The sequence below is a fragment of the Oncorhynchus kisutch genome, linkage group LG30 (assembly GCF_002021735.2).
Source record: "Oncorhynchus kisutch isolate 150728-3 linkage group LG30, Okis_V2, whole genome shotgun sequence".
Classification (NCBI taxonomy): Eukaryota; Metazoa; Chordata; class Actinopteri; order Salmoniformes; family Salmonidae; genus Oncorhynchus; species Oncorhynchus kisutch.
The window spans coordinates 19,549,309-19,671,204 of record NC_034203.2 but is presented as its reverse complement, the minus strand read 5'-3'; the positions used below and the strand labels follow the sequence as shown (position 1 = coordinate 19,671,204).

The window sequence follows — 121,896 nt, the reverse complement described above, 5'->3', positions numbered from 1 at the left end:
TGCTTTAATCCCTCATTTGTTTATGGGAAAAGTGTTCCTTTTCAAAGCATCACTGATCCAACACCATCTGTATTGGTCTCCTTGTACAGCCCACACAAGACTTATAATAATTTTGTCAAACCATCTCCCCAAAGCTGGCATGATGTAGTTTTTAATCTGTTGTTGAACTGCAGTTGCCTCAGAACACCTCATTCTCTGATTACACTAGCACACTACTGAATGCCTGGGAGCTGGGAAACTGGAAAACTCAACATGCACATTTGCATGCAGTCTTCAAACGCTGATCCGTCAAAGTAACAGTAGGCTTTTGGATGACAAGATTTGACTTTTCAGATGTATTGCTTAAAGAGGGAGATGCACAGTATCTCCCTTCAGAAACTAGGGACTTCATCAGTATGAATTCAGTTTGCCGGGAGTCACAACAAATTTGTAACACATAAATTTGACTAAAGCTTTGGGAGAAGCATTTCTCTTTCATTAGCCACGCTGTCCCTTCAGGCTTACAGAGCTCGTTCTATCCTCTCCTCTGCTTCCCCAACCCTCAGCCTTCCAACTCCCCACTCTCCCTCTATCTCGCTCTCCTCTTTTCTCATCTCCCTTTCCTTCCCTCTACATAGCATTATCACCTCCTCCTCCCTTTCCTCTGTTCTCAGCTCAGCCAATCAAAAGCCAGGAGGTGTGGCAACAAGAATCAGTCTGGCAGAGCTTGTTGAAAAGAAAGAGATGCTTTCCGACTCAGAGCAGCAGCACTCCTCAGTCTAGGGCTCAACCGATGTGCTGGTCTTGACAGTGAGTGATGACTGTGGCAGGGGCAGCTGAGGCTTAGCTGTGTGGCTCACAGAAAAAGGTACAAATTGGATGTCTCTGATTTGGTAGCAGGTGCAGGCTCTTTATTGAAGGGAGAGTTGCCTTAAAGGGAAGAGTGATATTTTGTGTGGATTTTATTCTGCTTCTGCTGACTGCTCCACCATATCTTATCATTATGACCTGGAGGCATGGGGGACACTGGCACCTTTGACTTTTTTCTCTTTCTGAAATCCCTTCAAGATATATGCTTAGTTTTGAATGAAGTTTTGTTTGTTTTTGACTATTATCTCAAGCTGAATATACACTGTAGTGTTGTGGACTTTACATTATCATAGGGGCACCTTTGGACCCCAACTTGCAACCAACGTTTACTGACTTGGCTATAGGAGTGAGAGGACAATGCCTGGATTATCCTATAATAAGTGACTCTGTAACTTGCCAGTGGGAAGCTGCAAGTGAAAAAGGGACTGGAGGCTGTCGGTTGGCTGCTGGCTGCATTCCACCAGTTTGGCTGAAGACTGTAAGCGTCCTGACAACCTTCACTAGCTGGTAGGATACACGCACACCGAGAGAAACAGCAGGATCGCACTTCACATTCTGGGTGAGATATATGCTATTGCTTGCCTTGCTGCTATAATAATGAGTACTGTGCATTAGAGTGCCTGAGTATTGACATTACAATTTGCACAGTGACCCGGCATGTGCCTCTATATATTGTTGTGTATTGTTTCTAATGTTGGGTTGAGTTAGTAGTCTGATTGTGTTTTCATCCAAAGAGGTTATTCATTATCAACCTGTCATTTTTAAACTTCAGATGTTCGCTTAGTTTACTCTTAAATTATCTTCTTAAATAATTACTGTGTTGTTATGATGCTGAATTTTTGGCTTGTTTAATTTGTATCCCGTTTCTTGTTTGTCATTTTTAACAGTTCTTATTTAATGGGATTTCCCTTGTAGACTGTGATACAGGATGACTTTGATGTGTATAGGCAACTATAGGATTTGTGTACATGATGTTTTATACATGCTCCTCAGTGAATTTGCATTCAGTTCGTAAGCATCACTAACTAGGCTTACTCGGTCCAGAGCTCAAACTGCCTGAGCCCTAGGGCACAGTACATTGGAGCTTGATCAGAGGAGGGGGGGGGGGGGGGGGGTGGATTGAAGACAAAACTTGAGATGCTGGCCAGTGCTTTACACTTCCTGGCCAAGTGAAATATTTTCAGCAAGTCATTAAAAAAATGTTTACTAAAAAGCTTGAGAGATTTAACAAAACCACCCCACAGCCTTTGTTGTTCACTGCATGGGTTTGCCTCCTCACTGTGTGAGACTTCTGCCTGGGCACGGTAGAAGGAAAGGATGAGGCAGTGTGTAGGACAGTGCTTCCTCCTAGTTATGGCCATGTGTCTCGATAAAAGGCCACGGGCAGCACTACCACAGTAGCAGGGAAGAAGTGGTCACTAGTATGAGCAATCAGTCTTTTGTTTCACATTTGTTCATGAAACCTCTTTTCACAACGTGATTTTGGCAGACTAGAATCATGCTGACATTTCAATTGGAGGAGGGGGTATTTAATGCCATTTTCCACCAAATATAAAGCAGCTTCCTTTTTATCTAATCCTTTGAGGAAAATATGTAAGCTGCTTCAGTGTATTTTTTAAGATTAAGCTGTTGGTTCTGGGCAATTCGTATTTGAGGAGTGGATTCCTGGGGTTTGTTAAAAGTATCTGTAAACAGTGATGAATACGTCTGTCTACCTTGACTTTTACTTCTCACAAAGAAAGAGGTGGGAGATAGAGAACATAAATATACTGTGATAAGATTCCATTTACTACAATGTGTCTCTGAGGGAGGTTGTGTCTCTGAGGGAGGTTGTGTCTCTGAGGGATGTTGTGTCTGTTTTGTCCTCTATTTCCATCCTTCTTTTATTGGACATCAAATCAACATAAATATAAGGGGTTTGATCCATCCAGTAAGCAGTAACAACTAGTCAGCTTCTTTATTAAATTCCCTGTGGAGAGAGAGAGACTTTTGGTTGCTCACATCCCTCATTCTTCCAACAGTTGGGAAGGGAGAGGCGGGTTCCAGACATTTTTACTCCTATTTCTCACCTACAGAGGGAGCAGAGTGCAACACATCATTTTAGATGATCTGCCTCCAGCAGTAAGCTATTCTTGAGCTCACCATTTTTTAAATATGCAGTCTGAGGCATGTTTAATGTGTGGTTGAACTATCTTAGAGACTTTTAGAGCAGGATGTGTGCAATGTTTATAAGTAAAAGTATTGATCTCATTATTGAACATCATCACAGGAGAGATTAATTCGACTTGACATCCAAACCATCCATTGATTTTCACTGTTACTGTCAGGGGATATTTAATCCCCTAAACCTTACAGGTTATAATGCAGAAATCTTGACCCAGTTTATAGTTTTTTTACTTGAAGCACTTTGGTGAACCATGAAGCAAGTTATCTAACTACAGTTGTGTATGTGATTAGATGGGATAACATGACATGTAGTGCTAGTGTGGATGTGAGTGAGCTTGCAGGTTTTAAACGTGTATCCTAGTGCTCCAAAATGTACAGTATGAACGTTTAGTCAGTAGTCAGGCTTAGTACAGTACATGCAGAGTAGCCTAGCACAGCTGTATTTACAGTTAAGCACGCTAATTTATTCGCTCTCTTTATTTTGTTTAACTTACTCATGCATGCAGTGTAGAAAGCATGTATGTCAATCTGACTTCAGAACCGAGGACTCTAGAGTAGAATATATAGGATTTTTTTCCCAAAGAGAAAAACAGTTTGTAGTGAAAGAAAGAAACTCGTGTGTGTTTTAATAATTTGAGGGTGAAAATGGTCGACAGGCTTTTGATCTCGATCAATCAATGTTGGTTAATTATTAAAGCACTCAAGACAAAAAGAAATGCCAGGCTGAAATTTTCAAGGACTGGAATATGCAATGGATACTGCATATTCTATCTACAGTAGTCCTTGAAAAATGTATTTAAAAAAATCCAAACAAGGTTGAAACTAAGGACAGTTTGGGGGGGAATGAATTGGAAAAGGACATGAATCAGCACTCCATAACACAGGCTGCTTATAAAGGATCCCTTTGTAATTGGGCCGACAACTTGGATTTGGTCAACCATAAACCCAATGGTTGACCATTTCATAGGTGAGGCTCCTCAATAGAGCCCCCAACTGCATCCAAATGGCACCCTAATTCCCTACAACATAGTGCACTACTTTTGACCACAGCCCTATGGACCCTGGTCGAAATCAGTGCACCATGTAGAGAATAAGGTGCCATTTGAGACGCAGCCATTGAGACATGACAGAAGGCTGGAATAATAGCACAATATGCTATATATACGTAGCATGTTTCAGGGTCACTGAAGAGACTAAGCACCTTAGCCCCATGATAATAGCCAGTCGAGGTGACTAATACTGTATAAAGGCTAACACTGAGCAAGGCCTTGAAGTCAAGTTACAGTATGGTTCGTCCATTTACTCATGGAACTCCTCTCTGATTTCATATTTACATTCTTATACTGGGTGCACTCATTAAACACACTTCAGGAGTCAACAATCTGGTTTAAAAGAGGGGAAATTCCATCCCAGAGGAATCTTCATGCATGTGGAAAAGGGTAGTACCAATAATAGCTCAATTAGATACAGTGTGATAACAAAGGACATGAACTTGTGTCTAGATTATGTAATAAAGCAGTACATTATGGGAGATGATGTGGAAGACCTTTGATCGTGTGAGGGTGGTAGTCCCCCAGGTTCTCTTATTATTATGAATTACAAAATTGAAAGGAAAAGTTCTCAATGTTACTGCAGCCAGCGGTAACATTTTCACAGTACATAACCACCTTTTTTTATTTTTTTTACAAATACAGTAGTTGTGGTATGATGCACAGCACAGTCCACTAAGCACAGTGGATGTGGATCCTACACTTTAAACCCCAAGACATTTTTAACTCAAATACTTCTAGTTGAACGCAAAGACAATGAAAGCCATTATTACTTAAAATGTATATGTGGTACTGACTCAAAACTAATGAGAAATCACATCAACTCTATTTAAACAAAAGTTATGATCACAAATGAACTTTTTTCCCAGCATGCTCTACTGCAGGTAGATTTTTAAAACGTGTTTTTATATGTTTTTGCATGTACATTGAGTGATTGATTAATCTTATGCTACACAAAGATACATAAAATACATTTTTCTAAACTAATCCAATCATTTTATTAGATTTTTGCACCTGTTACTGAACTGGTTGTTCTAGTTTAAATGGCTTAAGTAGTGTCCTCACACTGTTCCTAACCCTGGCTGTTATTATGAATTCAGGTTGTGGGTGAATACAAATGTAAACTGTTGGATATCTCAACTCTGTCTGGATTCCAATAGGAATTACACATGACTTTGCAAACCAGCATAATGTTTTTTTTTGTTGTTTTTTTAACCTTTATTTAACTAGGCAAGTAAGTTAAGAACAAATTCTTATTTACAATGATAGCCTACCCCAGCCAAACCTGGACGACACTGGCCCAATTGTGCCCTGCGGGACTCTGAACCACAGCTGGATGTGATACAGCCTGGAATCAAACCAGGGACTGTAGTGACACCTTTTGCACTGAGATTCAGTGCCTTAGACCGCTGAGCCACTCAGGAGCCCTCTTACAGGTAGGGTTGCAAAATTCAGGTAGATTTCCCAGGTCTTCCTGGAATCCTGGATGGAAGATTCCTGGAAATCCTTCAACCATGATTTTCTGAAAATCTGGGAGTTTGGGGAAAGTTACTGTAAATAGGCAACCCTACTTTCAGGCCTGATGTGGCCTGTAAACCATGAGTTTCAGGCCACTGTGTTAGGATAAAGCAAGGCCTCAAAACAAAGCCTTGTGAGATATGTAATGTATTGTGATTAAGAGTTTAATTATAATGATAACATTCAAACCTACAAACTCAATTGGTGAAGGCCACAGGACTGAGAATGAAATAATTCAGCAACCATGTCTCTGTCACTAACAAATAGTCATGGGTGGTAAGTGTACAATTCACTCAAAGGCAAGTCACACTGGGAAATTATATTGGAGGCATGGCTTAGTGGGGGCATTACTCAAAATGTATCCCCTTGGGTCACAGTGACTATTGGTTTGAGTAATGACTACAAAACCTATTTAAGTAACTGTACTCAGATATATTAAGTACAACAGGTTTCCTCAAAAGTTTTGAATAATGACAGCACATTGGGGTTTACAGTGTAGTTTTAGTGGGTCCTAGTAGAACCTCTGCTGTTAGAGGAAAGAAAATATGTCTACTGTAAACAGAAAACATTGCTGATAGAGATAGTGTCCTCCTGAAAACAACTGTTCAACTACCACCAATATTTTTGTTGTTGTCAGCCTTTAATGTTCACTGGTGAGGTTCACCATGAAATCCATTATCAAAACATGGAAACTCCACATTATCCCTGGTGAAAAGGGATTTATTGGAGCCAAGGATCAAAGGAGACCAGGCTGCAACCAGGTTTGCATCCCACATTTATTTTACCTTTATTTAACTAGGCAAGTCAGTTAAGAACATGATTCTTATTTTCAATGGCAGCCTAGGAACAGTGGGTTAACTGCCTTGTTCAGGGGCAGAACAACATATGTTTACCATGTCAGCTCAGGGATTCAATCTTGCAACCTTTCAGTTGCAAGTCCAATGCTCTAACCACTAGGCTACCTGCCGCCTCAAATGGCAGCCGGTTCCCTGCATAATGTCCTACATTATGCACGTGTGTCATTTAACCTTTATTTAACTAGGCAAGTCAGCAATTTATTTTATTTTATTTACAATGACAGCCTACCAGGGAACAGTGGGTTAGGTAACTGCCTTTTTCATGGGCAGAACAACAGACTTCTATGTTGTCAGCTCGGGGATTCGATCCAGCAACCTTTCGGTTACTGGCCCATCACTCTAATCACTAGGCTCCCTGCCGGTCCTTGTCAAAAGTAGTGCACTATATAGGGAATATGATGTCATTTGGGGTGTAGCCTTAGGCGGCAAACGGGATACAGTTGATTCATGCTGCAGCTGGGCACAGGTGGAAGTTCCACCAATCAGTCCCAACAGCAGGATTCTTTCACTGCATTTTAATTGAGCGCTGACAGGAGGCCAGCCATCAGAGACCACAAGCTGTAAGCCTTTACACTTGGTTGCAGGGTCTGCTGACACACAGATTAAATGTTTGCTCTCTGTGCCTCAACCCCCCCCCCCAAAAAAAGGGATGACTTGATATTGATTGTCCAAGCCAGTGAGGAGGATCTGTTCCAAGCAGAATTAAATGTATTTAGCTACGATTTCCATGATATAATAATGAAGAACTGTGTAAGTAATTCTGAGTAAATGCTTGAAAGTATATGGACCAGAATGCTAGATCCAAAAATGAATCTTCAGTATTTGACCTAGCTAGAAAGTGGTTATTGTGTTCTTCTTTCCATAAGTGCAGTCATTTTCCCCATTGCAGTTTGAAGCAGGGGACAGGCCATTGTCATCCATTCTCACATGCAATATGACTGAGTGAGAGTCTAGAGAATTGGGCTGCCCTGCTCTAGGTATTAGGAATTGGAAGAGTACTACATCAACCCTCTGTGCTCCATTGGTCTCCACACAGCAAGATGGATAGCTGTTGTTAGCCAAGCCACTGGCATTTCACTTGGGTCCAATGATAGTACACCAGATGGGAAAAGATGCCACTCATACATAATGTTCCCTGATAGAGTAGAGAAGTGGCTCTTGTCGGTCAACCAGTAGCACTTGGCAGCTTTGGAAATCTCCCATCAGGAATATTATTTAGCCAACACTTTCCCTTTTTAATCTCTAGCGGCAGTTGGTGTGAAAATGATGCAGCATGGATGGTTTTCACTATCTCCCGGATCCATTGGTACCAAGGGAAGGCTTGAATATTTTACACATGCTGTGGTTAGATTAGGATTTGCATGCTCTTGGAAAATTGGGGGAGTTGAAATAAGATGCCGTGTTGTGTATTATAGACCTGGTGAGGCACTGTGTCACTGATGACACAGTTTGTAGTGAATTATAATGGGTGAGAGAACACATTATACACAATTAGATGTATATATTATCTTATAACCGTTTTTTCCGTGCCAAGAAACCTCCTTGATTGGGCACACGTTCTTCTTACACCTGTCTCAAAGAATGGATATTTACTGCCTCTTAATTCCATAAAGGCCTGTATACGGCATAGACCTGTTTTACTGAAAAGCGGACCACAGTATGTTTGGATGGGTAATACTGCTGACTGTACTATCATGTGTGTTTTGGACACACTTCTCGCAACAGGCTGGATGTCTGCAGATCCAGCTGTATATTACTGTTTATTTTATTATTCCTATTGCTTCCCTTTCTGACTTCATGACATAAGATCATTGAAACATGTGGATTGATTTATGCATTTAGTCATGGTTGTGGCTTATGCATCATGGTGAGACAACTTTCAATTTACAATTGCTCTTGGGCTGCCAGAGAGGTGAACTAACATTTTAAGATAGCTTTTTTAGTACACTTTGACCATGTTTGCATTAACAATAGTTGAATAGTTATTTAACATAGGGATAAGACAAGCATAAAAATATCCGCCACAGTTTTAGATAAGCCCTGCACCACAAAGTTAACAAAATCCTGGATTGAACATTGAAATGTGTTACGCCTCCAGAACATGAGGTGAGGAAGATCTTTGGAGGATATACCCTTGGACTTTGTTTTCATGAATTATACATTGTGCAGGGAGAGACCAGTAGATATGCTCTTCCTCTTCCTTTCACTTCTTCATGCGGACTGCTTTTTCCAGTCCTTAGACTTGGCTTCACTATTGGGATTAGATAGATTGTCATCACTGTCACTTGCTTATCTATTTCTTCCCTCTTGAATCAAAGCTTAGCCAGACGTGTGATGCTCTCAAGCAGAGCTGGCCCCAGGCATAAGCGACATAAGCGCAGTGGTGTATATTCATAGATGCCAAGTGAAGCCAGGCCTCACTAAAAGAATTGACCATGAAAACATTGGGCACACCCCAAAAAAGTTTCAAGGGAAACCAGCTTGGATTTTTGCGTCACTCCTATCAAATCGCAATGAGAGCATACGTCATTGACAGAAACACATTGAATTGTTGCATCTTGTGGTGTAGCTAAAATTGTCTCTTTCCTAAATTAGCCATGGATGGAGATAGAGATTTAGATTTGTTGTTTTACTTAATTCTCCGTACTAGCCAATGATTCTAACAACGATTCTGATCCAAACGTTAATTCATACTTTGTTGTACCCCTGGCCTGAGATGGAAGTTCAATATGTAGCTAGATGTAGAAGGCTAATGTTAACTAGCTAACCTTTCCCATGAATGGAAGTTAGACTAGCGAGCAAGCACTTTAGCCAGGTAGCCTAGGACAACAACAAATAAAAGCATGTACTGTCTCATTTCGTCAACATGAAAGAGATGAGGATGGCATTGCTCTACAAGTAGGGTGAGTCAACATGTTTTTCTTCTTGCAGGAACGCCCACACACGTGCACACAGAAATCAGAACCAAGGACAGCTACATCGTATTTAGCTTACGTTGATTGGACTATTAGACTAAGCAGAGGTGATTTGATGATGTTGAAGTGTTGAAGTTGAAATGGTGCTGGAACATTGGATGTAGCTCCTGTTTTCTTGCGAACTGAGGTAATTCTCTGTGGTTCTAAATCAATAGTTGTTTACTGATCTGAAAATGTTAGAAACATTAACTTGCTTGACCATGCTGTAGGCCATGTAACTGTCTGTTACATGCAACATGCTGTTTAATTTTGATTTGTGTAACACTTTTTTGGTTACTACATGATTCCATATGTGTTATTTCATAGTTTTGATGTCTTCACTATTATTCAACAATGTAGAAAATGATAAAAATAAAGAAAACCCCTTGAATGAGTACTTGTGTCCAAACTTTTGACTGGTACTGTAGGTGTGGGGGGCTTGGCTGCATAAGCGGTCGCTTACCAGATTGCTAGGGGTCCATCCAATGATAAAACATTGACAACTAATCAAACCTCGTTCTATTGATCCATTCTTGGTTCTAGGTGCGCAAGGCTGCTCGGAAATGAGAGAAGGCAGAGCTCACTGTAAGATGGCCAGAATAACTGGCAAACAGCGCATGAGAAGGCTATATTGTCATGCTATATTGGCCTATCTGTTAACACCCATGCATCCTGATAAAATACACACTATGACTGGCCTGCTAATGTGCCTAATAGCCTTTTCGTGGAGAGAAGCAGGTTTGCTCTTGCTAATTGCTGAATGTAAAATAGGCCTATGCCAAATTAACTGTTAGGGAAATTAAAGAGAGAGAGTATGTTGGTGTAATCACTTTGGCCAGTGATGATAAGATTGTTGCACTGATGCATTGCAAACGGTTGCACAGGACAGACAGACAGATGAGCACAGCGAAAAAGAAAGATCCAAACAAATTGATAATCATTCGAAAAATGGAAATCACTTGCAATCTATGTGAGCAACAAGTCAAGCAATGAAAGGATATAAAAGATATGCAGGCTAAGCAGCGTTTGTACTTGAATTGCTACATTTAAAATATGAGTTTCTATATTATTTTTCATTACATGTAAGCTACATTCAAGTATTATTTGCAGTTGTCACTATGACAATGAACACACCCTGAAGCACTGAATGGTATATATTACCACCTCATTAATAGGCCTACAGTGTGCAGTTGGATGCATTGATCAGTTGATTGACAGGTGTACTACAGAACGATAAACAATAAACGTTCTGCTGGTGGATGCTCGCCAACGTTCATAGTTAAGGATCATTTATCGTTATAGTTATTGTCCTTGGTATGGATGGCCCTTAAGAATAGTAGAATACACCAGGTGCAATTTTGAAATTTGGTTGTGCTTCAACAGTTTTCTCTGGTTATGACAGTCACTCAATTAGCTGACAATTAGCCATGTCAATTTCTTGATTGGTAGTTAGCCTAGTCAGCTATCTAAACTTGTAGTAATCATGGCCAAATACAGACTGGGCATGCAGAGCACGTTCCCAACGACCCTGACTTCCAGGGATCCACCATTAAATGTGTTACAAAATTCCTCTGCCCCCTGGTCAAAATGTGTAGAATGGCAGGAAATTAACTTTACTTTTTTATGTGTCTCACCACTGTCAAGAGGGGGGCCGACAACCAAATTTCGCTTAGGGCCCCCAAAAAGATGGCCCTGCTCTCAAGATTAACAGTAGGCAGCTATAGAAATCCTTGACCCATTAGATGTCCTTCGTCTGAGCTGTCTGTGCTGCTCCTTAGCCATTCAGAAAGCCTCTCTCAAGCCTTTGGAAGGCTTTCGCTACCAGATGGTGAAGCATTTGTTCAAACTTTACATCTTCCTTATTTAAATAAAATCACAAGGTTGTGTACACTCACTTTCGCTTGACAGACATTTATTTACTCACAGAATACTGGATATCCATTGCCCTCATTCTGCCCATTCAAACTTATTGCGTTACTTGTCAATCATGCAAATTCATGGTTCCGCTTCCCTCGTCGTTTCTGACAATCCTAAAAGTCCACATAAGATTTATTCAGCCTTTTTACATGCCAATGATAGCAAGTGACACACCGGGAGAAAAGTTTCCCTCTGAGAGATGGAGCAGTGAGGTGACAGAGCGATTTCATGTCTAAATATAGGATCCCTGTCTTTGCACATATTTCATTCAGACAGCCCAGGGCCCGGTTTCCCAAAAGTATCTGAAGGCTATGTTCATCGTTAGAACCTTAAGAGCATCATTAAATCTCTGAGCTGTTTCCCAAAACCACCCTTCTTAACATTGCACTTGAAAACACTTGAAATCGAATGCTTCATCCACATGAACCATAAGCACTCCATTAAGTTGCGCCGGATGTCATTCAATTGAATGGGGACCCTCCACAATAGAGTGAAATCGCAACGCCCCCTTGCGGTTGATGGCTCTGTTGCGAGACGAATGCCGCATACTTTGAATTTTTCCAAACTCAGTGTATTCTTCAGTCTGGCCCAATGAGGTATGATAAGAACTGGAGACTGCGTCCAAGTTGTCCGACCGTTGTTTTCAAGGTAATCTACTCATGTTCGCAGAAGCCGTTTCATGGACAGTCTATCTACACTGAGTGCATAAAACATTATGACCTGCTCTTTCCATGACAGACTGACCAGGTGAATCCAGGTGAAAGCTTTGATCCCTTATTGATGTAACTTCTTAAATCCACTTCAACAAGTGTAGATGAAGGGGAGGAGAATGGTATTGAGACATTTGAGACATGGATTGTGTATGTGTGCCATTCAGAGGTTGAAAAATATTTAAGTGCCTTTGAACGGGGTATGATAGTAGTTGCAAGGAGCACCGGTTTGAGTGTGTCAAGAACTGCAACTCTGCTGTGTTTTTCACGCTCAACAATTTCCCATGTGTATCAAGAATGGTCCACCACCCAAAGGACATCCAGACAACTTGACACAACTGTGGAAGAGTCAATACAGGGCCAGCATCCATGTGGAACACTTTCGAAACGATGTAGTCCATGCCCCGATGAATTGAGGCTGGTCTGAGGACTAAAGGAAGTGCAACTCAATAGTAGGAAGGTGTTCCTAATGTTTTGTACACTCAGTGTATATCCGGGTTGCATCCGGTTTATACAGACTTTATTGCCATTTTAGCTAACCATAACTATTTTCCTAACTTTAACCTAATTATCCTAACCTTCTACATTCCTAACCTGCTTCCTAAGCTCTCATAACCTGCTACAAAAAGTCAAATCTGACGTTAATTTGTCAAAAGATGGATCCCTTCTAGCCATGACCCTTGGTCCAGCCAGTCTGTCGAAGAACAGGAAGTTACTAAACCACAAAAGAAGATTGTTGTTGCCTCCCGTTTTAGTTTATTGTGATTGAAATGCCGTTTGTTTTTGATTACAATTATTAGGTGGAGGTTGCCAGCTACAGTATAGTTCTGCGCTGTAAGATACCTTGACTTGCTAGAAAGTTTAAAAACAAGTTGAGGGAAAAGTAAATAAACAAAACATGTTTTATTATCAACTGAAACAATATGTTTCTCCTGTCTTGAATAATAAGGTCATATTTCGCAATCTCCCAAAATAAATGCGATCTCTGACAAGAGACAAGGCTCTCCTCCATATTGCATTGTGAAACCCTATCCTAAGCTCTCCGTCCAGTAGTGGAACATAATGAAATAACGGCATAATGAAATACTGTACGTCACGATGTAAATGGGGCATAAGCCTGCCTCAGATGAGCTAAGTGCATCATTAGATGATTTTTTGCCCTCCCACCTCACTTTATACATAGAAGACCTCTGCTAAACATGGTTTCTCTCTCTCAATGACCACGATAACTTCAGAACAAAGTTGACTACAAATACAAAGTTGCCAATGTCTTTGCAATTGATACAAACAAGCAAAGAATAAAAAGATGCTTCAAATGAAAACCGAGATGACTGCGTTAAAATATAAACAGTAAGCAATAGGCCTATTTCAATCATATTGAAATACATTTCATGTTCAACCAATTTAATTATTTTTTGCTACTTGTAGGCTACTGTCTGTAATTTGTCTCAACATATTTCATGATGTGTAACCTAACATGTGCGCAATAATGTGGCAAATTGGTGATTTTGTGCATCTTTATTGGGTAAGCATTTGAATAAGCCGCCTCAGTATTTGCAGTCGTCGGAACTGATCCGTCATCAATATTGTGAAATAATTACAATGTTAAGGAAAGATTTGAATGGAGAAAACTTTTTTGAAAATCCTATCAGCATCGACACATGCTTCAATGACACACTTAGCGACAGTTCTCCCAGCATGGTGTTTTGGGAAAAGCATGTTACACATCTTCGGCCATTGTAGGAAAGATGCATTATTAAAACACTGGTAAGACTAAGTTCCATCGTTATGGGCAAAGGGAAGTGATCTATGTGAGAATTGACTCATCCTGTTGAAGTCTGTAGTTTCTTTCATCTCAGGGGTTCAAAAGGCTTTGTGCCTTTTTTTCACATCTTTACTATTCCTTCTGTGCAGTGGTTTGCTAAATGACTCATGTTTCCTCTCTCGCAATACCTACAGGCGTAAATCAGCCACAGCAGGATTAAGCTGAATGTGAGCGCGATTAAATAGCTTTGGCAACTGTCTTCCCATACAAGGCCTCTGTTTAGCCTCTGTTTGGGCTAAATCCGGTCCTGTCTTGGTATTTTGCTCTCCCATTTAAATGAAGTGAAGGCGTGTAAGTCAACAACTGGCTAACTTGCTTATGGGCAGGGCAGAGATGAGTCAATTAAGTAGTTGGTTCGGTTCAGTAATATTTCTATAATCTTTTATTCTGTCTCCGAAAAAAAAAATCCAAAATTAAAATCAAACGGACATATTTCTGAACCGTATATGCATGTTGTAAGCACTAACATCCAATGAGCTGTGAGGACAAGCCCTCATGTAGCCTCATAGTCACAGCGTTGAATGAGAAAATATCATTTTGAGCTGGGCAGAAGAATAAAAGCACTGTAACATAAAATGCACCCCCAAAATTGAATGTGTAGATGAACCACCGTGTTGTTGTGAGATTTTAAATACTCGTGAATGCTGAAAGGTCAAACCATTGTGTGCAATTAGTCCGGATAGAAAGGTCATTGAGATACTTAGATTCTGATAAGGCTGGGACCATAATGGCTTCTTGTTTCTCTTATTATCGAAGGTAATAATACAGACTGCCAGCCCTTTTGTTCTTGCTCCAGTGGAAAGACACACTCTGTAATCACTCTTTGTGCATTTCCAGAGAGGAGGGTATAAGACAGGTTAAGTATGTTAATGAATGGGAGGATGCGTTGTGAATTATGATTTGTCTGTCTCGGTCTCAGCTGTGGGATGAGAAATTGTTCATTTGATCGCTGTTTAATGAAAGGAGATTGCAAAACAATAGTCTCACTGACAAACAAGTTTGGGTCAGAGACATTTGTAGTGTCCAATGATAAACAAGGATATCAATCCAATGTTTACCTTTCTTCTATTAGTTATGTCACTTCCCTGCCCTTATTAACTTCCTCTCTGTCTGTTTGGGTGACAGTGGTGTCAGTGGTGTGAGAGGCTGAAGGACTATGTAACAGGCAGCAACAAACAGGGAGGGGTGCTTGTCTAACATCAGGGAGCCAACGTCAACATCAAGGCATTGGATGCATGTAATGTCTTTAGCTCAATGAGTTCAAACCCTGGTTGGCAACTCCTATATCCCACAAGGGCAAACCCTGCAGAATCTGTGAAGGACATGCTGCTATCATCTGTGGATTAAGATGCATGTTAAGTTGATGACTGCCCTACACCTGCTATTGACTCAGAGTGACCTACATAATAAGTGGAAAGGTGAAGCAAAACCAAGACTAAATGCCAATACATCTTTACTACACACATGCTGTATGGGTATAAACTGTATGCATTGACCCAACACTCATTCTTACATAGCATTACCAAATACAGTACATCATATCTTTCAAACTCTTGCAAACTGTACCAGAGTCTAAAGCAGGGGTTTATTCATTAGCATAAACTGGTTCAAATTGCAGCCAAACATTTTTCAATGGAAAAAAATCAGGTAAGTCGCTCCCTGTTTTGGCCCCTATGCTTCTGTTTGGGGTCTAGTGAATACACCCCAAGAAAACACATAAGCCTATTTATTTTATCCAAAAGAACCTCAACTGGACGAGGCAGAAGCCAGTCATGCATCCATAGTGCTTTAGTTACTGTATGTCGTACAGGGCTGTGGCTCGTGTTCTGTGAGGGAGATGGATGCAGTGTTCCAGTATTGAGGTATAGACTTCTCCCTAGCCCCAGGGAACACTGTCAGTAGAGGATCTTCCTCATTGCCCCTCCCGGTCAATTCCTTCACTTGCTACTACTACTGCTGAACATGCTCTTTCACTTTACATAATTAAAGACCCTCACTTCAATCCCCATTAAGGTGTATACAATTAATTCAAGAGTGTTCCTGAAGGAACTCCAACAGCAATTTAGCCAGGGAGGTAGGGGTCTAGTTCTCATGCTGGCTGGCTGTAATCATGTTCAATTAATAAATCAAAAGACTTGGCTAATTCTTAAAAGTGGAATTGAGGGGCGGTGGATTAAATGAGGAAGAGAATAGCAATGCTTTTTTGTGTGTTTTTCTTTGCTACTAGTTAGCATCTGCTGTCCTTGGCTTTAAAGTAGCTCTACCCACCCTGGCATGTGTAATTTAAGAGAAGCTGTTTTCTACCCTGAGACAGACCGGCAAAAATGATGAAATGTAAGTCTGGGAGGCAGTCCACCAAGTGTGAACTGAATGTATTAAAGACATGCCAGATTGTCGCCTCAGTTTTTTGTTGATTAGAGAGGAAAAACAATGCATAATACTCATGAAATACAATCCACTTTCACATGTTGGAACGTGTTTGCATAATGTGAAGTTGAATTTTCATCCACTTATGGTAATAGAAATGATCATAAATGTAGCGCTACCATTTCAGCAGACCACACAGTCTTGCTTCAGAGTGGTTGTGTGTTTTGAACGTTGCATAGAGAGATAAAGGTTAACGGCCTTATATTATAAAACATGTCCCATCATGCACTGCTATATCCTAACACATCAGACGAGTTGTGTTATGTCCACAGTGTGTTGTAAAAAATAAGTTCAAATCCAAAAGACAAGGTGAGACATCTCAATACAGTACTGCACAAGCCTCATCCATTAAAGTCAGTGCTGTGCCTACCTTGGTTGAATCATCTTAAAGGCGTGGCCATGCAGGTTTGGTCTGAAGATAAGTGAGGGATCACCAGATACACTCTGAGCGATGCATTGATTTGAATACCGGTATGTTCATTTTTGTTGCATTTAATTGAATCAAATTGAATTTGTCAATCTACTGCATTGAAGTCGTGAACTTCAGATTGCGCACTTTTTTTACAATGTAGTAGGAAGAAAACTGATTCATCAAATTTTGAGATGAGCTCTATGTGAGACATTATTGTAAAACGATAGTTCAACACTAAATTGCAAGTCATTAACTATTTCTATTGTGCTGTGTCAGCAAGCCACCCTGGAAATGCTCACTGGTGGCCCTGCTACATTGCAAATGCCCATCTTGACTCGACACTTATATCAACTACACACACGATCGAGTTCTTGGCAATATATTCTACTTTGTACAGTGATGTACGTGCTTCCATTTTTGGAATAAAATCTTCTACACTAAATGTATTTTCTCAGACAGAGAAGACTGTATTGCTCTAATTTAGCTGGTAACAAAATATTTTTGGGTGAAAATGTATTGGTTGTTCATATTCACTGTGTTACATTTGACATGTATTATGGACTGCATCATTCTGCCCCAAAATAAAGGGCTCCTTTGAAGATATTCTCAAATGTGGCCTCTATTATATCTTTATCAATATACATAGTTTTATTTGATTTGCTCTAAAGTGGGAGAGGTTAAAAAGGCTACATTTGTTAGATTGTGCAGGGAACTTGGGCAGTCCATCAGATCACAAATGCGTGCCTTCGTTTGAGCCCATTTAAAGGATGTCATTAGGCATGTAGGCATATTAAGTGCACATGGCAGGACATTGCCACTTTCACTGAGGAGGGAAGTGAATGAATAGAGTCCTGAGTTGAACTTGCAAAGCTGAAAGGTCAGAAAATGCCTGTAGATACTGGGTCTTTACTTATACTGAGGCAGCAGCATTTTTGTTATCTCTTGATAAAAAAAAGATTCTCGACTTTACAATCCTGAAAGTTAATATCCACTGTAGGCCTGTGGGGCAGTGGTACATCAGCAATAGGAGCGTGATGAATTTTGCCAATGTCAAATTAGACCAATGCAATTATCTTCTGGAAAGTGTTGACAGAGCTGCCATAGCAAACCAGAAAATGGAACACTAACCTGTTCCAGTGTCTGGAACTATTTTGGTCAGACAGAGTGGGTTTGAGACACTATTGAGTCTGGCCTGTCAAAACCGAATTCAATAGCACAGTCACACAAACTGAGGAAGGAACAACATTTGGTCAATTATGGCCGGATGAATGTTGACGTGCACACAATAAGAGGTGTTGCTGCCGCGCTTATGCAACTTTGGCCCCTTGTTGAGCTTTAGGCAGAGATAGAGAGCGTGAGAGAGAGCGTGAGAGAAACAGAGACAGAGAGAGAGAGAGAGAGAGAGAGAGAGAGGTGTTTGTTTTTAGGTGCTGCAGTCTCCAGGGGATGGCTGGTTTGTAGAGAGAGGCACATGAGAGGAGTTGGCATGGTAGCCTTGCCGTTGGCCCTGAGGTGAGCGCTGAACGCGTCGGTGGGTCGGGCCTCCCCTGGGCTGGAGACTTGGATCAGTCCTGCCCTGGCGTATTGATCTCTCACCATTATACATCTTAAAAATATTCCCTTAGAATTATAGGTGGGGAGTTATTTTCATCATATACATCCAGACTAGGGTTTCCTGATGTACAGTACAATACCATTCCTTGCAAGTACAAGCAACTGGAAAATATCAACAAACTTTCAAGTTCATATACATTTTAATCCTCCGAGCTCTGCCCACTGGCAACAAGCAGACTACCAAACAGACTACCAAAAAGGAGATCCCAGCAGACAGAGTGGGAGGGACGTCACATACTGAAGATACACTCTGCATTTTATGAAAACAAGTCTTAGGCCAATATGATGAAATAAAAGCAAACAGATGTGTTTCTCTTGGATTATTGTAAAAACAAATCATCTGTATTTTGTACGGCATTTTAACAGGGTCGTTTTGGCAAATCGAACCATCAAACATTACATTGCATGATATTACGTTTATCTTCATTAGTGTTCATTGATAGAGTGATTCATCCTGCAGAAAAAAAGTAATTTATCTAAAAACCACTAGGACAAGACCTGTTGCAGTCTGCTCATATTATTCAAGAGTGAAAAAACACACAACCACTTTAAACATCCCTCAGATAAAGAAAAATTGTTGAATAACTATAGCAATTCTAATGAGCCCCAGGAAAATGCATTCAGTCCTGGAAAACATACTTCTACAAACTCTCATCTTCTCTAAAGCGCTGTGTTGGGAATATCTATGATGAAATACCCTGCTTCTCTGATGTGAAGATTTTTCATTTCCCTTTTTATTTAGATGCAGAAACATCCCACTGGGGAAAATAAATAAATACATCTGATGACGTTGAATCAAGGTGGAAAACCGATTGGGTTTCACCAAACTTTTAACCTAAATCCAATGACATGGTGACATTTTTTATTTATTTCAAGATTATTTCACATTTGTTGACATCGCAACCAAGCGTAAATCAAAACTAAACATTGAAATTGCATCTGTTTGACTTTTTACATGGAGAGTTTGGCGCCTTTTATCCTCACACAGGCTCTAATACAGGGGTCACCAGTTACATTCGTGAGCCGATCTTTCATTGAGCGGATGGTCGGAGGGCTGGAGCATACTTATAAATCATTTGTACACTGCAAATTGACACCGAGAATCCCAAACAGATATAGTATTTGACAAACACAAAATAATTTCAAACCTTGATTCCATTGGTATACTATCGTATATACCTCTTTGTTTATGCGTGGGAGTATTTGGGAATAGATTTCCTAAGTTAAAACCACTTTGAGCTGATTTCCTTGTGATTTTGCAGTCTTGTCCAACAACAAATGATTTTGTTATTGATTAATACAATTTCTAATTTTTTTTGCTCTGAAAACCTGGGGGGCCAAATAAAATGACCCCTGGGCTGCCTATTGGGGAGCCCTGCTCTAATACTGTAGATCCCACCTGTTTATGGCTGTAGTCTCTAGCTGACGATCACTTCCCTAAAAGAAAGCACTACTTTCCCCTCTTTAAAACATGCTCGGAAGGATATGAGTCTCCTTTACTCCAGAAGTATCACGAGATATGTCTGATTAAAATTCATGACACCAACCTGACCATAAAAGTATTAGCAGGATGTGTCCACAGGAGAGATGGAATCAGTAACTACACATTGGCATCATCAGATGCTGTAGTTCCCTTGCTCCATGTCTGTTGGAACATAAACAGTAACACTGTCTGCAGAATTGTGAAGATGATAAGAGATGATAAGCAGATCTCTGGGCTCCATATTTTGCATGAATTCCAAGGTTGAGAATGAGATAGCAGACCAGAGAGATATTTTATGTATTGCATGCTGCTCACACAGTCTACAGCAGCAGGGGTGGGTGAGCATGCAAGCTGGGGGCAAGAATTACATCAACTTCACAAACACCTCACTCTCAACTCAACAGTTTTGAAGCATGATAAACAACCTTGGTAACAGAGCAAAATCAAAAATACATAAACTCTGTACTTACATGACATCAGCTTGAAAAGCAAAACAATGTATATGACTATATACTGTATCTATCCCTCACAGCCGAAAATATTAGCCAAAATAATTTATATGATACAGTACAGTAGCTCTAATCAACAGTTACCTCTGGCTTTAGATTGCTTCAGACTTTACAAATCAGTAAAATCATCTGGTATTGTTGAACCGATTCATGGTTATGGATTTATTGAAAAGAGGAACGCCTTAAATTATTTCTGCATTCACTATCTCTAACGCACACGCGACACACACAAACACGAGCACACACAAAGAAGAGCCAGCCAGGAAACACTTTCTGCTTTTGCGTTACATTTTATTATTGGTCTTCTGTTAACCTTTCAAACCTCCCCTATGTTCCCATTCAGACTCAACAAGACTGGAGTGCAAAGTTGTGTGGAGAGTTTTACAAAGGTTCAAAAGGGGTTTTCAAGAAATGTAAGGCAATGAATTCTGGTTTTGTGGAACAAGTGGTTTGCTTTCTTCTCTGAAGTTTTCTGAGTTGACAATCCAACTGTTATGGTGCTTGGTGCTGTGCTTTATGGACATTTATATAAAAAGTATATATAGAAGGTATAAAAAAACTATTGGGCAGAAAAAGTGCAGAAGTACATTTGAGAATTCTATTTGATTCAAGTAACAGCATTGAGAGAGATGGCACGGTGAGTTAAACAGCCAAGATAATTTTCTCCTTACAGTTGAATGTCACCAAATAATAATTATAGACAAAGTACTGTATATCTAGCTCGTGTACTACTGTACCTCTGTTGTCTCCATTTCTATAGGAAATATAATTGCTGAACATTATGCATTAATACGGGCATTAACTTTTTTGTATTCCTCGGCCACACTGAGAATTATAATGAATGCCTCTGTAATATAATTACAGTTTCAGTTGCTATGGCTACATGAAAATGCTAACAAATGGTGTTATCGAAATCTCCAAGGTGAAAAAGATAGATCATTAAGATGATTTTGAATCTACCGGCAGTGAGACATTTTTGAGGCCCCAGAGATGGCAGTGCGTCTGCTATGGCTGAGAGAAGTTCTTACATCTCTATTCAATCAGCTGAATGTAGTGTGTTAATGCACCACAGCTGTGTTTTAGAGGAGATGAGAAATATCAATCAAACTGTTCTGTTCGGTTTTTCCTTTGGAGAACAAGGGACTTGAACCGTGCCATCTCTCTCAATGCTCTTACTTGAATCAAATAGAATTGATGTCCCCTAAAAGGTAATGAGTTGTTGTTCAGTGATTTTCAAATGATAGGCTTAGATGCTCAAATAGCTTTATATAATTAATCTGAATATGTCATGCAAATATCAACAGAGAAGCACAAGAGCTCCTTGTGGCTTTTCTTAAAAATAAGCTCTCATCAACCCTTTAAAGCTAGCCATCAAGCCATGGCTGTTCTGAAATGGATTCTACATAAACACTAGTGACACCTACTTCAATTGTGGCCTTGCAATTGGCCTTGATTAACTTTTACCACTGAAAGCAATTACCATGACAATGCACAGCATTGAGTACGGTTCGTTACATGTTTTCGGCATAGTAACGAGATAAGGTTGACAGTTGCATCACTGAAAATGTTTCACATTGTGAAATGCATTACGATTTAATTGAGCTTTTGATTAATTATTTTTCATGGGTTGTTTATTAAAACGTGTATCCCACCTTCATGGATATTTCCTTCAATAGATACTGTATATAATTAAAGCTTACAGAGGCAATTTGAAATTAGGCCCTGCTGTGCTCTCAATTACCAAATGTGGGTGTATTGTTCTTGGCAGAAATTCCACAAACTCCCAAGTCAGTGTGGACCTATTGGGGGATTAGTCAACAAACTAATATAGAGTTGTTGCAATATGCAGATGGACTTTTTATGGAGGCAGTGTTACCCATAGTAAGCAGTTTGGGTAATTATCTGGGCTATGTGATGTATAGGCAATTAACACTACATGGCGTTGTCTTTATGGAGAAAGGACAGCAGCTGGAAAGGTGAAGCAATAACACATCATCGATCCTTCGGTACTTTGGGATTTTCTTCAAATCAAACAGCTGGAAAATATGATGCTCCGAAAGACAGATTGGTGTTTCTTAATTATCAAGTGCTCTATCAATTTTGCAGGTATTGATGGGTCCTAATTGCCCATATGGTTGTTTGCTTAACTTTGGCTCCGTTGGAGGACCCTGATGAAGATCTAACAGTAATTAATGTGCAGGTAAGAGGTAAGCACCTGCTTTCCTGTTAAAATATGTGTGGCACCTCACTTTTGAGTGCCCTGAACAATGAGGTGTGGCTGAGAATCCGATAATTTTTTACATTCATGCTTTTTCACGCCCTCCTAATTGTTTTAGCTGATTAACTTGCTATGCTTACGCTTTTTAATTAAGGCTTTTTCATTTTCAGGATTATGGCTTTTGTTTATTTATATTACATCTTGCAAAACAGTTTCCTGGGGGCAAACTTTTACTGGAAGGATGAGATTTGAATAATCTTCATGGTTAGAATCTGCTCATAAAATATTGATATGTAGAGGTTACTGAGCAAGATGATTGACCTTTAAGAACTATAATCAGGAAGATCTGTGCTGTTTCGCTGCTCGGTGACATCCAACCAGATTCTGATATTCACTAAAAACCATCCCACAGCTTGACGCAGGGTGTGTTTATTTGGCAATGGTAGATTTTTCTTTTGAAAAAAGCAATATCATGTGCATCTCAGGGACCTGGTCTGTCTTTGCTTCTCCTCGAATGAGTGGGATGTCTCGCATGGTTAAACACATAGAGTATAGCTTTTGAGTTGGAATCACGATGCTATCGGTGCGATGCAGCTCGACGCATAGGGACCCAAATCTTGCGTAACCAAGATCTATGACAGCTGTTTGGCTTACCATAGCGTAGGAGGTGTACTCCTGATAATTGCTCTCATCCTTTCATCAAACCACGCTTAAGCAAATTGCCAGGCTGGAACTGATGGAAAGTTCTGCCTTGGCTGCCAGTTTTTATAATTGAGCCATAGTACAAACCCACCAACCCGGTACTATGAATACTCTTTTAGTGCAGATAGAAATCCACCCTCAGCAAGAAGCGATAGAGAAATATTGTGGGACAGCTGGCAGGGTTGCTGAGTAGTTAAAACACTGAGTATGAGTAGCTTAGTTCAAGAGAACATCTGGCCTTCTGGTAATGGGACTACACCTGCTTTGCTGGGCCCGGCCAGGAGGCAGGTGTTGGCCCACACTCACAAACCCTTATTAAGTCAGATTCAATAAGGACTCACAGCTGCACTCATTGCCATGCACACATTACTGGGTATAACTTACAGGTATAGCATACTTATACTTTGTGGATGGTCAGCCTGATATTGTGCCTTATGCTATTTATTATGAAGCAATGAAGAAGCACACTATCTGTCGCCTTTCTCTTAATGTATGGTCCTTGCCAATTTGAAGAGCAGTGTATGCCTGTGTGCTTATGTGGGCCCATGTGTGTTTTTGAGTGTGTGCGCATGCGTGCGAGAGTGGGTGCGCGTGTTCTATTCAGGGGTGTTAGCAACTGTGAACATTACCCACCTGCAAAACGTGGTGAATGCTACAAATGTGAATGGCACAAAAGTAACCCAGTTCCCCAGACCATACTTGTCTGAAATTTTATTTCTAAGTGCGAGACGGTAAAATGATTTTCTATTCCACCTGTGTGCCCTCGTACCTTCATACTGAATTCAAGACATTCGTGTCTTCTCCTTGGTTTTCCTCTTGGGTAGAAAGGGTAAATAGGAAAGTACTTGATTTATGCAAGAAGAACATTAAATGTCAAGGCTAAATTCAGTATTTCCTCCATTATCTCACTGGCTTTTTTTAGGATGTTGTATTCTTTTTATAATTAGGAAGAATTTCAACAGTGGAGCAATACGGCAAGCCTGGTATGGACATCTCAGTAAGAGGTGTTGCTTTCAGAACTTAGACTCATTTGAAAGGCACATTTCAAGCAAGGTTGGAAAGTCAGCACTAGAATTTGTATGAATCAGTTGTGGCTCGTTTTCCCCTCTACTGTAGCTTCATGAGATGACTACCATCATACAGGAGATAATTTCATTTGTAATCATATCGTGTGAGAAAAATGACACAGCAAGTCATATTTTATTTATGCTAAAGTTGAATTTACACTTGGATTCAGCATATGAAATGTCATTTAAATCTAATATCCTGCTTACAACTGCAAAGTTCAACTGTCGAAATAGAAACATGGAGTTTTGGCTGTAAAGGGTATGGGCAATACAGGGAAACAGGCAAGAAAGGGAGGAATGGAGTGATGATACAGAATTAAAGGAGAAGCAGCGGCAGATACCACAGCTGTTTCCTGCAGCTTCTCATCTTTACGGTGGATCCACCCCAAGTGGCATGCTATTCCCTATAGAATGCACTACTTTTGAAGAGACTCACAGGGCTCTGGTCAAAAGTAGTGCACTATTTAGGGAATAGGGTGCCATTTGGGATACAGATGGGTCTTCCTCCCCAGTGGAGTGTGCACTCTGCAGTGTGCAATAACCCTACCTCTTCAAAGAGTATCTTAAATTACCCCACAGCACCCCTCATACACTAACTGTAAACCGCTTTGGATAAGAGCGTCTACTAAATGACTAAAATGTAAATGTGAGGGATACTGTTTAAGACGGGCCTTGTCTTGATGACTGGGTAGGCAGATGATAGGTAAAATTAGGTTTGAATTATTAATTAATGTGATGCATAAAGGTGAAATAAAGTTCTCATTATTATTTCATAGTGATTCATTCTCAACCTAAGGTATATTATGTTGTATCCTCTTCGTTTTTGAAATAATGGATGGAATTCTAATCAGTTGGAATGAAGGTGCTTCAAGTATAGGTTCACACTACATGCTTTTTAAAATCCTACAGACAGATTTATCTTTCACATTGCAAGACAGTGAGAAACATGTGAGATGTAAGGTGTTCACTTCACAGCAGAATGAACGGTGGTGGGTGTTCTATGGTTTAAGTTTCCTTGAGATTTAAAAAGTCTATGATTATTCCTTAACAGTATTGGAGGATGACCATTGCTACCATATGCAATTACTGCACAAACTAATTGTTAAGCTATCATTGTTAATGCATGAATGTGATTTAAGAAATTACAAAGTTAATACACAGGTAGACCAACCTAGAGAGCGACTTATTTTAAAGTGTTACCGAACTGTCATTTATTTTATGTGAGGAAAGCTTTAAGCAGATACATTTTAAAGTGGGACAGTTGAGCAGAAAGGGGAGGGAAACAAAGGGCAAAAGGAACATAATGCATATATTATATTGAACAAAAATATAAACACAACATGCAACAATGTCAAAGATTTGACTGAATTACAGTTCAAATGAGGAAATCATTCAATTTAAATAAACTCATTAGGCCCTAATATATGGATATACTGCATGGCCTCACAATGGGCATCAGGATCTCATCATGGTATTTCTGTGCATTCAAAGTTATATCGATAAAATGCAATTGTGTTCGTTGTCCGTAGCTTATGCCTGCCCATACCATAACCCTACCGCAACCATGGGGCACTCTGTTCACAACATTGACATTAGCAAACTGCTCATCCCATGGTGCCATACACATGGCATGGTATATATAATTGGATGAAATAATCCCCCCCCCCCCATCAATCTACACACAATACCCCATAATGACAAAACGAAAGAGGTTTTTAGAAATTTTTGCAAATGTATTAAAAATAACAAAAGATACCTTATTTACATAAGTATTCAGACCCTTTGCCATGAGACCCGAAACTGAGCTCAGGTGCATCCTGTTTCCATTGATCAACTTGGAGATGTTTTCTGCAACTTGATTGGAGTTCAACTGGTAAAATCAACTGATTGGACTTGATTTGGAAAGGCACACACCTGTCTATATAAGGTCCCACAGTTGACAGTGCATGTCAGAGCAAAAACCAAGCCATGCGGTTAAAGGAATTGTCCGTAGAGCTCTGAGACAGGATTGTGTCGAGGCACAGATCTGGGGAAGGGTACCAAAATAATTCTGGTCCCAAAGAACCCAGTGGCCTCCATCATTCCTCAATGGAAGAAGTTTGGAACTACCAAGACTCTTCCCAGAGCTGGCTTCCCGGCTAAACTGAGCAATCGGGGGAGAAGGGCCTTGGTCAGGGAGGTAACCAAGAACCCGATGGTCACTCTGACAGAGGTCCAGAGTTCCTCTGTGGAGATGGGACAACCAGAAGGACAACCATCTCTGTAGCTCTCTACCATTCAGGTTTTTATTGTAGAGTGGCCAGACAGAAGCCACTCCTCAGTAAAAGGCACATGACAGCCCGATTGGAGTTTGCCAAAAGGCACCTAAAGGACTCTCAGACCATGAGAAACAAGATTATCTGGTCTGATGAAACCAAGATTGAATTCTTTGGCCTGAATGCCAAGCGTCATGTCTGGAAGAAACCTGCCAGCATCCCTACGGTGAAGCATGGTGTGGCAGCATCATGCCATAGACATGTTTTTTTGTTCACCTTCCAACAAGACATTTATCCTATGCACACAGCCAAGACACTGCAGCAGTGGCTTTGGGACATGTGTCTGAATGTCCTTGAGTGGCCCAGCCAGAGCATGGACTTGAACCCAATCGAACATCTCTGGAGAGACCTGAAAATAGCTGTGTAGCGATTCTCCTCATCCAACCTGACAGAGCTTAAGAGGATCTGCAGAGAAGAATGGGAGACACTCCCCAAATACAGGTGTGCAAAGCTTGTAGCGTCATACCCAAGAATACTCGAGGCTGTAATCACTGCCAAAGGTGTTCAACAAAGTACTGAGTTAAGGGTCAAAATACTGATGTAAATTGATATTTCAGTTTTTATTTTTCACACATTTGATAAAATCTAATAAAAACGTTTTTTTCTTTGTCATTATGGGTTATTGTGTGTAGATTGATGAGGGGGGAAAAACGTTTTAATCCATTTTAGAATAAGGCTGTAAAGTAACAAAATGTGGAAAAGTCAAGGGGTCTGAATATTTTCCCAATGCACTATATGTATTATATATTTTTACTATAGCTGCCAACCACAGGTAGACTCAAGAGCCCGCTCTCAATAAGTGTAAACAGCCTGCTGTTGCCGATCTGCTAATCATCAGATGGGGGAGGAGAGGAGGTAGGGGGCCCATGTGGGTAACTGGCATGCCCTGCCTTGATTGGGTAACTGATTCATAAAAAAAAAACGGAATAATAAATTAATGTGACTGGTCAATAGTGTAAATCAGGGGCTGGGTCCATGAGGCAAAAATACATAAATAAAAATAACATTTTTTTATTTTTATAATTTTGGATCCAACCACAGGAGCCCGCTCTCAATGTTCAAAACACACCAGAGAGCATAATTAAGCCCCAGAGGGTCAGTAGTTTATAAAAAATAACTGTGGATTAAGTTTGATCACAAGCACATACAGGTACAGTATCTCCCAAAATTAACGAAACTTAAATTGTCTTAAAAGGGTGTTGCAGATCCGCTTCAACAAATCCCTGGGGCCTATGATTTCTTAATCTGGCCCTGGGAGCGCTACCACATAAAATACCACATTGTGTATTTGATTAAACTGAGGCCTAAAGCAGTTTTTTTTTATTCCCTTCCTTCACAGGTCTAGACCAATACTTGGAGTATAGCTCTCCAAATCTAGCTGAAGAAAGGCTCTTACAGTGTAGTTAGTACAGGCCAAGATTGAATGCATCGACCTGGGAGGGAAGTCTAGCCAGTTGTAGTATTAGGTTTTTGGCTCTGAAAAAGAAAGTTACTGCATGTGTGTTTGATTAAATTTATCCCTAAGAGAAGCTCTGACGAAGGCTGTGAGGCTGATACATCAGCTAGATAAACACAAGTGATACTGTCAAGAAAGGTGTCCAAGTTTTTATTTTCTTTCAAGTTGACCTCTGAATTGAGCCCAAAAACATGTTGTCTCTCTTTCCCTTTATAGGTCAGGAGGGATTAGTACAAGAATGCTGGTCCCGGGTGCCAAACAGGAAGATGGTGATGCGTTGGCCGAGTGCTGCAGCTGTTAAATGGTTGCTGTTGATGCTCCTATGGCAGTGGACAGTGCTGGGACACCTCGGCTGGGTTCTGGCCCTGGCTGAGGGACAGCAGAGTAAGAACCCCTCACTCACTGCTGCCAGCACTGGACGCCAGAGTGGCGGCCACCTGGATTGGCTGCTGTCTGAGAAGGGACCTTTCCACCGTTGTCCTGAATACACAGAGTTCAAAGAACGCTTCCAGCAGGGTTTCTCCACACGCTATAAGATCTACAGGTGAGAATCTAGAGGCGAGGTGTGTGTGTGTGTGTGTGTGTGTGTGTGTGTGTGTGTGTGTGTGTGTGTGTGTGTGTGTGTGTGTGTGTGTGTGTGTGTGTACTGTGCCTTGAAAAAGTATTCACCACCCTTGGCCTTTTACCTATTTTGTTTCATTACAGCCTGTAATTTAAATGTATTTTTATTTGGATTTCATGTAATGGACATACACAAAATAATCCAAATTAGTGAGGTGCAATGAAAATATTTCAAAAAATTCAAAAAAAAACTGAAAAGTGGTGTGTGCATATGTATTCACCCCCTTTGCTATGAAGCCCCTAAATAAGATCTGGTGCAACCAATTACCTTCAGAAGTCACATAATTAGTTAAATAAAGTCCACATGTGTGCAATCTTAGTGTCACATGATCTGTCACATGATCTCAGTATATATACACCTGTTCTGAAAGGCCCCAGAGTCTACCATACCACTAAGCAAGTGGCCCCACCAAGCAAGCGGCACAACCAAGCAAGAGGCACTAAGAAGACCAAGGAGCTCTCCAAACAGGTCAGGGACAAAGTTGTGGAGAAGTGCAGATCAGGGTTGGGTTATAAAAAAATATCTGAACCTTTGAACATCCAACGGAGCACCATTAAATCCATTATTAAAAAATGGAAATAATATGGCACCACAACAAACCTGCCAAGAGAGGGCCGCCCATCAAAACACACAGACCAGGCATGGAGGGCATTAATCAAAGAGGCATCAAAGAGACCAAAGAAAACCCTGAAGGAGTTGCAAAGCTCCACAGTGGAGATTGGAGTATCTGTCCATTGGACCACTTTAAGCTGTACACTCCACAGAGCTGGGCTTTATGGAAGAGTGGCCAGAAAAAAAGCCTTTGCTTAAAGAACAAAATGAGCAAACACATTTGGTGTTCGCCAAAAGGCATGCGGGTAACTCCCCAAACATATGGAAGAAGATACTCTGGTCAGATGAGACTAAAATTGAGCTTTTTGGCCATCAAGGAAAACGCTATGTCTGGCGCAAACCCAACACCTCTCATCACCCCGAGCACACCATCATGGTGGTGGCAGCATCATGCTGTGGGGATGTTTTTCATCGGCAGGGACTGGGAAACTGGTCAGAATTGAAGGAATGATGGATGGTGCTAAATACAGGGAAATTCTTGAGGGAAACCTGTTTCAGTCTTCCAGAGATTTGAGACTGGGACAGCAGGACAATGGCCCTAAGCATACTGCTAAAGCAACACTCGAGGGGTTTAAGGGAAAACATTTAAATGTCTTGAAATGGCCTAGTCAAAGCCCAGTCCTCAATCCAATTGAGAATCTGTGGTATGAAAGAATTCTGTCCACCAGCAGAACCCATTCAACTTGAAGGAAATGGAGCAGTTCAAATCAAAAATCAAATACAATTTTATTTGTCACATACACATGGTTAGCAGATGTTAATGCGAGTGTAGCGAAATGCTTGTGCTTCTAGTTCCGACAATGCAGTAATAACCAACGAGTAATCTAACCTTACAATTCCACAACAACTACCTGATACACACAAGTTTAAAGGGATGAAGAATATGTACATAAAGATATATGAATGAGTGATGGTACAGAACGGCATAGGAAAGATGCAGTAGATGGTATAGAGTACAGTATATACATATGAGATGAGTAATGTAGGGTATGTAAACAAAAACGTGGCATTGTTTAAAGTGGCTAGAGATACATTTTTACATCCATTTTTACGTTATTAAAGTGGCTGGAGTTGAGTCAGTATGTTGGCAGCAGCCACTCAATGTTAGCGGTGGCTGTTTAACAGTCTGATGGCCTTGAGATAGAAGCTGTTTTTCAGTCTCTCGGTCCCTGCTTTGATGCACCTGTACTGACCTCGCCTTCTGGATGAAAGCGGGGTGAACAGGCAGTGGCTCGGGTGGTTGTTGTCCTTGATGATCTTTATAGCCTTCCTGTGACATCGGGTGGTGTAGGTATCCTCGAGGGCAGATAGTTTTCCCCTGGTGATGCGTTGTGCAGACCTCACTACCCTCTGGAGAGCCTTATGGTTGTGGGTGGAGCAGTTGCCGTACCAGGCGGTGATACAGCCCGACAGGATGCTCTCGATTGTGCATCTGTAGAAGTTTGTGATTGCTTTTGGTGACAAGCCTGGGAGCGCTACCACATAAAATACCACATTGTGTATTTGATTAAACTGAGGCCTAAAGCAGTTTTTTTTTATTCCCTTCCTTCACAGGTCTAGACCAATACTTGGAGTATAGCTCTCCAAATCTAGCTGAAGAAAGGCTCTTACAGTGTAGTTAGTACAGGCCAAGATTGAATGCATCGACCTTCTCCACCACGCTGGAGTGTGGGTGGACCAATTCAGTTTGTCCGTGATGTGTACACCGAGGAACTTAAACCTTACTACCCTCTCCACTACTGTCCCGTCGATGTGGATAGGGGGGTGCTCCCTCTGGTGTTTCCTGAAGTCCACAATCATCTCCTTTGTTTTGTTGATGTTGAGTGTGAGGTTATTTTCCTGACACCACACTCCGAGGGCCCTCACCTCCTCCCTGTAGGCCGTCTCATCGTTGTTGGTAATCAAGCCTACCACTGTAGTGTCGTCTGCAAACTTGATGATTGAGTTGGAGGCGTGCATGGCCACGCAGTTGTGGGTGAACAGGGAGTACAGGAGAGGGCTCAAAACACACCCTTGTGGGGCCCCAGTGTTTAGGATCAGCGGGGTGGAGATGTTTTTACCTACCCTCACCACCTGGGGGCGGCCCTTCAGGAAGTCCAGCCCGAGTTGCACAGGGTGGGGTTGAGACCCAGGGTCTCGACCTTGATGATGTGTTTAGAGGGTACTATGGTGTTAAATGCTGAGCTGTAGTCGATGAACAGCATTCTCACATAGGTATTCCTCTTGTCCAGATGGGTTAGGGCAGTGTGGTTGTAATTGCATCATCTGTGGACCTATTGGGGCAGTAAGCAAATTGGAGTCAAGGGTGTCTGGTAGGGTGGAGGTGATATGGTCCTTGACTAGTCTCTCAAGCACTTCATGATGACGGAAGTGAGTGCTACGGGGCGGTAGTCATTTAGCTCAGTTACATTAGCTTTCTTGGGAACAGGAACAATGGTGGCCCTCTTGAAGCATGTGGGAACAGCAGACTGGGATAAGGATTGATTGAATATGTTCGTAAACACACCAGCCAGCTGGTCTGCGCATGTTCTGAGGACGCGGCTGGGGATGCCGTGTGGGCCTGCAGCCTTGCGAGGGACACCTTTAAATGTTTTACTCACGTCGGCTGCAGTGAAGGAGAGTCCACTGGTTTATGTAGCGGGCCGTGTCAATGGCATTGTATGGGCCTCTAAACGAGCAAACAAGTTGTTTAGTCTGTCTGGGAGCAAGACATCCTGGTCCGCGACGGGGCTGGTTTTCTTTTTGTAATCCGTGATTGACTGTAGACCCTGCCACATACCTCTTGTGTCTGAGCCGTTGAATTGTGACGCTACTTTGTCTCTATACTGACGCTTAGCTTGTTTGATTGCCTTGGGAAGGGAATAGCTACACTGATTGTATTCGGTCATCTTTCCGGTCACCTTGCCCTGGTTAAAAGCAGTGGTTCACGGTTTCTGGTTTGGGAATGTTCTAATAGTTGCTGTAGGTACGACATCGCTGATGCACTTGCTAATAAACTCGCTCACCGAATCAGCATATTCGTCAATGTTGTTGTTTGACGCAGTGCGGAACATATCCCAATCCACGTGATCAAAGCAATCTTGAAGCGTGGAATCAGATTGGTCGGACGAGCGTTGAACAGACCTGAGCATGGAGGCTTCCTGTTTTAGTCTCTGTCTATAGGCTGGGAGCAACGAAATGGAGTCGTGGTCAGCTTTTCCAAAAGGAGGGCGGGGGAGGGCCTTATATGGAAGTTATAATAACAATGATCCAGGCTGTGATTATAATCGAAGAGAATTCTCTTGGTAGATAATGCGGTCGACATTTGATTGTGAGGAATTCTAAGTCAGGTGAACAGAAGGACTTGAGTTCCTGTATGTTGTTATGATCACACCACGTCTCGTTAATCATAAGCATAAGGCCCTTCTTCTTACCAGAAAGATGTTTGTTTCTTTCGCAAAGCCACTATATATGTGCGTGTTATTTTTGAAAAGAGATTAATCTTACGAACTATATTTTTTCAAAGTTCTTCTGCATGCAGCTACAATAGTAGCTGTTGAGAGAAAGGAATATGTGCCCTGTGCCACAGCTTTCTTTGAATGATACTGTACTGTACTGCACTGTTATTGTCTATGCTGCACTGCACTCTGATGAACCATACCATACCAAGCAAGAGACAAAAAGCACTTCCATATCCCATCCATGTATTTTTCAACGTCTCTATCTTTTTTAAAGCCTTATAATTATTCTAAATGTAATATCAAATGTGATGTGCTCGATCTGATATGCCTGCATTTAAAATGGTAATTTCCTCAGCTTGGAATATATTTGTACTCTGACCCTTCCCATTCCTCCATCACACATCCAGGCCCATTTCATTTTATTGCTCCATGCGCTCTCCATGGTGCTACTGTACATTCACCTCAGTCAAATTATAGCTCCAGATTAGTGGGGGCATTTTTTCCCTGCTGTGCTGCTAATGCTACTTGACTGTGGGCATGTTGAAAGATGTGTCGCCATACAAGGTGGATTTCTTTACCGACAGAACTGACTTTCATCTCTTGGAAAACAATGAATTCAGAAATCTGCTTGAGTTTTCTTCTTGTCGAACTTGAAATGACAGGTTTCATTGCAGATGCACAGAGTATGGCTAGACGGGATAGGAGTAGCTTTCGGACAGAAGTGGGACACATCACAACGTGCCCTGGGACAGTGTAAAAAATGACTAAGACAAGGAACTTGAATGCAGGTTCTTACAGATAGTTATCTTTTCAGGGGAGACATGAGTCATCCATTTATGCGTACCAATATTTCTTAAGTTTTCTAAATGTATCTGTTATACCTTTTATTTTCCCCCTGAAATTCGTGTTTGAATGAATCCCTGCTAGTTGTTCTATTCTATCTCAGGCTGTGTAATAAATATTACTCAGTCCGTGTATAGGGGCCATTAACCATGCTTAGGATTTTAGCAAGCCTCAGTGCTGCATTATGAGTGTATCTACTCTGTCGGTCAAGTTTGGCCTCTTTCTCTGCCTCCTCTGCCCCACATGTAGCTGACATTGGCCAACTCCAATGTCAGCATGGGAAGAGCAGCTGGGCAGAAAAGGGCCTGCAGATCTGTAATGGAATCAGGCAAAGAGCACAGCCAGCACTGTTTGAAAGGTTGCCTAGCAGGCAAATTGCGGGTGTGTGCATGTGCGTGTGCAATATTGTCCGACCAACACCTCAGCCGTCAATGGACATAAATGAGGTTTCCCCCAATTGTGCTGCCAAGGCCTTTTGATATGTTCACTGATCTTTTTAAAGGACACCCAGGGAGAAAGTAGTTGTGCAAGTCTGCACATTACGAATAGGGAACACCAACTGGGTTATATAGAGGAAGGCTGATGTTCCCCCTCTCTGCCTGGTCACAGCTGCCCTACGGGTGGTGCACTGAAAAATTCCAGCTAAAGCAAACTCAGTCATCCTTGCTGTTACTTTCTGGAGTGAAGGGGATTTGGCCTATTTGAATAGCAAGCCTGATATGTTCTGTAATTTTTTTTATGTTTCCTGAGTTCTTGTTGTGCAGGGAGAATCCGATTCTGTAAGTGCCATTGACATGATAACTGCACAGCATGTATTTACTATGCCTGTGAAATATGTAAAGATATGTGATTTTACTTTCGAAGAGCCCCCATGCCTATAAATAAATTGAATGTGAGGGTCACAGGGCCAAGGATGCTTAAATTCCCTGCAGAATCTAGCAATGGTGTTTGTCAAAGAAAGAGCTGCTGCCGCTGCTGGCTATGGTCTTGCCAGTTCTCTCATGGACGAGGTTTGCAACTTAATAGATATCCTATTGAAATAATCGTTACATGAATAGATAAACCGCAATTTAATGTGATTTGTAAAAAATGTACAACTTTAAAACAAGATTGCGAAGCAGCACGTCTTGCAGATTGGGGAATTTCTTCTTTCATAGGCCTTCATTTGGTGAGAGGAAATAGGAAAGAACGGGAAGGATGTTACATTATCCAGACAGGAAGATACTTATATAAAGCTGGCTCTCCCAGGAGGTGTTATGGGATGATAGATGCGTTCCCTTAAGATACATTACTGCTGGCTCATTGTGCTTTTGAGCCATGTGAGGTGGCAGCACTGACAGCCTATAGGGACTCCACTGAGCACATCCAGGGCTCAACGGCTCTCGTAACATGGTAACAGCTCATCCTGGAGGCAACAAGAACTGCCAAGACAATAAATCAAGTAATGAAACATGGTCAATCCCAAATTAGTACGTGAGGATGTACAATGCTGATGCAGAAATCTGGAGACTTTACAATGAGGTTGAACATTTTCAAAATAATGGAAGATGAATTAATAAGTGAACCTTGTCTGGCAACCTTGGATTTGTTTGGCAACCCAGGCCCTGAAATGTGAATTGTGAGATATTGGTGTAGGGTTCTGAGGCGCACCGGCTTTGTGTAGATGACTTGATGTAATTGACCACCTCGCTCACAACTACCCACAATAACATTTCACATTCTGCATTGAACTGATGTTTTGTCTTCAAGTGTATGGGTTTTGTTGACCTGTGTTTCTTTTTGGTATTGAACGTGTGAGTGTCATTTTGTATTGGCATAGTGACTGTTGTTGTAATCGTTCTTTTAAAAATCATGGGTAAAGCTTTCAAAATACAATAAAGGCCTTCAGTATGAAGACTACCTCAGCTTATTTAAAGAAAGACACTTTCTGAAAAGCTCACATCAGTTGTTTAATACAGGTTCAATAAAGGGACTGTTAGTTTCAGGGTCAATATAAAAACATTAACTAGAAATTAAAGAGACAAGCTGCATGTCTCTCATCAGGTCAGACATAATGCTATGAGACGGGAGGGACATTTATCAGCTATTCTCATTTAATTTTCCAGAAAGAAATTACTTCTCCCTCTGTATATCAAGTGTGGCTAAAACGGATTCTAAATCTGAAGTGTGTCCATGATATATGATTACTTTGTCAGAGGGAAATAATTATTTGTTGTTTTGATTTTCTAGCTTTTTATTCTATTTCAGTCTATTTCTCAACGGTTAACACAGTTGAGAAATCGAATTACTTAGTTGAAGGCTGTGACTCCCCATGTACAATTAACAAGATTAATTTAATTCTAATGGAGAATCAGAATGTGCTATTCAACTTGTTGGGAAAAGAGCTGCTCTGAGCCTTTGGTGCACTTGCACAATAAATTATCCCATTTAGTATAAATGTTCCAGTAACTGACATTTATTTGAGTTCTACTTTGTCCTTTAACAGAATTATTCCTCATTCAGCTGGACAATTTAAATTCTCTGAGAGGAAATGTTGAACTGATTCAAATTTGAGGGAAAGCGTTGCAAGCATACATATTCTGCTAAGCATAAACATTCTAAGAGAATGCGTTATACCAGCACAACAGGAGAAAGGGAAGAGACACTCATTTCCTTTTGCCCTTTTAGCTCTAAAATCTCAGAAGAGATTTGTGCAATAAAGTATACTCCTACTGCTATTTTAGAAATGTACTTTAAAAAAAAGTCTCTCTGCATTACAAATATTTCTATTGCAACACAATAGTACTTTTGTTCAGCAGACCAGCCCCGTCTGGCCCTGAAAAATTGCGAGAATCAAAATAAGAAATTTACTTGAAAAGTTTTCCAAGAAATTGCTACAATACTTCACAAAAACACATTGACTTGAAATACTGCCTCCTCAGTGGATGAGGGCCAAATATGAATAAGATGGAAACCTAGTTTTCAGTTTTCTGAGGAAATGGGGCAGATCAGCCATTCCCCTTTTGCCTCTCAAAATAGCACACAGAAATCTAACACAGTAATAGAGCCATTCGACACCTTGGTCATATCAAGGGTTCACATAGAGGTTGACCTACTGATCCTGGCATGTTTGTGTTAGAGACGCCATCTGATCTGAAATCCTGCAGCTGTGGTCTTGGACTGATTCATGTAAATGTCAGAAGTTTGATTTCGAAAAAGTATCTTATTTTAATTTGGCTTCTCAAACTAACTCTGATATTTTGTGTAATTGGTTAATTGAATCTCCCCATTCTTGCTCAATTTTGCATGCCTCCTCAAACAGCTACAACTGTATATGCATTCGCACATCAAGTCTTCACTTGAGTTGGGCTCCCCGATGGAACAACTGTTGAACATCTGAGCTTGTGGTTGTTTGTGGGGGAAGGGTGGGGAATGTATGTGTATGTATCCCACATCTGTTGCTATGGGGTAATGATGTTAGGGACAGTATAGGATGAATCACAATAATTGTTTCCTAAAATATGAATTGCTTGCCAAGAAATTAAATGTTTGTATTGCCAGTCCTGGTTATAGGTAATCATAGGTAACAATCAAATATGAAGAGCTTACATCATTATGCATTTTATTCGTTCATTGTATATTATATATATGTATATTATATATATATATATATATATAATCAAATCTTTAAGTAACTGTATAGAATACAATCGAGGTGAGGGCATTGGAAATGCTTTTGGCTGTTAATCTGCGGCTGTTCTGTAGGTGGCACTGTGTGCTCTTTTTAAAGGATGGGTCCTGTCACGTTCGTCATATTGATGAGACCAAGGCGCAGCGTGATAAGCATACATTCTTCCTTTTAATGAAGGAAAAACACTAAACAAACTAACAAAGAAATAAAACGAACGTGAAGCTATATAACATGAGTGCTGACAGGCAACTACACATAGACAATAACCCACAAAACCAAAATGGAAAAATGGCAACCTAAATAGGATCCCCAATCAGAGACAACGATAAACAGCTGTCTCTGATTGGGAACCAATTCAGACCACCATAGACCTACATATACCTAGACATACCAAAACCCCATAGAATTACAAAAAACCCTAGACAAGACAAAACACACATACCACCATCGTCACACCGCCCCCCAAAGGTGCGGACTCACGGCCGCAAACCTAAACCTATATGGGAGGGTCTGGGTGGGCATCTAACCTGGGTGGCGGCTCTGGTTCTGGATGCCGCCCCCCTTCTTTACCCTGAGTCCGCTCTTGTGTCACTGACCCGTGGATCATCGTCGGAGGCTCTGGACTGCGGATCGTCGTCATAGGCCCTGGGCTGGGGACCCTCGCTGCATGGATCATCGCCGGATGTTCTGGACTGGTGACCGTGGCTGGAGACCGTGGCTGGAGACCCCGGACTGGGGGCTGTCGCTGGATACCCCAGACTGGGGACCGTCGCTGGAGACCCCGGACTGGGGACCGTCGCTGGAGACCCCGGACTGGGGACCGTCGCTGGAGACCCCGGACTGTGGCCGTCGTTGGAGGTTCCGGTCTGTGAACTGTCGCCGGAAGCTCTGGACTGGGTACTGTCACCGGACGCTCTGGACTGCCGAGGCGCACTGTAGGCCTGGTGCGTGGTGCCTGCACTGGTGGTACCGGGCTGGGGACATGCACCTCAGGGCGAGTGCAAAGAGCAGGAACAGGGTGTACTTGAATGTGGAGGCGCCCTTTAGGGAGAGTTCGAGGAGCAGGAACAGGACACACCTGATTGGGAAAGCGCACTTGAGGGAGAGTGCGAGGAGTTGGCACAGGACGCACTGGGTCTTGAAGGTACACTGGAGACCTGGTGTGTATAGCCGGCATCAATTGTTCCGGAACTTTAACACACGTTTCAGGACGAGTATGGCGAGCTGACTCAGGTGGCACCAAACTGACAACACGTTCTTTTATTCCAAATCCGTGCGTCAACAACTCCCCCATTTCTCTCTCCTCCGAATCCTCCTTCTCCCAGACTGGCTCTGGTTTACTCCTCGGCTCCGCCGACTGCTCCATGTGCCCCCCCCCCAAAAAAAAAATGTATTGGGGTTTCTGTGGTTGCCTTGACTCCTCGTATCGTCGCCATTCCTCCTGTGCTATCTCCACCTCCTCCGAGGTCCAGGATGTCCTCCACTCATCTTTCTCCCGGGCCCAGGATGCCCGCTCCTCATTCACACGCTGCTTGGTCCTTATTTGCTGGGTTATTTTGTCACGTTTGTCATAATGAGTAGACCAAGGTGCAGCGTGATATGAATACATAACTCTTTAATTAAAGAGAGAACACTGAACAAACTATACAAAACAACAAAACTAACCGTGAAGCTAATATGGCTAGTGCAGACAGGCAACTAAACATAGAATATACTGTAACCCACAAAACCAAAATGGAAAATAGCAACTTAAATTGGGTTCCCAATCAGAGACAGCTGTTTATCGATGTCTCCGATTGGGGATCCTATTTAGGTTGCCATTTTCCATTTTGGTTTTGTGGGTTACAGTATATTCTATGTTTAGTTGCACTTCAGTGTTGTGGGGCAAAATGCATAGTGGATAGAATTAGAAATGTATTGTCGGATATTATTAATCCTAATCAGACAGGTTGTTTTTTTTACATGGATGATACTATAAAAGACAAGTACTGGAAACAATAGACCACTATGAAAAATCTGGGAAACCAGGCCTATTCCAGTTGACCTATTTGCTTATGGCCATGCCTACACCTAACAACTTGTTTTTTAAAAATTGTATGATTATAAATTATTCAATTTTATTTGGAATGGGAAGCCCAAAAAATGTTTATGGCCTTATCATATAATGAATATGAATTAGGAGGGCAGAAATGATTAATTATTAAAGCATTAGACATTTCACTAACGGCTTCGGTCATACAAAAGCTATACTTAAATCTGAACTGGTTCTCTAACAGATTGGTAAAAATGTCTCACCCCGTGTTGAAGAATGGCCTTTTTCCCTTTATTCAGAATACAACCTCTCCTTGTCGGTTATTTGAAAATTAAATAATCTCCAAAATATCGCTATTTTTAAAACAAACCATAGAAAGTTGCTTGCAATTTCAGTTTAATCAACCAGAAAAGACAGAACAAATATTACAACAAGTATTATGGTTAAACTCAAATATACTAATGATAAAAAACATTACTTTTGGAAAGAATGTTTAAAAAACGTATAATCTTTGAAAATTATATCATGAATAGGACTGGTGGAGTTATATCAAATATATTGAAATGTCTGCTCTATCCAAAATTACAACCAAATAATTGCAGCATTACTGCACAAATGGAAGAGGCAAGTGGAAGGGTAATAAAACCATCTCAACTCTGCAGATTTTGCTGCCAAGAGAAAGAATCATTAAAAAAACCTAGGTGTTATACATTAGGAATGTGACCAAAATACCTTTTTACCACCTGAGGAACATTGCCAAGGTGCAGCCGTTTCGCTCTCAGGCTGATACAGAGACTCATCCATGATTTTATTACAAGCAGTCTTGACTACTGTAATGCTCTCCTGTCTGGTCTACCCAAGAAAGCCATTGCTCAACTGTAAAACATACGGAATGCTGCAGCACAGGTACTGACCAAGACCAGATGGAGAGCACACATTACACTGGTTTATAGGTCTCTGCACTGGCTGCCTGTGAGTTTTAATTCATTTAAATATACTTCTATTGGTTTAGAAATCAATCCACCATTGGGCACCCCAATACATGTCAGACATGCTTTTAAAATATGTACCCAGTAGGTCCATCAGGTCCTCTGGCACTGGCCTTTTAACTATGGAGAGGCAGCCTTTAGAAATGATGCTGCCAGCCTCTGGAATAGCATAACAGAGAACCCGAGGGGGGCTGAAACTGTAGACCTTTTAAAAGAGATCTTAGAACACATCTTTCTAGCTTTTCTTTTCTTTAGGGTGCTTCTTAGTTATTCAGTTTTTGTCATTCTTTTGTTTTGTATCTTATTTTTGTTGTGTAGTAAATGTTTCAGCTTTTATTTTAATTGTTTTTTATTAGTTTTTTTCCTGTAAAGCACATTGCATTGCATTCCATGTTAAATTAGATCCTTGTTTTGATACTGTCCATATGTAGCTTGTTTTTGGTTGCAGGTTCAGGAATGGCTGAGTAATTGCAACATTTACCTGGAGCTACCTCTGCAAAAAGCAGTGGTGGATGATTTGAAAAGTTATAGTCAATCGATAATAATCAATAATATAATATACTTAGCAAAAAGATTCTCTTTAATCTGTATAAAGTATGAGAATAGAAAGGTTTAAAACTTTTGTGAAACAACACAGCACAGTTGAAATATATAAGGCAAATATAAATTAAAACTGGATGGTGTTCAGAGATAGACAGGAGGGGTTGAGGGGAGCTGAAGGGTGGGACTAAAAATAACCAAAAAACAAGATAAGTAATGCAAAATATACTGTGTCCGTAAAATGTAAATTGGTTCAGAACTTTTGTGAAACATCACAGTTGAAAAATATATGGCAAATAGAAATCAAAACTGGATGGTCTTCAGAGATAGATGGGAGGGATGTAGCTGAAGGGTGGGACTAAAAACAAACAGAAGATAACTCATGTAAAATATACTGTGTCAGTAAAATATATATAGTATGTCTAAGCCGTAAGTAGAAGCCTGAGTGTTGTTGTCTATTAGTTTACTCAAGTTAGGGGAGGGGTGGTAGAGTTAGGGGAAAATATATTTAACAAATTATGTATACACTACACAAGTCAAAAGTTTGGACACACCTACTCATTCAAGGGTTTTTCTTAATTTTTACTATTTTATATATTGTAGAATAATAGTGAAGACATCAAAATTATGAAATAACACACATGGAATCAAAATATATTTTATATTTGAGCCACACTTTGCCTTGATGACAGCTTCTCACACTCTTGGCATTCTCTCAACCAGCTTGAGATAGTCATCTGGAATGCATTTCAATTAACAGGTGTGACTTGTTAAAAGTTCATTTGTGGAATTTCTTCTCTTCTTAATGTGTTTGAGCCAATCAGTTGTGTTGTGAAAAGGTAGGGGTGGTATTATGGCAAGAACAGCTCAAATAAGCAAAGAGAAATGACAGTCCATCATTACTTTAAGACATGGAGCTGTAGGTGTGATGGTGCTTTGCTGGTGACAGTCTGTCATGTATTTTGAATTCAAGACACACTTAACAGCATGGCTACCACTGCATTCTGCAGCTATAACCCATCCCATCTAGTTTGCGCTTAGTGGGACTATCATTTGTTTTTCAACAGGACAATGACCCAACACACCTCCAGGCTGTGTAAGGGCTATTTGACCTAGAAGGAGAGTGCTGCATCAGATGTCCTGTTCTTCTCAATCACCCGAGCTCAACCCAATTGAGATGGTTTGTGATGAGTTGGACCGCAGAGTGAAAGAAAAGCAGCCAACAAGTGCTCAGCATATGTGGGAACTCCTCCAAGACTGTAGGAAATGCATTCCAGGTGAAGATGGTTGAGAGAATGACAAAAGTTTGCAAAGCGGTCATCAAGGCAGTTATTTCATAGTTTTGATGTCTTCACTATTATTATACAATATAGAAAATATTAGAAATAAAGAAAAACCCTTGAATGAGTAGGTGTGTCAAAATGTTGGACTTGTAATGTATATTTAAAATAATATATACAATATAAATTATTTACAAAAAATATAAATGAGTGATTGGAAATTACGATGACAATAACATTGATGAAAGCCACGGTCTATCTGCAATATTAAAGCTGATCAACCCCCTAAAAATGATTTTTTAAATTTTTTATAATGTAACATTTGGATACTTACTGAGACTTGGTTAAAAATTCTGTGCCAGACTCCGATGTGTCTCTAAATGGATATAATGTTTATAGATCTGACAGAGCTGGCAGAGGTAGGGCTGTCACCATATTCATAAAGAACAACATAAATGTTACTGTGTGTAATACCACTCTTGTCCCCAAGCAATTTGAATGTCTTGTACTAAATGTGGGCCTTGGTAATAATGCCCAACTAGAGTTTATCAACCCTCCCTTGGCCCTCCCAATTTCTCTTAGCAAATTGTCTGACTTGCTGTTTAACTATAATAATTCTGAATGATTAATCTTGGGTGATCTTAACCTGGATTGGTTGAATGCCAGTATCAGTTAGACTGAAGGTTTTTTGTACTGAGCTAAATTTCTCAACTGATAACTAAATCAACCCGCCACAACATAAAACCCCCTGAAAAACCATCTCTTCAGGATATCATTCTGACAAATGCCCCTCATAAGAATACATCCAATGGAATCTTTGCTAATGAGCTCAGTGACCATTGTCCCATTGCCTGTATTAGAGATACTTAACTACCTCAATTGTGTCCACGCATTATTACAAAGATACATTTTAGAACTTTCAATGAGCAACATTTCCTGTATGACCTGGGGTTGTATGGTTAGGATGGTCTGTCCTCTATCTCTGATTTGGATCAGGCCCTTAAATGTTTTACCTCTCTGATTAACTCTGTAGATACAGTTGAAGTTGGAAGTTTACATACATTTAGGTTGGAGTCTTTAAAACTAATTATTCAACCACTCCAAAAATTTCTTGATAACAAACTATAGTTTTGGCATGTCGGTTATGACATCTACTTTGTGCATGACACAAGTACTTTTTCCAACAATTGTTTACAGACACATTATTTCACTTATAATTCACTGTATCACAATTCCAGTGGGTCAAAAGTTTACATGCATTAAATTGACTGAGCCTTTAAACAGCTTGGAAAATTCCAGAAAGTGATGTCATGGCTTTAGAAGCTTCTGATAGGCTATTTGACATCATTCGAGTCAATTGGAGGTGTCCCTATGGATGTATTTCAAGGCCTACCTTCAAACTCAGTGCCTCTTTGCTTGACATCATGGGAAAATCAAAAGAAATCAGCCAAGACCTCAGATTTCTTTTTAAATTTGACCTCCACAAGTCTGGTTCATCCTTGTGAGCAATTTCCAAATGCCTGAAGGTACCACGTTCATCTGAACAAACAATAGTATGCAAATATAAACACCGTGGGACAACGCAGCCATCATACCGCTCAGGAAGGAGACGCGTTGTCTCCTAGAGATGAACGTACTTTGGTGCAAAAATGCAAATTAATCACAGAACAATAGCAAAGGACCTTGTGAAGATGCAGGAGGACAATAGTATCAATATCCACAGTAAAACGAGTCCGATATCGACGTTGAAAGGTCGCTCAGCAAGGAAGAAGCCACGGCTCCATATCCGCCAGGAAAAAAACTGTCTACGGTTTGCAACTGCACATGGGACAAAGATCGTACTTTTTGGAGAAATGTCCTCTGCTCTGATGAAATACAAATAGAACTGTTTGGCCATAATGACCATCGTTATGTTTGGAGGAAAAAGGGGGAGGCTTGCAAGCCAAAGAACACCATCTCAACCGTGAGGCACGGGGGTGGAAGCATCATGTTGAAGGAGTGCTTTGCTGCAGGAGGGACTGGTGCACTTCACAAAATAGATGGCATCATGAGGTAGAAAAATTATGTGGATATATTGAAGCAACATCTCAAGACATCAGTCAGGAAGTTAAAGCTTGGTCGCAAATGGGTCTTCCAAACGGACCATGACCACAAACATACTTCCAAATTTGTGGCAAAATGGCTTAAGGACAACAAAGTCAAGGTATTGGAGTGGCAATCACAAAGCCCTGACCTCACTCCTATAGAAAATGTGTGGGCAGAAATGAAAAAGCGTCTGAGAGCAAGGAGGCCTACAAACCTGACTCAGTTACACCAGCTCTTTCAGGAGGAATGGGCCAAAATTCACCCAACTTATTGTGGGAAGCTTGTAAGAAGGCTACCCGAAACTTTTGACTCAAGTTAAACAATTTAAAGGCAATGCTACCAATTACTAATTGAGTGTATGTCAACTTCTGACCCACTGGGAATGTGATGAAAAGCTGAAATAAATCATTCTCTCTACTATTATTCTGACATTTCACCTTCTTAAAATAAAGTGGTGATCCTAACTTTTTAAGAGGATTAAATGTCAGGAATTGTGAAAAACGGAGTTTAAATGTATTTGGCTGAGGCGTATGTAAACTTCTGACTTCTATGCCTTATAATATAAGAGATTAAGGACAGATCTAACTCACAGTTCAGTCCTTCAGACATTTTAAGAATACATGTCTTACTCTGGTTAGAAAAGCAACGTTAACATAATTAATGAATTGTGTATCTGAGAGTTGTGGAAACCAGCTAAAATCTGGACTTTTTTTTTAACACCACCCCCTCATTGCCCCAGCATGTTATAACAGTTGTCCTATAACAGACAACAATGACATGTGTGGTGCTTTTAATAACCATTTTGCCTCAGCTGACCATCTATTTGAAATAAATCGTTTCTGAAAATACCTCAATACATCTTTTATTCACTTCTAAACAAATAGCAGAGAATGATGCACTTTCAGGCACTTACTTTTTTTAAAGAATGAAGTGCCTTGCAAAAAAACTGTCACTTCATTCCTTTCTACTGCAGCTTTCTGCCCCCGTCATTGTAGAACTGTTGACCCACATTTTGTTTTTAACAATTGCTTCTGGTGCTATTCCTAAAATCTGTAAGGCGGCGCATGCCCTCCCCCTTTATCCTTCTGACCTGGATAACTACCGCCCAATCTCTAAACTATCTTGCCTTGCAAAAATATTAGAATCACTGGCAAACTCTCAGCTAAGAACTTTTTAACATCAAATGATATTCTTAATGTGTACCACTCTGGTTTTAGACCTGGACATAGCTACGCTTGTCTTAAATGAAAAAATAAATTGCTGTCATATTTATCGATCTGTCCAAGGCCTTGGATACTCTCGACCATCCCCTACTCATTCAAAGGTTGTCTGTAATGGGCATCGACCAGGCATCTTGCATCTGTCAGACAGGACACAATATGTGCTTTCTGATGGTTTTAAGTCAAATTACCTCAATATTACTAAAGGTGTCGCGCAGGGGTCAATTTTGGGACCTGTCCTCTTTATTATTTATATAAATATTCTAACATTCATCTGTATGCATATGACACTATTATGTACGCTATTGCCACTACAGCTGACCAGGCTAGGTAGGACCTGCAATCTGATTGTGTTGCCTTGCAGAAGTCCTTGTTGATTTAAAATTGGTACTTAATGCGGAAAAAACTAAATGTATTTTGTTTTCTAATTTTCTTAGAAATATTTCAGATGGCTTACGTATTTTTTCATTGGATGGTTCTTTAATCGAGCTGGTTCCTGCATATAAATATCTGTGTATTTGACAATAAATTGACATTTAAAAACATACGTATGAGCTAGTTAAGAAGCTGAGATTTAAAGGTAGTCTTCTTTTATAGAAATAGATCATGCCTCTCCCTAAACAGCAGGATTCAGATTGTACAGTGAACTTTCCTGACGGTTCTTGACTATGGGGACAGAATGTATCAGAATGCATTAGCCACTGCTCTTAACCCTTTGGATGCCGTCTACCATAGTGCCCTTTGCTTTATCACAGGTGACCGTTTTAACACAAATCACAGCATCCTACATCAGAAGGTTGGCTGGTCCTCAGAAATGTCCATTGGGTCACTGCATTACTCCCTCTTTGTTTACTAAGTTCTACTACACAAGCTTACCACCTACCTAGTGTAACTTTGTTGTTGAATTTTGAAACAAGTTACAAAACACATTCAAAGGGTTGGTTAACTCTTGAGGTTCTTTGGGTCTCCACAGAATTAAGGAAAATCCGCTTGTATTTTTATGCGTCCCACTGCTGTAACAATTTGCAGATCTCATTAAAATTGGATGTTGGGACCTAGTAGCTGAGAAAGGTAACTGTTGTTTATGATTGTTTTAGTTTTTTGCCTATGTTATACTGAGCAAAAATATAAACGCAACATGCAACAATTTCAAAGATTTTACTGAGCTACAGTCAATTGAAATAAATTATTTAGGCGCTAATCTATGGATTTCACATGACTAGAGAGCATAGACACACCCACTTGGGAGCTAGGTCCACCCACTGTGGAGCCGGGCCCGGCCAATCAGAATAATTTTTTCCCCACAAAAGGGCTTAAATCAAATCAAATTTTATTTGTCACATACACATAGTTAGCAGATGTTAATGCGAGTGTAGCGAAATGCTTGTGCTTCTAGTTCCGACAATGCAGTAATAACCAATGAGTAATCTAACCTAATAATTTCACAACAGCTACCTTTTTTTTTACACTTTACAAGTGTAAGGTAATGAAGAATATGTACATAAAAATGTATGAATGAGATGGTACAGAAGGGCATAGGCAAGATGCAGTAGATGGTATTGGGTAGAGTAAGTACATATGAGACGAGTAATGTAAGGTATGTAAACATAAAAGTGGCATTGTTTAAAGTGGCTAGTGATACATGTTTTACATAAAGATGGCAAGATGCAGTAGATGGTATAGAGTACAGTACAGTGCCTTGCGAAAGTATTCGGCCCCCTTGAACTTTGCGACCTTTTGCCACATTTCAGGCTTCAAACATAAAGATATAAAACTGTATTTTTTTTGTGAAGAATCAACAACAAGTGGGACACAATCATGAAGTGGAACGACATTTATTGGATATTTCAAACTTTTTTAACAAATCAAAAACTGAAAAATTGGGTGTGCAAAATTATTCAGCCCCTTTACTTTCAGTGCAGCAAACTCTCTCCAGAAGTTCAGTGAGGATCTCTGAATGATCCAATGTTGACCTAAATGACTAATGATGATAAATACAATCCACCTGTGTGTAATCAAGTCTCCGTATAAATGCACCTGCACTGTGATAGTCTCAGAGGTCCGTTGAAATCGCAGAGAGCATCATGAAGAACAAGGAACACACCAGGCAGGTCCGAGATACTGTTGTGAAGAATTTTAAAGCCGGATTTGGATACAAAAAGATTTCCCAAGCTTTAAACATCTCAAGGAGCACCGTGCAAGCGATAATATTGAAATGGAAGGAGTATCAGACCACTGCAAATCTACCAAGACCCTTCCCTCTAAACTTTCAGCTCATACAAGGAGAAGACTGATCAGAGATGCAGCCAAGAGGCCCATGATCACTCTGGATGAACTGCAGAGATCTACAGCTGAGGTGGGAGACTCTGTCCATAGGACAACAATCAGTCGTATATTGCACAAATCTGGCCTTTATGGAAGAGTGGCAAGAAGAAAGCCATTTCTTAAAGATATCCATAAAAAGTGTAGTTTAAAGTTTGCCACAAGCCACCTGGGAGACACACCAAACATGTGGAAGAAGGTGCTCTGGTCAGATGAAACCAAAATTGAACTTTTTGGCAACAATGCAAAACGTTAGTTTGGCGTAAAAGCAACACAGCTCATCACCCTGAACACAACATCCCCACTGTCAAACATGGTGGTGGCAGCATCATGGTTTGGGCCTGCTTTTCTTCAGCAGGGACAGGGAAGATGGTTAAAATTGATGGGAAGATGGATGGAGCCAAATACAGGACCATTCTGGAAGAAAACCTAATGGAGTCTGCAAAAGACCTGAGACTGGGACGGAGATTTGTCTTCCAACAAGACAATGATCCAAAACATAAAGCAAAATCTACAATGGAATGGTTCAAAAATAAACATATCCAGGTGTTAGAATGGCCAAGTCAAAGTCCAGACCTGAATCCAATCGAGAATCTGTGGAAAGAACTGAAAACTGCTGTTCACAAATGCTCTCCATCCAACCTCATTGAGCTCGAGCTGTTTTTCAAGGAGGAATGGGAAAGAATTTCAGTCTCTCGATGTGCAAAACTGATAGACATACCCCAAGCGACTTACAGCTGTAATCGCAGCAAAAGGTGGCCTAACAAAGTATTAACTTAAGGGGGCTGAATAATTTTGCACGCCCAATTTTTCAGTTTTTGATTTGTTAAAAAAGTTTGAAATATCCAATAAATGTCGTTCCACTTCATGATTGTGTCCCACTTGTTGTTGATTCTTCACAAAAAAATACAGTTTTATAACTTTATGTTTGAAGCCTGAAATGTGGCAAAAGGTCGCAAAGTTCAAGGGGGCCGAATACTTGGTGGCCCTCTTGAAGCATGTGGGAACAACAGACGGTGATAAGGATTGATTGAATATGTCCGTAAACACACCAGCCAGCTGGTCTGCGCATGCCCTGAGGACACGGCTGGGTTATGCCGTGTGGGCCTGCAGCCGTGCGAGGATTAACACGTTTAAATGTTTTACTCATGTCGGCTGCAGTGAAGGAGAGTCTGCAGGTTTTGGTCACGGGCCATGTCAGTGGCACTGTATTGTCCCCAAAGCGAGCAAAGAAGTTGTTTAGTTTCTGTCTATAAGCTGGAAGCAACAAAATCGAGTCATGGTCAGCTTATCCGAAAGGAGGGCGGGGGAGGGCCTTATATGCGTATAATTAGGGACAGAAAAAAAACCTCCTAAAAATACTCCCCTCAGACGATCCCACAGGTGAAGAAGCCGGATGTGGAGGTCTTAAGCTACATGTGGTCTGAGGTTGTGACGCCGGGTGGATGTACTGCCAAATTCTCTAAAATGACATGGTCGGGAAAAGAACATTAAATTATCTGGCAACAGATCAGTTGGACATTCCTGCAGTCAGCATGCCAATTTCACAATACTTCAAAACTGTGTGCAATTGGTGGGGTGTTGTGGGGCAAAACTGCACATTTTACAGTGCCCTTTTACAATGCTCACTAACAGGGATGTAAAAATTTTTTTTTAACAATTTTGCTAAATAATATTTTTGTATGCATGGAATATTTCTAGGATCTTTTTATTTCAGGTCATGAAAAATGTGAGCAACACTTCAGACATCCCGTATTCAGACATACGGGAACTATTCCACATTTTGTTTTACATTACAGCCTTATTCCAAAATGTATTTAAAAAGAAATCATCATCAATCTAAACACAATAACCCATAATGAAAAGCAAAAAGCAAAAACAGTTTATTTTTTTGGTGCAAATGTATACGTTTTTTTTTATACCTTACTTACATGAGAATTCAGACATGAGACTCAAAATTGAGCTCAGGTAAATCCTGTATCCATTGATCATCCTTGAGAAGTTTCTACAACTTGATTGGAGTACAACTGGTAAATTCAATTAATTGGGCATGATTTGGAAAGGCACACACCTGTATTTATAATGTCCCACAGTTGACAGAGCAAAAACCATGTCAGGAGGTCAAATGAATTGTCCGTAGAGCTCCGAGACAGGATTGTGTCGATGCACAGATCTGAGGAAGGGTACCAATAAAATTCTACAGAATTGATTATCCCAAGAACACAGTGCCCTTCATCATTCTTAAATGGAAGAAGTTTGGAACCCCCAAGACTCTTCCTAGAGCTGGTCGGTTGGCCAAACTGTGCAATCGGGGAAGAAGAGCCTTGGTCAGGGAGGTGACCAAGAACCCGATGCTCACTATGACAGAGCTCCAGAGTTCCTTTGTGGAGATGGGTGAACCTTCCAGAAGGACAACCATCTCTGCAGCACTCCACCAATCAGGCCTTTATGGTAGAGTGGCCAGATGGAAGCCACTCCTCAATAAAAGGCACATGAAAGCCTGCTTGGACTTTGCCAAAAGGCACCTAAAGGACTCTCAGACTTTGAGAAACAAGATTCTCTGGTATGATGAAACCAAGATGGAACTCTTTGGCCTGAATGCCAAGCATCATGTCTGGAGTAAACCTGGCACCATTCCTACGGTGAAGCATGGTGGTGGTAGCATCATGCTGTGGGGATGTCTTTCAGCGGCAGGGACTGGGAGACTAGTCAGAATGGAGGGAAATATATGAACAGAACAAAGTGAAGAGAGATCCTTGATGAAAACCTGTTCCAGAGTGCTCAGGATCTCAGGTTGGAGCAAAGGTTCACCTTCCTACAGAACAACGACCCTAAGCACACAGCCAAGAAAACGCAGGAGTGGCTTTGGGACAAGTCTCTGAATGTCCTTGAGTGGCCCAGCCAGAGGCTAGATTTGAACCCGATCGAACATCTCTGGAGAGACCTGAAAATAGCTGTGCAGAGACTCTCGGTCGCAGTGTGGACTCCCTGTTAAAGTAAAGGTTAAATAAAGGCTAATATATACTGAAAGCAGCTGTTGTGATCTAGGTTAAATCCATACATACTGTACAGTTGGTTACATTTTGTATGGATTTAGGCTTCCTCATGCAAGCATGCTTTATGAATACATTTTCAAAATCACGCCCTCAACGCAGGTGTGGAATACATTCTCATCTGCAAGATCTGATACATACAGAGAGATCCAGACGATGTTATTAACTTATTAAACATGATCTTCTACGTTGTAACTGAAACTAACTTAGGGGTAACACTCATAGAAATAGAATGAATCACTCTAATTATATGGTGATATGTTTCACAAACACGTACAAGTAGAAGCCATGGAACAAATGAGAAACATAGTGGAATGTTAAAACAGTGGTAATATCCAGGTGCTCTGTTGTTATCGAATGGGGAATGGAGTAGAGGTGTAGAGAGTTTTGGCTTAAATAATTCCCTACAATCCTGCAGAGCTGCAGGTGCAGTCAGCTTGTTCTAAAGCCCTGTAATTAAGAGCATCTATCATCATTAGCACTGGTACGGTCAGCCAATGCTTTTTACAATTAACTCCTCGAAATCCCCATGGAAGAAAAGTAATGCTCTGTTCACAACCTCTGTCATCACAAATTTTTCAGTCAAGACAACATCATCCAAAGCTAATGGGCAGCATCTCATGGTCTTTGCACATTATAGGCAAAGACTTGTATGATAATGTGATGTAAGATTTGAGGTTTACTTTGGATGCTTGGATTATCCCCATCAACATTGGCTTGCTATTGCTTCGTATCCCTCAAAATTATTCCAAAGACCGGTGTTTTTTTAATGGTTTTGAAAGAAATGTTTGTGTACACTACTGCACATTTTTACAGAAATTGAACTGTAGAGTTTGTTCTTAAAGTCTTTGAAATTGTGCAAACCATACTTAGTACTAAATAACAGTATGCAATTATACTTTAATTATTATACTTACATGGTATGGTACTACCAATGTTATTCCTGTGGCAAAATGCCTATATATTGTAAGGTTGGACTAAATATGTTTTCTATACTTTCTTTCATTGAATAATGATCAAACATTTTCCATGTTGTGTACTGTATGTTGTCAAATAACTTTAAATGTATTTGATGTCTATACCATTCATTCACATCTCCTGTAACATCAAGCTAGATTTTCTGCTGATATTTGCATTCCTCACATAAGTATCAGCCAATGAAATGACCCAAACACCATGAATCAGATGGATTAAAAAAAATTCCCATGGTTCACTTGAATTGAGATCAGTTTGTTGTTGCAGGGAATTCAGCCATTGGAAAGTGAACAGCTTGGCTACAGAGAAGAGGGACTTTTTTAAGGCACCCTTGCCGCTGGCGCCGGAGTTTCTACGCAACCTGAGGTTGCTGGGCCGAAGACCAAGTCTGCAGCAGATCCACGAGAACTTGATCAAGAAATATGGAACTCACTTTTTGGTGTCTGCTACGCTAGGAGGTAAGCAGCTTCACATACACCTACTCAGTGGCACTTAGCTTTAGGCTTTGTGGCTAAGGGATGTTGTTAGTTACTCATCTTAGTCTGTTCTCAAAATTGCTTCGGTGTAATTTCATCTCCTCAGATATTGATCATGTTGACTGCTTTAAAACAAACCAAAAATTACTCATACTGTATATATTTAGTCTGCTCATGATATCACTGTTGACAGGGCGACAGGTAGCATAGTGGGGCAGTAACAAAAAGGTTGCTGGTTTGAATCCCTGAGCAGGCAAGATGGAAAAATCTGCCGTTTTGCCCTAAAGCAAGGCAGTTAACCCCCAATAACGACTGCTGCCCGGGCGCCGATGACATTGATTAAGGCGGAAGTCCCATTTTGTTTGAATACATTCACTTGTACAACTGACTAGGTATCCCCATACCAGTAATTTACATCGATCAAAATTTAATTTTTACTATTCAAATTAAGTTAATGTTAATAAATATGGTCAGTCATTCTCTGTTAGTATGGACGAAGTCTGCTTTGTTGATTTGGCAATCCATGATTGAAGTAATGCTGAATACATGAGGGAAATTCCAAGTTATGCACATAGTTTGAGATATTGAATGCTCTTCTCCCCCTAGCATCTAAAAAAACTATTGGACAAACAGTCCTGTTTGTGGTCTCTAAACATTTGCTATGACATCAACCAGAATACTACTACATCTGATGATATGTACGCACTAATTATGATGCCACTTAATGGTGGATATATGAACTGAAGTTACAGAGTCGAAGTGACAAGAAAGATGAATGCAGTGGAAAAGCCATACTGAGCTCTTGTAATTACCGGCTCAAACAAAAGGGATGGGACTATACACTGCATGCTAATGAGATAATTGCAAATAGCAACGCACACATTCTTATGCTGGGTGCTGATGGTATCTCATAGCCCCAAGGTAGAAGAGAGCTAAGCACGCTGTCTGGTCTAGCAGAATCATGTGAATACTATAGTGTTCTTTTGAAAAGTCTGGGTTTTCATACAAGACAGAGATAGACCTTCATAATCTGTCTGCAGTCTATGAGCTTTTGTCTGAATGCCTCAGTTAATTCCTTTCATGGACGATAATGGCACCCATTACTCTCAACAAGTATTAAAACTTTCGGTGTCATTATGATTAAAGTGACCCAGTTTTTGCAGTTGTTCTTCTTTTTTTAAGGACCATGTGTAACTTTGATTGAATATCCCTCTGGGATTTTTTTTCTCTTCTATTCTATTGTCTTCTATTCTATTGTCTTCTATTCTATTGTCTTCTATTCTATCTTTCTACAGGAGAAGAATCGTTGACAATCTTCCTGGATAAGCAGAAGCTCAGTAAGAAATCGGTGGGACAAGGAAACAGCTCTGTGGTCTCCCTGGAAGTATTGCATCAGTTGGCTGCCTCTTATTTCACAGACCGCGAGAGCACCTTGAGACGACTTCACCACCTACAGATAGCCACCTCCGCCATAAAGGTAGATCAACTGCTACTCTCAAGGACACTCAGTCATTGAAGCATCCAGTTTCTTTTCTGAATATGTTTGTTTAGTTTGACATGGAACTATACATGGAACTTGTATTTAGCAGGTTTATTTTTTATGTGAAACAAAATGAAGGTAGGCTACTGAGACCTTTGGCATTGAGAATTTGTTCTGTCTGTCTCTAATACAATGCTTAAGGTCGCATGGGTAATGTTTTGTTGCTTAGCAGCTAACTACTTAGTTCCAAACATACACTCTAAAAGGCAGGATTATCATCTGCATGTATTCAGTACTGCTGTATCATGATGACAGGAGGTGAGTGGGTGGACAGGGCTTGCTTTAAACTCATTGAAATAACAAAATTAATTTAACACAGGACTGTAAGATTTCACAACTTTTCACCTTGATTAAAAAAAACGTATTCTGAACATTTGGGACTTGGCCATGATTTTGGATATATGCTTATATTTGACATTTTAGTAATTTAGCAGACGGTCTTATCCAGAGCGATATTAGTGCATTCATCTTAAGATAGCTAGGTAAGACAACAACATATCACCATCCTAGGAAGTACATTTACGCAGACGTGGGATTTATTTAAAATACTCTTTAAAGAGAGGTAGGGTTTTAGACGTTGTCAGAAGATGGGCAGGGACTCCTTTGTCCTGATGTTAGGGAGGAGCTTGTTCCACCTTTGGGGTGCCAAGACAGAGAAAGTCGAGCATTGACAGTTTGAACGGGAACTGCCCAGTGCCAAGACATCAGATGTGCAGGGTAGGGAGAGGCAGTTCCCTTTGCTGCTCTGTAGGTAAGCACCAGGGACTTGAAAATGATGCAAGCTTAAAGGAAGCCAGTGGAGTGTGCGGAGGAGCGGGGTGACGAGGGAGAAATTGGGAAGACCGAACACCAGGCGTGCTGTGACGTTCTGGATAAGTTGCAGCCAAAACAGGGTTGCAGTACTCTGAATAGGAGATGACTAGAACCTAGAACTAGAACACTTCCTACAGATGTTGTAGAGCATGAACCTTTCAGGAGTGAGTCAAGAGAAAAGAGGAGAGGGCCTAGAACCAAGCCTTGGTGGGCATTAGTAGTAATAACATGTGGTGCAGACACAGATCCTCTTCGCACCACCTGGTAGGAGTGACCTGCTGTGTAGGATGCAATCCAGAAGTGTGCAAAGAATGCACATTCCATGCAGCCCTGCGAGGGTGGAGAGGAGGATACAACCAAATCAAATCAAATGCCCTGAATACAACAGGTGTAGAGCTTACAGTGAAATTCCTACTTACAAGCCCTCTTAAGGATCTCTACAGATCGGTGTCCCAAGTAACAAGAACATTTCCCAGGGCATAGACATATCTGATATTGGCAGAAAACTTAAATTCTTGTTAATCTAACTGCACTGTCCAATTTACAGTAGCTATTACAGTGAAATAATACCATGCTATTGTTTGAGGAGAGTGCACAGTTATGAACTTGAAAAGTTATTAATAAACCAATTAGGCACATTTGGGCAGTCTTGACACAACATTTTGAACAGAAATACAATGGTTCATTGGATCAGTCTAAAACTTTGCACATACACTGCTGCCATCTAGTGGCCAAATGTTAAATTGCGCCTGGGCTGAAATAATACATTATGGCCTCTCTCTCGCATTTCAAAGATGATGGTACAAAAACAAATACAAAACTTTTATTTGTCTTTGTATTATCTTTTACCAGATCGAATGTGTTATATTCTCCTACATTCATTTCACATTTCCACAAACTTCAAAGTGTTTCCTTTCAGGTCCTGAGCTAAAGGCAGTTATATTTGGGTATGTCATTTTAGGCAAAAATTGAAAAACAGGGGCAGATCCTTAAGAGGCCAGTGATCTGATGGTTCAGGGTGTCGAAGGCAGCAGATATACATTACATTATCAAAAGTATGTGGACACATACTCGCTGGTTGAACATTCATTCCAAAACCATGGTAATTAATATGGAGTTGGTCCCACCTTTGCTGCTATAACAGCCTCCACTCTTCTGGGAAGGCTTTTGAATAAATGTTGGAACATTGTTGCGGGGACTTGCTTCCATTCAGCCAATTCCTCCCAAAGGTGTTCGATGGGGTTGAGGTCAGAGCCCTGTGCAGGCCAGTCAAGTTCTTCCACACCAATCTTGACAAACCATTTCTGTATGGACCTCGCTTTGTGCATTTCCCTTCACTGGAATTAAGGGGCCTAGCCCGAACCATGAAAAACAGCCCCAGACCATTATTCCTCCTCCAGCAAACTTTACAGTTGGCACTATGCATTGGGGTATGTAGCATTCTTCTGGCACCCGCCAAACACAGATTTGTCCATCGGACTGCCAGATTGTGAAGCGTGATTCATCACTCCAGAGAACGCGTTTCCACTGCTCCAGAGTTGAATGGCAGCAAGCTTTACACAACTACAGCCAACGCTTGGCATTGTGCATGGTGACCTTAGGCTTGTATGTGGCTGCTCGGCCATGGAAACCCATTTCATGAAGCTCCCGACAAACAGTTCTTGTCCACATACTTCTGTATATATATATATTATATCTAGGAGGATGAGAACAGAGGAGAGAGTCAGCATGTTGTGCTGCGACTCATAGAAAGCCTTTCAGATAGATTTTTTTTCAATCTTGTCTCTTCACTGCAACTCCCCAACGGGCTCGGGATGTGAGGTAGAGTCATGCGTCCTCCAAAACATGACCCGCCAAACCTTGCTTCTTAACACCCGCCCAATCCGGAAGCCAGGCGCACCAGTGTTTCGGAGAAAACACCACTCAACTGACAACGAGGTCAGCCTGCAGGCGCCCGGTCTGCCACAATGAGTTGCTAGAGCGCGATGAGCCAAGTAAAGCCCCCCCGGCCAAACCCTCCCCTAACCCAGATGACGTTGGGCCAATTGTGCGGCGCCCAATGGGACTTCCGATCACGGCCAGTTGTGATACAGCCTGGGATTGAACTGGGGTCTGTAGTGATGCCTATAGCATGGCGATGCAGTGCCTTAGACCGCTGTGCCACTCGGGAGGCCTCAGGTGTTTTTTATTAAACCAAGCAGAAAGAGCCATAGCTCTAGTACTATAGTGGTGTTCCATTTAGCCTATTAGATTCAATTGGGGTATACTGAGTATACAAAATATTAGGAACACCGACATGGTGAATCCAGGTGAACGCTATGATCTCTTATTGATGTCACCTGTTAAATCCACTTCAATCATTGTAGATGAAGGGGAGGAGACAGGTTAATTAAAGAAGGATTTTTAAGCCTTGACACAACTGAGACATGGATTGTGTATGTGTGCTATTAACCACGTTTCCATCCCCAGTTTGTCAGTGTAAAGTCATACCGTACAAAAAAAATCATGACAACTGTGACGGAAACAGGACGTTTCTATGCAATTTGATAAATTCTGACAGATAATTTGTTTGTTCGACATGTTGGGATCTTTGTCTGTAAAACTAATTATGTGAGAAATGGTGGTGTTTTTTTTAATGAGCAAATATTGATATAATAACCATAATATCAAAGTAAACTTGTTATCACGCGATGACATGTCGTAGTGGGAGGACACACCAAATCTTGGGAAGCTATGCAATTTAAATTAGCTTTCAGATAAAATAAGTTATGGACTTCACAAGGTGGTGAAAGTGTATGGTATGAGCTTGATGCTCCTTTCCAATAAATGTTGAGGGTCTTATTCTGGTCAAAGGATGTTCGATGCTTGACTGCCATTTAAAAAAAATATAAAACATTCTCACTCTTATCAATTATATCATCATGTAGACTAGCCCACCTGCAGAGCCTAACCGCACTATATCTGCGAGCCGTTGGCCAGAGGGCACATGCAAAGACCAAGTCAGCACATTTGCTATTTAACACAACAGTTTTTGTGAAAAAACATAAGGAACACATAAGTGAAAAAGTATATATTTTGTACATTACATCATCATGCAGTGATTTTTTTATTTTCTTCATGCAGATTTTTTTATATTTGCATGAAAATCTGCCACCAATTGGATGGAAACCTAACTAGTCAGGGGTTGAACGGGCAAGAAAAAATATTAAAGTGCCTTTGGTCGTAGGTGACAGCCGCACCGGTTTGAGTGTGTCAAGAACTGCAACGTTGGAGTTTCACGTTCAACAGTTCTGTGTGCATCAAAAATGGTTCCCCACCATCACCCATAGGACATCCAGCCAACTTGACACAACCGTGGGAAGCATTGGAGGCAACATGGGCCAACATCCCTGTGAAATGCTTGTCCATGCCCGACAAATTGAGGCTGTTCTGATGGCAAAAGGGGGTTCAACTCAATATTAGGAAGGTGTTCCTAATATTTTGTACACTCGGTGTATGTTATAGGACAGATTGATTAAAAAAATCACATGAAGCACTCTGCAAATACCTGGCTTCAGCCCTGCAGTGCTTCAAGATGAGAAGCTCTGGTTACATTTTAGCAAAATTATCATCTCTAGTATGCGAGCCACCTGCTCCTCAATGCTCTGCCAACTGAGCTAATCATCCATGAGAGAGTGGGATGTGCTTGACCTGCCTGCGTACATGGCTTTAGGCTTTGTGGTTGTAATGAAACTTCTGGAGGAGGAATGAAATATATTATCTTACATAATGCAGGGGGACCATAAAGTACTTCAACTTATTTGGTATAAATCACAGTAAGAGGAATGAAGTATAGTCCACAATACATAGCATGTAGTGCTGCACTGACTTGATATTGTTTGACAAGGGTCGATAGAAAAACAATATTTTACAATGAATCATCTGTAAAAACACCTTATTTATTGAATATTGTAGCTTACTGGCAGCATTTTTTGTCAAGAAATACAGTCTTACTCTCTTACATAACTGCGAGGAAGATTTGGAAGGAGATTTGCAAGGGAGGTTTATATTGATAGATGCGATAAAGAGATCGATTTACATAATCTTGCCTTTTCACTGTTGCCTTCAACATTTTTGAGCTCCGTACTACAGTATATTATTCATATTTCATCGGTTTGGAGGAGAAGATTGACATGGATTAAAGTGTTTTGTGAATATTCACACTTGCACATTCTAATGTGGGCTCGCACCAACCTTAGCCTAGGTCTTGCTGGCCCTGTTACAGAGCAGGGTTAGCACCGACTTTTAGCCACAGAAACATAAACACACTGCCAAAATAGCCCGTGTGAAACGGGGTCAAGAACAACGCATAGAATTTTAACTTTCCAATCAGAAAAGCTGAATTTTATCCCTCCATTTGAGAACAAAGACTTGAAAAATAAAAATAAACAATCTGTGTGTTAGCTATGGCTAACAAAAACAGTTGGTAATGTCTTCTCCCTTAGCTAGCCAACTGCTCCAAAAGCTCTACAGCTGGGAGGGCAGCAAATGCTCCATATTCATCGTTTTAATAACTTTTCAATGTAAGGGATAAACACAGACGCTCATCATTACCTTGGAAATAATGGACGATGAAGCGGGACAAGGCAGACACAGCATTCTGTATAGGGGCGAGATCGCATTTTTTCAATGAAACATCGAGGTCAGACAGGCAGACAGCAAGGTTTATACAAACCATCACATACAATACTGTCTTTGATATATTCAGGTAAAGACAAGAGGATTCTAATATCCCATAACTCTTTGCGCCACTATTCAACAAGGGACAAGCTATTACATTCGGGAATGACTGGGAGTGAATGGTAGTAGCACAGAAAGTTTGCCATCAAAGTGAAAAGTAAACACATTCGTAGTGAATATCAGCTAACTACTCAACAGTTTTACTGTCATTTCTATCCAGCCACATTTTTACTGGAATTCCTGACCGCTGGTCCCATGAATATTCATTTTTAACGCTTCCTCACAGAATTATTCCATTGTCTTAATCTTCCCATCTTTAATTTATTGTAGCTTTTACTCAGGTCATCTTCAACCTAGCTTTTACTTCCTGGCATGGGTACACTCAAAATGGCTGCCAGTCCACCCATTATGCCCTCATTGACTTGAATGGGGAAACCCTTTCTATTCATTCTATTTCTAAAGGTTAGACAACTAACAACCAGGTACATGATTCACCAGTAGGCATAATAAGGCATTAAAGTATCTCCTTGTTTCCTAGGTAACAGAAACTAGGACCGGGCCCCTTGGATGCAGTAACTATGACAGCCTTGATTCTGTTAGCTCTGTCTTGGTACACAGTCCTGAAAATAAAATACAGCTAAAAGGTAAGCTACTGTACTCCATTCTCTAAACAGTTGCTCTGTGTTCTATTGTGTGTGTATAATATACTCATTATGTTCTTTGTTCTATGCTGCAAGACAAATTACTTGGAATCCACAAAAAAATAGTTTTGCTGCCAAGAAGAAAAAATTACTTATTTAGTTTCAAATGATCATAACTCTCCAACTTGATGTAAGGGAGTATTTTGGTGGAGAAACTTTCTTGCGTTAAACTCTCCAGGCAAAAGCTTTGGATTCCCCTTGAGTGGTTCACTGTTCTCGCCAGCTCTGATCTATACAACCAATGCCATATGATTTTGATAAGTGTATATCAGTGCTTCTAAGCTTAGCAGTGGGCTCTCATTCGTCATTCCTCAAGGCTATTCATTCAGGCTCTTTGACTTGTGAAATCATGCAGTATTGAATCTCAAATCATAGATCATATCTGTGAAGCAAGGTTTTGAAAATCCTGTTGTGTGGGATTATTTTGGGATGGATTCATCCATCTGCTGTGGACTGGCGCTTAAACGGTGTATAAAATAAGCTTTGGTGACATCCCAAAATGGTACCTATTCCCTACATAGTGCACTACTTTTGACCAGGTCAAAAGTAGCGCACTGTAAAGGGAATAGGGTGACATTTTGGACACAGGCTTTGAGTGCTGCTTCCATAACCTGGCTCCTAGCAGGTCCAACCAGCAGGTCCAACATGGCTGCACTGGTCAAACAACAGAGGCTAGACAATAGGGAATTGGGCAAATATCAGACATAATGAGGCCCAGATGGCCAGGACACAGTCCAAGGATGGAGGAACAAAATCTCCATACGCTAAGCCTCCATTCCCATAAACACCACAGGGATGGCTAACAACAAGGAATAGTTTAAAGACCATCTTATAGGCCAAAACGTAAACTATGGTAAAGCTAGGGTTAGATGGAAGAGCTGGGGGCTTACTATAGACAGTAAGAACAGATGTGGCTTAAATGCTCTAACAGAAGAAAAGCATTGATGGCGAGTGGCTAAGGACTATTGCGGGGATTTAATCCTATTAATTGTATAAGCCATTTACATTACATGACCAAAATATGTGGACTACTCGCTCATTAATGTCTCGAAATCGAAATTACGGCTTTCCTCTTATCCGCTCATCATTCCCTTATGCCATAGTTTGTACATCTGAATTGTTATATTGCTTATATACAGTAGGTCTATCTTATTCATGAATGATTTCATAGTTTTGCTTATTTGTGTATTATAATTAGCTCATGTACTTTTCTTCATGAGGAGGGGATTCTATATGTTGTTGGGTCTGTAACCATGTTTGCCAGTGACAGTCTCAGTAATAGACCCATGTTATTCCAGTTGATATTGCAAGGGTTGTTTTGTTTGCGCAATGTGCTGTCTGTGCGCCGGTATATTGTCTATTATTATAGATCCTTGTGATTGTTCTTTCCTTCCTTTTTAGACCATAGGCCTAATAAAATAATAAAATGTTGTGTACTATCTAAACAAATTGGTTGAGTTTTCCCCACCAAGATGTACATGCTAAAAATTGCCACTACCCCAATTTATTAAGCTTTTTAGGGATAAGAAAATGATCATACCTAGGCTAGAGAAACACAATGCAATAATGTATTTTCTTCATTTTTTCTAGTGAGCAAAGAGTTATAGTCTAGGCTGTAAACTGCAGTGAATATGCCATTTCAGTAACCGCTAAAAAGCTCTGTGTTTTGAATGCATGATTCATTACGAAAATAATAATAATCTAGCCTGGGCCTGATTAGGCAAACATTTGGATCAGTAATGGGTATTTTCTCGACAGTAAAGGCACATTAGCAGGCTAGTCATAGTGTGTATTTTATGTATCGGCGTTAACAGATAGGCCTACCATCTGACAATATAGCCTTCTCATGCACTGTTTGCCAGTTATTTAGGCAATCTTACCGTGCCTTTTCTCCTTTCCGAGCAGACTTGCTCACCTAGAACCAAGAATGCTTCAACAGAACAAGGTTTTGATAAGTTGTCAATTTTTTATCGTCGGAGGGGGGGCCTTGCGGCCGGGTAAGCGACTGCTTATTTAGCTTCTGCCTAGAGTCGGCTCTGCTTCAGAGCATCACACGTCTGGCTAAGCTTTATTTCAAGAGGAAAGAAATAGATAAGCAAGTGACAGTGATGACAATCTCTCTAATCCAATAGTGAAGCCAAGTCTAAGCATCGTGAACACAGGAGAAAAGATGATGAAGGACTGGAAAAAGCAGTCGGTATTAAGAAGTGAAAGGAAGTGCATATCTACTGGTCTCTCCCTGCACAATGTATAATTCATGAAAACAAAGTCCAAGGGTATATCCTCCAAAGATCTTCCTCACCTCATGTTCTGGAGGCGTAACACATTTCAACGTTCAATCCAGGATTTTGTTAACTTTGTGGTGCAGGGCTTATCTAAAACTGTGGCGGATATTTTTATGTTTGTCTTATCCCTATATTAAATACATTGATGACTGTACAATGCCATTTCAGCTATTGTTTACGTGAAGTGCACTAAAAAAAGTTATCTACAGGAAACCTAAATCTTTGGTTCACCTCTCTGGTAGCCCAAGAGAAATTGTAAATTGAAAATTGGCTTACCATGATGTATAAGCCACAACCATGACATAATGCATAAATCAATCCACATATTTAAATGATTGATAAATAACCCTATCTCACTGTATATGCATCTAATTAAACCATCAAACAGTGCATATTGGTCACTATATTAAGCAAATGGTTTAGAGTCTATAAGGATGCCAGGAACAAAAATCGTGTTTATATTATCTTGTCTTTTTTAACCAAGGAAAATGTGATCATTCAATTCTTAATCTTCATTAGAGGAAGCCGACACCCAAAACGTATTTTACGGCACTGTAGAAATATTTAACGATAATCTACCTTTTTCAAATGAATGTTAAATTGAAGTAGATTACCACTATAAGGTTACTAGAAAACAAACAATCACAGCTAAATCCCATTTCAGACTCCTATTATTCATTGCAATGGAAAAGCCCATGTGGTTCAATAATAATATGAAATCCCAGAGGTTAATGCCAGTCTAATAAATTTAATATTTTCCAATTCTTTAAAAGTAGGCTGTAGGGTCGTCTGCCGACAAGCATTTCAGCGAACACTAATTTGCTTCGAACACCCACGACAGAAATGTCACCACAAGTCAAACAAGCACAAAGTAGTGTGAGGAGAGGAATGAGCTCAGAGCATTCTCTTCCTTCAGCCATCGCTAATTATAAACGCAGCTTGTGCCAATTTCCAGCGCCTTCCTCAGGTTTGACATTTAAATTGCCAACCCACTTAATACCGCCGTCTCCTGAAGGAAGCCCACTGCTGACAGATACCCTGTAACTACTGAGAGATGGTTGAAAATCTGTGTGACAGTATTTTTTTAGATTGTGTGTGTGTGTGTGTGTGTGTGTGTGTTGAATTTTGTAACTTTCTTAGCTAAAGCATCTCTGCACTTCCAGCAAGACAAGTCATTAGCACAGGGAAAAGAAATGAAATATGGGAAAGTATTGTTCTTGACAACTGAAGCTTGCAATTCCACAGAAAAGTACTCGTTGCACTCCCCCCCCCCCCCCCCCCCCAAAAGAAAAAGTGGCAGAGATGGAAGGGCTGAGGTGAAGAGGCTGTTATTTAGCCGTCTCCCAAATTAAAGCCCATTTCTGCCAGATAGCTCTCCCATTGGCTCACAGAATCTGTCAGCCGCCAAGGCAGGAAGACTGTGACTAATTGTGTCTGCTCTCCACTATTCAAAAAGTAAATACCAAGGAACACACATAAATATTCATAATAAGGCACACGGATTGACTCCACTCTTGAAACATTTCCAAAGTGTTGCAAACTGAGAGGAAGCCTTTGTCACAGCTAACATGATCATTAGATTCCAAACACCCACAGCTGAGCTTCTGACTAAACAAAACCATTAGGGAAATTGAGAAAAAGCAGACAATTTAATACATATTATTGAACTCTCTGCAAGGTTATTGATATGTATTGATCAGAAAAAGATGTTACCATTTAAAACAGATTATGGGTTTTCAAATGATGTGTGATTTAAAATTGGACGGTATCTTTATCAACATTGAATATCACCTATTTTAGGTGCATGTACAGTGCATTCGGGAAAGTATTCAGACCCGTTTACTTTTTCCACATTTTGTTATGTTAGTCTTATACTAAAATTGATTCAATAGTTTTTTTCCCTCCTCAATCTACACAAAATACCCCATAATGACATTTTTGCAAATGTATAAAAAATGTAAAACTGAAATATCACATTTACATAAGTATTCAGACTCTTTACTCAGTACTTTGTTGAAGCACCTTCGGCACCGAAAACAGTCTTGAGTATCCTTGGGTATAGGATACAGATCTGTAGATCCTCTCAAGCTCTGTCAGAGATGTTCGATCGGGTTCAAGTCCAGACTCTGGCTGGGCCACTCAAGCACATTCAGAGACATACAAAGCCACTCCTAAATTGTATTTACTGTGTGCTTAGGGTCATTGTCCTTTTGGACGGTAAACCTTCGCTCCCAGTCTGAGGTCCTAAGCCCTCTGGAGCAGATTTTCATCAAGGATCTCTGTACTTTCTGCCGTTCATCTTTCCCTCGATCCTAACTAGTCTATCAGTCCCTGACGCTGAAAAACATCCCCACAGCATGATGCTGCCACCACCATGCTCCACCGGAGGGATGGTGCCAGGTTTCCTCCAGATGTGATGCTTGGCATTCAGGCCAAAGAGTTTAATCTTGGTTTCATCAGACCAGAGAATCTTGTTTCTCATGGTCTGAGAGTCCTTTAGGTGCCATTTGGCTAACTCCAAGCTGGCTTTCATGTGCCTTTTACTGAGAAGTGGCTTCTGTCTGGCCACTCTACAATAAAGGCCTGATTGGTGGAGTGCTGCAGAGATAGTTGTCCTTCTGGAAGATTCTCCAATCACCACAGAGGAACTCTGGAGCTCTATCAGAGTGACCAATGGGTTCTTGGTCACCTCCCTGACCAAGGCCCTTCTCCCCCAATTTCTCAGTTTGGCACGGGCGGCCAGATCTTGGAAGAGTCAAATGGTGGAAAAAGTACCCAATTGTCATACTTGAGTAAAAGTAGAAAATGACTCAAGTAAAGTATAATATTATTTGGTTTTAAATATATTAAGTATCAAAAATAAATGTAATTGCAAAAATATACATAAGTATCAAAGTAAAAGTATAAATAATTTCAAATTCCTTATATTAAGCAAACCAGATGGCACAATGTTCTTGATATGCAAGGGCACTCTCCAAAACTCAGACATCATTTACAAACAAAGCATTAAGCATGTTTAGTGAGTCTACCAGATCAGTCGCAGAAGGGATGACCAGGGATGTTCACTTGATAAGTGCATGAATTGGACCATTTTTCAGTTTTTCTGTTAATACATTTGTAAACATTTCTAAAAACTTGTTTTCACTTGTCATTATGGGGTATTGTGTGTAGATCGATGAGGAAAACATTTAATTGAATTAATTTTAGAATAAGGCTGTAACTAAACAAAATTTGGAAGGAGTCAAGGGGTCTGAATTCTTTCCGAATGCACTGTATATCAAGTGTAAGCCTGTCTCATGCAGTAAAGGACATTTGTGCAGGCATATATACAGTGCATGTTCTGAGAACTGTTCCATCAAAACATTAGTCTCAAATAGCATCCGATTACCTATGTATTGCACATCTTTTGACCAGGGCCCATGCCTCCCCTCATTCTAACATCGTAGGCGCATCATTTCATAACCTTGACCATCTACACTCTGGATTTTTTTTGGCATTCTCTGCCATATCTCTGAGATGTGTGGTCTTTATACCTAATTCTCAATTACTAGCAACTAAGTTCCTTTGTCATTTTTAGACTTTTGCTCTCACTGTGGAGACATATGAGGGAGAAAGGGGACATATTGCTTTGTTTTGAACATGAACTTCATGTAACTTGAAGGCACTAAAATATAATATTTCATCAATGACAAGATGCTATAATATTCTCCTCTGTATTCAGGTTTACAGGATGTCCTTCCAGAATTCCTCCGGAACCGTTTCGTGGAGGCTGCTCTCAGCTACGTGGCATGCAACTCTGAGGGGGAGCTTTTGTGTCATAACAATGACTGCTGGTGCCGCTGCTCTGCCAAGTTCCCAGATTGTAACTGCCCCATTGCTGATATTAAAGTCATGGAGGAAAATCTGCACAAAAGCAAGGAATCCTGGACCAACTTCAACACCGAATTCATGGAATCAGGTGGGCTATTTGTATCAGTTGTTTGTTATTCATTTCTGTCAAGCTGCATTTGAAAGCTATTGGGAGGAGCAGGACACAGGTGTGCGATAAAATGGGCAAGGAAAAAATATTTTTTAAATCCCAAAATGGCTAGAACTATTTAGCTCAAAATCAACAAACATCTAGCTCATGCCCTGAATACGTGGTTTGAGATCGGAGGCAGGTCGTTTTCTCCATTGCTTTTGTTTCTCAAACCATCTATCTGCAAGAGAGGGCTTCTATCCATCTGTTGGATTCTGTATAATATGGAAAGTGCATTCTGAGTGACGTTTTGAAGGCATAGACATGCTCCTTGAATTCACTAAACATCATTTTGACAGCAATAGCAGAGCAGCTCTCACATTAAATCTTTATAAAATGCTGCGTTGTTGACAAGCTACAGGAAAGGAGAAATACGTTTCCTCATAATTACAACATATTCTTTTACTGCTGATGTTGTTTTTGTCTGAAGCCTAACTCGAGCAATTTGTCATGATAATGAGCAAATTACCTCTTAATTTTTGGGGGGGATGGTTGAGTGTCAAAGCAAGCAATATGCAAGACATATCTGAAAAGGTATACACACACACACACCTAAAAGCAAGCCTGAAAATGCATTATGTACAATACAGAAGAAGGGAGTGACCTAAGCACTAAGCATTTTTAATGGGGCAGAGTTTGTCTTATGTCTCTTCACTTGCCACTGAGCAAAGCATCCAAGACTCAGTGCTGCTGGCAAGAGTATGCTTACAGTCTGAATGTGAGGTTCAGCTGCAGTTCTGCTGAGATTAGTTGATAAATATTGTAGCGGGGGGAAACTAGAAATTGGTGGAGAGTGCTGGCACATCATGCACCCTTGGAACAAGTAATTCCCCCAGCCAAGGAATGATCCAATCAGAGAGATAAATCCTGCCTCCGTCTTCAAAGCCTCTCCTGCCCCACGTTGGTGCTTCAATGAAATCCCCCCCAAATCCCTTTAACTGTAGCACTTCACTCATCAAAATGCATATCTGCTTTCAGCAGGTGAAGTGGCTGGCTCGAGAGGACTAGTCCAGCCAAGGCAAAGCCTGGCTAGATGTATATTTACTCCAGTCATTAATTTGTTCTCATTGTCAGAAGGCTAGATGGGTTGGGAGTCTGGCAATATTAATAAGAGGACTTTGATTAGTGGTTCAGCACTATTATTTGTATTTGTATTTGTTTCCTTTGTATTGCCAGGAGAAATTGGACACCGCCCTAGGATGAGCTACTTCTGTACTCCTTACCACGCTTGTCAAATATCAGAACTCAAAATCATGCAATATGCTTTTGAAATATTTAGATTTTTTTAAATGATTTTGACTACTTTAAACATCTTCTCCAGAATTGCTAAACAGACTGGAATGAAATATGGTATATAACCTCTATGGGTGGACTTCTTGAAACACAATATTTTCCAAAACTATAGCACAAACAATATGTCTACCAGTTGTGGTTGGTGCCGTTTAAAATGAGGGAGGATAAAAAAAAATTATGAACATGGCCTTATTTCTATTACAGAATATTGGATGACTGTCATTCATATTCCATTCACCCAGCTCAATGTAACATCAATAGGTTTAGGCTATTACATGATACTTGAATTTCCACTTTACCCATCATGCGGTTGCTACAACCTAGCCTATGAATTAAAGTTTACAACAGAGAGAATTTTGAGTAATCAAGGTGAGACAGTGACACATTCAATACCGCCTTGCACATTCTTGCCTGTATCTAGCTGATCTAGGGAGTAATCATTAGTCCATCATTTGCAAATGTACATTTCTATTGGCCAAATACAGGTATTTTTATCCCTGTTTTGTTCTGTTTGCTTCCGTTTAAGAAACAATTTTCAATTCACTTTCATAGCAGCCACATAAAAACAGCCTCATCACTTTGCTTGTTGTATATATAATTCCTTCTCGCAACTATCTATGCGCTCTCCTCCTCTCAACTTTTCCCTTCGCTTGTGGACTTCAGTGCACTACACATCTGCTGTCTGTGACCAGGAAAAAAACTTTCCAAGCCAAACCTTCATATCATGACTGCTATACACAGCCTACATCATTGTCACGTCATAGTCAACATAGCTACTAGAACTAACGCATTAGTAAACCCACTAATTACAATCATGCAGTACAGTGTACAGTCAAAAGCAGTTTCGCAACTACACTGGTGGGCCCCGGTGGCAATACATTAATAAAACCAAAAGCTTACCTTGACTTGGAAGACTTACATTGTTGGATTGCCATAGCCAGCTAGCTAACATAGCATCCCTCTCTGTTTGAGCCAGGTGTTTGAGTAGGCTAAACTAGCTAGCTGCATTCTCTAGCTAAGTAAAAGTTAAAAATAAATACAACCAAATATAGCTAGCTCTCTCGCTCTCTTGCTTCTCCTTAATATTGAAATTAATTAATTAGTTCTAAACTGTTCAACTATTGTCTTTCTCTCTCTTTGAGTCAACTAATCATCACATTTTATGCACTGCAGTGCTAGCTAGCTGTAGCTTATGCATTCAGTACTAGATTCAATCTCTGATATTTTCATTGGGTGGACAACATGTCAGTTCATGCTGCAAGAGCACTGATAGTTTGGAGGATGTCCTCCGGAAGTTGTCATAATTACTGTGTATGTCTACGGAAGGGGGTGAGAACCATGAGCCTCCTAGGTTTTGTTTTGAAGTCAGTGTACCCAGAGGAGGACAGAAGCTATGTGTCATCTGGCTACACCATGGTCCTAACCTACAGAGTACTGCTGAGGCTTTAGTAGAACATCACATTTTATTAGTCACATACACATGGTTAGCGAAATGCGTGTGCTTTTAGTTCCAACAGTGCAGCAATATCTAACATGTAATCTAACAATTCCACAACAACTACCTAATACACACATATCTAAAGGAAATGAATGTACATATATATGGATGAGCAATAACAGAGTGGCATAGGCAAGATGCAATTGATGGTATAAAATGCAGTATATACTGTACATGTGAGATGAGTAATGCAAGATATGTAAACATTATTAATGTGACATTATTAAAGTGACTAGTGATTGATTTATTAAAGTGGCCAATGATTTCAAGTCTGTATGTAGGCAGCAGCCTCTCTGTGTTAAGGATGGCTTTTTTACAGTCTGATGGCCTGGAGAAAGAAGCCAGGAGAAAGAAGCTGTTTTACAGTATCTCGATCTTTGTTTAGTTGTACTGACCTCGCCTTCTGGATGGTACTGACCTCGCCTTCTGGATGGTAGCAGTGCCTCGGATGGTTGTTGTACTTGATGATCTTTTTGGCCTTCCTGTGACATTGGGTGCTGAATGTGTCCTGGAGGGCAGGTAGTTTGCCCCCGGTAATGCGTTGTGCAGACCACACCACCGGTCGGTGATACAGCCTGACAGGATGCTATCAATTGTGCAACTGTAAAAGTTTGTGAGGGTTTTAGGTGACAAGCCAAATATCTTTAGCCTTTTTAGGTTGAAGAGGCAATGTTGCACTGTGGACCATTTCAGTTTGTCCGTGATGTGTACGCCGAGGAACTTAAAACGTTCCACCTTCTCCACTACTGTCCCGTAGATGTGGATAGGGGGGTGCTCCCTCTGCTGTTTCCTGAAGTCCACGATCATCTCCTTAGTTTTGTTGATGTTGAGTGAGAGGTTGCTATCCTGACACCACACTCTGAGTGCCCTCATCTCCTCCCTGTAGGCTGTCTTGTCATTGTTGGTAATCAAGCCTACTACTGTTGTGTCGTCTGCAAACTTGATGATTGAGTTGGAGGCGTGCATGACCACGCAGTCATGGGTGAACAGGGAGTACAGGAGGGGGCTGAGCACACACCCTTGTGGGCCCCAGTGTTGAGGATCAACGAAGTGTAGATGTTATTTCCTACCTTCACCACCTTGGGGCGGCCAGTCAGGAAGTCCGGAACCCAATTTCACAGTGCGGGGCTGGGACCCAGGGCCTCAGGCTTAAGGATGAGCTTGGAGGGTGCTATGGTGTTGAATGCTGAGCTGTAGTCAATGAACAGCATTCTTATATAGGTATTCCTCTTGTCCAGATGGGATAGGGCAGTGTGCAGTATGATGGCTATTGCATCGTCTGTGGTCTAGGGTGACAGGCAAAGTGCATGTGTTATGATCATTGACTAGCCTCTCAAAGAACCTCTCCTCCGGAGGCGTTGTTTTGGGTCAGCCTCTGGAATCAGTTCAAATGCCCTGGGTGGTTCGGACAAAGGATCCGCTTTGGGAAAGTCATATTCCTGGTTGTAGTGCTGGTAAGTTGACATCGCTCTGATATCCAATAGTTCTTCCCTGTTGTATGTAATAAGACTTAAGATTTTCTGGGCTAACAATGTAAGAAATAAAACATAAAAAAACTAAACACTAGAAGCGAGGCAGCCCTCTCTGTTGGCGCCAACTTGATATCTCTTATCTCTCTGCGTTCAGTTCCACCTGGACAGCACTGACGTGCTGCTATCATTGCAAAACAGTGTGTTTTAATCACTTATTTGGTGATGTGAATATATTTAGTACAGTTTTATCTGAAAATGTTTTAAGGAGTAGTGTTTTAAGTAGTGATGCTATAAGTAAAAATCGATACAGTTAATTATCTCAATATTATTTTGGACAATATTTGTTGTTGTTATTGCTATTTAGCGTTAACTAGCACTAGTCGGAAGTCCCTGCGCCAAAACGCCGGTATTTTTCATCCTATAGCTTGTTATTCGTCGACTTTTTAAATAGTTGGTTTATACCACTTATTTACATGACGGATCAAAACTCATTTCCTCAAGCTCTCTCTTGTCTCTCTGCATCAAACATATAGAGAGGAATATGTTTGGAACATCAAATCGCAATATCGAATTGCAATACATATAGAATCATGGGAATCGTGTTATTTGCAATACACATCGTGTTGGCACTTAAGTATCGTGATAATATCATATTGTGAGATCCAGAGGTGGCACCACAAGGATGAAAAATGGTGTGGCAAAATGTTTGTGTCTTTTCTTGGGCCTTGAGTTTTTCCTGATCTCAGGACTTGGTCAGGTAAAAATCTGGGTCCTATTTGTAGGCTATGACAAAAGATTAGTATTATAGATAGCTTCCCTTTTCCTCTGTGCAATGACTATAAGGCCTTTTGTTTTTCTTGTCTGGTCATGTGATTTGGAAACATTCCTGGAATCTGATATCAAAAGAGCCAGAGACAACAACTTCGATGGACAACATACTCTGTAGTATAGTGTACTGGGGTTAAGAGTTATGCAAAGAATGGTTACAATATATTTAAAAATGTATTTCACTCCATACACACACACAATGTTAAGCAGTGGACTTTGAAAAATAAAAAAGGCAGGTAGGTTTCAATGATTTGTTCATCTGGTTACAGTGATCTTCTGCTATTATTAATTCTGTAAGGTTTATGTAAGGCAGGGTTATATTTAACACTATACACAGTAAACTTTGTAACAAAGAAATGTTTTATGTGTATGTATAGAAAAAAACACTAACCTTCTGTTGCTGTCCTGGTCTCCATCTAGCCCACCAGAGGTTCGTTTCCGTAGCAAAACGTTTTTCTATGACGTGAACTAATGAATATGTCTGGTAAACGCATTCGGTGCTGCTGCTTTGAAAGTACTGCGGCAAATGCTGTCTCGCCACTCGTTTTCCCCTAGTGTTTTTCCAAAAATTCTAAATTGTGGAAAGTCCATCATGGTGGACCTTATGTGTCCTTGAGGCAAATTTGTTCCTTGTGAGGAGAGGGACCTATGTACTGAATTTCATGACTCTAGGTCAGACAGGGTGTGACCTTTTAAATGTTGCATTTTAAACTGATTGTTATAGTGCCACCATGTGGCCAATTGACATGGCATTGCATGAATGTGTGCACACTTTACCCTTTACTATCCTTCAAGGTTAAACATCCTAAGCCTTACCATCTCACAGGAATTTGCATGGGAATGTGCCATTATGGAAAAAGAAGCTGGTTTCACCCAGCTTTGCTGCTTGAACCCCTAAAAAAACAGTTTATTGTACTGAAGGCCTTTGCAAGAAGGGTTAATGAGTATATCCCAAATGGTACTCTATTCCCTATGCAGTGCACTACTTTTGAGCATAGTCCTTTGGGAATAGCGTGCCATTTGGGATGCAGATCATGACCTCCTTGGGCAAAAGGAATTAAATCATTGAAAGGCTCCGCCCAATGTTTCATAACGGCTCTCATTAGTAAAGCAATTTCTACACAGATTTCTATAACTGACAAAGCAAAATCAGTCTCTCACGCTAGCACCCAACTAATCTAATATTAGTTGTATAGTTATATAGTCAAATGAGTTACACTTGACTGTATTTAATTCTGCAACATACAAGCATTATGTAAATCTTAACAAATTTACCTTCTTGGATCTATTTTTTTATCCGACAAAAAGGACCTGTCAACACCTCCTTTTAACTACTGTGAAAGATGATGTGCAGAGCTATAAATTCAGCCTGTAAAAGTCAAATATTCTTTTAGTGTTAGATTCACTATCCCTTCATGATACAGTGCAAATCGCTTAATTACCACAATGGTTCCATTATGTTAATTAAAAACATGCCTTCAAGTAACAGAGAGTTATTTGATACATGGTACCACCTACAAATAGTCTTGGCACTGCTTCCCCATCAAGACCTGCCAATTGAAATTTCACTGATGGCTTGCCCATTTCTGCATTTATTACCTAAATAAAGCATGCACTGGAAGCAGTTAGATGTGTCACATGCACATTTTGAATGTGACAGATTTGTAATAACAACAAAAATAATTCTCCAGAAATTGATTTCTTTGGTTCAATAGCTGGCAACATTTCCTAACATTGTAGTATTTATTCAGGGGATTATTTCAGGGGATTACATCTGTCGGATGAACAAAACATCACTATATATCACCAAGGACATCCATGCATCTTCAATATTTAGCATTTTGTACATGTCTTACTGTTTGACTGATTTGTATTGCTTTTTTCCCCTACATTTTGACTGAATTAGATTAGAATGTGATATGCGTATCACACACACTGATTGGATGATAACACTGTCATAACGAAGATCAAGCATTATGTTGACACATGCAGGTAGATACTTCATCCATAGCTCAATAGAGCTTGACCAGCAGCCAAACCAATGTAATGCATATAGCCACAGAATTTGGCTATAATCTGCCATGTAAAAAATATTAATTTAAAAGATACTTAGCCTATATACTGGTAGAAGTTGCATGTTGCACATGCCAGTAATATGATTGGAGCTATAATTCTACCATGAACGTATGCTGATACAGTGCCACACGGATAAACACTTTGTAATCGTTAGTATACAGACTAAGAAAATGGGTCAAGCTTCACACAAGCACTACACACAAGGCACTGGATTGAATAAATCTTCAGGTCAAAGATGAGGTTTGCCAAAGGTTGAAGTTCTGAGTGTGCCACAAAGATCTGGAAATATGCACCCATTGTATTAATAGTTTTCTCGATACATTGAGGAATCGTGAGTTGAATAAAGCAGGGCTTTGGGAATAGTTCCCTTTGGGATGCTACGATCGCTGTGATTTTGTATTCTGTGCAGACTTCACATGTTCATGCCGGAGGCATGTGAGTTCGCTTACATGATCGGAGACCATGCAGCACACGTCTACCTTAAATCATGCAGCAGTGGCAGCAAACAATTTTTACAAAGGGTGCTATATTACAAACGAGTCCAGAATTATTTGTAAGTTGAAGATCATTTAGGCTACTGAAATTCTATACAAGCTTTTAAATGCTATTTAGAGAACAGCAAAAACAAGCAAAAATGACCCTTGCCATTATCACCTTGGCTGCTGTAGGTTCATTCACCTCAGTCGATCTACAAACACATAGCCTATTAGCTATACAATTGTAATGTTATACCCCTGAAAGGGAGGAAATATGAGAAATGATTCACGCTGACAGATAGCATCAGCGACAAAACAAACATTTATGACATTATTGCTGTATTATTTGTAATTTTATAGCATTTTAATGTAGGCTTATAAGGAAAATAAGCCATGTGTCTTATTTTATTTAAGTTCCTAAATTGTTTGGTAAGATTAGTACAGATTTTCTCAGGTGACCCCACTCTGTACTAACCTCTCTCTCTGCTTGCTTCCTCTCTCTCTGTCTCCTCTGCTTCCTTCTGCAAGCATTGCAGCCTGCCTCAGCCTTACCACTGAGCGCCACATAACTGTCTGTCTCCGTAGCCTAGTCTCTGTGGAGTTATTATGAGAATTTAGTAGAATATTTTTTGCTCCTTCTAAGGTAGGCTGCGTTTAACGTTAGCTTCTTACTTCCTCCTTCTAGCTGGCTAAATAATACTAGCCAGACACCTTCAACATTACTGCAATATACAGTTGAAGTCAGAAGTTTACATACACCTTAGCCAAATGCATTTAAACTCCGTTTTTCACAATTCCTGACATTTAATGCAAGTAACAATGCCCTGTCTTAGGTCAGTTAGGATCACCACTTTATTTTCAGAATGTGAAATGTCAGAATAATGGTAGAGAGAATAATATGTTTCAGCTTTTATTTCTTTCATCACATTCCCAGTGGGTCAGAAATACTCAATTAGTATTTGGTAGCATTGCCTTTCAATTGTTTAACTTGGGTCAAATGTTTTGGGTAGCATTCCACAAGCTTCCCACAATAAGTTGGGTGAATTTTAGTCCATTCCTCCTGACAGAGATGGTGTAGCTGAGTCAGGTTTGTAGGCCTCCTTGCTCACACACACTTTTTCAGTTAGGCCTCAAATTTTCAGCTCAGGTCTTTATGATGGCCACTCCAATACCTTGACTTTGTTGTCCTTAACCTCCAATACCTTGACTTTGTTGTCCTTAACCTCTAATGACTCCCCATCCCGCATGAGGGAGCGTAATCATCGACTGACACTAATTAGCATAACGCAACGGACATAAATATTCCTAGAAAATATTCCTATTCATGAAAATCACAAGTAAAATATATTGAGACACAGCTTAGCCTTTTGTTAATCACCCTGTCATCTCAGATTATCAAAATATGCTTTACAGCCAAAGCTAGACAAGCATTTGTGTAAGTTTATCGATAGCCTAGCACAGCATTTTGTCCAGCTACCAGCAGGTAACTTGGTCACGGAAATAAGAAAAGCAATCTAATTAAATTGTTTACCTTTGATGAGCTTCGGATGTTTTCACTCACGAGACTCCCAGTTAGATAGCCAATGTTCCTTTTTTCCAAAAATATTATTTTTTGTAGGCGAAATAGCTCCGTTTGTTCTTCATGTTTGGCTGAGAAATCACCCGGAAATTGCAGTCACGAAAACGCAGAAAAATATTCCAATATTAGCTCCATAATATCGACAAACATGGCAAACGTTGTTTATAATCAATAATATATCCACCGGGACAATTGGTTTTTCAGTAGGACCGATTGGAATAATGGCTACCTCTGTATTTTACGCGAGAATCACCCTGGGAGCCATCAGGTGACCAGTTGCACAATGTAGCCGCTTACGGGTATTCTTCAACATAAATGCGTAAAACTACGTCACAATGCTCTAGACACCTTGGGGAATACGGAGAAAAAGTAATCTGATTGATAGCCCATTCACTGCTCAATAGGGACGCATTGGAACGCAGCGCTTTCAAAACATGAGGCACTTCCGGATTGGATTTTTCTCAGGCTTTCGCCTGCAATATCAGTTCTGTTATACTCAGACAATATTTTTACAGTTTTGGAAACTTTAGAGTGTTTTCTATCCTAAGCTGTCAATCATATGCATATTCTAGCATCTTGTCCTGACAAAAATGATTTTTCCCTAAATGAAAATACTGCCCCCTAGTCACTAAAGGTACTTTGGAAGTATGCTTGGGGTCATTGTCCATTTGGAAGACCCATTTGCGACCAAGCTTTAACTTCCTGACTGATGTCTTGAGATGTTGCGTCAATATATCCACATAATTTTCTTACCTCATGATGCCATCTATTTTGTGAAGTGCACCAGTCCCTCCTGCAGCACAGCACCCCCACAACATGATGCTGCCACCCCTGTACTTCACGGTTGGGATGGTGTTCTTCGACTTGCAAGCCTCCCCCTTTTCCCCAAACATATCATTATGGCCAAACAGTTATATTTTTGTTTCATCAGACCAGAGGACATTTCTCCAAAAGTCTGATCTTTGTCCCATGTGCAATTGCAAACCGTAGTCTGGCTAGAGTGGCTTCTTCCTTGCTGAGCAGCCTTTCAGGTTATGTCGATATAGGAATCCTTTTACTGTGGCTATAGATACTTTTGTACCTGTTTCCTCCAGCATCTTCACAGGGTCCTTTGCTGTTGTTCTGGGATTGATATGCACTTTTCACACGAAAATACATTCATCTCTAAGAGACAGAACGCGTCTCCTTCCTGGACGGTACGATGGCTGCATGGTCCTATGGTGTTTATACTTGCTTACTATTGTTTGTACAGATGAACGTGGTACCATTAGGCATTTGGAAATTGCTCCCAATGATGAACCAGGCTTGTGGAGGTTTACAATTCTTTTTCTAAGGTCTTGGCTAATTTCTTTTGATTTCCCCATGATGTCAAGCAAAGGGGCAATGAGTTTGAAGGTAGGTCTTGAAATACATCCACAGGTACACCTCCAATTGACTCAAATGATGTCAATTAGCCTATCAGAAGCTTCTAAAGCCATGACATAATTTTCTGGAATTTTCCAAGCTGTTTAAAGGCACAGTCAACTTAGTGTACAGTGGGGCAAAAAAGTATTTAGTCAACCACCAATTGTGCAAGTTCTCCCACTTAAAAAGATGAGAGAGGCCTGTAATTTTCATCATAGGTACACTTCAACTATGACAGACAAAATGAAAAAAAACCTCCAGAAAATCACATTGTAGGATTTTTAATGAATTTATTTGCAAATTATGGTGGAAAATAAGTATTTGGTCAATAACAAAAGTTTATCTCAATACTAACTTGTTATATACCCTTTGTTAGCAATGACAGAGGTCAAACGTTTTCTGTAATTCTTCACAAGGTTTTCACACACTGTTGCTGGTATTTTGGCCCATTCCAGGCCTCTCTCATCTTTTTAAGTGGGAGAACTTGCACAATTGGTGGCTAGCTAAATACTTTTTTGCCCCACTGTATGTAAACCTCTGACCCACTGTAATTGTGATACAGTGAGTTTTAAATGAAATAATCTATCTGTAAACAATTGTTGGGAAAATTACTTGTGTCATGCACAAAGTAGATGTCCTAACCGACTTGCCAACACTATAGTTTTTAACAAGACATTTGTGGAGTGGTTGGAAAAACAAGTTTTAATGACTCCAACCTAAGTGTATGTAAACTTCCGACTTCAACTGTAAGTCTCTGCCGGCAGCTAGCCCCCTGACTCACTGATCTACTGTATTTATAAGCGACTATTTACCAGTTGGGCACTCATTCTCCGAGAGCCAGTTTTTGTTTATTTTGGGGATGCCTGGAGACATGGCAGGAGTCTCAGGACAGGTTTAAAATTGCAGGACGGTTTTAAAACAGCAGCAGACACCTGCTCTCTAAGCCTATTTCAAACACCAGTTGAACGTTGCTACTCTCTTGAACAACTTTATGTCATGCGCCATACTTTCTTGTTCAATTGAATACATAAACATTGTGAGTTAAACTTTCCCCGTCTCTATTTTTGGGATGAAAGTAATCCATCGTCAAACTTGACCGGTAAGCTTAGCAAAGTAGAACAGATGTGTGAGGAGGTGTTGTATGCTGAAATTTACAGGGTTTTTGGGGGGAGAAAAACATTATCAACGCTGTTCAATATCTGACTGCTTGCCACAAAGACATTGAGCTATAAATAGAATAGCAGACCGAGGCCTCTCCTCTCTCTTCTGCTGAAAGATAGGAGAGACCATGGCAGTTCATCTTCTACTATTGTTCACTCTGTGTGCCTGTTCATATAGGTGCATCAAATCCACATGGGGTAATCTAGCGTGGTTTTGGGATCCTTCAGCACAGACTCCATTTCTCACCAGGATCGCCTGCAGAGATCCTTTGTAACAAATGGCACCGTTTTCCCTATATAGTGCACTACTTTTCACCAGAGCCTTATGGACCATGGTCAACAGTAGTGCACTATAGGAAAAAGAATGCAATTTGGGACGCATGCATAAATTGTTCAGGGGAAAGGACCACATGCCCACTGTACAAAGGCAGCTGGAGGTGCATTACATGTCTCTGGGGGGTGGCTTGTGTAATGTATACTCTCCCTTCCCACTTTCTCATTTCCTAGAATCTTTGCTCTCCCAAGGGACCTTTTCTGATAATGTAGTTATGGGGATAGTATTAATCCTTCCTTTCTGTCTTAAGAGATAGAATCACTGCCTAGGTGAAGGTATAGCTTACATACAACTACCTCTCTGGGAAAATAAGTTTATAATATTTTCTGCCAAACAGGAAATATTGCTACAGTATGTTGTAATATGAGCGGGTTTTACTTACGTGTATAACTTATACTATACTATATTGGTGGTTTGTTGTAGCAAATTGAGCTAGTTGTAAACTTAAATGTTTTTGCCGAAACAATGTAATTGAAAAACATTAAACTGATGTCAGGGAAAATTTGTGAGTACAGATCAGCTCAGTAGCGAATAACAATGAACTTCCTTCTGTCTGTTTGCGACCATATGCATTCAACATGGACAGTTTGTGATGCCAAGGGTAGTCTCCACTGGCTCAATTAGATTCTGACACACACTGTCGAGTCCAGCTCATCAACTGTCATAGTACTAAAGTGAGGATCTCATTAACAGTATTAAGCAGTTCCTTTTCAGGTCTTTATAAAGGCAGTTTTATAAACACTAGCTATTGTGTGTGAGTAATATGTGGGCTGGTCCACCACAAGATTACAATGGCAAAAATGTTACTTATTAGTCCAAATATGTAATTTAAAAAAAATCTATGTAATTTATATTTTTATTGCAAGTAAATTGCAAGACAGCTGTCTGTGCATGTCTATCAGAAGATAACGTTGCATGTGAATGTAAGTGTAGTAGAGTTGTGTAAGTTCAGTGGGACAGCTACCCATCAGGACAATAGAAAACACCCTTCATACACTGAAGTTGAAGAGGTATTAAGAGTCCTTCATTACTCTGAATAAAAAGTCAACTCAGTACATATAGCACTTTGGAAACCTTTCCCAATGGCTCAAATGTTCACAGTGCCAGCCACGGTACAGCAAGTCTCTCCCAGGTTGGTTCTTCCCTCTTGAGCTTCTAAGCCCCAAGCCCATTGCTAAATGTAATGTGCGACATAAGCCTTGCAAACATTTCTATCTTTACTTTGCCCATGGCCCAAAAATTTTTTACTGTGAGGAGAGACGAAACTTCCTTAAATTCCCTACCGTGAGAGCAACGATTTATAGCTTGCCACAAGCTCTTCATTGTCAGTGAAGTTTTACCTATAATTGCTACTACATCGCCATAGGACACTGTCTCGGAGCAAGGTACTCTCATATTCCTGCACTGCTGAAATACAAGTAAATGTACTGTAATCGATTTATAAAAGACAAAAATGTGCATTTGTGGACCACGTATGGTTCATATCTGAGGACTGAGGAGCAAGGTCACTGCTTCCTCTTATTCCTGCATGAAGAAAAAATAAAGATTTACTGTTAGAAAATGAATCGTGAACGGCATGTCAGTCAGAGGCAGTCTCCAGATTAGAGCAGTGACTTGGATTTTTTATCTGCGTCCCAAATTACACCCTATTCCCTGTATAGTACACTACTTCTAACCAGAGCTCTATGTGCACTGATCAAAAGTGTTGCACTAAATAGGGAATAGGGTGCCATTTGAGATGTAGTCTCCACTGTTAATTTTCATAGGCCTTTCAACCTGCCCAGTAAGTCTTATCACAATCTAGTTTAAAAGTGTGAGTTTAATGTAGTTCAAACTCAGTGGTACAGCATAAGTTAAGAAGTAATACTATTTTTGAAACATAAATCAAAACCCAGATACAACTTAATACAAATCACAAGATAAGATGTGGGTCATGGGGGGGTCAGCCGCCTTCTACAGCAGCAATTTAAAAGCACCAGAAAATCAACTTGTAAAGTAATACAAGGTGAACGTTCTGTGGAAAGAAACAAAGCAAGTGCACACCTAAAAGATGTTTGATGGAGAAGAGGGAAATAACATGCTGTGAGTTTCCTCTGGTCTCCCATGGAGGGAAAACAGTGGAATCAATGAACAATGATTAAAATAGTGTAACGATTCTCGTTGGTGGGAGGAGAGGAGGACCAAAATGCAGCGTGGTAAGTGTTCGTCATATTTTAATTGAAGAACTGAACACTACACAAAATAACAACGAAGAGAAAACGAAAAAGTTCTGCCAGGTGAACAGACATTAAACAGAAATTAAACACCCACAACCAAAATGAGGAAAACAGGCTACCTAAGTATGATTCTCAATCAGAGACAACGAACGACACCTTCCTCTGATTGAGAACCATACTATGCCAAACACATAGAAATATATCAACATAGAAAAAAGAACATAGACTACCCATCCCAACTCACACCCTGACCAACCTAACACAAAGACAAAAAAGGAACTAAGGTCAGAACGTGACAAATAGGGAGATGCTGAGTCACATGTAGGCTAGCTTTGTCATTCACAACACTAAGACTATTGAAATTATTGACAATATTGCATGTCCGCCTTACGAATAATCCTTCTGCCATAAAGGGAATTTAAGGGTAATGTTTGGTATATAAAATAGATCAGTTTAAACGATGCACTAACTGTAAGTGGGAGCATAGTTAAATCCAATCTGTCTTCATCTAACTAGGCCATCTGAGTTCCTTTATACAAACAACCTTGATAATGCCCAAGGTTAATACATTTTATTATCCAGAACCATCAAATACAAAAAAAAAATTGTAATGTATGAGAATTCTAATGAATACATACCAAAACATAACATACTAAATGGAGGGTCACAGATTTACATACAGAATAGTACAAGCTACTCTGAGACCAGATTGATTGTACACTGTCTCATTCCAACTGCGGCCTGTTGGTGTAACATCCTGGAGCGTACTGCTTTCATGCTGTAGGAGCAATGAAACAGTATATTCTTGATACGCTCCCTTGGTCAGGTTAGAGAAACTGGTGCCCAGCTACAAGAACTGGGCTACTGTAGATCCAATATATGACTCAGCTCAACAAAATCTCCTCAGAAATGTACCCAAAGCATCGGCTTTGGTAGATGGACAGCAGGCGATATCTATGGCACTTAAAGTACATATTTTGTGGGCAGTATCTCTCTCACAATGTATTGCTCACAAAGTATAAAAATCATTATTTTCAGGCAAGTATTCTGAGAAATAGAGTGAGTTCCAAAAGTATTGGGACACATGTTTTATTGTTTTAGTTATGTGCTCCAGCACTTTGGATTTGAAATAATACAATGACTATGAGTTTAAAACGCAGACTGTCAGCTTTCATTTGAGGATTTTCTCATCCATATCAGGTGAACCGTTTTGAAATTACATCACTTTTTGTACATATTCCCTCCAATTTAGGGGACCAAAAGTATTGGGACAAATTCACATAAATGTGTATTGAAGTATTTGGTCTCATATTCATAGCACGCAACTACTACATCAAGCTTGTTAATCTACACATTTGTTGAATGCATTTGCTGTTTGTTTTTTGTTGTGTTTCAGATTATTTTGTGCCCAGTGGAAACAAATGGGAAATAATGTATTGTGTCATTTTGGAGTCAATTTGATTGTAAATAAGAATGGAATATGTTTCTAAAGACTTCTACATTAATGTGGATGCTACCATGGTTCTGGATAATCCTGAATTAAGCGTGAATAATAATGAGTGAGAAAGTTAGATACACAAATATCATATCCCCAGGACATGCAAATCTCTCACCATTACAATAACAGGGGAGGTTAGCATTTTGGGGGGTATGATATTTGTGCTTTTGGAGCTCACTGCAGCTGCTTGGCAAACCCTGAATGATTGAACCCCTCATGTTCACTCAATCTATTATTCAGGTCTGATCTCACCGCATGACTGGGGAAAATATTACATCTTCAACCAGACATGCTAAATAACTGGTGGGCTTACTAAAGCTTCTAGTGTTACCCTCTCTGTTGTCAAAGTTGATCTGGCAAGAGTAATTTAATACCTTTTCATGCCTATTCATAATACACAAAAGGAGTTTGATATTTTTCTCTTGGCAACAACAAAAAGACAGTTTCCGAACATGGCCAAATGTATAGGTTTCTAAACTCACGTGTACAGTATATCAATATCAAAGGAAACAGTTATCAAGCATCTGTAGATCTTTCCTTAGAAATCATAAGGCCATCTTGAGGATGTGACATTCCATCTTGCTACACACGTTAGCTTTTAAGCTGGAATTCTTAATGGTGAAACTGCCACATCTTTTTGCCATATCACAACAAAGATGTCTCTGTAAACAACAAACACAGCAGCGTATGTACTGCACTTCTTTTTTACCTTGATGCGTGACACTCCCCACCTTAAATACTGAATTATCTGAGCCTTTTAGATCAAGAGCTGGAGTCGGTGTCAGGTTTTTATGTTTCAGCACTGTGAGAAAGACCCAGCGTTCGGAGTTTACTGTGAGGAGGCAACAAAGCAGAACTGATTTTTCTTTTCCACCGTGAGGCTTTTATTAGCAAAAGTGAGGATATAGTCAGCAAAATGTACAACAATTTACAAACATAATAAACTGTATCAAATAGAGCTCTTCAAACCAAACCTAGGCTACAATAACACTTGAAACCTCAGCAGCATGCCAACCTGTTCCCTGTCCCGCAAATGAAGGAATGACAGGGTTTACCTATGATGCAACCAATGAGAACAAGCCAATTAACATTATGATCAATTAACATTCAACAGCATAAAGTAACATCTAAACATCTTCAGATGATACACACACGAATAACCTTGAGCACACATATCAATTACAGTGCAACCATTCTTTTAGCATAAATACAATCTGGGATAAGAACATGTACGTCCACCCGGGATAAGACATTTCCGCTATACCCATACACTGAATAAACCATGCGCACTTGAACGCACCCCATCGCCTGTCAATTCTCTGGAAATGAACAGACAACCCTCTACGAACAACAAGGTAACCCTTTACTAAAAGGACATCGCTAGCCCCACATTACATACAAACAATTCATAAATGCATGTGTTTATCATGAACCATTAACCGTTTGCAATTTTGGATTATTGATAAAAGCACGTCTTTAGATTCTGTGACTAATATCATAGGAAGATCGTCACAAACACCAACCTTGGAAAGAGGAATCGTTGTAGTAGTGGAGATTGATCTTCTTTAAGAGTTTGTGAAACCTTAGAGCACGGTAGTGGTGTTTGTCCATACTAAAATCACCCACCAGAGTTCAATAAGCAGAAATCTGATAGCATTGCTTTCCCAACTGTGTGTGCAAAGGCCAAATATATTTATTGTTCAGGCTTTACCAGCACTGACAGAAGGTGAGGTGCATTTCTCATATGAACAATGTTCATACATATGTTCAAGACAAAATATTGATTTCTTGAAGAAAGGCTCTTGAAAATATAGTTAAACCACAGTCTTTCTTGAGCCTAGGTGAAATACTTGTTAATCTGATGGAAAAGCTGCAAGCCTCACATTAAGAAAGTGAATGGCTGTTTAGACAGCATTATGTTACGTTGTGAGTTATCCAACAGAGAGAGAATTATAAGCCATTTACAAGGCAATAGAGCTCAACTATCAATGCATACCAGAACCTGTCATTGGGTAAGATTATACAGTATGTGTTGCTTTCTCCGACTGTCAAATCAAACACAGTGCTTCTGCTCATCATTATTTGGCTGTGGCCTGGGAGTAATACATATTTGATCTATCAGAGCAGGCAGGGGTCAATAATCCAGAATAGTGGGGTAAGATACAAAAACGTCAGGCAGTCAAAGGGTCAGGGCAGGCAGAACGGTCAAAACAGGAAGGACTAGAAAACAGGAGCAAGAAACAGGCAGGAGCAGGGAAACAAACGCTTGTAGGTTTTACGGACACAACGAAATGGCAACAGACAAACAGAGAACACAGGTATAAATACACAGGGGGAAGATGGGCGACACCTGGAGGGGGGTGGAGACAAGCACAAGACAGGTGAAACAGATCCGTGTGTGACAGTATAGTGTCTTAGCTTACACATTTTACAGTTTATCTCAAGTGGTACGATCTCATTCTGAAGGGATTTCTTAATTCATGTTTAGAAAATTGGAGTCCTTAAGGGATTAGAGTAATCTCTAAACAAAAGCATCTATTAAGATATTAACGTAATGTTAATTAGTCCAGTTGCATGTCACATTATATGCCACTAGAAAGCCATCAAAGTATCCATCAACTAGTTTATATGCACATGATGATGTCTTTCCAATCCGATACAGATTGCATTTCCCATGCTCAGTCTGAGCGCAACAAGATCCCCCTAAATATGTAATATTTCAGAATCTGATATTTCAGAATCTGATTCGAGGGGAAAGGGAAAAGGTTTTTCTTAGTCCTATCTCTGGAATATAAAGTGTTGAAAAATGCCATAGAAGAATTGGAACCTTGTTCATAAAGAGCTAACATCAATTACAGTAGTTCCTACAGATAGTTTACCATTCCCGACAAGTTTTACCTTGTGACAAGTGCCGACTTTATGTCATTGTACCATATAGTGAGTGCATTCTAACTATAATGTCAAATATGGTGGAAGCACTGTATAGTAGTTGCCGTCAAAGTGCCACAAGCAACCATTTGATGTCTTTGCGATGATGGCTTGACAGCCATGTCTCACTGTGTTTTCCACTTGAAGTATTCCAGTAGGAGTAGAATACACATGGAAAGAAAAAAGAAGACATGTGTTTGAAGGAAGGATGGTAAACTTAGATCTCTTTAGCAATATGTTTATAACTTCTTCAATCAAAGAAATGGAAGAGTTGTGGGGAATCCAAGGGGGATTCCTTAAAGATTCAACCCTGACAGGTGCAGTATTCAGAAACAACGTGATTTATTTGATTTACTAAGCTTAATCCATTGAGAAATGGGAAGATATCTCCCTGTACTCCAGGCAGACGACATCTGCTCTGTAATTCTGACATGTATTGCAACATACAACTCAAAAACACAAGCTTTATGACAGAGCAATGTCCTCTTTTAAAATAATGGCTTCACCCTCCCTAATGTAAAATGATAGTTGCAGCACTGCCATGCAAAACCATGATTCAAAATACTTGTTTTTGAGCTAAATGAACAAGCTGAGGCAGCCATCAGTTTCCTGTCCGTTCTCTTTATGGTCATATGAATCACTAATATGCCCAACAGAATGAGAATGGGCAGTGTCCATTATGGAATATAACCTCATCCCTTTATCTGACACATTTCGAAAGGCCGATATTGTCCATCAATTTGAACATAAAGTCATAAATGCCAGAAAAAGGGGAATAGGCTGACAAATTCCTTTTGTGTGCTGTGAATCCTAATGATCATTCAAACGGCCTGGGTTATACAGTGCATGTGGAGGGAAGCAGAGGAATTGATCACTCCAGTTATTGGTCAGGCAGAGACTCAATGGCTGCATCCCAAATGGCACCCTATTCCCGTCCTCATGCTCCCTGTTAAAAAGTAGTACACTACTGTATAAAGGGAATAGGTTGCCATTTGGGGTGCATCCAATGTTTCACTTCTGTATGTGGGTGAACCTGACAAGCAGCAAGCTATAGGGTAGCAAAGTGAAAGATGCGGTTTTTATTCTATGATATTACCACTGGATAGCCTTGGCTTGTCCGGTGGTTGGTTAGAATGCGTAAGTACATGCTAAGAAAATGTGTTATTTGATGTGGGCATAATGTAGTGTCTAACCACATATGAAATCAGCAAGTACAGTGCCTCCTTGTGTCAGATGAAAGTAGGTAACCATAAGGGCATAACATCTCTGATTGCCTTGTAGCTGATATGTAAGTAAGGCAGTTATATACTGACCACTGCTTATTCTGTTTTCCAAAAAAAGGGACGTAGTGTTTGTCAGAGCACCAAAGTGCACCATAACTGCATGTGATAATATGCCGACAACCGAGTCATCTGGTAAGGTTTTTTGACTAGCAGTTCCTCTGGTGTAATGCCCATGTCAATAAATAATTACGCAGGATATCTATCGAGATAGAAAGCAATTAAATAATTGACTACTACCATTAAAAAAACAAAGCATTTAACACTGAACACACTAAGGGATCCATCAATCCAAATACCTATTGCTACATCACATGCATTTCAAATTGATAGTATGAATAGATGTGACAACGTGAGCCTGATGTGTAAAACAATTGAGCCGTTGAATGTGCTAAACTAACACCGTAATGCCAAAGCTAATATTATCAAACTAATTTGGTGTTGGCTCTGGGAGCCCGAGGTAGTTCACTCAGGATCATTGAACACTGTAATGTCCTGAGCCCGCCAGTGCACTGCAATTTACTCACTTGCATTATGCCAAAAGTAGCACATGTGATAATAGAAGCTCCAGCCCCCATAACAATTGCAGGTCTCACCCAGTTGGGCTTTGTAAAAAAAAAAGTGTCTTCATTGCAGTGATTTGATAGGATACCTCATGTTAGCTGCATGGGTAGACAACTTTCCTACAGCATAAGTAGGAAGTCTCTGCATAGTTTAAATTAGCACAGTGTCCCAAGAATATAAATACCAGGAGCTGTCCATGGTAGATTTAGGGATATGGACCATAATTGCACAATAAAACGTACCATCCATAATTAAAATACCTTGTATTTTAAAAAAAATATGTAGTGTATTGATGGATATATGAAATGATTGACTTTGTGTTAAATAAAACACTAATCTTATTTTCTTGTGATTGTTTCTCAATTTCTTAGACGAATTCAAGGCCTTCATGAAAAAACTACCAACAGACCGTTTTTTAAACACATCCTTGGTATTCAAGTTTTGGGCAGCAGATGCAGCTCTCCAGAGGCGCTACATCCAATTGGAGAGCAGCACCATTTTGATTCTTGGGAAAGCCCAGAAGATTGTGAGGAAACTCTTCTCTCTGAGCAAGCGATGTCCCAAACTGCCAAGGATCAGCCTCCCAAGAGAAAGGTATAATAATGGGAACATTACATGCTCTCAAATCATTCCACAAATAGATTATAATATCTGCCACATCAGAGATGAAAACGTCTTTATATTGGCTTTTGAACATCTTACACCTACTTTAAATTACGTTAATTATTACATAGAACCACTTACAACCACTTCATGGCATTTTATCACCACTTTGTGTCCTCTTTTATATCAAGTAATTTGACCAAGCAAAGTAATTTTATTTGGGTCAGGTCTTAATACTTTTCCCTATAGTTAAAATAGTACACCCTTAATCACATATACCTGGCTGAGTTGTCTGTCATTTAGAGGCAATTTGGTATCTGATGCTGTGCGAAAACCAGGCCAAGCATCTGAAATGAAATAGAGACAGAGCTGTTTAGTGTCTCCACCCTGATTGAAGGGGTCTGGGTGATGTGAGGTCTGCGGTGGCATGTCTGTAATCAAGTGCTCTTAGAGACAACAGGTTGGTGTGAACCACTTGCTCACTGAACACCCACATTTCTGTGACAAGCACTACCTCTGGCTGTCATTCACTCATTAAACTCTGTTCAAACAAATAACAACAATCTATTCAGCTCAGCTGAGCCAGAAGATTTCTACATCATCATCATCATCATGTGCTATATAATCCCTCATTTTGGAATGCGGAAAGGAATAAATTGCATATTTCAGCTTTACATAGTGCAATTCCCAATACAGAACCGGTTGAGGAAAACTCGTCTTTGCAGAAGCAACTCCAGCATAGAGCTTTGTAGAAAGTTACAGCAAAGTACTCAATTGTTAATTTATTTACAATATTTGAGTTTTTTTCCCTCAAATGTGGTTGCACCAAAAATATCTCATCCTACGAATGCTTGTACATAATTCATGAACACAGACTTAAGCTCAAATTCACTTTATAGTGAACATTAAGTATAGCACGTAAAATCTAATAAAATCAAAGAACACATTAGCTATGACATATTAGTACTTAAAAGAACAATCCTTCATAAGTATGTTGTGCCAGTTCTGGAACATGCTATGCATAACTCTGGAAGACACCTATCCTCCAGAGTAAACTGAACAGGTGGATGAAGGATCTTCTGCGTAGGGTTCTTGGTATTCTTCTGAATCCCTAAGACGGACGCCCACATCAATCATTATTTGGCACTCACTAAATGGGATGATGTTAAGTGAAAGTTAAAACATCGTCTTCACTTGTGTCTTTTATGCACTGTTCCTCTGTCCTTTCTAAAGGCTACAATAGTGTTAGTCAAAAGAAAGTAATTGGATTAATGAATGAATACATTTATTGATGAAGAGCACTTATAAAGCTTTTTAAGTAAAGATGATTCCAAAGTCAAATTATGTTATTGAAAAGAATTATGTTAATCTTAATAACAAATGTGACTACTGATGTTTGCGGAGAACACATTACGCAAATGTCTCTCTTCTTGTTTCACGAATTAGCTCATTTTAAATACCTAATATTGTGCTCTTTTCTCTTTAGGACACCAGGATTTTGGCTGAACAGGGCCCAGTCACTCCTGTACTGCAATGAGCATGGAGTCCTGGGCACGTTTTCAGAGGAGGTGCAGAGCTGCACTTGCACTGCAGAGCACAGTAGTGCCTGCCAGGGGACAGTGCCCTGTGAGGTCGGAGAAGGGTCATCCTGCCTCTCATGTGCCCCAGACAACATCACACGCTGTGGCTCCTGCCACCTTGGCAACATCCTGCACCTGGGCTCGTGTCGGCCCAACATAGCAAACTCTCTGGACCACTACCTGAACATTGACTTTGACATGCCGGATGCAGAGTTCAAGTACCTGCTCCAGCGGCTGGACAGTCGCATGGAAGTCCATGCCATCTACATCAGCAATGACGTGCGTCTGGGAAGCTGGTTCAACCCAGCCTGGAGGAAACGCATGCTCCTCACTCTAAAGAGCAACAAAAACAAATCCAACCTCATTCATATGCTAATGGGTATCTCATTCCAGATCTGCTCTACTAAAAACAGTACCCTGGAGCCTGTGCCTGCCATCTATGTCAACCCATTTGGGGGTAGCCACTCAGAGAGTTGGTTCATGCCTGTCAACCAGCAGGACTTCCCAGACTGGGAAAGAACTAAGGTGGATGCCTCTCTGCAGTGCTACAACTGGACACTGATGCTGGGCACCAAGTGGAAGTCCTTCTTCGAGACGGTGCACATTTACCTGCGCAGCCGCATCCTGACCGATGACCCCACCGTCAACGAGACCCTTTTCTACGAACCCCTGGACCTAGATGACCACACGTCCAACCTGGGCTACATGAAGATCAACAATCTCAAGGTGTTCGGCTACAGCATGCACTTTGACCCCGAGGGCATCAAAGACCTGATTCTGCAGCTGGACTACCCTTACACGCAAGGCACCCAGGACGCAGCCTTTCATATGCTGCTGGAGATGAGAGACCGCATCAACCGGCTCTCCCCGCCTGGATTGCAGGCATTGGACCTCTTTTCATGTCTGCTCCGCCACAGGCTCAAGCTCTCCACTAGTGAGGTGGTGCGCATCCGAGACTCCCTCCAGATTTTCAACTCCAAGCTGCCCAATTCCTCGGAGGCAGAGCTGGGCCAGTTGTGCAGCTAGCTCAGTCTAAATTAGAGTCCAGAGAGTGCTGTGCTGCGCTGCTGGTTACTCTTCAGTCAGTTGCCAATTTATCCATCTGGTTTGGAAAACATGCACATATATTTCTCTGAGATGTCTAGAGCATTCCTATACACTGGTTGACAGAGCTCGGAGTGTGTTGGCTCTGTTGGATGTGAAGTGATGTCATGACAACAGATTTTGCTTTGCACAGATAGAGTTTTTAATATAAAGAGCGAGGAACTGAGTTTGGAAAATAATTGCTCTGGATTGTTCATCTGTTGGCAGTAAGTTGAGGAAACAGAAGAGGATTTCCCTTTCTAACGCTTTTTTCTTTGGTTACAGAATGATTTCATTTAAAAGAGTCTGATGGGCTGAATGAGTTGATTATGCTTACAAAATGACACATTGGTTTCCTTACCCTGTAAGCAGTCTATGGACAAGGTTTGACAGCAATCCATGTTTTGGTTTACTTTCCCTGGCACTGTTTCCACATGCTAATGTTTTGGAATTTGTGGCAGAAATCCCATTCAAGTCATGGGACCGATATTAGCATTTTTCACATCCAAATCATGTCCACATTTCTTAAAGTATCTCAAGTTGAATGTAAAGCCCAACAAAGTCACTTATGAGTTTAACATGATGCACAGAAAATTCTAATATCGTTCATGACTTTGTGCCACAAATGCTAAAACATTAGCATGTGGAAACTGTGCCAGGGAAACTAAACCAAAACATGGATTGCTGTCATACCTTGTCCATAGACTGCTTACAGGGTAAGGAAACTAATGTCATTTTGTAATTTGGGTGAACTATCCCTTCAACGTTTTATTATGATAATCATCCCCAAAAATGTTATCCTTGCCTTTCCATTTTATCTGGCATTCAAAATCCTGTAAAATATGTATTTGTGCTTAACATTTGGTTGGGAAGCCCAATAGTAAATATTTCTATTTATTTATTCAGCAACATTACTTTACCAAAAGAAGCTGAACATAGTGGCAAAATGAATGGTTAAAATGTCTTAAATGTTGAAATATCCTTTTGAGAGGATTTCAAAAGGTCTGTGGATATAGCTGTGTACATATTGCTCCATCTAAATCTAGATGTGGAAAGTACACATTGCTTTTTAGATAACCAAGTGCAAAGACCAAAAAAATATTTGTAACAAAATAAAATCATGCCTTATGATGGAGAATCAATGTTCAGATAAAAAGCACATTCAGCTGAGTGTTTAATTTTCAGGCTAGACCTTTTGAATACACAGTTGAAATCAGAAGTTTACATACACTTAGGTTGGAGTATTTAAAACTCATTTTTCAACCACTCCAGAAATGTCTTGTTAACAAACTATAGTTTTGGCAAGTTGGTTAGGACATCTACTTTGTGCATGACACAAGTACATAATTCACTGTATCACAATTCCAGTGGGTCAGAAGTTTACATACACTAAGTTGGCTGTGCCTTTAAACAGCTTGGAAATTCCAGAAAATGATGTCATGGTTTTAGAGGCTTCTGATAGGCTAATTGACATCATTTGAGTCAATTGGAGGTGTACCTGTGGATGCATTTCAAGGCCTACCTTCAAACTCAGTGCCTCTTTGCTTGACATCATCGGAAAATCAAAATAACTCAGCCAAGACGTCAGAAAAACAATTGTAGACCTCCACAAGTCTGGTTCATCCTTGTGAGCAATTTCCAAATGCCTGAAGGTACCACGTTCATCTGTACAAACAATAGTACGCAAGTATAAACACCATGGGACCATGCAGTCATCATACCTCTCAGGAAGGAGACGCATTGTCTCCTAGAAATGAACATACTTTGGTGTGAAAAGTGCATATCAATCCCAGAACAACAGCAATTGACCCTATGAAGATGCTGGAGGAAACAGGCACAAAAGTGTCTATATCCACAGTAAAACAAGTCCTATATCGACATAACCTGAAAGGCTGCTCAGCAAGGAAGAAGCCACTGCTCCAAAAGCGTCATAAAAAAGCCAGACTATGGTTTGCAACTCACATGGTGACAAAGATCTGACTTTTTGGAGAAATGTCCTCTGGTCTGATGAAACAAAAATAGAACTGTTTGGCCATAATGACCATCGTTATGTTTGGAGGGAAAAGGGGGAGGCTTGCAAGCTGAAGAACATCATCCCAACTGTGAAGCACGGGGGTGGCAGCATCATGTTGTGAGGGTGCTTTGCTGCCGGAGGGACTGGTGCACTTCACAAAATAGATGGCACCATGAGGATGGAAATTATGTGGATATATTGAAGCAACATCTCAAGACATCAGTCAGGAAGTAATATCTTGGTCGCAAATGGGTCTTCCAAATGGACAATGACCCCAAGCATGCTTCCAAAGTTGTGGAAAATGGCTTAATGACATCAAAGTCAAGGTATTGGAGCGGCCATCACAAAGCCCTGACCTCAATCCTATAGAAAAGTTGTGGCAGAACTGAAAAAGCGTGTGTGAGCAAGGAGGCCTACGAACCTGACTCAGTTACACCAGCTCTGTCAGGAGGAATGGACCTAAATTCACCCAACTTATTGTGGGAAGCTTGTGGAAGGCTACCCAAAATGTTTGACCCAAGTTAAACAATTTAAAGGCAATGCTACCAAATACTAATTGAGTGTATGTAAACTTCTGACCCACTGGGAATATGATGAAATAAATAAAAGCTGAAATAAATCATTCTCTCTATTATTCTGACATTTCACATTCTTAAAATAAAGTGGTGATCCTAACTGACCTAAGACAGGGAATTTTTACAGGTATTGTGAAAACTGAGTGTAAATGTAGTTGGCTAAGGTGTATGTAAACTTCTGAATTCAACTGTATTTTGCAAACATAACACCACATTTTTGGAATTGGCCAACTGTATTTGCATTCTAATGAGTACACCGTATTTTGGATCTTACCTGTAAATGTCAGTCACAATTCCTGTTCAAAGGTGTTTTTTTTAGCTCAAACCTTTATTCATTTTTTTCACGATAGGCCTACACATTGAAACTCAAATGAATATGTGCTGGAGGACATATATTTTTGTTGGTATAATATTACATCTGGATATGTTTAAATATTTTACACTGATTGTGATGGTTCAACAATTTGCCGTACTGCTATGGTATCTCCATTTCATATGTTAAAGTACTATTTGGTCTTTCATTATCTACAAAACCTACACCTTGAGTGAAAACCTACTGTCATAAATCTACTACTGGAATAGCTGTGTTTCTAGGATTTATCAGTTGTACCATTTGACAAGAGTGAGCAAGGAACCTTTGGTCTTGACAAAGAAGACCTATTTCAATGTCCCTCTTCACAGTACGAATCCTCTGTGTCTCTAATATATAAAGTGCAGCATTTGCAAGGTAAAAAACAAACATTTACAAGGTTGTCACAGAGCACGGGAACCAAACACATATTGTCACATCAGATAAAACTCACTGTGCCTCTGAACAACCTGGGAAAAACCTCAGACTATTTCAATGAGATGGGAGTCACAAACATAGAGTTTATAAATAAAAGTGATTTATCTTGGTGTCATCAAGAAATCTGCACTCGCCCTTCAGCTAATCGCCAGGACAGTGGAGGAAACCCAATCAATCAAGGAGGGTCTATTATGCTGTGTAAACTATTCAAACATTCCCACAAGAAAGGGAGTTGGCTATTTTTCTCCAATGATTTATGATGTTTTGAGAGTCCAATAACTGCATTAATGTTGTGGAATTGCTGAAATAAAATGAGGTGTTTTGCTTGGATTATTTTTTGCCTGTACATGTGTAGGTCATGTAGTAAAGTCATCAATTACCATTTGAATTATGAGTTTGGGGAATTGTTAGAAATACGAATTGTCTGGAGAATAGATTATTGATAGCAGGGAAAGAGAGAGAGACTAGGAACATTATCAACAACAAATAAATGTACTATTGCAATTTCATTACTATGGACATTATCATATAATAGAGACATTCAACTTTCCACTCCACTGCACATCCACTTGCATATCAGTCTGAAATCTAAGCATGCAAAGGAATGCATAAACTCTCCTTGACTTGATTGGCTGGCCTCTCATTACATGATAAATAGTATTCGCTGAGTACAGCAGAGGATTTCAAAGAGCATTTATTTGCTATTTTGTTTATTCCTGTTTGTTGCCTCTGACTGCCTCACTCCGTAAGACAGTAACTGACAGTTAAGCATGGCTGGCAGCACGCGGCACTTATCATACTACCCAGATGTTCTTCTTTCTGACTTTGTATTATTTTATGTCAATCAGTGGTGTGCATTTCTTCCATTTCTTCCCATTCGGCCAAATTGCACTTCTTTTTACATTTGCTGCACTTCATTGTTAGCGGCTGTCGTCCTTGAGCTTTTTATGGCCACCATGTACCTGGCTGGAAAGCCCTTTTCATGTGTGCTCTATCTAGTTTTCATTGGTGATAGGATGCCTGGTATGTAAATATCCCTGTGGAAATAAATGGCCTTCTCTAGTGCCAACACTATCACTTAGCAGTGGCCTGTTTGCCTGGTGTGCAAGTCTTGGGACTGGTGCCAACGTCCTTAGGCCTCAGAGAGGCATGACCTCACTATTATGGTTTATTACTCTGGTAATTTGATATGTGGGGGACATCTTTCTTTCTACATATAGACCGACCTTAGCTTTTCAATGGGTAATGATATGAGAGAATGGCACCACTATAAGAAGTGTAATCATTACAGTTTGATTTTAATATCTTTAGCTGAATTTATTGAATTCAATTTTGTATATTGTCCGTATTGCTTTAATCAAAATCAAACTAAAATACCTTTCAGAAGACATACACACAGATTAAAGGTAATAGTTACATGGTTAAAATATTTGAACTAGTTGTAAATTACTTACAATTATCAATGATATACTGTATCTCTGATACAACTTGAGTTATAAGTTGTTCCTATATTCTACCATGTTAATACTACCTACTCCTTTATATTGTGCTGTAAAGTACATTACTTATGGGGTTGATGCCAAAAGCTTTCCGAGAGCCATTCAAGAAACAAGCAACAAACTCTCTGTATGTCAAAAGTAAATTAAGAGCTTACTGTTTCAGACAGAATTAACTCAAGCAGTTTTTCTGTACAGTATGAAAAGTAATTGTCTTTGGGAAAATGAACAAGTATTTCCTAAATGCCTTCAACTTCTGTACATTTATAGAATGAGATGTGGTTTTGCCCCTAAAAGCTACAAATGTCCAGAACCAAAGTGCTGAATGTAAATATTCTTGGGTTAACTACATCCACTTTTATCAGACACTACTTCACACAGCTCAATCAAGAATATTAAATATCTAATCAGTATCTGGATGAAATAATGATATTTGATGATATGACAATGTTTTATGTATTTGTATCTGTACATATGACATGTTACATACACAAACATACTGATATGTCTACTGGTTGGCTCTGTTAAGAACCATTTACAGTCCTTTCAGAAAGCATTCATACCTCTTGAGTTACTCCATTTTTTGTTCTGTTACAGCCTGATTTTAAAATGGATTAAAAAAATGTATCTGACCCATCTACACACGATACCCCATTACGACAAATTGAAGACATGTTTTTAGAAATTTTTATCAAATGTATTGAAAATTATTAAATATAGAAATAGCTCATTTACATAAGTATTCATACCCCTGAGTCAATATATGTTAAAATCACTTTTGGCAGTCATTACAGCTGTGAGTCTTTCTGGGTAAGTCTCTAAGAGCTGTGAGTCTTTCTGGGTAAGTCTCTAAGAGCTTTGCACTCCTGGATTGTACAATATTTGCACATTTTTATTTTAAAAATGATTCAAGCTCTGTCAAGTTGGTTGTTGATTAAGACATCCACGTTCATGTCTTGCAATAGATTTTCAAGCCAATTTAAGTAAAACTATAACTATGCCACTCAGGACCATTCAATGTCATCTTGGTAAGCAACTCCAGTGTAGACAACCAGGTTTTCCTCCAGAATTTTTCCAATTTTTCTCTATTCCATTTGTTTTTACCCTGGTCCTTGTCGATGACAAGCATACCCATACCACGATGCAGCCATCACCATGCTTGAAAATATGAAGAGGGGTACTTAGTGATGTGTTGCGTAGGATTTCCCCCACACATAACTCTTTGTATTCAGGATATAAAGTTCATTTCTTTGCCAGATTTTTTGCAGTTTAGTGCCTTAGGATGCATATTCTGTACTGGTTTCCTTCTTTTCACTCTGTCATCTAGGTTAGTATTGTGGAGTAACTACAATGTTTTTGATGCATCCTCAGTTTTTTTCCAGCCATGTAACTGTTTTAAAGTCACCATTGGCCTCATGGTGAAATCCCTGAGCGGTTTTCTTCCTCTCCAGCAACTGAGCAAGGAAGGACACCTGTATCTATGTAGTAATTGGGTGTATTGATACAATATGCAAAGTGTAATTCATAATTTCACCATGCTCAAATAGATATTTACCCATCTACCAATAGGTGCCCTTCTTTGTGAGGTATTGGAAAACCTCCCTGGTCTTTGTGGTTGACTCTGTATTTGAAATACACGACTCGACTGAGGGACCTTACAGATACTTGAGCTAATTAAAAAATCATGTTAAACACTATTATTACACACAGTGAGTCCATCCAACGTATTATGTGACTTGTTAAATATACTTGTACTCCTGAAATGATTTAGGTTTGCCATAACAAAGGGGTTGAATACTTATTGACTCAATACATTTCAGCTTTTCATTTTTGATTCATTTGTAAAAAAAATCTAAAATCATAATTCCACTTTGACGTTATGGGATATTGTGACACAAAATCTAAATTTAATCTATTTTAAATTCTGTAACAGAACACAGTGTTGAAAAAGTCAAGGGATGTGAATACTTTCTGAAGGCACTGTAACTTTTTATTCTTATTGTTTGATCAAAAAGATTTGTTTCTCTCAATGTTTAACAGGATGTAAATGTTCTTATATTAAATAGTAAAAAGAAGACCCGCTAAGTTTGCATTGATTTGTATTCTGTCGATATTAAAACAAAAACTTGAATGCACAGTATTTCAAATATGCATTCAGGGGGGTGGGGGTGTTAACCTTTTGGCAGTTGCTTAAGTGTTCTGATAATGATATTAAAATCTGAGTAGTTGTATTGATGTGTTGCTATTGCAATGTTACTCTGCAGGGAGGGACAAACTTTACCTTGGACTGTTGTCGTGGATACAACCACAAATCAATATGTATGTATTAGTAGCTGACAAATGTATGATCTGGACAAAGACTAATATTCAAATTGAATAAAGTTCATGGTGGTTTATTTATCCCTGCCAAAACCTCTTAAAGAAATAAAAGGTCAGCCCAGAAAAAGAGGGAGAGAGAAATTGGCATGCAAGCATTCTATGCTCGGGTAAAGATCTGTGAATCGATAGGCTGACTGAGGGCTGACAGAATGACAGGTGCTAGGATTGCTGAAGGACATCCGGGGAGGAAGAGGGATACAGAGAATCTAGCAGCTAGCTTTAATGAATAGTAATTATTTCCCAAGTAGAAGTGTGTCTGTGCAGCATTGGGTGGAAAAACACACTAAGCAGTCAACACATCTGTTTCACATCTTTCTACATGTCATGACTGTTAGAGGCTGTGATTGTATACAATGTAGATGTACTACTTGCTGGCCTACACCGAATCATGGCATGATGCCGATGCTGAAACTCTATTGCCTTTTGTGTGAACAGGTTTTGAAGAAAGGCATTTATAATGAGAAGTTCTCAGTAGCTTAAAGTTATTCCGCATCATGTCCAGGTAGTAAGGGTGAACTGTGTGAGGAAAAGAGATTATTTAATCCACTTAATGCTGAGGTCACATGATGAAGTGAAATGGGGTGAAAATTAGGAAGAAATATAATAAATTAGGTGACAATTAATGATGTCTGACTGCAAATTAACTTCATGATGAGACACAACAACAAAGTACTTCAAAAATAAATCATTGATTTTTAATGATGTATAAATGACACGAGTTTCCTCACCACTCAGTGCGCTCAATCTTCAAGACCTACAAGTGAAGTTACATTTTGAGACCCAGACTATTATGGAAAGTCAGAATTAACTCACTGTGTCCTCAGGGCAGAGAAACTGTGAGCGGGATTGTGAAAGCTGTCCAAATATAAATAAATAAAAAAGGACTGGCTTTCTTGATCTCTTCTTGATGCTCTAGGCGATGAAACAATAAGAGGACAGAAGAGGGCTTCTAAATGGCTGTGACTCATCTGAAGCTGAACTGGCTGGTTGATGGTTGGCAAGGAAAAGAAGTTCAGAAAACCTCTAAGTCTTTGGCCTTAAAAAAGTCCATTTTTTTGGTTCACCACATTTGAAGATGATGAGGGATACAACCACTTCATTAAGTCATAGAAAAGGGGTTAGATACAATATAAGGCTGCTACATGACTGCTTGTAAGATCATGTTGCTGCAGCCCCATTGATGGAGTGTGAGTGGCCAACTACTGTAGTATAATGGTATTGAACTTGGCAAACAATCAATAGCAATACTAAAGGCTCAATGAATACCTTGAAGAGTGTAGAGGGGAGGGGAGAGTCTTCAGTCTTTCTCAACTTGTACTTCAAAGGGGCTGTTTGCTACAAGATTGTTAAAGAAAAAAACAATCTACAATGGCCAGTACAGTATGTTGTCACATATACTTCGCTTTTAATCTTCAATAAAAGGTTTAGGTAGGTAGACATTCATGTTTGATCTGAGCGGAAGTAAATGGTTTCATTTATTTAGTTTGGTTTTATTTATTGATCTAATTAATTGATTCAATGATACAGCTCTCGTGTACAACCATTTGATACATGTATTTTGGACTGATATGATGTTATAACAATGTCTAATGTGAACGAGAATGAGATCGTGGGACCTCTCGTCTTACTCAAGTCTACAACAATATGGGGACAGAAAAACAAGTGCAGAAAAAATGCAGACACTGTATCTTGTAAAGAAATCTAATATCCTTGAATATGCAAAACATCCACCAGGTCCTCTTGGGTAAACATTGGAAGCCAGCCAGGAGGGAGAGGGGGCAGAGAGGGGAGGGGACAAATAAGTTATCTGAATCATCAGGGGGAGTGAAAGATGAGTTTGAGGGAGATCAGTGATGTGTGAAAGCATATGCCACTTGTGGGGTCCGGGGTTTGTGAGTCAGTGGTTTTGAAAGGGAGAAGCTTTGAGGAGTTATCAAGGTCAGACGGCCTATATGGATGTTTGAAGAGTCTGTGATGCCATCAAAGAGTTATTCTTTCAAGTGGTGACAAGAGGTCCATTTAATCCAAGAAGTTGCCCAGGGGACCTGGACACTCTAGAAAATATCAGCAGATATATATGCCAGCACTATGTTCAGAGAGAGACACCAGAAGAGCAAGACAGGGAAAATGCAAATAACAATCCCACAGGGACAGAAGGAACCATTGTTGTCTCCTTGAACACAGGGGAATCTAGGACGAAATGAGGGACAAACCTAGGAAGGAAGTCAGACAGCCTTGTTCAAAGTTGTGGACCATCCACACGACATAAAACATGTTTCCAGCGACAGAAAGTTGAAGAGAAAGTTGGATAAGGAGTGAGTTAGAGTTGAGCCAAAGAGCTATATGACAGATTATGGGACTAGACTTCCCGAAAAGAAAGAACAGGGACCAAGAGAACGAGGGGAATTGTATTGCCACATGTTGATTGTTAGACGTTTTCAGTTTGATCTATAACATTTTTGTATTATGTTCCTTTAAATGTTTTACAGCACAATGGGCATATTGGTGAATCCTGAAAAGCTCTAAAAGTTTCATTTACTTATAATTATGGTAGATGCATGGTATTCACTTGACATTTAGCTGTGTGTGACTGATGGGTTTGTATAGTTCTCCTCCACACCAACCCTGTGTTTAAATAGTGTGTTTGCCACATCTTCCTTCCTATTTTCTTGTCAGTCTCCAACACTCAAGCTTTCATAGCCTTCCAAGTGTAAAGAAATAATATTTTGAAAGCCAAAAGCACAGGCAGAATATATACTTACATTTACAATTAGTGTGGCTATAGCTTATATGCTCAGATAATAAACATAATAAACAATAGAGATCATTCTTATCTCCCTTGATCGCACAGTTAAAACTGTTCTGTGTATGATAAGGTGATGGAATGCATTGCTAATACTTAATCAGTCAAGGATATCAGTCAACAAAATAAATAAATTAGGCCCTGATCTATGGATTTCACATGACTCGGAATGCAGATATGCATATGTTGGTCACAGATACCTAAAAAAAAAGGTAGGGGTGTGTATTAGAAAAACTGTCCGGATATGATGTGACCACCATTTGCCTCGCACAGCGCGGCACATCTCCTTCACATGCTGTTGATTGTAGCCTGTGGAATGTTGTCCCATCCCTCTTTAATGGCTGAGCAAATCTGCTGGATATTGGCGGGAACTGGAACACGCTGTCGTACACGTAAATCCAGAGCATCCCAAACATGCTCAATGGGTGACATGTCTGATGAGTATGCAGGCCATGGAAGAACTGGGACATTTTCAGCTTCCAGGAATTGTGTACAAATCTTTGCGACATGGGGCTGTGCATTATCAGACAGAAACATGGTGATGGCGGTGAATGAATAGCACGACAATGGGCCTCAGGTTCAGTATGCCTGTGCAGTCAAATTAACATTGATAAAATGCAATTGTTTTCTTTGTCTTTATGGGGCACTGTGTTTTTATTTTATTTTTATTGAACCTTTATTTAACTAGGCAAGTCATTAAAGAAAAACACCTTATTTACAATGACGGCCTACCAAAAGTCAAAAGGCCTCCTGCGGGGATGGGGATTAAAAATAAATAAATAAAATATAAATATAGGACAAAACGCACATCACGACAAGAGAGACAACAGTACAAAAGAGAGACCTAAGACGGACAACATAGCAAGACAGCAACACAGCATGGTAGCAACACAACATGACAATAACATGGCAGCAACACAACATGGTAGCAGCACAAAACATGGTACAAACATACACAGACAACAGCACAAATGGCAAGAAGGTAGAGACAACAATACATCATGCAAAGCAACCACAACTGTCAGTTGGAGGATGAGGGAAGAGTAGATATCTCAGATAGGGGGGAGTGAGGCCTAAGAGGGTTTTATAAATAAGCTTCAACCAGTGGGTCTTGCGACGGGTATACAGAGATGACCAGTTTACAGAGGAGAATAGAGTGCAGTGATGTGTCCTATAAGGAACATTGGTGGCAAATCTGATGGCCAAATGGTAACGAACATCTAGCCGCTCGAGAGCACCCTTACATGTCAATCTATAAATTACATATCCGTAATCTAGCATGGGTAGGATGGTCATCTGAATCAGGGATAGTTTGGCAGCTGGGGTGAAAGAGGAGCGATTACGATAGAGGAAACCAAGTCTAGATTTAACTTTAGCCTGCAGCTTTGATATGTGCTGAGAGAAGGACAGTACCATCTAGCCATACTCCCAAGTACTTGTATGAGGTGACTACCTCAAACTCTAAACCCTCAGTATTAATCACACCTGTGGGGAGAGGGGCATTTATCAGGCAGAGAAAGCTTGTTGGACACTAAGAAAGCTTTGTTGAAGAGCATTTAACACAAAATCCGAGGAGGGGCCAGCTGAGTATAAGACTGTATCATCTGCATATAAATGGATGAGAGAACTTCCTACTGCCTGAGATATTTTGTTGATGTAAATTTAGAAGAGGGTGGGGCCTAGGATTGAGCCTTGGGGTACCCCCTTGGTGACAGGCAGTGGCTGAGACAGCAGATTTAGTTAGCAAACCAGGCCAAAGACCCCTCAGACACACCAATACTCATTAGAATGGAATGGTCCACAAGAATGGAATGGTCTACCCTATCAAAAGCTTTGGCCAAGTCAATAACAATAGCAGCACAACATTGCTTAGAATCATGGGCAATTCTGACATCATTGAGGACCTTTAAGGTTGCAGTGACACATCCATAACCTGAGCAGAAACCAGATTGCATACCAGAGAGAATACTATAGACATCAAGAAAGCCAGTCAGTTGATTATTGACAAGTTTTTCCACCACTTTTGATAAACAGGGCAAAATAGAAATAGGCCTATACCAGTTAGGATCAGCTTGATCTCCCCTTTAAATAAAGGACGAACCATGGCTGCCTTCCAAGCAATGAGAACCTCCCCCGAAAGGAGAAACAGGTTGAAAAGGTCGGAGATAGGCTTGGTGATGATAGGGGCAGCAACCCTAAAGAAGAAAGGGTCTAAACCATCTGACCCAGATGTTTTTTTGGGGATCAGGAGCTCATTTAGCACCTCAGACTCAGTGACTCCCTGCAGGGAGAAACTTCGTAGTGGGGCAGGAGAAAAAGAGGGAGAAGCATCGGGGATAGTCACATTAAAAGGGATGGGAAATGAGGAAAGGTTGGACGGGCAGGAGGCATGGCTGAGTCAAATAGGAATCCTGACTTAATGAAGTGGTGATTAAAGAGCTCAGCTATGTGCTTCTTGTCAGTAACAACCACATCATCAACATTAAGGGACATGGGCAGCTGTGAGGAGGAGGGTTTATTCTCCAGGTCTTAAACCGTTTTCCCGAACTTCTTGGAGTTAGACCCACAGAGAGAAAACTGCTCCTTAAATTAACTAATTTTGACCTTCCAGATAGCCTGAGTGCACCTATTTCTAATTTGCATAAACAAGAGCCAGTCAGCCTGAGTATGCATGTGCCAAGCCTTTCGCCAAATGCAATTCTTGAGGTGGAGTAACTCCGCAAGATCACGGTCGATCCAGGGGCTGAACCTGTTTTTAATTATCATTGTCTTTATGGGGGTGTGTTTGTAAACAATACCACTGAAAATATCAAAGGCCAGTTCGTGAAGGAAGGCTTGCTCATTCAAGTTTTTTAGCAAGCGTCAATGACAAATCAGGACAGGTCGTTTCACTGAGCAGCCTTTATGAACACAGGCTGTAAACCTATCAGGATTATTTGTGAGGATAACAGAGGCGAGTAGCCTTCTCTGGGTGTTTGGAGTCATACCTTGTGGGATTGGTAATAATCTGAGAAAGATTTAGGGAGTTCCATTGCTTTAGGACTTGGTCAGGTGGTTTAAGCATGTCCCAGTTTAGGTCACCAAGCACGACAAATTCAGACTTAGTGTAAGGGGCCAGAAGAGAGCTTAGGGCAGGTAGGGTACAGGCCGGTGCTGTTGGAGGACGATAGCACCCAGAAACAGTCAACAAAGAGCTATTTGAAAGTTTAATGCTTAAAACCAGCAAATCAAATTGCTTGGGGACAGACTTGGTGGAGACAACTGAGCACTGAAGGAGATCCTTGGCAAAGTCTGCCACTCCCCCACTTTGGAAGATCTGTCTAGCCGAAAAACTTTATAACCAGAAAGGTTAACATAAGTATTCAAACACACTTCCTTAACCACGTCTCAGTAATGATCAACACATCTGGATTGGAGCTGTGAACCCACACTTTCAATTGATCCGTTGTAGGTAATACGCTTCTAGTGTTAACGTGCAGAAAACCCAGGCTTTTACAAGAGCAGAAATCAGTGAAGCAGATATCAGAGCACAAGTCAGAATTGGGGCAAGCAACAGTAGATGGGCCAGGGTGTACATGCACATTTCCAGATATCATCAACAGTAATACAATCAAGGCACGGCATAGGACAGGGAGAGCTCAGCCGTGCTGATTTATGACATCTGAATGTGCATCAGATGGCAACAAGATCATATTGTACAGCAATTTAATCATGAATATCATGGTAACATGAATATAAAGACGGCAAGAGATGGTTAGAACAGGATGGGAGGCCAAAAGTCTGTGTAACCAATTGAGAGTCCCGAGTGTGGGAACAAACATAGTCTGTCCCACGGTTGGGTAAAGAAAGTTCTTATTCAACAAAGCATGCAGGAGTCACGAAGGCAAATAGCAAAATACACAAGAAAAAATGTAAATATATAACAACTTGGGGCTAGCCATACTAAGTTCAGGGTCACTCGCCCCATCAGTGCCTGTGTGCTGGAGGCGAGCCAAAGCTTGGGATAGAGGGGGGAGTGTGGTGGGCGTACCTGTACCAGAGAGGGGAGACAGGACAGGGCAAACGGTGAACAGATCGCCTGGTGGAATCCAAGCAGCAGTGCAGCAGGCAACGGGAGTAGGTGTCACACCCACTTGGGAGAAGCTTTATTTCTGGAGGCAGGTTTCTTGTACAAAATTCCAGTGGATGGTCTTTGAACAGCAGGAGGGGGCTTCAAAGACTCCTGCCATTTGTTGGGTCCAAAGGTCTCGACACATTTCACTTCACACCTCAGTGCTAATTGAAGTTGTATCTGGTCTGTCCTAGCAAACCAGCATTCAGTCCCCATAAAGTAAAATATATAATTGTACTTTCTTTTTTTTTCTTCTTGGCTTTTAAAATGGCATCAGGACAAACACTACTCACTCAGTTGTGAGGGATGGATGGATGGCTGGCCCAAGAATGGTACTTGAACACGAACTCGCTGTCCAAATAATTTAATCTCCATTCTTTTTACAACCAAAACCCAAACAAAGTCTTATTTTCTACGTTGTCACCGTCTGTAAAAAGTTCAGATCTGTTCACAACGTTTACATCAGCAAACCACTCGCCCACACTACACCGTACATGCTGTCTGCCATCTGCCCGGTACAGCTGAAACTGCGATTCATCCATGAAGAGCTCACTTCTCCAGCATGCCAGTGGCTATTGAAGGTGAGCATTTGACCACTGAATTTGGTTATGATCCCGAATTGCAATCAGGTCAGGACAACAAGCACGCAGATGAGCTTCCCTGAGACGGCTTCTGACAGTTTGCGGAATTTTTTTATATTTAAAAAATATATATATATCACCTTTATTTAACCAGGTAGGCAAGTTGAGAACAAGTTCTCATTTACAACTGCGACCTGGGCAAGATAAAGCAAAGTAAGACACAAACAACAACACAGAGTTACACATGGAATAAACAAACACACAGTCAGTAAAACAACAGAGAAAGTCTAAAGTGGGTTGTGCAAACAGACATGTCTTAGACGATCACGCAGGTGAAGAAGCCGGATATGGAAGGCCTGGGTTGGCATGGTTACACGTGGTCTGCGGTTGTGTTCTCGGTTGGACATACTGACAAATTCCCTTAAACAGTGTTGGATTCGGCTTATGATAGAGAAATTAACATGAACATTCAAAACTCTGGCAACAGCTCTAGTGAACATTCCTGCAGTCAGCATGCCAATTGCACGCTCCCTCAAAACTTGAGACATCTGTGACATTGTGTTGTGTGACAAAACTGCACATTCTAGAGTGGCCTTTTATTGTCCCCAGCATAAGGTGCACCTGTGTAATGATAATGCTTCTTAATCAGCTTATTCATATGCCACACCTGTCAGGTGGATGGATTATCTTTGCAAATGAGAAATGCTCACTATCAGGTGTGTAAACAAATTTGTGCACATCATTTGAGAGAAATTAAAGTTTTGTCCGTATGGAACATTTCTGGGATCTTTTATTTCAGCTCATGAAACATGGGTCCGACACTTTACATGTTGCATTTATATTTTTGTTTAGTACATATTTTGTGATATCCTAGATGCTTCAATAATCTTTTTCTAGTATGTTAGTAATAAATACTTAATTAATGTGGTGGGGGTGCTCTGCTAGAGTGAATATTACACGGAATGCTCCAATGAATTGATATGAAAGTAAGCTTTCTCTTTGTGAACAAGAGATGGTTGGAATGGCAGCACATCAGTGCCTGTGTGCAAGTTTTCCCCTGGAGATCAGATTAAAGTTAGCTCGGAGCCAAACTTGCAGTGCATTGTGGCTGCTTGCTAGCATAATGGGGGGCCTGGGATGACTATGTCACGAATGTCTCATAAGGTCTCTTCACAGCTATCCTTGACCGTATGGCAGACAGTGACAGACAGTATATAATTTTAAAGGGAGGTAGGTAGGGGAAATTAATGAACAAATACCTACAATGTCTCCTACAATAACGTGGTATCGGCTTGGTGGCTCGGCTTCATATCACTTTTAATGCAAATAAAAACGTTCTGTTTAGCATACTAGCTAATTCACTCACCTGTGTGGGTTTTCCCAATAACATTCAATTACCATTTTACTGTCCACAAATATATTCATAGCATCATATGGTACTTGTTATGGTAATTATAAATTGCCCACAACCAATATTCTTAGCTCATTTGTAAAATAGGTACAGTACCTTTTGTGTTGCTTAATCAGACTTGGCCCCTTTTTTCTCCACTTCCTGTCTGAATGACATGCCCAAAGTAAACTGCCTGTTACTAAGGCCCTGAAGCCAGGATATGCATATAATTGGTACCATTGGAAAGAAAACACGTTGACGTTTGTAGAAATGTTAAAATAATGTACGAGAGTAAAACAATAGATATGGTAGGAGAAAATCCAATTAAAAACCTACCAGAATTATTTTCTTTTGAAAGACCATGCTCTTCCAATGGCCAGTATAAGGGCATACACAATTCTACCTCCCATGATGCAATTCCCATGGCTTCCATTGGGTGTCAGAAGTCTATGGTCAAGTTTTCAGGCTTGTAACTTGAATAACGAATAAGAAATAACAGTTTTAGTAGGACACTGGCTTGGAAATCCGGGTTTGTGCGCGACAAAAAGACAAGAGGCACCTGCTAAAAACATACTTCTTTCCGAAAGAAATATTATAGTTTGATTACATTTTAGGGTATCTGAGGAGTATATAGAAAGGAGTATATAGTATATAGACTTGTTGAAACAAAGTTTAGGGGGAGATTTTCGGACTCCTTTCTTTGCATGTTGAACGAGTGGATTACTCAAATCGATGGTGCCAACTAAACTAACTTTTTGGGATATAAAGAATTTTATCTAACAAAACAACACTACATGTTATAGCTGGAACTCTTTGGAGGACAAATCAGAGGAAGATTTTCAAAAAGTAAGTTAATTTTTAATCGCTAATTGTGAATTTATGAAACCTGTGCCGGTGGGAAAATATTTTGATGTGGGGTGCCCGCCGTCCTCAAATAATCGCATGGCATGTTTTCGCTGTAATAGCTACTGTAAATTGGACAGTGCAGTTAGATTAACAAGAATTTAAGCTTTCAACCGATATAAGACACTTGTATGTACCTACATGTTTAATATCCATAATTTTTATGATTATTTATTTGAATTGCGTGCCCTCCAGTTTCACTGGAAGTTGTCTCGCTAGCGGCACGCCTAAGCTTAAGAAGTTTTTAAACCTCTACTATGAAAATACACTATAAATCATCCTTGTACAGTGCATTCGGGAAGTAGTCAGACCCCTTCACTTTTTCCACATTTTGTAATGTATTTAAAAAAAAATACAAATCACCAATCTACACACAATAACGATAATGACAAAGAAAAACTAAGATTTCACATTTACATTAGAATTCAGACCCTCTACTCAGTACTTTGTTGAAGCACCTTTGGCAGCGATTACAGCCTCAAGTCTTCTTGGGTATGACACTACAGGTGTGCCAAGCTTGTATTTGGGGAGTTTCTCCCATTCTTCTCTGTAGATCCTCTCAACCTCTCAAGCTCTGTCGCTGCACAGCTATTTTCAGGTCTCTCCAGAGATGTTCGATTGGGTTGTGTGCTCAGGGTCGTTGTCCTGTTGAAAGGTGAACCCTCGCCCCAGTCTGAGGTCCTGAGCATTCTGGAGCAGGTTTTCATCAAGGATCTCTCTGTACTTTTCTCTGTTCATCTTTGTCTCGATCTTGACTAGTCTCCCATTCCCTGGTGCTGAAAAACATCCCCACAGCACGATGCTGCCACCACCATGCTTCACCGTAGGGATGGTGCCAGGTTTCCTCTAGACGTGACGCTTGGCATTCAAGCCAAAGAGTTCCATCTTTGTTTCATCAGACCAGAGAATTTTGTTTCTCATGGTCTGAGAGTCTTTTAGGTGCATTTTGGCAAACTCCAAGAGGGCTGTCATGTGCCTTTTACTGAGGAGTGGCTTCTGTCTGGCCACTCTACCATACAGGCCTGATTGGTATAGTGCTGCAGTGCTGCAGAGATGGTTGTCTTTCTGGAAGGTTCTCCCATCTCCACAGCAGAACTCTGGAGCTTTGTCAGAATGAACATCGAGTTCTTGGTCACCTCCCTGACCAAGGCCCTTCCCCCTCGATTGCTCAGTTTGGCCAGGTGGCCAGCTCTAGGAAGTCTTGGTGGTTACAAACTTATTTTATTTAAGAATGATGGAGGCCATTGAGTTCTTGGGGACCTCCAATGCTCCAGAAATGTTTTGTTACCCTTCCCCAGATCTGTGACTCGACACAATCCTGTCTCGGAGCTCTATGGACAATTCCTTCCACTGTCAAGTGTTTGACCTTATATAGACAGCTGTGTGCCTTTCCAAATCATGTCCAATTAATAGAATTTACCTAAAGTGGACTCCAATCAAGTTGAGGAAACATCTCAAGGATGATCAATGTAAACAGGATGCACCCGAGCTCAATTTCGAATTACCATTACAAAGGGTCCAAATACATAAAATAAGATATTGAGATGATTTTTTTTTTTAACAATTTGCAAAAATGTCTTAAAATCTGTTTTAACTTTGTCATTATGGGGTATTGTGTCTAGATTGATGAGGACAAAAATGTATTTAATAAATTTTAGAATAAGGCATCAGACAACATTAACAAGCGAAAGAGAGCAAAGGTCACCTATTCCAACAAAAAGACGGAAAGCAAGTACCGTATAGGCGATAACACAGCAATATTCAGATAAACAGATACATTCATGTGGGTGTTTGGGCAATTATCACTCACACAAACTGTCCTTCCTGTCAACCTACACACTATCACCTCTCCAGTGGAGAATAGCACAATCCCAAAGGCTGTCTTGTTAAAATGTGAGCTGGTAGGACACATTGTGATTGTCTCAAAAATTATTGGATGTATAAGACAATGGCAAACGTTTTCTTTACTACCCTAGTATGGCGTGCTTCACATCAGCATTGTTAATCTTTTGCATCTCTTTGATAAGTAGATTGACATCAAGCAATCTGCACGCTCAAAAGATCACAAGCCACAACGTTCAACTTTGGTATTTCAATGTGTATTTTAGATAGACTGAGTAAACCCAAAACATTTTGGGACATAAACGGATTGCTCTCATTCAATCATTGTAGAGTATTATTCACTCAGAAAGGGCTTGGTATTCCCTGTACGTTAGTACGAGCAGGACAGACAACAACAAGAGGTGCTGACATCTGCTGTTGTACTATTGTGATAACGGAGCTGTCATTCTCAGTACAGATCAAAGGGGGGATGTGGGGGCAGGTGATAAACCAAGACTGAGGATCTAAGATGCTGTGATATAAACACACGACATGTTACTGGGAATGATATCTATCTATGTCTGGGGGATGTTGGAGGTAGTTAGTGCTGAGGCCATAGCAAGACAGTGCACGACACAACCACATCCTTTAATCCTAGGCTGGTTAGTTGGTTTTTGAACAGGTGGCTGGTGTTCTATATACACCTTCAGACAACTGCAATGACTGTGGAGTGGTTATCAGGCCACCTAACTCAATAAAAAAAATTAAAATAATCGATTAAAGCTGGGTTTCCAAACTGGCTGCCCGAGGGCCAAATCTGGTCCCTGAGTGATGTTATTTGCCCACCAGCAAATCAGCTCTAAGTGAATTTAATTTTGGATATCTGTTCCAAAGTATTCCAACGCATAATAGAGAGCTAAAGTACAGGAGATCGTACAAAAATGTAAGCAATGTTTGAATGTTTTTGTCAAATATTATATCTGTTTGGGCATCTTGTGGTCAATTTGCAGTTTACCTGCCAGGCATAGACTATGCCACGTTGGTTCAATATAATTTAATTCAAATGACATGTAAACAATGTTGATTCAACCAGTCTGTACAAATAATTTTTACTTATGTTCCGGCCCCCTGACCATCCGCTCAAGATAAACATCGGCCTGCATAATCCCTGCATTAAAATGTATTGTCCTCAGGCAATAGGAAGCTCTCTCATCCATTTATATCCAGATGATAGAGTCTTATACTCAGCTGGTCCCTCCCCGGATGTTGTGTTAAACGCTCTACAACAAAGCTTTCCTGGTGTCCAACAAGCTTTCTCTGCCCTTAACCTTGTTCTGAACACCTCCAAAACAAAGGTCATGTGGTTTGGTAAGAAGAATGCCCCTATGCCCACAAGTGTAATTACTACCTCTGAGGGTTTAGACCTTGAGGTAGTCACCTCATACAAGTACTTGGGCATATGGCTAGACGGTACACTGTCCTTCTCTCAGCACATATCAAAGCCGCAGACTAAAGTTAAATCTAGACTTGGTTTCCTCTATCGTAATCACTCCTCTTTCACCCCAGCTGCCAAACTAACCCTGATTCAGATGACCATCCTTCTCATGCTAGTAATTTATAGATCGGCAGGTAAAGGTGCTCTCGAGCGGCCAAAAGTTCTTTACCATTCGGCCATCAGATTTGCCACCAATGCTCCTTACAGGACACATCACTGCACTCTATACTCTATGTAGGTTATCTATGTATGCCCTTTGCAAGACCCACTGGTTGATGTTTATTTAAACCCTCTTAGGCCTCACTTCCCCCTATCTGAGATATCTACTGCAGCCATCATCATCCATATACAACACCCGTTCTGCCAGTCACATTCTGTTAAAGGTCCCCAAAGAACACACATCCCTGGGTCTCTCGTCATTTCCGTTCGCTGCAGCTAGCGACTGGAACGAGCTGCAACAAACACTCAAACTGGACAGTTTTATCTCAATCTCTTCATTCAAAGACTCAATCATGGACACTCTTACTGACAGTTGTGGTTGCTTTGCATGATGTATTGTTGTCTCTACCTTCTTGCCCTTTGTGCTGTTGTCTGTGCCCAATAATGTTTGTACAATGTTTTGTGCTCCTACCATGCTGTTGTCACATGTTGCTGCCATGCTGTTGTTTTCTTAGGTCTCTATTTATGTAGTGTTGTCTCTCTTGTCGTGATGTGTGTTTTGTCGTATATTTTAATTAATTAATTTTGTATTTATTTAACCTTAAGCAAGTCAGTTAAGAACAAATTCTTATTTACAATGATGGCCTACACCGGCCAAACCCATACTACGCTGGGCGTCAGGGTGTCTGTAGTGACACCTCAAGCACTGAGATGCAGTGCCTTAGACCACTGTGCCACTCGGGAGCCCCCAATATTTAATTTATTTATATTTTTAATCCCAGACCCTGTCCCCGCAGGAGGTCTTGAGCCTTTTGCTTTTTGCCGTCATTGTAATTAAGAATTTGCTCTTAACTGACTTGCCTAGTTTAAAAAATAAAGGTTGTATATCAAATAAAAAGGTAATACATGTACTGTACATTCAGCCCTGTATATATATATTGGATATTCAGCATTGAACACCAGAAAGAACCCTTGCGAACACTCTTTCTCTTAGTTGATGGGAAAAAGCAAACTAATGCTCTTCTGTTTTTTTTCTGGCAATTCCACATGACTATTATTGAGCTACAGTTGAAGTCGGAAGTTTACATACACCTTAGCCAAATACATTTAAACTCTGTTTTTCCCAATTCCTGACAATTAATTCCTAGTAAAAATTCCCTGTCTTAGGTCAGTTAGGATCACCACTTAAATTTAAGAATGAGAAATGTCAGAATAATAGAGAGAATTATTTATTTCAGCTTTTATTAATTTAATCACATTCCCAGTGGGTCAGAAGTTTACATTCACTCAATTAGTATTTGGTAGCATTGCCTTTAAATTGTTTAATTTGGGTCAAACGTTTCAGGTAGCCTTCCACAAGCTTCCCACAATAAGTTGGGTGAATTTTGGCCCATTCCTTCTGACAGAGCTGGTGTAACTGAGTCAGGTGTCACATCCTGACCTTAGTTCCTTTTTTATGTCTCTATTTAAGTTTGGTCAGGGTGTGAGTTGGGGTGGGCATTCTATGTTTTTGTTCTATGTTTTGTATTTCTGGTTTTGGCCTGGTATGGTTCCCAATCAGAGGCCGCTGTCAATTGTTGTCTCTGATTGAGAACCATTCTTAGGCAGCCTGTTTTCCCACTATGGGTGGTGGGTAGTTGTTTCCTGTTTTGTGACCTAATAGGACTGTTTTGTTTTTGTCGTGCTGTCTCCTTTGTTATTATTGTGTTCAGTTTAATAAATATAACACAAACACTTACCACGCTGCGCATTAGTCCGATCCTTCATACTCCCCGTCAGAAGAGGAGGAAAACCGTGACATCAGGTTTGTGGGCCTCCTTGCTCTCACACGCTTTTTCAGTTCTGCCCACACATTTTCTATGGGATTGAGCTCAGGGCTTTGTGATGGCCACTCCAATACCTTGATGTTGTTGTCCTTAAGCCTTTTTGCAACACCTTTGGAAGTATGCTTGGGGTCATCGTCCATTTGGAAGACCCATTTGCAACCAAGCTTTAACTTCCTGACTGATGTCTTGAGATGTTGCTTCAATATATCCACATAATTTCCATCCTCATGATGCCAACTATTTTGTGAAGTGCACCAGTCCCTCCTGTCCCTCCTCCAAACATAATGATGGTCATTAGGGCCAAACAGTTCTATTTGTGTTTCATCAGACCAGAGGACATTTCTCCAAAAAGTACGATATTTGTCCCCATGTGCAGTTGCAAACCGTAGTCTGGCTTTTTTAATGGAGATTTTGGAACAGTGGCTTCTTCCTTGCTGAGTAGCCTTTCAGGTTATGTCGATATAGAACTCATTTTACTGTGGATATAGATACTTTGTACCTGTTTCCTCCATCTTCACAAGGTCCTTTGCTGTTGTTCTGGGATTGATTTGTACTTTTTGCACCAAAATACGTTAATCTCTAGTAGACAGAACGCATCTCCTTCCTGAGCGGTATGAAGGCTGCGTGGTCCCATGGTGTTTATACTTGCATATTATTGTTTGTACAGATGAACGTGGTACTTTCAGGTGTTTGGAAATTGCTCACAAGGATGAACCAGACATTTGGAGGTCAAAAAAAAATAATCTGAGGTCTTGGCTGTGTTATTTTGATTTTCCCATGATGTCAAGCAAAGAGGCACTGAGTTTGAAGATAGGCCTTGGAATACATCTACAGGTACACCTCCAATTGACTCAAATGATGTCAATTAGCCTATCAGAATTTCTAAAGCCATGACATCATTTTCTGGAATTTTCCAAGCTGTTTAAAGGCACAGTCAACTTAGTGTAAGTAATCTTCTGACCTACTGGAATTGTGAAACAATTAATTATAAGTGTAATAATCTGCCTGTAAACAATTGTTGGAAAAATTACTTGTCATGCACAAAGTAGATGTCCTAACTGACTAACAAGAAATTTGTGGAGTGGTTGAGAAACAAGTTTTATGGACTCCAACCTAGTGTATGTAAATTTCCAACTTCAACTGTATCATTGAATTACGGTTCCCTGAAAACACAAGCACACACAGCAGGACCTGAATGGAAGATACACAATACACTGCCAATTGAGAAAAAAAACTATTGGACAATTTCTTTCAGTCTTTCTCTCTTTCGAAACATTGGCTGCCTTCTACGCCTTCTAAAAAAAAAATACAACAAACACTTTATTTTAAAAATCCTGTACTACATACAAATATTGTACAACAACACAAAACAATCCAACTCCCGCTGCATATCTCCCAGTTTCATCAATAAGCTTTCCCCCAGCATGCTTTCAGCTGAGACAACTGCTCTTTGACCCCCCGAGACTCAAATTGACAGAAAGTAGCTGAGGGGAAGCGACTGCCTGCCTAGTGAGGATTGAAGGGGGTTATTGGAATTGCAGACCCCCAGGGTAATTACCACTGGCCCGTGAGATAGCTGAAGTGCAACGGGTGAAGACATATACCTTAATTGGATCACACTCAAATAGCTCAGTCTTTTGCAGGCCCATCGTTGTGGCTGTCAAGGTAACAGAACTTGGGAGCGAGAGAATGGGAGGGAAACAATTCTACCGACACCAACAATTGCACCAAAACATTCTAAATGATAGAGATGCTAGTAAACTGCCTGTTCCTTGTCTTCTGCTGAATGTTTTGTATCCTGCTTGAGACCATTTTGAATGTGATGCATTTTAGTTATGAATTAATCTAAAAACTGTATGTTGGAATACAGTAACAATGATGTAAAGTATTGTATTACACCATAATTTGGAAGGCGACCTCCATGTACAGAAGGATAGATACTCTATGACAAACAAAGCACATTAACTTAAATCTGCAATATTTAACGTTTTGGGTGTTATAGATCTGTACCTCATTGAAAGGAAGTCTAAGTTTTGATTTTGTGTCTTTTACTTCAATTTTGTACAACAGCTTCAAACAGCTGAAAATACAATATTTTTGGTTATGAGGAATATACAGTGCCTTGCGAAAGTATTCGGCCCCCTTGAACTTTGCGACATTTTGCCACATTTCAGGCTTTAAACATAAAGATATAAAACTGTATTTTTTTGTGAAGAATCAACAACAAGTGGGACACAATCATGAAGTGGAACGACATTTATTGGATATTTCAAACTTTTTTAACAAATCAAAAACTGAAAAATTGGGCGTGCAAAATTATTCAGCCCCTTTACTTTCAGTGCAGCAAACTCTCTCCAGAAGTTCAGTGAGGATCTCTGAATGATCCAATGTTGACCTAAATGACTAATGATGATAAATACAATCCACCTGTGTGTAATCAAGTCTCCGTATAAATGCACCTGCACTGTGATAGTCTCAGAGGTCCGTTAAAAGCGCAGAGAGCATCATGAAGAACAAGGAACACACCAGGCAGGTCCGAGATACTGTTGTGAAGAAGTTTAAAGCCGGATTTGGATACAAAAAGATTTCCCAAGCTTTAAACATCCCAAGGAGCACTGTGCAAGCGATAATATTGAAATGGAAGGAGTATCAGACCACTGCAAATCTACCAAGACCTGGCCGTCCCTCTAAACCTTCAGCTCATACAAGGAGAAGACTGATCAGAGATGCAGCCAAGAGGCCCATGATCACTCTGGATGAACTGCAGAGATCTACAGCTGAGGTGGGAGACTCTGTCCATAGGACAACAATCAGTCGTATATTGCACAAATCTGGCCTTTATGGAAGAGTGGCAAGAAGAAAGCCATTTCTTAAAGATATCCATAAAAAGTGTTGTTTAAAGTTTGCCACAAGCCACCTGGGAGACACACCAAACATGTGGAAGAAGGTGCTCTGGTCAGATGAAACCAAAATTGAACTTTTTGGCAACAATGCAAAACGTTATGTTTGGCGTAAAAGCAACACAGCTCATAACCCTGAACACACCATCCCCACTGTCAAACATGGTGGTGGCAGCATCATGGTTTGGGCCTGCTTTTCTTCAGCAGGGACAGGGAAGATGGTTAAAATTGATGGGAAGATGGATGGAGCCAAATACAGGATCATTCTGGAAGAAAACCTGATGGAGTCTGCAAAAGACCTGAGACTGGGACGAAGATTTGTCTTCCAACAAGACAATGATCCAAAACAGAAAGCAAAATCTACAATGGAATGGTTCAAAAATAAACATATCCAGGTGTTAGAATGGCCAAGTCAAAGTCATGACCTGAATCCAATCGAGAATCTGTGGAAAGAACTGAAAACTGCTGTTCACAAATGCTCTCCATCCAACCTCACTGAGCTCGAGCTGTTTTGCAAGGAGGAATGGGAAAAAATGTCAGTCTCTCGATGTGCAAAACTGATAGAGACATACCCCAAGCGACTTACAGCTGTAATCGCAGCAAAAGGTGGCGCTACAAAGTATTAACTTAAGGGGGCTGAATAATTTTGCACGCCCAATTTTTCAGTTTTTGATGTGTTAAAAAAGTTTTAAATATCCAATAAATGTCGTTCCACTTCATAATTGTGTCCCACTTGTTGTTGATTCTTCACAAAAAAATACAGTTTTACATCTTTATGTTTGAAGCCTGAAATGTGGCAAAAGGTCGCAAAGTTCAAGGGGGCCGAATACTTTCGCAAGGCACTGTATTTCACACCGGTTCAGATTGTACAAAGATGCTTGTTTTGTCACAAACATAAGCAATTTCTGCATAGTGCATATTTCAATCTCCTAGAGAACTAGGTTGAAGTGAGCATTTGCTTTCTATAGTACATACTTCAGTTCATAGTGAGATGGCTGTGCTAACTGTGGCATCCAGCATCTCTAAAAAGCAGAAGTGGCCAATACACCCATGAGCCACACAGTGTTGACATGGTCTATGTCAATGATCCTCTATTCTGTAAGGATCACACTCACCCTGGTGACAATCAAGTAGCCATTTCTCACTTCAGCAATATTTAATGCATATACATATACAAAGGCTATTCCAGAAAAAATGAAATGGATACATGATCTGTGTGAGGTGTTTCTAATGCATTTTCATATCTAGTCTTTCAACCACCTACATTGATGCCGTTTGTGGTTTCAGATTTTAAAAAACATGGTTCACTTCATGTCAAAAAAATTATGAGTATCATTTTGATTTGATCAAAATAGCAGAGTATACTACATGGCTTCTCTCAACAGCACAACCTGAAGAAAATTATACTGGATAAGTGCAGATCCACTTGGTTTGCTAACTGACCAGGGAATCAGAGGTGGTGGAAAAGGTAAAAAAGACATGGAAATCAATAAAGTAAGACAGCATGATTCCATTATACACTATCGAGGAAAGCAATTATGAGTCTTCGGAGAATTTGACAAGCCCCATGGGGGAAATGATAGCTGCTGAAAGGATGAAAAGGGCAAGGGAGAGCGCCAACCAATACCACTGCCTAACCCCCACTCCACTCCAACCCCTCCCAAACCTACCACCCACCCCTAGACTCTCTTACCCTCATCCAGTCGACATTCACCCCCTTTGATGTAAGCCTATTACTGGCTCAGACTACAAGCCTCATTATTTGGACACTGCTAGCTTGCCTTGCGATAAGCCCCAGCAAAGCCTTGGTATTAATCTAACCCCAGTTACCAGAACTCACACCATTGCAATTGAACTAGCCTCTCTCTCTCTAATTGATTGAGTGAATTTTCATCTTGATATTTTCATGGACAAAATACAAGCGTTTGCCAGATTATGTTTGTGATTTAATGACAATATGATCCACTGTCTAGGTAGGCTGCTATTCATTTGGGACACACTTTGCATTAAAGATGCACTCTCAAACTTTTGTATAATTTCAGACCGTAGTTTTTTAATTGGTGCTCACCAACCAATACAGGTCCCTGTTTTTTTGTTTGTGTACTACGTCATTCATTTGTGTGATATGTAATGAATTTTGCAATTGGTATGATATCATTCGAATCCCAAATCTGACATCACCCCATTGAAGTTGGGTTAAAGTTAAGGTAAGGACTTCTCAAGGACCCCGGATAGAAATCACAATCACAGAATAGGCTACTCGTCACGTACTAGGATGATCATTCCACTGCATTCAAATCCACAAATTTGGCACCAAACACACTTTTCAAATGTTTGCTAATGTTTGTTCATGTTGGTAGCGATTTCAAGCACATTCCTATTGCTAGACACGTCCCACATTTGGATGTCAAAGATCAAACGCAAGAACAAGAGAAGAACTTGTATCATTATTCATATCTGTCATTTTATTGCTTACCTGTTGGCTATTCACCAACTCGGCTGGTTTTCGGACTTATTAGGACAGTGAGCGCCGGTCACGTCCAAATAGTTATGCAGCAGGTGCGCATGCCCACTAATTAAAATCTTCTATGTTGAGGGGTGTTTTCCTAATATCTTTATTCGTTAAATGTTTGTGATATCATATCGGATATGGTGAAATGCATTACATATTGGCCACTGATATGATAACTACTGAGAAGTATAGAATGTAATTGAATAATTAATCTAACTCTAAATACCTCTTTCGGGATATGCTATCAGAGTCGGTACAGCCACCTGGATTCTTTGTGAGTCATGCCAACAGGAATAAGGGCAGGGATATATCTTTCATAATTAACGTCTCATGGTGTAATTGTAACAACATACAGGAACTCAAGTATTTTTGCTCACCTGACCTCATAATCAAATGCAGACCGAATTATCTCCCAATGGAATTCTCCTCGGTTATTGTCACAGCCGTGTATATCCCCCCTCAAGCCGATACCACGACTGCCCTCAAGAAACTTCACTGGACTTTATGCAAACTGGAAACCATATATCCTGAGGCTGCATTTATTGTAGCTGGGGATTTTAACAAAGCAAATTTGAGAACAAGGCTGCCTAAACAAAAGAGGTGATCGTGGATTTCAGGAAACAGCAGAGGGAGCACCCCTCTATCCACATCGACAGGACAGCAGTGGAGAAGGTGGAAAGTTTTTTAAAAGTTCCACGGCATAAATATCACAGACAAACTGAAATGGTCCACCCACACAGACAGTGTGGTAAAGAAGGTTCCTCTTCAACCTCAGGAGGATAAAGAAATGTGGCTTGTCACCTAAAACCCTCACAAACAGATGCACAATTGAGAGCGTCCTGTTGGGCTGTATCACCACCTGGTACGGCAACTGCAGTGACTTCAACTGCAAGCCTCTACAGAGGGTGGTGTGATCTGCACAACGCATCACCGGGGGCAAACTACCGGCCCTCCATGACACCTACAGCACCCGATGTCACAGGAAGGCCCAAATAATCAAGGACAGCAACCACCCGAGCCACTGCCTGTTCACCCCGCTACTATCCAGAAGGTAAGGTCAGTGCAGGTGCATCAAAGCTGGGACCGAGAGACTGAAAAACAGCTTCCATCTCAATGCCATCAGACTGTTAAACAGCCATCACTAACACAGAGTGGCTGCGGCCTACATACAGACTTGAAATCATTTGCCACTTTAGTAAATGATTCACTAGTCACTTTAATAATGCCACTTTAATGTTTACATATCTTGCACCACTCATCTCATATATATATATATATATATATATATACTGTATTTTATACTATTACATCTTGCCTATGCCACGCTGTCATTGCTCATCCATATATTTATATGTATATATTCTTATTCCATTCCTTTACATAGATGTGTGTGTATTAGGTAGTTGTTGTGGAATTGTTAGATTACATATTGCTGCACTGTAGGAACTAGAAGCACAAGCATTTTTTCTACACTCATAATAACATCTGCTAACCATGTGTATGTGACCAATAACATTTGATTTGAGTTAGAAATGTTTTATTATCCCAGTGTTAGACAGTGTTTGGCAGTGTTATCCCAGGGCATTTAACATGTTCAGGTACTCACTGCTCATTTCAAGAGAGCTTAGGCTGGACTGGCATATTGTCCCAGGGCTCTGCTAAACTCAGCTGTGTGAAGAATTCAAAGTTATAGGCACTGCTTGCCTAATAAATCAGACTGTGATACCAATTATTGGTATATAGTCTGAAACGAAGCACTGCAAAAACTTGAAAGTTTCCTTATAAGCCAGAATGTTTAATAAAATTACAATTTAACTTACACTACTGGTTGTCTGTACGGTTGGTCCATCAGTGGGTCGACATTTGAGACGAGATATCTAAAGGAAAGTATTATTTACGCAACTTTATAGAGTGCCGGTACTGGCATTGACATTTTTATTACCTGAAAGACTTCAGTTAGTATGCATGCATCCCATACATATACTTCCATCTTGTGCTCATGCCTTAGGAGACCTGCATTTGGATTCTGTTTAGCAATACTTTCCTATGGATGTTTTGTCTAAGACCAACCCTACAGACAATTGGCAGAGTAAGTTCAAATATCAATTTACTCAACATTCATGACAGACAAGGGATGTTTAGGTTTTTTCCTATGTAAATGTGACAAAGCCCTCTGCCTAGTTGGAAAGCCCTCTGCCTAGTTGGAAAGCCCTCTGCCTAGTTGGAAAGCCCTCTGCCTAGTTGGAAAGCCCTCTGCCTAGTTGGAAAGCCCTCTGCCTAGTTGGAAAGCCCTCTGCCTAGTTGGAAAGCCCTCTGCCTAGTTGGAAAGCCCTCTGCCTAGTTGGAAAGCCCTCTGCCTAGTTGGAAAGCCCTCTGCCTAGTTGGAAAGCCCTCTGCCTAGTTGGAAAGCCCTCTGCCTAGTTGGAAAGCCCTCTGCCTAGTTGGAAAGCCCTCTGCCTAGTTGGAAAGCCCTCTGCCTAGTTGGAAAGCCCTCTGCCTAGTTGGAAAGCCCTCTGCCTAGTTGGAAAGCCCTCTGCCTAGTTGGAAAGCCCTCTGCCTAGTTGGAAAGCCCTCTGCCTAGTTGGAAAGCCCTCTGCCTAGTTGGAAAGCCCTCTGCCTAGTTGGAAAGCCCTCTGCCTAGTTGGAAAGCCCTCTGCCTAGTTGGAAAGCCAGTCATAGCTTCCATTCTTGACCATTTAGATTATTATTTGTTATATTGAAAGTCTATGTCAGTGTTCATCAACGTCTTGTATCCAAAACATGCACATCTTTATTCACCTTCGGCACATTTAAAATAAATACCACCATTTTGCACATGAATCTTTCCTGACTCTTGATGCTTCTCAGACCCCTGAAAAGACCATAGTGGTCCACTATCTTACACCAGGAAAGACTCCTAGCCCTAGTCATAACATGCATCCACCTACTCTCATCAGGCAATGAATCATTGTATAAACCAAACTCAAACCTGTCCTTTACACGCATGACGCACATAATGTACTTCACATAGTACCACTGATTTCATACAATAATCCTTTTGAGAAACTTAAGATAGATTGAATGCAACGTGACTGATGCAAACATGGAGAATAACAAGCGGTTGTGGAAAGGACAGGAACCTGTATGTTAATAGTTAATGTTAATTATCCAGAAGTAGTGTGAAATGCACTCATAAGCAACATGTATATAGAGGCTTTTTTGCTGGCATTTTATAAGAACTCCCCCTTGTTCTGACACCAACTAGCACGCATCACCCTCATGCGGCAATATTTGCAAACACAGAACGGGGTCTTTAAGAGGTTACATTGTTAATTTGGGAGCCATACAATATATTATCAACACAGCAACATGATATACTCAAAACATCTGAACCATACATGTCTCAAAACCTGTGGTCCGCTCACACATAGTTTACTAAGCTACTAATTACTTCTCACTGGTAGAAGTTAAGCTATACTAAAGGTACCCTTAAGAAACATATAGTTGACTTAACTAATGTTACTTTGAAAAGTACAGTGACTTCAGAAAGTAATCATACCCCTTGACTTATTCCACATTCAGCATGAATTCAAAAGATTAAATAACTTTTTTTCCCACCCCATTATGACAGAGTGAAAACATGTTTTTTGACATTTTTGTAAATGTATTAAATGAATTACAGAATGCTCTAATTTACATAAGTATTCACACCCCTGGGTCAATAATTTGTAGAAGCACCTTTGGCTTCTGTGAGTCTTTTGGGGTAAATCTCTAACAGCTTTCCACACCTGGATTGTGCAACATTTGCCTAGTATTCTTTTCAAAATTCTTCAAGCTCTGTCAAATTGGTTGTTGATCATTGCTAGACAACCATTTTCAGGTCTTGCCATAGATTTTCAAGTAGATTTAACTCCTTCCTGTAACTCAGCCACTCAGGAACATTCCATGTCTTCTTGGTAAGCAACTCCAGTGTAGATTTGGCCTTGTGTTTTAGGTTACTGTCATGCTGA

The 121,896-nt window shown here is 40.3% G+C and overlaps 1 protein-coding gene across 1 annotated transcript; it reads left to right on the top strand.

Moving 5' to 3' along the window:
- Positions 1 to 741: 741 nt before the first annotated feature.
- Positions 742 to 90,842, top strand: LOC109875452 (BMP/retinoic acid-inducible neural-specific protein 3-like). The gene is made up of 8 exons (XM_031809705.1): positions 742 to 1,408; positions 28,265 to 28,592; positions 51,999 to 52,189; positions 53,503 to 53,684; positions 59,818 to 59,923; positions 65,987 to 66,223; positions 87,261 to 87,483; positions 88,979 to 90,842. The coding sequence occupies exons 2-8, from the start codon at positions 28,315 to 28,317 to the stop codon at positions 90,096 to 90,098; spliced, it is 2,337 nt and encodes a 778-aa protein (XP_031665565.1). The 5' UTR covers positions 742 to 1,408; positions 28,265 to 28,314; the 3' UTR covers positions 90,099 to 90,842.
- Positions 90,843 to 121,896: the final 31,054 nt, after the last annotated feature.

Bases quoted from the DNA above. Each gene is read 5' to 3' on its own strand.
- LOC109875452 (XM_031809705.1), top strand. From the start codon at position 28,315: ATGGTGATGCGTTGGCCGAGTGCTGCAGCTGTTAAATGGTTGCTGTTG. The intron at 52,190-53,502 runs GTAAGCAGCTTC...ATCTTTCTACAG, and splicing joins GGTGTCTGCTACGCTAGGAG to GAGAAGAATCGTTGACAATC. The intron at 53,685-59,817 runs GTAGATCAACTG...CTTGTTTCCTAG, and splicing joins TAGCCACCTCCGCCATAAAG to GTAACAGAAACTAGGACCGG.